Source organism: Ranitomeya imitator, chromosome 6 (genome assembly GCF_032444005.1).
Source record: "Ranitomeya imitator isolate aRanImi1 chromosome 6, aRanImi1.pri, whole genome shotgun sequence".
Lineage (NCBI taxonomy): Eukaryota > Metazoa > Chordata > Amphibia > Anura > Dendrobatidae > Ranitomeya > Ranitomeya imitator.
The window spans coordinates 9,292,306-9,414,354 of record NC_091287.1 but is presented as its reverse complement, the minus strand read 5'-3'; the positions used below and the strand labels follow the sequence as shown (position 1 = coordinate 9,414,354).

The following is a 122,049-nucleotide window of genomic DNA, read 5'->3' as shown; positions in this document are numbered from 1 at the left end:
TGACAATGGGGGCAGGGAGTGTGGGTCTCTGGGGGGTGACAATGGGGGCAGTGAGTAAGGTCCCTGGGGGGTGACAATGGGGGCAGTGAGTAAGGTCCCTGGGGGGTGACAATGGGGTCAGGGAGTGTGTGTGGGTCCCTGGGGGGGTGACAATGGGGACAGGGAGTGTGGGTTCCTGGGGAGTGACAATGGGGACAGGGAGTAAGGTCCCTGGGGGGTGACAATGGGGGCAGGGAGTGTGTGTGGTCACTGGGAGGGGGTGACAAAGGGGGCAGGGAGTGTGGTCCCTGGGGGGTGACATTGGGGTCAGGGAGTGTGTGTGGGTCCCTGGGGGGGTGACAATGGGGACAGGGAGTGTGGGTTCCTGGGGAGTGACAATGGGGACAGGGAGTAAGGTCCCTGGGGGGTGACAATGGGGGCAGGGAGTGTGGGTCTCTGGGGGGTGACAATGGGGGCAGTGAGTAAGGTCCCTGGGGGGTGACAATGGGGGCAGTGAGTAAGGTCCCTGGGGGTGACAATGGGGACAGTTAGTAAGGTCTCTGAGGGGGTGACAATGGGGGCAGGCAGACCCGTGGATTGCAGCTTCCTATGGAGGGGTCAAGATAGTGGCTGTTAGCTTTGTAGAAGGCCCCCATGCTACGTTGCTGTAGTCACCATTTCTTTTTTCTTTCTTTTGACAGGGTTTCCAGTTCGGCTCCCCATTATTTCCTTTACGGCATATGGCGCCACCCCTGGTGACTGGAGCACGTTACGGCTGGCCTTTCAGGAAGTGCTGCAGGGATCAGCGAGGGGGTCGCTCCCTTCTGTACAATGGCTGAGACCAGGTCATCCCTTGTGGCCCGACGCGCGTTTTGGACACCCTGAAGACACAATCCAAATGTTACAGTGTTTTCCTGGGTGACCAGGGCTGATGTTTCTATACCTGGGGGGATCAGCAGGTTATTTTCTATTCTCGGAGGTGTGAACTGTTCCTGACTCGTGGTCCTTATGGGGAACAGAGGCACCCTGGGTGATATTCCTGGGCGTAGACACCCAAAACTTGTTTTGTTTTTTTTTAAGTTAAAGCTGTTTATTGGTTTACAGAAACACAGCAGGACACGTTCTGTCCCTGAGGGAGGAACTGAAGAAATATTTTGTGTCACTTTTTCCCGTCACTCCCAGAGCTGCACTCACAATTCTGCTCGCCTGTTCAGGTTATAAGATCTTACGTGTCCTCGCTGCCCCTGCTGGTTCAGTGTCTGTACAGCGCATTCTCTGCTGGGATTTCTGCTCGCAGCACACACCATAGCGCCCACGATGCAGTACGACCACGCTCGCGGTCTAAGCGTTTCTCACATTTTCATCCTCTGTGCTCCCCTCATTGCAGCGCTCTCTCCAGCTCCGTCAGTAAATCTTCGGGGCAGGGATGTAATGTTTCTGTGTCCAGATTCCGGAAATCTTGGTTGTCCATTAATAAAACCAGAGTATCAGCAATCTTCCTGAGATCAAACTGTACGTGTCGGAGCCCCGGGGCCATCACGTGGGGGCGCTGCAGGACGTTAGTCTCATGTCCATCCCGCAAGACCTGAATCCTGTGCTCAGCGATGATCCTCAGGAAGGTGAAAAACTCTTTATAATCAATCCCAGCGCAGGATTTCAGCATGACCTGTGCAAAATATCACAAGTACAAATGATTCCCACAGCAAGAAAATCACAGGGACGGGGCTCGGCACCAGCTAGGAACAGGGATGGGGCTCAGCACCAGCTAGGAAAACAGGGACGAGGCTCGGCACTGCCCGGGAGAACAGGGACGGAGATCCGCACCAGCTAGGAAAACAGAGACGAGGCACGGCACCGCCCAGAAGAACAGGGACGGGGATCGGCACCGCCAGGGAGAACAGAAACGGAGATCGGCACCGCCCGGGAGAACAGGGACGGGGCTCGGCACCGCCCGGGAGAACAGGGACGGAGATCGGCACCAGCTGGGAGAACAGGGATGAGGCTCGACACCGCCCAGAAGAACAGGGACGGGGATCGGCACCGCCAGGGAGAACAGAAACGGAGATCGGCACCGCCCGGGAGGACAGTGACGGGGATCGGCACCACCCAGGAGAACAGGGACGTGGCTCGATGCTACCTGGGAAACAATGATGGGACTCTGCACCACCAGACAACAGTAACGGTGGTCTGCACCACCCAGGAAACGGGATAGGGCTCAGTACCACCCAAGAAACCATGACGTGGCATGGCACCACAGGTAGAACAGAGATAGGGCTCGGCAGACACGATAACTGGGATAGGACTCGGCGCCACACGGAAAGCATGAATGGGGCTTGGCACCACAGGGTAAATGGAGACGGGGCTCGGCACCACCGGGGGATAGGGCTACGTATTACGAAAGGAGGGTTGGCGTTACAGTGATCTGAGATGATTAACGTTCTGTCACCTGACAGTGCTGCTCCCAGTCGTCCATCGTCTCCTTCCACTCACTGATCTCGCTCTTCACATCGCTCAGCTCTGCCTGCAGGAAGCCCCACATGACCGAGACGTTACACCCGTTCACCCAGTTATGGTTGATGGAGATGGTGTCCTCCTGGAAGATCAGATTCACAATTCCTGATGTCAGAACTGTCTCCAGGTTTTAATCCCTTCACCATATACGCTCTTATAGGGCTGTGACCTCGTCACCGGGGATCCACCCACTTCGTCTCCCGGAAGTCCTCCCACCTCGTCACCAGGGGTCCACCCACCTCGTTACCCAGGGGTCCACCCACCTCGTCTCCCGGAAGTCCTCCCACCTCGCCACCGGGGGTCCACCCACCTCGTCTCCCGGAGGTCCTCCCACCTTGTCACCGGGGATCCACCCACCTCGTTACCCGGGGGGTCCACCCACCTTGTTACCCAGGGGTCTAGCCACCTCGTTACCAGGGGGTCCACCCACCTCGTTACCCAGGGGTCTACCCACCTCGTCTCCCGGAGGTCCTCCCACCTCGTTACCCAGGGGTCCTCCCGCCTCTCTCAGCTCTCAAATCCTTTCGAGAACTGTGGACCTTTCATTACACTAAATAAACCCATAACCCAAGTACAGGCGGAGGGGAATGTGGCGCAGCCTCTCACCAAATTGTACACCTGATGGTGCCAACCGCTGGGCACAAAGATGATCTCCCCGGCCTCCTGTATGACCTCCAGGAATGGGGGGCAGACGTCGTGGAGCAAAGGTACGGTCACATCGTATGGAAGGCGCCCGCTGCAATCACGCAGATGTTCCTCATGGCCAGGTGGGAAGAGCAGCCACTTCTTACGACCACATATATTCGCTGACCAACTGTAGGATCGGAAGACGTCAGCGTGGAACGGAGTCCTGTCAGTGTGACATTATAGGAAAGGGATTATTATAATGTGGAGGGGGAAGGGGGTCTTTCAATCGATCACCACAGTAATGGTCGTCCGGCAGAAATGGCAGCAGTCGCATCTTCGCCTTCCTCACATGGTAAACATTGCTGGAGGGCGACATGTCTGCATAAATCAGTCAGGGGAAGGCTCTGCTCCACTGTACGACATCTGCTGCAGTGAGCGCTCAGCACAGCGACGTGCATGCGGGTGACAGCTGTGTCCGGCTTGTCAGCTGCTGTGATCCTTTACTGCAGGACAGCACCGTGACAGGCGAATTAAAAAAGAGGCCAAACTGGATTATGACTTGATTCTCACAGCATCCTAGGCCGCCGCAGTGTGCCGCCATGCACCTGCCTTGAGGTGTGATGCAGCAGCGCGCACAGCAATCCTTGGATGCGCCATGGCCAAACACACAGTAGCACCAGAGGAACGCTTCTCTCCCGCAGCCTAGGGAGACCGTGTTTAGTGTAGTGCCCCCGATAGCAATGCCGGTCCCACCATGTCATCTTCATACCCATGGTGACACTACGTGGAGTTTCCCAGTGGCGTCTGCACAGTGAGCTGTCGTCCAATTGTGTGTGAGTGCGTGGACTGTCAGTATGCACAGCGGCAGGAAGACAGCGGCAGAAAGACAGAGGCAGGAGGACAGCGGCAGGAAGACAGCGGCAGAAAGACAGAGGCAGGAGGACAGCGGCAGGAAGACAGCGGCAGAAAGACAGAGGCAGGAGGACAGCGGCAGGCGGACAGTGTCAGGAAGACAGCGTCAGGAAAACAGCAGCAGGAGGACAGCGGCAGGAAGACAGAGGCAGGAAGACAGAGGCAGGAAGACAGCGGCAGGACAGTGGCAGGAAGACAGCGGCAGGACAGAGGCAGGAATACAGCGGCAGGACAGTGGCAGGAAGACAGCGGCAGAAAGACAGAGGCAGGAGGACAGCGGCAGGAAGACAGCGGCAGAAAGACAGAGGCAGGAGGACAGCGGCAGGAAGACAGCGGCAGAAAGACAGAGGCAGGAGGACAGCGGCAGGCGGACAGTGTCAGGAAGACAGCGTCAGGAAAACAGCAGCAGGAGGACAGCGGCAGGCGGACAGCGGCAGGAAGAGAGAGGCAGGAAGACAGAGGCAGGAAGACAGCGGCAGGACAGTGGCAGGAAGACAGCGGCAGGACAGTGGCAGGAAGACAGCGGCAGGCGTCAGCATGTCATTGTAGTCATTACACGGCGGCATGAGCCGCAGTGTTTGCTCTTTGTCACGCTCAGCAGGTGTATAACGCTGCCACGTTTTCCAGGGCTGGGTCCTCTCCTCCTCACGTCCGCTCATTGCCCTGACTGTGCACAAGTGACTGGAGATCTGGAGCGGAGGCTGCAGCTGACCCCGACCAGCGAGAACAGAGCAGAGCGGTCAGGAGGAGACCGACGGCAAAATGCACGAGCCGGATATTCTCCTGCAAGAGCGTTATAGTCCAGATACAAGAACGATAAAAGAGGAAGCATGCAAAAAAATAAAAGGGAAAAAGCCAAACTCACCGGCACCACCGAGCTAACGTTACCGCTGAGCAAACGTCACTGAATAAACATCACCGGCACCGCCGAGCAAACACCACCGAGCCAACGTCACCGCCGAGCACACACCATCGAGCCAACGTCACCGCCGAGCACACACCATCGAGCCAACGTCACCGTCACTGCTGAGCTAACGTCACCGCCGAGCAAACGTCACTGAGCAAACATCACCGGCACCGGCGAGCAAACACCACCGAGCCAACGTCACTGAGTAAACATCACCGAGCCAACGTCACTGCTGAGCTAATGTTACCGCCGAGCACATGTCACCGGCACCGCTGAGCAAACACCACCGAGCCAACGTCACCGCCGAGCACACACCATCGAGCCAACGTCACCGCCGAGCACACACCATCGAGCCAACGTCACCGTCACTGCTGAGCTAACGTCACCGCCGAGCAAACGTCACTGAGCAAACATCACCGGCACCGGCGAGCAAACACCACCGAGCCAACGTCACCATCACCGCCGAGCAAACGTCACTGAGTAAACATCACCGAGCCAACGTCACTGCTGAGCTAATGTTACCGCCGAGCACATGTCACCGGCACCGCTGAGCAAACACCACCGAGCCAACGTCATCGTCACTGCCAAGAAAATGTCACCGTCGAGCAAATGTCACCGACACCGCTGAGCAAACACCACAGAGCTAACGTCACCAACACCGCAGAGCTAATGTCACTGAGTAAACATCACCGACACCACTGAGCTAACGTCATTGAACATGTGGAGAAAAAACTGGGATATTACAATGAGGTGGATATGATAATGAGGTGGATATTATATAATAATGAGTTGGATATTATAATGAGATGGAGATTATATTCTAACTAGATTGTGGCCCGATTCTAACGCATCGGGTATTCTAGAATATGCATGTCCCTGTAGTATATGGACAAAAATGATTCCAGAATTCGCGGCAGACTGTGCCCGTCGCTGATTGGTCGAGGCGACCTTTATGACATCATCGTCGCCATGGCAACCATTATGACATCTACGTCGATACTGTGCCCGTCACTGAATCAGAAACGTGGGATTTCTACGTCCTTTATGACATCATCGTCGAGGTGCCCGTTGCTGATTGGTCGAGGCCTGGCGGCCTCGACCAGAGACGCAGGATTTCCAGGACAGACAGACAGACGGAAAAACCCTTAGACAATTATATATATAGATGAGAGGAATATGATAATGAGGTGACTACAGAAGCTTTTTTCTGTCATTAATAGAACAGAATAATTATTGTGCACCTCACCTCTGCTGCTGATGGCAGAATGATGGACGTACATACACACTGCTGCCGTACATACCAGGAGCCGGCGGGGCCCATGTACACAAAGCGGTAATCATCCACACCGATGGCGTCCCAGTATTCATTCAACCAATCAGAGGAGAAGTAAAGTGGCGTCTCATACACGTCCTGATCCGGGAACGCCCTGCAGAGAGAAACAGGGATCACACACTGAGGACACTGGGGGAGGAGAAATGGACAGATCTGGGGAGAGGGAGAGGGAGACACGACCCCCGGGGAGGAGCAGGGCAGACACGACCCCCGGGGAGGAGCAGGGCAGACACGACCCCCGGGGAGGAGCAGGGCAGACACGACCCCCGGGGAGGAGCAGGGCAGACACGACCCCCGGGGAGGAGCAGGGCAGACACGACCCCCGGGGAGGAGCAGGGCAGACACGACCCCCGGGGAGGAGCAGGGCAGACACGACCCCCGGGGAGGAGCAGGGCAGACACGACCCCCGGGGAGGAGCAGGGCAGACACGACCCCCGGGGAGGAGCAGGGCAGACACGACCCCCGGGGAGGAGCAGGGCAGACACGACCCCCGGGGAGGAGCAGGGCAGACACGACCCCCGGGGAGGAGCAGGGCAGACACGACCCCCGGGGAGGAGCAGGGCAGACACGACCCCCGGGGAGGAGCAGGGCAGACACGACCCCCGGGGAGGAGCAGGGCAGACACGACCCCCGGGGAGGAGCAGGGCAGACACGACCCCCGGGGAGGAGCAGGGCAGACACGACCCCCGGGGAGGAGCAGGGCAGACACGACCCCCGGGGAGGAGCAGGGCAGACACGACCCCCGGGGAGGAGCAGGGCAGACACGACCCCCGGGGAGGAGCAGGGCAGACACGACCCCCGGGGAGGAGCAGGGCAGACACGACCCCCGGGGAGGAGCAGGGCAGACACGACCCCCGGGGAGGAGCAGGGCAGACACGACCCCCGGGGAGGAGCAGGGCAGACACGACCCCCGGGGAGGAGCAGGGCAGACACGACCCCCGGGGAGGAGCAGGGCAGACACGACCCCCGGGGAGGAGCAGGGCAGACACGACCCCCGGGGAGGAGCAGGGCAGACACGACCCCCGGGGAGGAGCAGGGCAGACACGACCCCCGGGGAGGAGCAGGGCAGACACGACCCCCGGGGAGGAGCAGGGCAGACACGACCCCCGGGGAGGAGCAGGGCAGACACGACCCCCGGGGAGGAGCAGGGCAGACACGACCCCCGGGGAGGAGCAGGGCAGACACGACCCCCGGGGAGGAGCAGGGCAGACACGACCCCCGGGGAGGAGCAGGGCAGACACGACCCCCGGGGAGGAGCAGGGCAGACACGACCCCCGGGGAGGAGCAGGGCAGACACGACCCCCGGGGAGGAGCAGGGCAGACACGACCCCCGGGGAGGAGCAGGGCAGACACGACCCCCGGGGAGGAGCAGGGCAGACACGACCCCCGGGGAGGAGCAGGGCAGACACGACCCCCGGGGAGGAGCAGGGCAGACACGACCCCCGGGGAGGAGCAGGGCAGACACGACCCCCGGGGAGGAGCAGGGCAGACACGACCCCCGGGGAGGAGCAGGGCAGACACGACCCCCGGGGAGGAGCAGGGCAGACACGACCCCCGGGGAGGAGCAGGGCAGACACGACCCCCGGGGAGGAGCAGGGCAGACACGACCCCCGGGGAGGAGCAGGGCAGACACGACCCCCGGGGAGGAGCAGGGCAGACACGACCCCCGGGGAGGAGCAGGGCAGACACGACCCCCGGGGAGGAGCAGGGCAGACACGACCCCCGGGGAGGAGCAGGGCAGACACGACCCCCGGGGAGGAGCAGGGCAGACACGACCCCCGGGGAGGAGCAGGGCAGACACGACCCCCGGGGAGGAGCAGGGCAGACACGACCCCCGGGGAGGAGCAGGGCAGACACGACCCCCGGGGAGGAGCAGGGCAGACACGACCCCCGGGGAGGAGCAGGGCAGACACGACCCCCGGGGAGGAGCAGGGCAGACACGACCCCCGGGGAGGAGCAGGGCAGACACGACCCCCGGGGAGGAGCAGGGCAGACACGACCCCCGGGGAGGAGCAGGGCAGACACGACCCCCGGGGAGGAGCAGGGCAGACACGACCCCCGGGGAGGAGCAGGGCAGACACGACCCCCGGGGAGGAGCAGGGCAGACACGACCCCCGGGGAGGAGCAGGGCAGACACGACCCCCGGGGAGGAGCAGGGCAGACACGACCCCCGGGGAGGAGCAGGGCAGACACGACCCCCGGGGAGGAGCAGGGCAGACACGACCCCCGGGGAGGAGCAGGGCAGACACGACCCCCGGGGAGGAGCAGGGCAGACACGACCCCCGGGGAGGAGCAGGGCAGACACGACCCCCGGGGAGGAGCAGGGCAGACACGACCCCCGGGGAGGAGCAGGGCAGACACGACCCCCGGGGAGGAGCAGGGCAGACACGACCCCCGGGGAGGAGCAGGGCAGACACGACCCCCGGGGAGGAGCAGGGCAGACACGACCCCCGGGGAGGAGCAGGGCAGACACGACCCCCGGGGAGGAGCAGGGCAGACACGACCCCCGGGGAGGAGCAGGGCAGACACGACCCCCGGGGAGGAGCAGGGCAGACACGACCCCCGGGGAGGAGCAGGGCAGACACGACCCCCGGGGAGGAGCAGGGCAGACACGACCCCCGGGGAGGAGCAGGGCAGACACGACCCCCGGGGAGGAGCAGGGCAGACACGACCCCCGGGGAGGAGCAGGGCAGACACGACCCCCGGGGAGGAGCAGGGCAGACACGACCCCCGGGGAGGAGCAGGGCAGACACGACCCCCGGGGAGGAGCAGGGCAGACACGACCCCCGGGGAGGAGCAGGGCAGACACGACCCCCGGGGAGGAGCAGGGCAGACACGACCCCCGGGGAGGAGCAGGGCAGACACGACCCCCGGGGAGGAGCAGGGCAGACACGACCCCCGGGGAGGAGCAGGGCAGACACGACCCCCGGGGAGGAGCAGGGCAGACACGACCCCCGGGGAGGAGCAGGGCAGACACGACCCCCGGGGAGGAGCAGGGCAGACACGACCCCCGGGGAGGAGCAGGGCAGACACGACCCCCGGGGAGGAGCAGGGCAGACACGACCCCCGGGGAGGAGCAGGGCAGACACGACCCCCGGGGAGGAGCAGGGCAGACACGACCCCCGGGGAGGAGCAGGGCAGACACGACCCCCGGGGAGGAGCAGGGCAGACACGACCCCCGGGGAGGAGCAGGGCAGACACGACCCCCGGGGAGGAGCAGGGCAGACACGACCCCCGGGGAGGAGCAGGGCAGACACGACCCCCGGGGAGGAGCAGGGCAGACACGACCCCCGGGGAGGAGCAGGGCAGACACGACCCCCGGGGAGGAGCAGGGCAGACACGACCCCCGGGGAGGAGCAGGGCAGACACGACCCCCGGGGAGGAGCAGGGCAGACACGACCCCCGGGGAGGAGCAGGGCAGACACGACCCCCGGGGAGGAGCAGGGCAGACACGACCCCCGGGGAGGAGCAGGGCAGACACGACCCCCGGGGAGGAGCAGGGCAGACACGACCCCCGGGGAGGAGCAGGGCAGACACGACCCCCGGGGAGGAGCAGGGCAGACACGACCCCCGGGGAGGAGCAGGGCAGACACGACCCCCGGGGAGGAGCAGGGCAGACACGACCCCCGGGGAGGAGCAGGGCAGACACGACCCCCGGGGAGGAGCAGGGCAGACACGACCCCCGGGGAGGAGCAGGGCAGACACGACCCCCGGGGAGGAGCAGGGCAGACACGACCCCCGGGGAGGAGCAGGGCAGACACGACCCCCGGGGAGGAGCAGGGCAGACACGACCCCCGGGGAGGAGCAGGGCAGACACGACCCCCGGGGAGGAGCAGGGCAGACACGACCCCCGGGGAGGAGCAGGGCAGACACGACCCCCGGGGAGGAGCAGGGCAGACACGACCCCCGGGGAGGAGCAGGGGCAGACACGACCCCCGGGGAGGAGCAGGGCAGACACGACCCCCGGGGAGGAGCGGGGCAGACACGACCCCCGGGGAGGAGCGGGGCAGACACGACCCCCGGGGAGGAGCGGGGCAGACACGACCCCCGGGGAGGAGCGGGGCAGACACGACCCCCGGGGAGGAGCGGGGCAGACACGACCCCCGGGGAGGAGCGGGGCAGACACGACCCCCGGGGAGGAGCGGGGCAGACACGACCCCCGGGGAGGAGCGGGGCAGACACGACCCCCGGGGAGGAGCGGGGCAGACACGACCCCCGGGGAGGAGCGGGGCAGACACGACCCCCGGGGAGGAGCGGGGCAGACACGACCCCCGGGGAGGAGCGGGGCAGACACGACCCCCGGGGAGGAGCGGGGCAGACACGACCCCCGGGGAGGAGCGGGGCAGACACGACCCCCGGGGAGGAGCGGGGCAGACACGACCCCCGGGGAGGAGCGGGGCAGACACGACCCCCGGGGAGGAGCGGGGCAGACACGACCCCCGGGGAGGAGCGGGGCAGACACGACCCCCGGGGAGGAGCGGGGCAGACACGACCCCCGGGGAGGAGCGGGGCAGACACGACCCCCGGGGAGGAGCGGGGCAGACACGACCCCCGGGGAGGAGCGGGGCAGACACGACCCCCGGGGAGGAGCGGGGCAGACACGACCCCCGGGGAGGAGCGGGGCAGACACGACCCCCGGGGAGGAGCGGGGCAGACACGACCCCCGGGGAGGAGCGGGGCAGACACGACCCCCGGGGAGGAGCGGGGCAGACACGACCCCCGGGGAGGAGCGGGGCAGACACGACCCCCGGGGAGGAGCGGGGCAGACACGACCCCCGGGGAGGAGCGGGGCAGACACGACCCCCGGGGAGGAGCGGGGCAGACACGACCCCCGGGGAGGAGCGGGGCAGACACGACCCCCGGGGAGGAGCGGGGCAGACACGACCCCCGGGGAGGAGCGGGGCAGACACGACCCCCGGGGAGGAGCGGGGCAGACACGACCCCCGGGGAGGAGCGGGGCAGACACGACCCCCGGGGAGGAGCGGGGCAGACACGACCCCCGGGGAGGAGCGGGGCAGACACGACCCCCGGGGAGGAGCGGGGCAGACACGACCCCCGGGGAGGAGCGGGGCAGACACGACCCCCGGGGAGGAGCGGGGCAGACACGACCCCCGGGGAGGAGCGGGGCAGACACGACCCCCGGGGAGGAGCGGGGCAGACACGACCCCCGGGGAGGAGCGGGGCAGACACGACCCCCGGGGAGGAGCGGGGCAGACACGACCCCCGGGGAGGAGCGGGGCAGACACGACCCCCGGGGAGGAGCGGGGCAGACACGACCCCCGGGGAGGAGCGGGGCAGACACGACCCCCGGGGAGGAGCGGGGCAGACACGACCCCCGGGGAGGAGCGGGGCAGACACGACCCCCGGGGAGGAGCGGGGCAGACACGACCCCCGGGGAGGAGCGGGGCAGACACGACCCCCGGGGAGGAGCGGGGCAGACACGACCCCCGGGGAGGAGCGGGGCAGACACGACCCCCGGGGAGGAGCGGGGCAGACACGACCCCCGGGGAGGAGCGGGGCAGACACGACCCCCGGGGAGGAGCGGGGCAGACACGACCCCCGGGGAGGAGCGGGGCAGACACGACCCCCGGGGAGGAGCGGGGCAGACACGACCCCCGGGGAGGAGCGGGGCAGACACGACCCCCGGGGAGGAGCGGGGCAGACACGACCCCCGGGGAGGAGCGGGGCAGACACGACCCCCGGGGAGGAGCGGGGCAGACACGACCCCCGGGGAGGAGCGGGGCAGACACGACCCCCGGGGAGGAGCGGGGCAGACACGACCCCCGGGGAGGAGCGGGGCAGACACGACCCCCGGGGAGGAGCGGGGCAGACACGACCCCCGGGGAGGAGCGGGGCAGACACGACCCCCGGGGAGGAGCGGGGCAGACACGACCCCCGGGGAGGAGCGGGGCAGACACGACCCCCGGGGAGGAGCGGGGCAGACACGACCCCCGGGGAGGAGCGGGGCAGACACGACCCCCGGGGAGGAGCGGGGCAGACACGACCCCCGGGGAGGAGCGGGGCAGACACGACCCCCGGGGAGGAGCGGGGCAGACACGACCCCCGGGGAGGAGCGGGGCAGACACGACCCCCGGGGAGGAGCGGGGCAGACACGACCCCCGGGGAGGAGCGGGGCAGACACGACCCCCGGGGAGGAGCGGGGCAGACACGACCCCCGGGGAGGAGCGGGGCAGACACGACCCCCGGGGAGGAGCGGGGCAGACACGACCCCCGGGGAGGAGCGGGGCAGACACGACCCCCGGGGAGGAGCGGGGCAGACACGACCCCCGGGGAGGAGCGGGGCAGACACGACCCCCGGGGAGGAGCGGGGCAGACACGACCCCCGGGGAGGAGCGGGGCAGACACGACCCCCGGGGAGGAGCGGGGCAGACACGACCCCCGGGGAGGAGCGGGGCAGACACGACCCCCGGGGAGGAGCGGGGCAGACACGACCCCCGGGGAGGAGCGGGGCAGACACGACCCCCGGGGAGGAGCGGGGCAGACACGACCCCCGGGGAGGAGCGGGGCAGACACGACCCCCGGGGAGGAGCGGGGCAGACACGACCCCCGGGGAGGAGCGGGGCAGACACGACCCCCGGGGAGGAGCGGGGCAGACACGACCCCCGGGGAGGAGCGGGGCAGACACGACCCCCGGGGAGGAGCGGGGCAGACACGACCCCCGGGGAGGAGCGGGGCAGACACGACCCCCGGGGAGGAGCGGGGCAGACACGACCCCCGGGGAGGAGCGGGGCAGACACGACCCCCGGGGAGGAGCGGGGCAGACACGACCCCCGGGGAGGAGCGGGGCAGACACGACCCCCGGGGAGGAGCGGGGCAGACACGACCCCCGGGGAGGAGCGGGGCAGACACGACCCCCGGGGAGGAGCGGGGCAGACACGACCCCCGGGGAGGAGCGGGGCAGACACGACCCCCGGGGAGGAGCGGGGCAGACACGACCCCCGGGGAGGAGCGGGGCAGACACGACCCCCGGGGAGGAGCGGGGCAGACACGACCCCCGGGGAGGAGCGGGGCAGACACGACCCCCGGGGAGGAGCGGGGCAGACACGACCCCCGGGGAGGAGCGGGGCAGACACGACCCCCGGGGAGGAGCGGGGCAGACACGACCCCCGGGGAGGAGCGGGGCAGACACGACCCCCGGGGAGGAGCGGGGCAGACACGACCCCCGGGGAGGAGCGGGGCAGACACGACCCCCGGGGAGGAGCGGGGCAGACACGACCCCCGGGGAGGAGCGGGGCAGACACGACCCCCGGGGAGGAGCGGGGCAGACACGACCCCCGGGGAGGAGCGGGGCAGACACGACCCCCGGGGAGGAGCGGGGCAGACACGACCCCCGGGGAGGAGCGGGGCAGACACGACCCCCGGGGAGGAGCGGGGCAGACACGACCCCCGGGGAGGAGCGGGGCAGACACGACCCCCGGGGAGGAGCGGGGCAGACACGACCCCCGGGGAGGAGCGGGGCAGACACGACCCCCGGGGAGGAGCGGGGCAGACACGACCCCCGGGGAGGAGCGGGGCAGACACGACCCCCGGGGAGGAGCGGGGCAGACACGACCCCCGGGGAGGAGCGGGGCAGACACGACCCCCGGGGAGGAGCGGGGCAGACACGACCCCCGGGGAGGAGCGGGGCAGACACGACCCCCGGGGAGGAGCGGGGCAGACACGACCCCCGGGGAGGAGCGGGGCAGACACGACCCCCGGGGAGGAGCGGGGCAGACACGACCCCCGGGGAGGAGCGGGGCAGACACGACCCCCGGGGAGGAGCGGGGCAGACACGACCCCCGGGGAGGAGCGGGGCAGACACGACCCCCGGGGAGGAGCGGGGCAGACACGACCCCCGGGGAGGAGCGGGGCAGACACGACCCCCGGGGAGGAGCGGGGCAGACACGACCCCCGGGGAGGAGCGGGGCAGACACGACCCCCGGGGAGGAGCGGGGCAGACACGACCCCCGGGGAGGAGCGGGGCAGACACGACCCCCGGGGAGGAGCGGGGCAGACACGACCCCCGGGGAGGAGCGGGGCAGACACGACCCCCGGGGAGGAGCGGGGCAGACACGACCCCCGGGGAGGAGCGGGGCAGACACGACCCCCGGGGAGGAGCGGGGCAGACACGACCCCCGGGGAGGAGCGGGGCAGACACGACCCCCGGGGAGGAGCGGGGCAGACACGACCCCCGGGGAGGAGCGGGGCAGACACGACCCCCGGGGAGGAGCGGGGCAGACACGACCCCCGGGGAGGAGCGGGGCAGACACGACCCCCGGGGAGGAGCGGGGCAGACACGACCCCCGGGGAGGAGCGGGGCAGACACGACCCCCGGGGAGGAGCGGGGCAGACACGACCCCCGGGGAGGAGCGGGGCAGACACGACCCCCGGGGAGGAGCGGGGCAGACACGACCCCCGGGGAGGAGCGGGGCAGACACGACCCCCGGGGAGGAGCGGGGCAGACACGACCCCCGGGGAGGAGCGGGGCAGACACGACCCCCGGGGAGGAGCGGGGCAGACACGACCCCCGGGGAGGAGCGGGGCAGACACGACCCCCGGGGAGGAGCGGGGCAGACACGACCCCCGGGGAGGAGCGGGGCAGACACGACCCCCGGGGAGGAGCGGGGCAGACACGACCCCCGGGGAGGAGCGGGGCAGACACGACCCCCGGGGAGGAGCGGGGCAGACACGACCCCCGGGGAGGAGCGGGGCAGACACGACCCCCGGGGAGGAGCGGGGCAGACACGACCCCCGGGGAGGAGCGGGGCAGACACGACCCCCGGGGAGGAGCGGGGCAGACACGACCCCCGGGGAGGAGCGGGGCAGACACGACCCCCGGGGAGGAGCGGGGCAGACACGACCCCCGGGGAGGAGCGGGGCAGACACGACCCCCGGGGAGGAGCGGGGCAGACACGACCCCCGGGGAGGAGCGGGGCAGACACGACCCCCGGGGAGGAGCGGGGCAGACACGACCCCCGGGGAGGAGCGGGGCAGACACGACCCCCGGGGAGGAGCGGGGCAGACACGACCCCCGGGGAGGAGCGGGGCAGACACGACCCCCGGGGAGGAGCGGGGCAGACACGACCCCCGGGGAGGAGCGGGGCAGACACGACCCCCGGGGAGGAGCGGGGCAGACACGACCCCCGGGGAGGAGCGGGGCAGACACGACCCCCGGGGAGGAGCGGGGCAGACACGACCCCCGGGGAGGAGCGGGGCAGACACGACCCCCGGGGAGGAGCGGGGCAGACACGACCCCCGGGGAGGAGCGGGGCAGACACGACCCCCGGGGAGGAGCGGGGCAGACACGACCCCCGGGGAGGAGCGGGGCAGACACGACCCCCGGGGAGGAGCGGGGCAGACACGACCCCCGGGGAGGAGCGGGGCAGACACGACCCCCGGGGAGGAGCGGGGCAGACACGACCCCCGGGGAGGAGCGGGGCAGACACGACCCCCGGGGAGGAGCGGGGCAGACACGACCCCCGGGGAGGAGCGGGGCAGACACGACCCCCGGGGAGGAGCGGGGCAGACACGACCCCCGGGGAGGAGCGGGGCAGACACGACCCCCGGGGAGGAGCGGGGCAGACACGACCCCCGGGGAGGAGCGGGGCAGACACGACCCCCGGGGAGGAGCGGGGCAGACACGACCCCCGGGGAGGAGCGGGGCAGACACGACCCCCGGGGAGGAGCGGGGCAGACACGACCCCCGGGGAGGAGCGGGGCAGACACGACCCCCGGGGAGGAGCGGGGCAGACACGACCCCCGGGGAGGAGCGGGGCAGACACGACCCCCGGGGAGGAGCGGGGCAGACACGACCCCCGGGGAGGAGCGGGGCAGACACGACCCCCGGGGAGGAGCGGGGCAGACACGACCCCCGGGGAGGAGCGGGGCAGACACGACCCCCGGGGAGGAGCGGGGCAGACACGACCCCCGGGGAGGAGCGGGGCAGACACGACCCCCGGGGAGGAGCGGGGCAGACACGACCCCCGGGGAGGAGCGGGGCAGACACGACCCCCGGGGAGGAGCGGGGCAGACACGACCCCCGGGGAGGAGCGGGGCAGACACGACCCCCGGGGAGGAGCGGGGCAGACACGACCCCCGGGGAGGAGCGGGGCAGACACGACCCCCGGGGAGGAGCGGGGCAGACACGACCCCCGGGGAGGAGCGGGGCAGACACGACCCCCGGGGAGGAGCGGGGCAGACACGACCCCCGGGGAGGAGCGGGGCAGACACGACCCCCGGGGAGGAGCGGGGCAGACACGACCCCCGGGGAGGAGCGGGGCAGACACGACCCCCGGGGAGGAGCGGGGCAGACACGACCCCCGGGGAGGAGCGGGGCAGACACGACCCCCGGGGAGGAGCGGGGCAGACACGACCCCCGGGGAGGAGCGGGGCAGACACGACCCCCGGGGAGGAGCGGGGCAGACACGACCCCCGGGGAGGAGCGGGGCAGACACGACCCCCGGGGAGGAGCGGGGCAGACACGACCCCCGGGGAGGAGCGGGGCAGACACGACCCCCGGGGAGGAGCGGGGCAGACACGACCCCCGGGGAGGAGCGGGGCAGACACGACCCCCGGGGAGGAGCGGGGCAGACACGACCCCCGGGGAGGAGCGGGGCAGACACGACCCCCGGGGAGGAGCAGGGCAGACACGACCCCCGGGGAGGAGCAGGGCAGACACGACCCCCGGGGAGGAGCAGGGCAGACACGACCCCCGGGGAGGAGCAGGGCAGACACGACCCCCGGGGAGGAGCAGGGCAGACACGACCCCCGGGGAGGAGCAGGGCAGACACGACCCCCGGGGAGGAGCAGGGCAGACACGACCCCCGGGGAGGAGCAGGGCAGACACGACCCCCGGGGAGGAGCAGGGCAGACACGACCCCCGGGGAGGAGCAGGGCAGACACGACCCCCGGGGAGGAGCAGGGCAGACACGACCCCCGGGGAGGAGCAGGGCAGACACGACCCCCGGGGAGGAGCAGGGCAGACACGACCCCCGGGGAGGAGCAGGGCAGACACGACCCCCGGGGAGGAGCAGGGCAGACACGACCCCCGGGGAGGAGCAGGGCAGACACGACCCCCGGGGAGGAGCAGGGCAGACACGACCCCCGGGGAGGAGCAGGGCAGACACGACCCCCGGGGAGGAGCAGGGCAGACACGACCCCCGGGGAGGAGCAGGGCAGACACGACCCCCGGGGAGGAGCAGGGCAGACACGACCCCCGGGGAGGAGCAGGGCAGACACGACCCCCGGGGAGGAGCAGGGCAGACACGACCCCCGGGGAGGAGCAGGGCAGACACGACCCCCGGGGAGGAGCAGGGCAGACACGACCCCCGGGGAGGAGCAGGGCAGACACGACCCCCGGGGAGGAGCAGGGCAGACACGACCCCCGGGGAGGAGCAGGGCAGACACGACCCCCGGGGAGGAGCAGGGCAGACACGACCCCCGGGGAGGAGCAGGGCAGACACGACCCCCGGGGAGGAGCAGGGCAGACACGACCCCCGGGGAGGAGCAGGGCAGACACGACCCCCGGGGAGGAGCAGGGCAGACACGACCCCCGGGGAGGAGCAGGGCAGACACGACCCCCGGGGAGGAGCAGGGCAGACACGACCCCCGGGGAGGAGCAGGGCAGACACGACCCCCGGGGAGGAGCAGGGCAGACACGACCCCCGGGGAGGAGCAGGGCAGACACGACCCCCGGGGAGGAGCAGGGCAGACACGACCCCCGGGGAGGAGCAGGGCAGACACGACCCCCGGGGAGGAGCAGGGCAGACACGACCCCCGGGGAGGAGCAGGGCAGACACGACCCCCGGGGAGGAGCAGGGCAGACACGACCCCCGGGGAGGAGCAGGGCAGACACGACCCCCGGGGAGGAGCAGGGCAGACACGACCCCCGGGGAGGAGCAGGGCAGACACGACCCCCGGGGAGGAGCAGGGCAGACACGACCCCCGGGGAGGAGCAGGGCAGACACGACCCCCGGGGAGGAGCAGGGCAGACACGACCCCCGGGGAGGAGCAGGGCAGACACGACCCCCGGGGAGGAGCAGGGCAGACACGACCCCCGGGGAGGAGCAGGGCAGACACGACCCCCGGGGAGGAGCAGGGCAGACACGACTCCCGGGGAGGAGCAGGGCAGACACGACTCCCGGGGAGGAGCAGGGCAGACACGACTCCCGGGGAGGAGTAGGGTAGACATGACTCCTGGGGAGGAGGATAAAGAATAAGCATGTCATCTGTAGTGGGCAGTGTCGCCTCCTCGTACCGCCTCATGTGCCAGTCCTTCAGGTAGCGGCAGCCCAGGGCAGAGCGCTGGCCACTGTCGGTATAGTCCCTCCAGTAGGCGATGTATTCTCGGAGGGGCTGGAGCTCCTTAGGATTGGCGTTGTATTCCTTCACATCACAATTTGCTACTGGAACGACGGCGTCTCCTGAAATAAGAAATATAGGAATCATCCCATGTGATGACTGGTGCGAGGCGATACCCCGGGGAACGATCAGATGGGCAGAAACGGTGCAGGCGAATACAGCGAAACATCTGCCCCCCATGGAGAATCCCCAGCCAGGCTCCATTAGGGTGTACGGCGGGATAGCCGACATGGTGGAGGCCGGGACCTGTCTCCATGCTACATGGTGGAGGCCGGGACCTGTCTCCATGCTACATGGTGGAGGCCGGGACCTGTCTCCATGCTACATGGTGGAGGCCGGGACCTGTCTCCATGCTACATGGTGGAGGCCGGGACCTGTCTCCATGCTACATGGTGGAGGCCGGGACCTGTCTCCATGCTACATGGTGGAGGCCGGGACCTGTCTCCATGCTACATGGTGGAGGCCGGGACCTGTCTCCATGCTACATGGTGGAGGCCGGGACCTGTCTCCATGCTACATGGTGGAGGCCGGGACCTGTCTCCATGCTACATGGTGGAGGCCGGGACCTGTCTCCATGCTACATGGTGGAGGCCGGGACCTGTCTCCATGCTACATGGTGGAGGCCGGGACCTGTCTCCATGCTACATGGTGGAGGCCGGGACCTGTCTCCATGCTACATGGTGGAGGCCGGGACCTGTCTCCATGCTACATGGTGGAGGCCGGGACCTGTCTCCATGCTACATGGTGGAGGCCGGGACCTGTCTCTATGCTACATGGTGGAGGCTGGGACCTGTCTCCATGCTACATGGCGGAGGCCGGGACCTGTCTCCATGCTACATGGCGGAGGCCGGGACCTGTCTCCATGCTACATGGCGGAGGCCGGGACCTGTCTCCATGCTACATGGTGGAGGCCGGGACCTGTCTCCATGCTACATGGCGGAGGCCGGGACCTGTCTCCATGCTACATGGTGGAGGCCGGGACCTGTCTCCATGCTACATGGCGGAGGCCGGGACCTGTCTCCATGCTACATGGCGGAGGCCGGGACCTGTCTCTATGCTACATGGCGGAGGCCGGGACCTGTCTCCATGCTACATGGCGGAGGCCGGGACCTGTCTCTATGCTACATGGCGGAGGCCGGGACCTGTCTCCATGCTACATGGTGGAGGCCGGGACCTGTCTCCATGCTACATGGTGGAGGCCGGGACCTGTCTCCATGCTACATGGCGGAGGCCGGGACCTGTCTCCATGCTACATGGCGGAGGCCGGGACCTGTCTCCATGCTACATGGCGGAGGCCGGGACCTGTCTCCATGCTACATGGCGGAGGCCGGGACCTGTCTCCATGCTACATGGTGGAGGTCGGGACCTGTCTCCATGCTACATGGCGGAGGCCGGGACCTGTCTCCATGCTACATGGCGGAGGCCGGGACCTGTCTCCATGCTACATGGTGGAGGCCGGGACCTGTCTCCATGCTACATGGCGGAGGCCGGGACCTGTCTCCATGCTACATGGCGGAGGCCGGGACCTGTCTCCATGCTACATGGCGGAGGCCGGGACCTGTCTCCATGCTACATGGTGGAGGCCGGGACCTGTCTCCATGCTACATGGTGGAGGCCGGGACCTGTCTCCATGCTACATGGTGGAGGCCGGGACCTGTCTCCATGCTACATGGCGGAGGCCGGGACCTGTCTCCATGCTACATGGCGGAGGCCGGGACCTGTCTCCATGCTACATGGCGGAGGCCGGGACCTGTCTCCATGCTACATGGTGGAGGCCGGGACCTGTCTCCATGCTACATGGTGGAGGCCGGGACCTGTCTCCATGCTACATGGCGGAGGCCGGGACCTGTCTCCATGCTACATGGTGGAGGCCGGGACCTGTCTCCATGCTACATGGTGGAGGCCGGGACCTGTCTCCATGCTACATGGTGGAGGCCGGGACCTGTCTCCATGCTACATGGTGGAGGCCGGGACCTGTCTCCATGCTACATGGTGGAGGCCGGGACCTGTCTCCATGCTACATGGCGGAGGCCGGGACCTGTCTCCATGCTACATGGCGGAGGCCGGGACCTGTCTCTATGCTACATGGCGGAGGCCGGGACCTGTCTCCATGCTACATGGCGGCTGCTCCTGTCTATGGGCGGCTCAGCCCCGCGGGACGTACCGAACACCCGCAGCAGGTGATCCCAGTTGGGTTTGTTATCGGCGGTGACCCAGGAGCGGCGGCTGCTCCACGTGCGGGAGAACTGCGCGGACAGGAGGCACGGAGCGTTGGCGGCCATGTACTGATGGAAGAAATCATCGTAGCTGAACGTATCCGGGTCTTCTACGCGCTCAACGTGGCTCATGGTGGGGGAGGGGCTCACCGTCTATTATATGTCTGATTATTACCGGGGACCATGACGACCACACACGTGACTAGGATCACAAAGGGCCCCGCAGTTATATTACCAGGGGCCCCATTCCTCTATTATTGGTGGCCCCTCTGTTATATTATCAGGGGCCCCTGTGTTATATTATTTGTGGCCCCTTCCCTATATTATCAGGGGCCCCTCAGTTATGTGATCAGGTCCCCTGCCTATATTATCAGGGGCCCCTGTGTTATATTATTAGTGGCCCCTTCCCTCCATTATTAGTGGCCCCTGCCTACATTATTGGGGCCCCTGTGTTATATTATTAGTGGCCCCTTCCCTCTATTATTAGTGGCCCCTCAGCCTATATTATCAGGGGCCCCTGTGTTATATTATTAGTGGCCCCTTCCCTCCATTATTAGTGGCCCCTGCCTACATTATTGGGGCCCCGGTATCTTTCTCGCCCTCCCTCCACTCATCCGCCGGCCGCTCTCCCTTCTCACAGTTCCGCCGTCGCCGCAGTTTCCGCACGGTCAGTATTACGGGCTGCACAGACTGATCACGTGGTGTAGCTGATGACGTCAGAGGCGGTGTCACCAGGATCACCATCCGTGCAGTTCCCGGTAACTGACGTGCTGTGTGTGATGATAGGAGTGTGACGTTCCGTGTATGAGGAGGAGGCGGCGGGCGGGAATGCTGGGAGTTGTGGTTCTCCGGTCACTGTGCGGGATGTGTACACGGGGGGAGGTCATCACTGGTCACGTGACATCACATCACGGAAGATGCTCTTTCCAGTGGGGGCGTGATCTGATTGGTTGCTGAAAGCAGCTGCTGGAATACCGCACACGATTCCAAGCTGTTGTCATTAGCAACCGATCACGTCGGCACTGGTAGATAAGAGCAGGAATTTGGTTGTTGCTATGGCAACTGTTCTCTTCATAACGGATACAATGAGCCAATCAGATAATGTTTCTCATCTTTGGAGCCTCTGACTGGCTCCTTCTTTGTATCTCCATTCAACAGCTGAACCAATCAGATCGCTGCTGTTTTTTCTAATCTGCATTGGAAAATTAAAGCTGGAATCTGATTGGATGGTGGAACAGTCACTTCCCTGATGGCCAATCAGATTCCTAACATGCTCAGCCCCTGCTGTCTGGAGACGTCCTGTGGCGGCTGCGGATCCCGGGTGTGCGGCGTCACTGCGGGCGATGGGATCACTGCGGGCGATGGGATCACTACGGGCGATGGGATCACTACGGGCGATGGGATCACTGCGGGCGATGGGAAACGCTGCCGGACTCTGACCCCTTCATTATATGTGTTACAGTACGTAGGACGTCAGACCAGAATCCTGACACTGGAGAGACTGTGATCAGTCCTGAGCATGAAGCCGATCACTGAGCGCAGCACCGAGCGCAGCTGAGCCCAGGTAACATCTGCTGAGAAAAGTGACCCAGCCACGCAGCCTCAGGACCAGCTGACGGGCCCAAGTGCCCAGGATCCGTGGCCTCCGCTGATCGTGTGATCGGTGGCCTCCGCCGATCCTGTGATCGGTGGCCTCTGCCGATCCTGTGATGGGTGGCCTCTGCCGATCCTGTGATCGGTGGCCTCTGCGATCGTGTGATCGGTGGCCTCTGCCGATCCTGTGATCGGTGGCCTCTGCGATCGTGTGATCGGTGGCCTCTGCCGATTCTGTGATGGGTGGCCTCTGCCGATCCTGTGATCGGTGGCCTCTGCCGATCCTGTGATGGGTGGCCTCTGCCGATCCTGTGATGGGTGGCCTCTGCCGATCCTGTGATGGGTGGCCTCTGCCGATCCTGTGATGGGTGGCCTCTGCCGATCCTGTGATCGGTGGCCTCCGCCGATCCTGTGATCGGTGGCCTCTGCCGATCCTGTGATCGGTGGCCTCTGCGATCGTGTGATCGGTGGTCTCTGCCGATCCTGTGATCGGTGGCCTCTGCCGATCCTGTGATCGGTGGCCTCTGCCGATCCTGTGATCGGTGGCCTCTGCCGATCCTGTGATCGGTGGCCTCTGCCGATCCTGTGATCGGTGGTCTCTGCCGATCCTGTGATCGGTGGCCCCTGCCGATCCTGTGATCGGTGGCCTCTGCCGATCCTGTGATCGGTGGCCTCTGCCGATCCTGTGATCGGTGGCCTCTGCCGATCCTGTGATCGGTGGCCTCTGCCGATCCTGTGATCGGTGGCCTCTGCCGATCCTGTGATCGGTGGCCTCTGCCGATCCTGTGATCGGTGGCCTCTGCCGATCCTGTGATCGGTGGCCTCTGCCGATCCTGTGATTGGTGGCCTCTGCCGATCCTGTGATTGGTGGCCCTGAGCATGTGTTATGCAGGCATGCGCCAGTGGTCCTCTGTTACTTCTGTCCCATCGCATCGGGATATGGGAGGAGTCAGGATATGGGAGGAGTGGGGGAGTTTGGATATGGGAGGAGTCAGAATATGGGAGAAGTCAGGATACGGGAGGAGCATGGGAGTCGGGATATGGGAGAAGTCAGGATATGGGAGGAGTCAGGATACGGGAGGAGCATGGGAGTCAGGATATGGGAAAAGTCAGGATACGGGAGGAGTGTTGGAGTCGGGATATGGGAGGAGTCAGGATACGGGAGGAGTGTTGGAGTCGGGATATGGGAGGAGTCAGGATACGGGAGGAGTGTTGGAGTCGGGATATGGGAGGAGTCAGGATACGGGAGGAGTGTTGGAGTCGGGATATGGGAGGAGTCAGGATACGGGAGGAGTGTTGGAGTTGGGATATGGGAGGAGTCAGGATACGGGAGGAGTGGTGGAGTCGGGATATGGGAGGAGTCAGGATACGGGAGGAGCAGGGGAGTCAGGATATGGGAGGAGTCAGGATACAGGAGGAGCAGGGGAGTCGGGATATGGGAGGAGTCAGGATACAGGAGGAGCAGGGGAGTCGGGATATGGGAGGAGCATGGGAGTCGGGATATGGGAGGAGTCAGGATATGGGAGGAGTGTTGGAGTCGGGATATGGGAGGAGTCAGGATACGGGAGGAGCATGGGAGTCGGGATATGGGAGGAGTCAGGATACAGGAGGAGCATGGGAGTCGGGATATGGGAGGAGTCAGGATATGGGAGGAGACAGGATACGGGAGGAGTAAGGGAGTTTGGATATGGGAGGAGTCAGGATATGGGAGGAGTGGGGGAGTTCGATATGGGAGGAGTCAGGATATGGGAGGAGTCAGGATACGGGAGAAGCAGGGGAGCCGGGATATGGGAGAAGTCAGGACATGGGAGGAGCAGCGGAATCGGGATATTGGAGGAGTCAGGATACGGGGGGAGTTTGGATATGGGAGGAGTCAGGATATGGGAGGAGTCAGGATACGGGAGGAGTCGGGATATGGGAGGAGTCATGATACGGAAGGAGTGTTGGAGTCGGGATATGGGAGGAGTTAGGATACGGGAGGAGCAGGGGAATCGGGATATGGGAGGAGTTAGGATACGGGAGGAGTGGGGGAGTTTGGATATGGGAGGAGTCAGGATATGGGAGGAGTCAGGATATGGGAGAAGCAGTGGAGTCGGGATATGGGAGGAGTCAGGATACGGGAGGAGCATGGGAGTTGGGATATGGGAGGAGTCAGGATACGGAAGGAGTGTTGGAGTCGGGATATGGGAGGAGTCAGGATACGGGAGGAGCAGGGGAGTCGGGATATGGGAGGAGCCAGGATATGGGAGGAGCAGGGGAGTCGGGATATGGGAGGAGTCAGGATATGGGAGGAGCATGGGAGTTGGGATATGGGAGGAGTCAGGATACAGGAGGAGCATGGGAGTTGGGATATGGGAGGAGCATGGGACTTGGGATATGGGAGGAGTCAGGATACGGGAGGAGCATGGGAGTCGGGATATGGGAGGAGTCAGGATACGGGAGGAGCATGGGAGTTGGGATATGGGAGGAGTCAGGATACGGGAGGAGCATGGGACTTGGGATTTGGGAGGAGTCAGGATACGGGAGGAGCAGTGGAGTCGGGATATGGGAGGAGCCAGGATACGGGAGGAGCATGGGAGTTGGGATATGGGAGGAGTCAGGATACGGGAGGAGCATGGGAATCGGGATATGGGAGGAGTCAGATTACGGGAGAAGCAGTGGAGTCGGGATATGGGAGGAGCCAGGATACGGGAGGAGCATGAGAGTTGGGATATGGGAGGAGTCAGGATACGGTGAGGAGCAGTGGAGTCAGGATATGGGAGGAGCATGGGAGTTGGGATATGGGAGGAGCCAGGATACAGGAGGAGCATGGGAGTTGGGATATGGGAGGAGTCAGGATACGGGAGGAGCATGGGAGTTGGGATATGGGAGGAGTCAGGATACAGGAGGAGCATGGGAGTTGGGATATGGGAGGAGTCAGGATACGGGAGGAGCATGGGAGTTGGGATATGGGAGGAGTCAGGATACGGGAGGAGCATGGGAGTTGGGATATGGGAGGGGCCAAGATGCTGGAGGAACGATTCGGGATACAGGAGGAGCGAGGAAGTCTGGATATGGGAAGAATCAGAATTCGGTGCCAGGGGTGGGGAACAAGAGAAGCCGTTGGAGTTGGGATGTGATGGGAAATGAAATCTGGGAGGAGAGGTGGGAGCTGGGGTAAGGGAGGAGCAGGGGAATTTGGGAGCAAACAAATTTAGGACCAGCGGCAGAGGCCTGGGTATGAGGGGAGCGGCAGAGGCCTGGGTATGAGGGGAGCAGCAGAGGCCGGGGTATGAGGGGAGCAGCAGAGGCCGGGGTATGAGGGGAGCAGCAGAGGCCGGGGTGTGAGGGGAGCGGCAGAGGCCAGAGTATGAGGGGAGCGGCAGAGGCCGGGGTATGAGGGGAGCGGCAGAGGCCAGAGTATGAGGGGAGCGGCAGAGGCCGGGGTATGAGGGGAGCGGCAGAGGCCGGGGTATGAGGGGAGCGGCAGAGGCCGGGGTATGAGGGGAGCGGCAGAGGCCGGGGTATGAGGGGAGCGGCAGAGGCCGGGGTATGAGGGAAGCGGCAGAGGCCGGAGTATGAGGGGAGCGGCAGAGGCCGGGGTATGAGGGGAGCGGCAGAGGCCGGGGTATGAGGGGAGCGGCAGAGGCCGGAGTATGAGGGGAGCGGCAGAGGCCGGGGTATGAGGGGAGCGGCAGAGGCCGGGGTATGAGGGGAGCGGCAGAGGCCGGGGTATGAGGGGAGCGGCAGAGGCCGGGGTATGAGGGGAGCGGCAGAGGCCAGAGTATGAGGGGAGCGGCAGAGGCCGGGGTATGAGGGGAGCGGCAGAGGCCGGGGTATGAGGGGAGCGGCAGAGGCCGGGGTATGAGGGGAGCGGCAGAGGCCGGGGTATGAGGGAAGCGGCAGAGGCCGGAGTATGAGGGGAGCGGCAGAGGCCGGGGTATGAGGGGAGCGGCAGAGGCCGGGGTATGAGGGGAGCGGCAGAGGCCGGAGTATGAGGGGAGCGGCAGAGGCCGGAGTATGAGGGGAGCGGCAGAGGCCGGGGTATGAGGGGAGCGGCAGAGGCCGGGGTATGAGGGGAGCGGCAGAGGCCGGGGTATGAGGGGAGCGGCAGAGGCCGGGGTATGAGGGGAGCGGCAGAGGCCGGGGTATGAGGGGAGCGGCAGAGGCCGGGGTATGAGGGGAGCGGCAGAGGCCGGGGTATGAGGGGAGCGGCAGAGGCCGGGGTATGAGGGGAGCGGCAGAGGCCAGGCCCTGGTAATGATGATGATGCTGCGGGTCAGTCGCTTTGTGGCACCTCCCCCTTCTACGGTACAATGATAATGATGGCACAGATTGGTCGCTGTGTGGTGTCCCCCCTCCGGTTTGATGATGATGATGATGATGCTGCGGGTCGGTTGCTGTGTGGTGTCCCCCCCCCCCTCCCCTCCGGGTTGATGATGATGATGTGGGTCGGTCGCTGTGTGATGTCCCCCCTCTGGGTTGATGATGATGATGCTGCAGGTCGGTCGCTGTGTGATGTCCCCCCTCCGGGTTGATGATGATGATGCTACGGGTTGGTCGCTGTGTGGTGTCCCCCCTCTGGTTTGATGATGATGATGATGCGGGTCGGTCACTGTGTGATGTCCCCCCTCCGGTTTGATGATGATGATGATGCTGCGGGTCGGTTGCTGTGTGGTGTCCCCCCTCCGGTTTGATGATGATGATGATGCTGCGAGTCGGTCGCTGTGTGGTGTCCCCCCTTCGGTTTGATGATGATGATGCTACGGGTCGGTCGCTATGTGGTGTCCCCCTCCGGTTTGATGATGATGATGCTGTGGGTCGGTCGCTGTGTGATGTCCCCCCTCTGGGTTGATGATGATGATGCTGCAGGGCGGTCACTGTGTGATGTCCCCCCTCTGGGTTGATGATGATGATGCTGTGGGTCGGTCGCTGTGTGATGTCCCCCCTCTGGGTTGATGATGATGATGATGCTGTGGGTCGGTCGCTGTGTGGTGTCCCCCTCCGGTTTGATGATGATGATGCTGTGGGTCGGTCGCTGTGTGGTGTCCCCCTCCGGTTTGATGATGATGATGCTGTGGGTCGGTCGCTGTGTGATGTCCCCCCTCTGGGTTGATGATGATGATGCTGCAGGGCGGTCACTGTGTGATGTCCCCCCTCTGGGTTGATGATGATGATGCTGTGGGTCGGTCGCTGTGTGATGTCCCCCCTCTGGGTTGATGATGATGATGATGCTGTGGGTCGGTCGCTGTGTGGTGTCCCCCTCCGGTTTGATGATGATGATGCTGTGGGTCGGTCACTGTGTAATGTCCCCCCTCCGGGTTGATGATGATGATGCTACGGGACAGTCGCTATGTGGTGTCCCCCTCCGGTTTGATGATGATGCTGTGGGTCGGTCGCTGTGTGATGTCCCCCCTCTGGGTTGATGATGATGATGATACTGTGGGTCGGTCGCTGTGTGGTGTCCCCCCTCTGGGTTGATGATGATGATGCTGCAGGTCGGTCGCTGTATGATGTCCCCCCCTCTGGGTTGATGATGATGATGCTGCGGGTCGGTCGCTGTGTGATGTCCCCCCTCTGGGTTGATGATGATGATGCTGTGGGTCGGTCGCTGTGTGATGTCCCCCCTCTGGGTTGATGATGATGATGATGCTGTGGGTCGGTCGCTGTGTGGTGTCCCCCTCCGGTTTGATGATGATGATGATGCTGTGAGTCGGTCGCTGTGTGGTGTCCCCCCTCCGGGTTGATGATGATGATGCTGCAGGTCGGTCACTGTGTGGTGTTCCCCCTCCGGTTTGATGATGATGATGCTGTGGGTCGGTCGTTGTGTGGTGTCCCCCTTCCGGGTTGATGATGATGATGCTGTGGGTCGGTCGTTGTGTGGTGTCCCCCCTCCGGGTTGATGATGATGATGCTGGGGGTCGGTCGCTGTGTGATGTCCCCCCTCTGGGTTGATGATGATGATGCTGCAGGTCGGTCGCTGTGTGATGTCCCCCCTCTAGGTTGATGATGATGATGCTGCAGGTCGGTCGCTGTGTGATGTCCCCCCTCTGGGTTGATAATGATGATGCTGCAGCTCGGTCACTGTGTGATGTCCCCCCTCTGGGTTGATGATGATGATGCTGCAGGTCGGTCGCTGTGTGATGTCCCCCCTCCGGTTTGATGACGATACTGCAGGTCGGTCGCTGTGTGGTGTCCCCCCTCCGGTTTGATGATGATGATGCTATGGGTCGGTCGCTGTGTGGTGTCCCCCCTCCGGGTTGATGATGATGATGCTACGGGTCGGTCGCTATGTGGTGTCCCCCCTCTGGGTTGATGATGATGATGCTGCAGGTCGGTCGCTGTGTGATGTCCCCCCTCCAGGTTGATGATGATGATGCTGCAGGTCGGTCGCTATGTGATGTCCCCCCTCGGGTTTGATGATGATGCTGCGGGTCGGTCGCTGTGTGGTGTCCCCCCTCCGGTTTGATGATGATGCTGATGCTGCGGGTCGGTCGCTGTGTGGTGTCCCCCCTCCGGGTTGATGATGATGATGCTACGGGTCGGTCGCTATGTGGTGTCCCCCCTCTGGGTTGATGATGATGCTGCAGGTCGGTCACTGTGTGGTGTCCCCCCTCCGGGTTGATGATGATGATGATGCTGCAGGTCGGTCACTGTGTGGTGTCCCCCCTCCGGGTTGATGATGATGATGATGATGCTGCAGGTCGGTCGCTGTGTGATGTCCCCCTCCTTTTTGATGACGATACTGCAGGTCGGTCGCTGTGTGGTGTTCCCCCTCCGGGTTGATGATGATGATGCTACGGGTCGGTCGCTATGTGGTGTCCCCCCTCTGGGTTGATGATGATGATGCTGTGGGTCGGTCGCTGTGTGGTGTCCCCCCTCCAGGTTGATGATGCTGATGCTGCGGGTCGGTCGCTGTGTGGTGTTCCCCCTCCGGGTTGATGATGATGATGCTACGGGTCGGTCGCTATGTGGTGTCCCCCCTCTGGGTTGATGATGATGATGATGCTGTGGGTCGGTCGCTGTGTGGTGTCCCCCCTCCAGGTTGATGATGATGATGCTACGGGTCGGTCACTGTGTGGTGTCTCCCCTTCGGTTTGATGATGATACTGCGGGTCGGTCGCTGTGTGGTGTCCCACCTCTGGGTTGATGATGATGATGATGCTGCGGGTTGGTCGCTGTGTGGTGTCCCCCCTCCGGTTTGATGATGATGATGATGCTGCGGGTCGGTCACTGTGTGGTGTCCCCCCTCCGGGTTGATGATGATGATGCTACGGGTCGGTCGCTATGTGGTGTCCCCCCTCTGGGTTGATGATGATGATGATGATGCTGCAGGTCGGTCACTGTGTGGTGTCCCCCCTCCGGGTTGATGATGATGATGCTACGGGTCGGTCGCTATGTGGTGTCCCCCCTCCGGGTTGATGATGATGATGCTACAGGTCGGTCGCTGTGTGGTGTCCCCCCTCCGGGTTGATGATGATGATGCTGCGGGTTGGTCGCTGTGTGGTGTCCCCCCTCCGGTTTGATGATGATGCTGCGGGTCGGTCACTGTGTGGTGTCCCCCCTCCGGGTTGATGATGATGATGCTACGGGTCGGTCGCTATGTGGCATCCCCCCTCCGGGTTGATGATGATGATGCTGCAGGTCGGTCACTGTGTGGTGTCCCCCCTCCGGGTTGATGATGATGCCGTGGGTCGGTCGCTATGTGGTGTCCCCCCTCTGGGTTGATGATGATGATGATGATGCCGTGGGTCGGTCGCTGTGTGGTGTCGTTTACAGATAAAATAAAACCTTGGCGGCTCCCGGTCACATGACGTCTCCAGATGATAAACCGCTGAGTACGAGGCCAATGGTTCTTCAGATTTGGCTGAACGCAGAGAGCACTAGCTGAAGCACAACTAACCTTCCAGAAGAGCCGCCGAGGCTTTATTGTAAGTTTGCAAAAACTCATCGGGACCTTCCCATAACCAGAAGGCCATCAGCTGGGGAGGCGCCACTAGTCGCCGCACTGCACAGGACCCCGTGTCTCATCTGCTCTGTACAGCCCCATGCTTTATACTGCAGCCTCTCTCCATTGGGGCACAGCTGTGATCAGCGGCTCCTGCTTCTCGGCTCAGGCTGCTGCTGGATTCCTGCCTGCTTTACACTGCAGCCTCTCTCCATTGGGGCACAGCTGTGATCAGCGGCTCCTGCTTCTCGGCTCAGGCTGCTGCTGGATTCCTGCCTGCTTTACACTGCAGCCTCTCTCCATTGGGGCACAGCTGTGATCAGCGGCTCCTGCTTTTCGGCTCAGGCTCCTGCTGGATTCCTGCCTGCTTTACCCTGCAGCCTCTCTCCATTGGGGCACAGCTGTGATCAGCGGCTCCTGCTTTTCGGCTCAGGCTGCTGCTGGATTCCTGCCTGCTTTACACTGCAGACTCTCTCCATTGGGGCACAGCTGTGATCAGCGGCTCCTGCTTTTCGGCTCAGGCTCCTGCTGGATTCCTGCCTGCTTTACCCTGCAGCCTCTCTCCATTGGGGCACAGCTGTGATCAGCGGCTCCTGCTTTTCGGCTCAGGCTGCTGCTGGATTCCTGCCTGCTTTACACTGCAGCCTCTCTCCATTGGGCACAGCTGTGGTCAGCGGCTCCTGCTTCTCGGCTCTGGCTGCTGCTGGATTCCTGCCTGCTTTACACTGCAGCCTCTCTCCATTGGGCACAGCTGTGATCAGCGGCTCCTGCTTCTCGGCTCAGGCTGCTGCTGGATTCCTGCCTGCTTTACACTGCAGCCTCTCTCCATTGGGGCACAGCTGTGATCAGCGGCTCCTGCTTCTCGGCTCAGGCTGCTGCTGGATTCCTGCCTGCTTTACACTGCAGCCTCTCTCCATTGGGGCACAGCTGTGATCAGCGGCTCCTGCTTCTCGGCTCAGGCTGCTGCTGGATTCCTGCCTGCTTTACACTGCAGCCTCTCTCCATTGGGGCACAGCTGTGATCAGCGGCTCCTGCTTCTCGGCTCAGGCTGCTGCTGGATTCCTGCCTGCTTTACACTGCAGCCTCTCTCCATTGGGGCACAGCTGTGATCAGCGGCTCCTGCTTCTCGGCTCAGGCTGCTGCTGGATTCCTGCCTGCTTTACACTGCAGCCTCTCTCCATTGGGGCACAGCTGTGATCAGCGGCTCCTGCTTTTCGGCTCAGGCTCCTGCTGGATTCCTGCCTGCTTTACCCTGCAGCCTCTCTCCATTGGGGCACAGCTGTGATCAGCGGCTCCTGCTTTTCGGCTCAGGCTGCTGCTGGATTCCTGCCTGCTTTACACTGCAGCCTCTCTCCATTGGGCACAGCTGTGGTCAGCGGCTCCTGCTTCTCGGCTCTGGCTGCTGCTGGATTCCTGCCTGCTTTACACTGCAGACTCTCTCCATTGGGGCACAGCTGTGATCAGCGGCTCCTGCTTCTCGGCTCAGGCTGCTGCTGGATTCCTGCCTGCTTTACACTGCAGCCTCTCTCCATTGGGCACAGCTGTGGTCAGCGGCTCCTGCTTCTCGGCTCAGGCTGCTGCTGGATTCCTGCCTGCTTTACACTGCAGACTCTCTCCATTGGGGCACAGCTGTGATCAGCGGCTCCTGCTTTTCGGCTCAGGCTGCTGCTGGATTCCTGCCTGCTTTACACTGCAGACTCTCTCCATTGGGGCACAGCTGTGATCAGCGGCTCCTGCTTTTCGGCTCAGGCTCCTGCTGGATTCCTGCCTGCTTTACCCTGCAGCCTCTCTCCATTGGGGCACAGCTGTGATCAGCGGCTCCTGCTTTTCGGCTCAGGCTGCTGCTGGATTCCTGCCTGCTTTACACTGCAGCCTCTCTCCATTGGGCACAGCTGTGGTCAGCGGCTCCTGCTTCTCGGCTCTGGCTCCTGCTGGATTCCTGCCTGCTTTACACTGCAGCCTCTCTCCATTGGGGCACAGCTGTGATCAGCGGCTCCTGCTTTTCGGCTCAGGCTGCTGCTGGATTCCTGCCTGCTTTACACTGCAGCCTCTCTCCATTGGGCACAGCTGTGGTCAGCGGCTCCTGCTTCTCGGCTCTGGCTGCTGCTGGATTCCTGCCTGCTTTACACTGCAGCCTCTCTCCATTGGGGCACAGCTGTGATCAGCGGCTCCTGCTTCTCGACTCAGGCTGCTGCTGGATTCCTGCCTGCTTTACACTGCAGCCTCTCTCCATTGGGGCACAGCTGTGATCAGCGGCTCCTGCTTCTCGGCTCTGGCTCCTGCTGGATTCCTGCCTGCTTTACACTGCAGCCTCTCTCCATTGGGGCACAGCTGTGATCAGCGGCTCCTGCTTCTCGGCTCAGGCTGCTGCTGGATTCCTGCCTGATTTACACTGCAGCCTCTCTCCATTGGGGCACAGCTGTGATCAGCGGCTCCTGCTTTTCGGCTCAGGCTGCTGCTGGATTCCTGCCTGCTTTACACTGCAGCCTCTCTCCATTGGGCACAGCTGTGGTCAGCGGCTCCTGCTTCTCGGCTCAGGCTGCTGCTGGATTCCTGCCTGCTTTACACTGCAGCCTCTCTCCATTGGGGCACAGCTGTGATCAGCGGCTCCTGCTTCTCGGCTCAGGCTCCTGCTGGATTCCTGCCTGCTTTACCCTGCAGCCTCTCTCCATTGGGGCACAGCTGTGATCAGCGGCTCCTGCTTTTCGGCTCAGGCTGCTGCTGGATTCCTGCCTGCTTTACACTGCAGCCTCTCTCCATTGGGCACAGCTGTGGTCAGCGGCTCCTGCTTCTCGGCTCTGGCTGCTGCTGTATTCCTGCCTGCTTTACACTGCAGCCTCTCTCCATTGGGGCACAGCTGTGATCAGCGGCTCCTGCTTCTCGGCTCAGGCTCCTGCTGGATTCCTGCCTGCTTTACACTGCAGCCTCTCTCCATTGGGCACAGCTGTGATCAGCGGCTCCTGCTTCTCGGCTCTGGCTGCTGCTGGATTCCTGCCTGCTTTACACTGCAGCCTCTCTCCATTGGGGCACAGCTGTGATCAGCGGCTCCTGCTTTTCGGCTCAGGCTGCTGCTGGATTCCTGCCTGCTTTACACTGCAGCCTCTCTCCATTGGGCACAGCTGTGGTCAGCGGCTCCTGCTTCTCGGCTCTGGCTGCTGCTGGATTCCTGCCTGCTTTACACTGCAGCCTCTCTCCATTGGGGCACAGCTGTGATCAGCGGCTCCTGCTTCTCGGCTCAGGCTGCTGCTGGATTCCTGCCTGCTTTACACTGCAGCCTCTCTCCATTGGGGCACAGCTGTGATCAGCAGCTCCTGCTTCTCGGCTCAGGCTCCTGCTGGATTCCTGCCTGCTTTACACTGCAGCCTCTCTCCATTGGGGCACAGCTGTGATCAGCGGCTCCTGCTTTTCGGCTCAGGCTGCTGCTGGATTCCTGCCTGCTTTACACTGCAGCCTCTCTCCATTGGGCACAGCTGTGGTCAGCGGCTCCTGCTTCTCGGCTCAGGCTGCTGCTGGATTCCTGCCTGCTTTACACTGCAGCCTCTCTCCATTGGGGCACAGCTGTGATCAGCGGCTCCTGCTTCTCGGCTCAGGCTGCTGCTGGATTCCTGCCTGCTTTACACTGCAGCCTCTCTCCATTGGGGCACAGCTGTGGTCAGCGGCTCCTGCTTCTCGGCTCAGGCTCCTGCTGGATTCCTGCCTGCTTTACCCTGCAGCCTCTCTCCATTGGGGCACAGCTGTGATCAGCGGCTCCTGCTTTTCGGCTCAGGCTGCTGCTGGATTCCTGCCTGCTTTACACTGCAGCCTCTCTCCATTGGGCACAGCTGTGGTCAGCGGCTCCTGCTTCTCGGCTCTGGCTGCTGCTGGATTCCTGCCTGCTTTACACTGCAGCCTCTCTCCATTGGGCACAGCTGTGATCAGCGGCTCCTGCTTCTCGGCTCAGGCTCCTGCTGGATTCCTGCCTGCTTTACCCTGCAGCCTCTCTCCATTGGGGCACAGCTGTGATCAGCGGCTCCTGCTTCTCGGCTCAGGCTCCTGCTGGATTCCTGCCTGCTTTACCCTGCAGCCTCTCTCCATTGGGGCACAGCTGTGATCAGCGGCTCCTGCTTCTCGGCTCTGGCTGCTGCTGGATTCCTGCCTGCTTTACACTGCAGCCTCTCTCCATTGGGCACAGCTGTGATCAGCGGCTCCTGCTTCTCGGCTCTGGCTGCTGCTGGATTCCTGCCTGCTTTACACTGCAGCCTCTCTCCATTGGGCACAGCTGTGATCAGCGGCTCCTGCTTCTCGGCTCAGGCTGCTGCTGGATTCCTGCCTGCTTTACCCTGCAGCCTCTCTCCATTGGGGCACAGCTGTGATCAGCGGCTCCTGCTTCTCGGCTCTGGCTGCTGCTGGATTCCTGCCTGCTTTACACTGCAGCCTCTCTCCATTGGGCACAGCTGTGATCAGCGGCTCCTGCTTCTCGGCTCTGGCTGCTGCTGGATTCCTGCCTGCTTTACACTGCAGCCTCTCTCCATTGGGCACAGCTGTGATCAGCGGCTCCTGCTTCTCGGCTCAGGCTGCTGCTGGATTCCTGCCTGCTTTACCCTGCAGCCTCTCTCCATTGGGGCACAGCTGTGATCAGCGGCTCCTGCTTTTCGGCTCAGGCTGCTGCTGGATTCCTGCCTGCTTTACCCTGCAGCCTCTCTCCATTGGGGCACAGCTGTGATCAGCGGCTCCTGCTTCTCGGCTCAGGCTCCTGCTGGATTCCTGCCTGCTTTACCCTGCAGCCTCTCTCCATTGGGGCACAGCTGTGATCAGCGGCTCCTGCTTCTCGGCTCTGGCTGCTGCTGGATTCCTGCCTGCTTTACACTGCAGCCTCTCTCCATTGGGCACAGCTGTGATCAGCGGCTCCTGCTTCTCGGCTCAGGCTGCTGCTGGATTCCTGCCTGCTTTACACTGCAGCCTCTCTCCATTGGGGCACAGCTGTGATCAGCGGCTCCTGCTTCTCGGCTCAGGCTGCTGCTGGATTCCTGCCTGCTTTACACTGCAGCCTCTCTCCATTGGGCACAGCTGTGATCAGCGGCTCCTGCTTCTCGGCTCAGGCTGCTGCTGGATTCCTGCCTGCTTTACACTGCAGCCTCTCTCCATTGGGGCACAGCTGTGATCAGCGGCTCCTGCTTCTCGGCTCAGGCTGCTGCTGGATTCCTGCCTGCTTTACACTGCAGCCTCTCTCCATTGGGGCACAGCTGTGATCAGCGGCTCCTGCTTCTCGGCTCAGGCTGCTGCTGGATTCCTGCCTGCTTTACACTGCAGCCTCTCTCCATTGGGGCACAGCTGTGATCAGCGGCTCCTGCTTCTCGGCTCAGACTGCTGCTGGATTCCTGCCTGCTTTACACTGCAGCCTCTCTCCATTGGGGCACAGCTGTGATCAGCGGCTCCTGCTTCTCGGCTCAGACTGCTGCTGGATTCCTGCCTGCTTTACACTGCAGCCTTGCTCGCCTGATTTGTGTTTGTGCAGACTTCGCAGTTCTCTGTTGATTTTGCAGATTGCTGTCGGCTCCGGACCCTGATGAGTAACGATCCCGCCGTCCGGAGCTGGAGCTGCTCCTACTACCTGGCCAGCAAGAAGGGATGGCGTCCGGGGCGGCTGTCGCTGACCGCCACTCACCTGCGCCTCCGTCTGGACGGAGCCGAGCACTGCGCACTGAGCCTCCCGCTGTCCTGCATCAGTGAGATGAAGAAGGAGTCGTCCAGTTACATCTTCAGCGCCATCACGGTGCTGGCGCGCGGCGGGGACAAGCACTGGTTCAGCTCGCTGGCGCCCAGCAGGAACGCCGTCTTCACCGTGCTGGAGCATTTCTGGAGGGAGCAGCTACTGTCACCGCGAGGGGAGCAGGGGACCCCCAACAACTCCCGGGGGGCCGAGCTCATCGCTATCATGTCCGGCTCCCAGAGACTCCTGGAGGACACCACCCGGGTCCTGCACCACCAGGGGGAGCAGCTGGGCAACATCATGAGCGGCCTGAGCAAGATAGAGGGCGACATGGCCACCGCCGACAGGTAAGAGTCATCCTGAGCCCCCTGCTGCACGACAGCAGGGCCAGGGATGGAGAGGATCTACCATTAGCCCCCTGCTGCCTGCATTGCTCATCCTGAGCCACCTGCTTCATGGTAGCAATGCCAGGGATGAGGAGCAGAGGACATGATGATAACCCCCCTCCTGCCTGCAGTGCTCATCCTGAGCCTCCTGCTTCATGGCAGCAATGCCAGGGATGAGGAGCAGAGGATCTACCTTTAACCCCCTGCTGCCTGCACTGCTCATCCTGAGCCCCCCTGCTGCACGAGAGCAGGGCCAGGGATGCAGGAGATCTACCATTAACCCCCTGCTGCCCGCACCGCTCATCCCGAGCCTCATGAGTGCTGGATCGGGGACACAGCAGAGGATCTACCATTAATCCTCTGCTACATTATGTTCTAGCATTGTGTTAATGAACCAGGAGGTGCAGGATGAGCACCGCTGTAGTCTGGGAAGGCCAGGAGACCACCCCCTAGATGGCCAGTCCTCCGATCTATGGTGGTCCGGCAGTCACCTCCAGCACAGCCGCCATTGCTGATCTGTGCTTGTCTCCCCGCAGGATGTTGTCGGTCCTGGAGTCTCCATCTTGGTGGCCGTTCAGCAGGAATCCTTGGAGGAGGACGACCAGTAAAGAAGCTGCGGCGTCCGCCCAGAGCCGCGGGAAGGAAGGAGTCATCGCCGTCATCCCCGCCGTCTTCTGCCGTCACCCCGACGTCACCCTCCGCCCGGGACACCTGACCCTCCTGCTGTCCGCCATGGAGATCTGTGACTGCGACCTGCGGCCGGTGCAGCGCTACGAGCGGCAGGACGTGGACGACATCAGGGTGGTGAGCGGCCACGAGATGAGGGTCCGGCAGAGATTCATCGGGCGGCCGGACGTCACCTGCAGCGTCCTCTCCGCCAGGTTACCGGACGTGCTCCCCCTGCTGGAGCTGCAGTACAAGAGCAAGGTGGAGGTCCTGGAGGAGGCAGCCGTGGTCCGAGACAAGGGCCGCGCGTCCCCCGGCAGCAGGAGTCCGGGGTGGCAGACGGGTAACTAGGCACCGAGAACTCCACTCACACCCAGAGCTGCACTCGCTGTTCTGTGTTCTTATACTCCACTCACATCCAGAGCTGCACTCACTGTTCTGTGTTCTTATACTCCACTCACACCCAGAGCTGCACTCACTATTCTGCCTTCTTATACCCCACTCACATCCAGAGCTGCACTCACTGTTCTGTGTTCTTATGCTTCACTCACATCCAGCGCTGCACTCACTATTCTGCCTTCTTATACCCCACTCACATCCAGAGCTGCACTCACTATTCTGCCTTCTTATACCCCACTCACATCCAGAGCTGCACTCACTGTTCTGTGTTCTTATACTCCACTCACATCCAGAGCTGCACTCACTATTCTGCATTCTTATGCTCCACTCACACCCAGAGCTGCCTTCACTATTCTGCGTTCTTATACTCCACTCACATCCAGAGCTGCACTCGCTATTCTGCGTTTTTATACTCCATTCACATCCAGAGCTGCACTCGCTATTCTGCATTCTTATACTCCACTCACATCAGGAGCTGCACTCACTATTCTGCGTTTTTATACTCCACTCACATCCGAAGCTGCACTCACTATTCTGCCTTCTTATACTCCATTCACATCCAGAGCTGCACTCGCTATTCTGCGTTCTTATACTCCACTCACATCCGGAGCTGCACTCGCTATTCTGCGTTCTTATACTCCACTCACATCCAGAGCTGCACTCACTGTTCTGCGTTCTTATACTCCACTCACACCCAGAGCTGCACTCACTATTCAGTGTTGTTATTCTCCAATCACATCCAGAGCTGCACTCATTATTCTGCTGTCACATGTTGTCTTGCACTACTACCACTGACCAGTAGATGGCGCCTCAGGATCACACAATGTTCATTCTCTTTCTGAGGACAAATCATTTTAACTCCAGAAAACAGAGAGACGAGACCAGACGAGAGAGACAAGACGGGAGAGAGGAGACGGGAGAGAGGAGACGGGAGAGAGGAGACGGGAGAGGCGAGACGGGAGAAAGGAGACAGGAGAGATGTGACAGGAGAGAGGAGACTGGAGAGAGGAGACTGGAGAGAGGAGACTGGAGAGAGGAGACTGGAGAGAGGAGACTGGAGAGAGGAGACTGGAGAGACGAGTCTGGAGAGACGAGACTGGAGAGACGAGACGGGAGAGATGTGATGGGAGAGATGTGACGGGAGAGGCGAGACGGGAGAGATGTGACAGGAGAGATGTGACAGGAGAGATGTGACAGGAGAGAGGAGACTGGAGAGAGGAGACTGGAGAGAGGAGACTGGAGAGATGTGACGGGAGAGAGGAGACGGGAGAGAGGAGACTGGAGTGAGGAGACTGGAGAGACATGACAGGAGAGAGGAGACTGGAGAGACGAGACTGGAGAGAGGAGATGGGAGAGGAGACTGGAGAGACGTGACAGGAGAGAGGAGACTGGAGAGAGGAGACTGGAGAGAGGAGACTGGAGAGAGGAGACTGGAGAGAGGAGACTGGAGAGAGGAGACGGGAGAGAGGAGACGGGAGAGAGGAGACTGGAGAGACATGACAGGAGAGAGGAGACTGGAGAGAGGAGACTGGAGAGAGGAGACTGGAGAGAGGAGACGGGAGAGAGGAGACGGGAGAGAGGAGACGGGAGAGAGGAGACGGGAGAGAGGAGACGGGAGAGAGGAGACCGGAGAGAGGAGACCGGAGAGACGAGTCTGGAGAGACGAGACGGGAGAGATGTGACGAGAGAGATGTGACGGGAAAGACGAGACGGGAGAGGCGAGACGGGAGAGATGTGACGGGAGAGATGTGACAGGAGAGAGGAGACTGGAGAGACGTGACGGGAGAGAGGAGACTGGAGAGAGGAGACTGGAGAGACATGACAGGAGAGAGGAGACTGAAGAGACGAGACTGGAGAGAGGAGACGGGAGAGAGGAGACGGGAGAGAGGAGACGGGAGAGAGGAGACTGGAGAGAGGAGACTGGAGAGACATGACAGGAGAGAGGAGACTGGAGAGAGGAGACTGGAGAGAGGAGACGGGAGAGAGGAGACGGGAGAGAGGAGACCTGAGAGAGGAGACTGGAGAGACGTGACAAGAGAGAGGAGACTGGAGAGAGGAGACTGGAGAGACGTGTCAGGAGAGAGGAGACGGGAGAGAGGAGACGGGAGAGAGGAGACGGGAGAGAGGAGACGGGAGAGGCGAGACGGGAGAGAGGAGACGGGAGAGATGAGACCGGAGAGATGAGGCACCCCAGGATCACACAATATTCATTCTCTTTCTGAGGACAAATCATTTTAACTCCAGAAAACAGAGAGATGTGACGGGAGAGACGAGACGTGAGAGACGAGACGTGAGAGACGAGACGTGAGAGACGAGACGTGAGAGACGAGAAGTGAGAGACGAGACGGGAGAGACGAGACGGGAGAGACGTGACGGGAGAGACGTGACTGGAGAGACGTGACTGGAGAGGCGAGACGGGAGAGGCGAGACGGGAGAGGCGAGACGGGAGAGGCGAGACGGGAGAGGCGAGACGGGAGAGGCGTGACGGGAGAGAGGAGACGGGAGAGAGGAGACGGGAGAGAGGAGACGGGAGAGAGGAGACGGGAGAGAGGAGACGGGAGAGAGGAGACTGGAGAGAGGAGACTGGAGAGAGGAGACTGGAGAGACGTGACGGGAGAGATGTGACGGGAAAGACGAGACGGGAGAGGCGAGACGGGAGAGGCGAGACGGGAGAGGCGAGACGGGAGAGATGTGACGGGAGAGAGGAGACTGGAGAGAGGAGACTGGAGAGAGGAGACTGGAGAGATGTGACAGGAGAGAGGAGACTGGAGAGACATGACGGGAGAGAGGAGACTGGAGAGAGGAGACTGGAGAGACATGACAGGAGAGACGAGACTGGAGAGACGAGACTGGAGAGACGAGACTGGAGAGACGAGACGGGAGAGAGGAGACGGGAGAGAGGAGACTGGAGAGAGGAGACTGGAGAGAGGAGACGGGAGAGAGGAGACGGGAGAGAGGAGACGGGAGAGAGGAGACCTGAGAGAGGAGACGGGAGAGAGGAGACTGGAGAGAGGAGACGGGAGAGAGGAGACTGGAGAGACGTGACGGGAGAGAGGAGACGGGAGAGAGGAGACGGGAGAGAGGAGACGGGAGAGAGGAGACTGGAGAGACGTGACAGGAGAGAGGAGACTGGAGAGAGGAGACTGGAGAGACGTGTCAGGAGAGAGGAGACGGGAGAGAGGAGACGGGAGAGAGGAGACGGGAGAGACGAGAAGTGAGAGACGAGACGTGAGAGGCGAGACGGGAGAGATGTGACGGGAGAGATGTGACGGGAGAGGCGAGACGGGAGAGATGTGACAGGAGAGATGTGACAGGAGAGATGTGACAGGAGAGAGGAGACTGGAGAGAGGAGACTGGAGAGATGTGACAGGATAGAGGAGACTGGAGAGACGTGACGGGAGAGAGAGGAGACTGGAGAGACGAGACTGGAGAGAGGAGACGGGAGAGAGGAGACTGGAGAGACGTGACGGGAGAGAGGAGACGGGAGAGAGGAGACGGGAGAGAGGAGACGGGAGAGAGGAGACGGGAGAGAGGAGACTGGAGAGACATGACAGGAGAGAGGAGACTGGAGAGAGGAGACTGGAGAGAGGAGACTGGAGAGAGGAGACGGGAGAGAGGAGACCTGAGAGAGGAGACCGGAGAGAGGAGACGGGAGAGAGGAGACGGGAGAGAGGAGACGGGAGAGAGGAGACGGGAGAGAGGAGACGTGAGAGACGAGACGGGAGAGGCGAGACGGGAGAGAGGAGACGGGAGAGATGAGACCGGAGATATGAGGCACCCCAGGATCACACAATATTCATTCTCTTTCTGAGGACAAATCATTTTAACTCCAGAAAACAGAGAGATGTGACGGGAGAGACGAGACGTGAGAGACGAGACGTGAGAGACGAGACGTGAGAGACGAGACGTGAGAGACGAGACGGGAGAGACGAGACGGGAGAGACGAGACGGGAGAGACGTGACGGGAGAGACGTGACGGGAGAGACGAGACGGGAGAGACGAGACGGGAGAGGCGAGACGGGAGAGGCGAGACGGGAGAGGCGAGACGGGAGAGACGTGACGGGAGAGACGTGACGGGAGAGGCGAGACTGGAGAGGCGAGACGGGAGAGGCGAGACGGGAGAGGCGAGACGGGAGAGGCGAGACGGGAGAGACGTGACGGGAGAGACGAGACTGGAGACACGAGACGGGAGAGACGAGACGGGAGAGGCGAGACGGGAGAGACGTGACGGGAGAGGCGAGACGGGAGAGGCGAGACGGGAGAGACGTGACGGGAGAGACGAGACTGGAGAGACGAAACGGGAGAGACGAGACGGGAGAGGCGAGACGGGAGAGGCGAGACGGGAGAGACGAGACGGGAGAGGTGAGACGGGAGAGATCGGAGAGGTGAGACGGGAGAGTTGAGACGGGAGAGATCGGAGAGATGAGACCGGAGACTGCTGCAGAAGGTCCCTGTAAATCCTTTCTCTCATCTCTGGTCACAAAGCAGCATGTGTAAATCCTCCAGAGCTGCTCCGCAGTGCCCGGCCCTGCTGGACTCTGAACACAGACGCTGCACACGGCACAGAACTGAGACAATTACAAAGCCGCAGAACTTTTCACACTCAGTCCCCGCTACAGTTCTTTGTCAGTTGGTTCGGTCCTCTCCACAATAATCCCGCTCCCCCGGGTGGCAGTCACATGACCTGTCGCCTCCGCGCTCGCTGTTACTCATTAGCTTGCGGAGAAGTTTCCCTTTTTTAATGAGGATGCGGCCGACAATCATTAACCATCCGCAGTCCACCACCACTTAATGCACACATTAGCCTGGACCCCCCTCCCCCGTATTGACTGGTTTGTCCTTGTGGCCATGAGGACGTTCATCATGGAGCCACTTTGATGTTGATGCCTCAGTGATCGCCCTGTGAACGACCGATACCTCGGTGATCGACCCATGAATGAGTGACGCCTTGGTAACCTTCCTGTGAAGGATCAAAACCTTGGTGATCGCCCTGGGAATCATCGACGTCTCAGTGATCGCCCTATAAATGTTTAATGCCCTGTGATCTTTTTGTGAAGGATCGACATCTGGGTGAGCGGCCCATGAATGATGTCTCAGTGATCGCCCTGTGAACAAACGACGCCTCAGTGTTCGCCCTGTGAATGATCAACGCCTCAGTGATCGCTTCATGAATGATCGACGCCTCAGTGATCGCCCTGTGAATGATCAATGCCTCAGTGATCGCTTCATGAATGATCGACGCCTCAGTGATCGCTTCATGAATGATCGACGCCTCAGTGATCGCTTTATGAATGACCGACGCCTCAGTGTTCATTTCATGAATGATTGACGCCTGTGTTCATTTCATGAATGATTGACGCCTCAGTGTTATTTCATGAATGATTGACGCCTCAGTGTTCATTTCATGAATGATTGACGCCTCAGTGTTCATGAATGATCGACGCTTCAGTGATCGCTTTATGAATGACCGACGCCTCAGTGTTCATTTCATGAATGATTGACGCCTCAGTGTTCATTTCATGAATGATTGACGCCTCAGTGTTCATTTCATGAATGATTGACGCCTCAGTGTTCATTTCATGAATGATTGACGCCTCAGTGTTCATGAATGATCGACGCCTCACTGATCGCTTCTTGAATGATCGACGTCTAATCGCTTTATGAATGATCGACGCTTCAGTGATCGCTTTATGAATGACCGACGCCTCAGTGTTCATTTCATGAATGATTGACGCCTCAGTGTTCATTTCATGAATGATTGACGCCTCAGTGTTCATGAATGATCGACGCTTCAGTGATCGCTTTATGAATGACCGACGCCTCAGTGTTCATTTCATGAATGATTGACGCCTCAGTGTTCATTTCATGAATGATTGACGCCTCAGTGTTCATTTCATGAATGATTGACGCCTCAGTGTTCATTTCATGAATGATTGACGCCTCAGTGTTCATGAATGATCGACGCCTCACTGATCGCTTCTTGAATGATCGACGTCTAATCGCTTTATGAATGATCGACGCTTCAGTGATCGCTTTATGAATGACCGACGCCTCAGTGTTCATTTCATGAATGATTGACGCCTGTGTTCATTTCATGAATGATTGACGCCTCAGTGTTATTTCATGAATGATTGACGCCTCAGTGTTCATTTCATGAATGATTGACGCCTCAGTGTTCATGAATGATCGACGCTTCAGTGATCGCTTTATGAATGACCGACGCCTCAGTGTTCATTTCATGAATGATTGACGCCTCAGTGTTCATTTCATGAATGATTGACGCCTCAGTGTTCATTTCATGAATGATTGACGCCTCAGTGTTCATTTCATGAATGATTGACGCCTCAGTGTTCATGAATGATCGACGCCTCACTGATCGCTTCTTGAATGATCGACGTCTAATCGCTTTATGAATGATCGACGCTTCAGTGATCGCTTTATGAATGACCGACGCCTCAGTGTTCATTTCATGAATGATTGACGCCTCAGTGTTCATTTCATGAATGATTGACGCCTCAGTGTTCATGAATGATCGACGCTTCAGTGATCGCTTTATGAATGACCGACGCCTCAGTGTTCATTTCATGAATGATTGACGCCTCAGTGTTCATTTCATGAATGATTGACGCCTCAGTGTTCATTTCATGAATGATTGACGCCTCAGTGTTCATTTCATGAATGATTGACGCCTCAGTGTTCATGAATGATCGACGCCTCACTGATCGCTTCTTGAATGATCGACGTCTAATCGCTTTATGAATGATCGACGCTTCAGTGATCGCTTTATGAATGACCGACGCCTCAGTGTTCATTTCATGAATGATTGACGCCTCAGTGTTCATTTCATGAATGATTGACGCCTCAGTGTTCATTTCATGAATGATTGACGCCTCAGTGTTCATTTCATGAATGATTGACGCCTCAGTGTTCATGAATGATCGACGCCTCACTGATCACTTCTTGAATGATCGACGTCTAATCGCTTTATGAATGATCGACGCCTCAGTGTTCACCCTGTGAATGATCAACGCCTCAGTGATCACTTCATGAATGATCAACGCCTCAGTGATCACTTCATGATTGATCGATGCCTCAGTGTTCGCTTCACCTCGGTGATCGCCCCATGAATGAGCGACGACTTGGTAACCTTCCTGTGAAGGATCACAACCTTGGTGATCGCCCTGCTAATCATCGACGTCTCAGTGATCGCCCTATAAATGTTTAATGCCCTGTGATCCTCTTGTGAAGGATCGACATCTGGGTGAGCGGCCCATGAATGAATGATGTCTCAGTGTTCGCCCTGTGAATGATCAACGCCTCACTGATCGCTTCATGAGTGATCGACGCCTCAGTGATCGCTTCATGAATGATCAACGCCTCAGTGATCACTTCATGAATGATCGACGCCTCAGTGATCGCTTCATGAATGATCAACGCCTCAGTGATCGCTTCATGATTGATCGACGCCTCAGTGTTCGCTTCATGAATGATCGACGCCTCAGTGATCGCTTCATGAATGATCGACGCCTCAGTGATCGCTTCATGATTGATCGACGCCTCAGTGTTCGCTTCATGAATGATCGACGCCTCAGTGATCGCTTCATGAATGATCGACGCCTCAGTGATCGCTTCATGAGTGATCGACGCCTCAGTGATCGCTTCATGAATGATCAACGCCTCAGTGATCGCTTCATGATTGATCGACGCCTCAGTGTTCGCTTCATGAATGATCGACGCCTCAGTGATCGCTTCATGAATGATCGACGCCTCAGTGATCGCTTCATGAATGATCGACGCCTCAGTGTTCGCTTCATGATTGATCGACGCCTCAGTGTTCGCTTCATGAATGATCGACGCCTCAGTGATCGCTTCATGAATGATCGACGCCTCAGTGATCACTACATGAATGATCGACGCCTCAGTGATCGCTTCATGAATGATCGACGCCTCAGTGATCACTACATGAATGATCGACGCCTCAGTGATCACTTCATGAATGATCGACGCCTCAGTGTTCGCTTCATGAATGATCAATGCCTTAGTGATCGCTTCATGAATGATCGATGCCTCAGTGATCGCTTTATGAATGATCAACGCCTCAGTGATCGCTTCATGATTGATCGACGCCTCAGTGTTCGCTTCATGAATGATCAACGCCTCAGTGATCGCTTCATGATTGATCGGCGCCTCAGTGTTCGCTTCATGAATGATCAATGCCTCAGTGATCGCTTTATGAATGATCGACGCCTCAGTGTTCGCTTCATGAATGATCAATGCCTCAGTGATCGCTTTATGAATGATCGACGCCTCAGTGTTCGCTTCATGAATGATCAATGCCTCAGTGATCGCTTTATGAATGATCGACGCCTCAGTGTTTGCTTCATGAATGATCAATGCCTCAGTGATCGCTTTATGAATGATCGACGCCTCAGTGTTCGCTTCATGAGTGATCGACGCCTGAATTATCGCTTCATGAATGATCGACGCCTCATTGTTCACTTCATGAACGACGCCTCAGTGATCGCTTCATGAGTGATCGACGCCTGAATGATCGCTTCATGAATGATCGACACCTCAGTGATTGCTTCATGTGTGATCAATGCCTCAGTGATCGCTTCATGAATGATCGACGCCTCAGTGATCGCTTCATGAATGATCGACATCTCAGTGATCGCTTCATGAATGATCGACGCCTCTGTTCGCTTCATGAATGATCGACGCCTCTGTTCGCTTCATGAATGATCGACACCTCTGTAATCAGCACATGAGCGATCAGAACCTCAGGGATCCTGCCAGAAATAGTCAACACCTCATTGATCGTCCTGGGAATGATCGACACCTCTGTGATTGCTCTATGAATGATCGACACCTTAGTTTTGTCTCATAAGTGGCCGATGCCTCTGTAGTCACCAAGTGAATGATCGAAGCCTTGGTGATTGCGTCGGGAATGTTCGACACCTCTTTGATCGCCCTGGGAATCATCGACATCTTAGGGATCACTGCATGAATGATCGACTCCTCGATGATCGCCCTGGGAATGATTAACATCTGAGTAATCTCCCCATGAATGATCAGCACCCATAATGGCCCATGACCTGTCTCGTACCCCAAGTAACGTGCTTCCCAGAGACCTTTTGCCATTTTTTGGGCTCTGAGCGAATCCACTACCGCTTGTTCAAGACAAGTGAGTCTGCCGGTCGTTACTGAAGATGGTAATATAATCCAGGTACACCAATGCATACTTAAGATAGAGTTCGAAAACTATGTCCACCAGCCTGTGAAACATGACCGTGGCCACATGTAACCCAAAAGGTAAGACAACATAGTAATAGTCTCTCCGGTGTTATGAAGGTCGTCTTCTCTCGCCAACTCTGTCAGAGGCACCTACCAGTGACCCTTGGTCAGATTGAGTGATGTGAAGTACTGGGCTTGCCCCAGTCTCTTATTTAGTTCATCTACCTGGAGAATTGGACAAAGGTCAAATTTTGACTGTAGTGATCCGTCCATCTTTGGAATTAGGACTGTGACGACACTGCATTTATTCTTAATTATACCAGACATATTTTCCAATAGGTCAAGAGACATAGGCAATTGTTCATATGAGCCTGAATGTTGACTTTTGAAGTGATGTTTGTTACCTCTTAATGTGCTCCCATGCTTGGAGGACAGGGACTCGGGGTCACTGTATCAGTCCATGCATCTTGTTGGCCTGCAGACACTGGAGGACAAACTATGCAGATTGATTGAATTCTCGAACAATGAGAGTTGACCTCATCCCACCTTCCCCCTTACCTGATGACCCGAAGGACAGATGTGGGTATAAAAAGGGACCTCTATCCTTCTGCAGAGACACCCAATAGAACAGCAGTCAGTAAACCATGGCTCCAACCAAAGAAATACAGATTTAAGACTCTACATGACAGTAGCCAAGGCACCGTGGCCCCAACCAGAGGAATACCGAAGAAATACAGATTTGAGACACTCTGTAGGATGCCAGCTTAAGGGACCACGGTCTCAGCTGGAGAAATATAGATATGATCCTTTGACCATCACTGAACCCATGGAGACGTTTGGAGAAGCCAGGTTGGGACAATCAGATCACCTGGCCACGTACCTTGAAGGACTGTCAGCTTCCTAAGCATGTCATTACCTCCTCTCTGTGGGTGTCCACCAAAAGCGAGGTGCCACTGGTGGAGGTAGTCAGCCCTGGAAGCTCCAAAGTCCCAGTTGTTCTAATTCCGGGGAGCTAGCAGAGGGGTGAGACTCTGTAATTTGCACCATCTTGTGTATTTGCTGGAACTGTTCTATATGTTATTGTTGGTGGCTCAATAAAATATTGCCACTTTGTTTACATACTGCTCACACTGTGTTGCCTAGTAGTATTATGCTCATTGGGAAGGAGAAAAACAGCCTGAAACCATGGCTCCAACCACAGGAATATAGATTTAAGACTCTACATGACAGTAGCCAAGACACCATGGCTCCAACTGGAGGAAAACAGATTTGAGACACTCTACAGGATGACAGCTAAAGGGACCACAGCCCCAGCTGGAAGAATACATATCTGATCCATTGACCATCACTGAACCCATGGAGACGTTTGGAGAAGCCAGGTTGGGACAGTCGGGTCACCTGGTACCATGGAGACATTCAAAGAAGCTAGGTTGGGACAATCAGATTATCTGGCACCAATAGACTGTCAGCTTCCTAAGCTTGTCATTACTTTCTCTGTGGGTGCCTGCCAAAAGCGGAGTGCCACTGATGGAGGTGGTTGGCCCTGAAAGCCCCAAAGTCGTAGCTGCTCTAATCCCGGCAAGCCAGCGGAAGAATGAGACTTTAATTTGCACCATCTGTACTATATGTTTTTATCTGTTGGGGCTTCAATAAAGTATTGCCAGTGTTTTACCCTCACCCTGTGTTTGAGTAGTATTAGGCTCATTGGGAAGGAGTGCGGGTGTTCAGTGGATTGAGCTCTGGTCCAAGCAGTCTTTCTAAAGTCAGCCGGGCTAGTGGACAAGAGCAGTCACTGACCCTCATGTCGCCACATTTGGTGGCAGCGGTGAGATACTTCTCAGCCCGGCGGATCCGGGCGAGCAGCAGGGGACTTGTATTCGTAGAGATTGTCCAAGAGCTCCACAGCCAGGGAGGCAGATAGACAGTCCCAGCAGACCATTGGCAAGGTATAGACAGTAGGTTTCGTGCACCACCATGTCCAACCCCACAAGCTCGGCCTTGGGAGGATGACCGGAGGGGTTATACAGCAAGAAACGGTGGCTACAGGAGCTGTACCATCTTCAACAAATCAAATACAGTGCCACCGACACTTGGCCGGATTTGATACAGGAATTGGTCCTTTGGGATGCCCAGAACATCATGGAGGACAATGAGTTTGATAAAGAGGAATTGAACTGCCTGCCAAATCAAGGATCCAGTGTCAGTCTGGAATCAAATACTCAGTGTCAAGGAGCCCGAATCCAGGAGTTGTTGTTCACATTGAGACCTGGAGCCTTAATCGGGAGAAGGAGCTGGAGTACTTGTTCTATTGGGACGGGCTGATTGTATCATCGAGGTGTTTACAATCCTGGAGTCGGTGAGTGGCCTGTGTATAGGGCTACAGATACTCACTGTGCTGTTTGGTGACATGGTGGGCATCACACTCAGCATGGACCAGAGGAAGTGAAGGAAAGAGTTGTCTCAGGAGATTAGAAAGAAAATGATAGACAAACATGTTAAAGGTACAAGTTTTAAGACCATCTTCAAGCAGCTTGATGTTCATGTGACTACAGTTGCACATATTATTCAGAAATGTAAGATCTATGGGACTGTAGCCGACCTCCCTGGACGTGGCTGCAGGACGAAAATTGATGACAAATCAAAGACGGATAATACGAATGGTTACAAAAGAGCCCAGAAAAATTTCTAAACAGATTGAAGGTGAACTTCAAGCTCAAGGAACATCAGTGTCAGATCGCACCATCTGTCGTTGTATGAGCCAAAGTGGACTTCATGGGAGACGACCAAGGAGGACACCATTGTTGCAAAAAAAATGATCAAAAAGCCAGACTGGAATTTGCCAAACTACATGTGTGGATGCAATGGATACGAGATCAGTTCTCGTCGATTACGTGAGGAGTTACCCTGGTCAAGCCGGGGATTAGGAGAAGGATGATCGGAAGCCTATTACGTTGGCTAATTACGATGGGGGAGGAATGTGATGAAACAGCATATATTCTTAAATATGCCAGACATATTTTCCAGTAGACCATTGTTCATATGAGACTGAATGTTGATTATTGAATTGATCTTTGTTGCAGCTTGTTGTGCTGCTATCCTTGAAGGACATGGACACAGGTTCATTGAAAAATCGATGTTTGCTAATATATTGATTACCCTTTGTATCAGTCAATGTAGCTTGTTCAATAAAGTATTGCCACCCTGGTATACCTTCACCCTGTGTTGTCTGAGTAGCAGTATGCTCACGGGGAAGGAGTGTGGGTGTTAAGTGAGATGAGCCCTGGTCCATGCGGTTTTTCTGAAGGCAGCTGGGCCAGCTGATGAGAACACCCACAGACCCTTGTGTCTCCACAAGGACAATGGGAGTAGCCCACTCACTCCTGGACTCCTCAATGACTGCTAGCTGGAGTATTTTTCACCTCCACCATGGTGGCTTTCGTCAGGACCTCCTGCACACTTTACGGTTTCATTCGTACCCTTCCCTGAGGTTCAGTGACAATGTCATGTCTGATCACAGATGTCCGCCCTGGCAGTTCTGAGAATACATCCGTATTCTGCACTAATTTTTGTTACTCCCGTCTGTGCTGTTTCTAGAGAGTGTCGCTTTTCTTTACCTCATTCCCGGCCTCTCCTTGGACCAGTGTCAGAGGGTCCAAAGAAGAATTGCGTCTGTAACCATGCATTCTCTGTCTTTCCATGCCATTAATAGATTTACCTGGTATATTTGCTCGAGTTTCCTCTTCCTGGGCTGATATACCCTGTAATTCACCTCCCGGACTATTTCATATGGCTCTTGCCACTTGGCAACAAACTTACTTTATGCTATTGACACCAAAACCAACACTCTATCCCCTTTTTTAAAAGACCCGACTGTGGCCTTTCTATTGTACCCTCAGCTCGGCGCAGTCTGGGCATCCAGATGTTCCTTTACCATAGACAGCCGCTATCCTGTCCCACATACTCGCAACATGCTCTATCACTCTTCTATGGGGAGTAGGCTCCTGTTTCCATGCCTTTTTGGCAATGTCCAGCAGGCCTATGAGATATCTGCCATATAATAGTTTGACCGGAGAGGACCCTGTTGATGACTGCGGTACCTCCCGGATGGCAAACCTTAATTCGAGCAGGATCATGTCCCAATCCTCCCAGCTTTTGATACTATTTTTTTCAACATAGATTAGATTTAGTGTTTTGTTAAATCTCTCCACTGAACCATCTGTCTGTGGATGGTACACCAACATGCTCAACAGCTTGACCTGTAGCAATTTTCACAATTCCTTTGTCATCTTGGACATAAAAGGAGTCCACTGATCTGCAAGGATCTCCTTAGGTAGCCCAAGGCAAAACATGGAAAACGGCTCCTGGGCAATACGTTTTGTACCTTCAGGTAGTGAGTAGCATAATTCACTACCACTAATTTGTTTTGGTGGTCACAGAATGACTTTACTATTGGACCTCCCAGGTCCATGGCACTCCACTCAAAAGGCACCTCTATAATGGGCAGAGAAACCAGTGGACTATGGAAATTTGCGGTGGCTGTGGTCAGCTGACACTCTCGGCAATACTCACAAAACCTCTGAACCTCAGAATAAACTCCAAGCCAAAAAACCCCCTGCATAATACGCTCTTGTGTCTTTTTAAACCCTACATGGACACCCAGCACGCGTTTGTGGGCCATCTCAAGCACCGTCCAGCGGTAAGATTGGGGCACTACCAGCTATTCTACTCAAATTTTTTCAACCCAGTATATCAATTCCTGGTTGCTCCAGTTGCTGGGCCATCCCATTGATCACTATCGCCCGGGCCAGTGGGGCATCCCGGAGCTGGCCTGTTCTAAAAACACCTCTGGATACTTTCAGCTCCTGGATTGATGTGGTCTCGTCGACCTCTCCTGCCAAGTCCTCTAGGGAAAGCCTAGAGGAAACCTAGTATTACACTCTTTCCCTATGAAGGTGAACCCCTATGGCAGGTATCCCTGACTCGGGATCTTTGGGTTCCACGCCCGGACAGACCTTTACCTTTGGGGGGGTTTGTCTTGCTCTCCTATAGGGACCAGAACAGGGGCAAGTCTCTTCTCAAAATAGTCCTGTAAGGAAGGGTTTTTACTACTCCCACTATGTTTAATCTCCCAGCACAATGTGAAAAGGGTATCCTCCGCCGTCGGTTACTCCCGCAGTTCACTATGTATACTGGATAGCCCAATTTTTCCATGGGCTCAAGGGGCAGTTGGCAGGCACAGCTTTTGGCATTTGGCACCGCTAGCACCTGATAGTGGTGGCACTTCCCATCCACGAGACAAGTTTAAGGGAACTGAGCTCCTGGTACCCTCACTTTGGGTTTGGTTCTGACTAATCCCAGCAAAGGGTCATTTTCCTTTCCCAGGCTTATTCGCTTGAAGGAGCCAGCGTGATACCAGCAGTGGGGCTGAGTCTTGTACCAAGTCCTGGGTGGCCACATAGCGTTCGATCAGGCTAACCACTTGATCAAAAATGCCCGGGCCCCCTTGTATGGCGACCAGCAGAGTTCGTACAAACTGGTCAACTACTACCCTCTCAACCATCTGGACTGGGCTTAAGGTCTCAAGATGGAGCCATTTTTTTAATGAGATGCAGTAAGTCATATGTGTTGACCCCATGTAGGCAAAGATCTCAATTTTGAGTCTTCCATAATTCCGAGCGTCCTCACAGCTGAGGTCGAAATATGGTTTCTGGGCATTTCCCATCAATGGGGCCACCACTTCATCCCACTGGTCTGCTCAGTGGGCAAATTTTCCCTTCCTTAGCGTGGACCAGACTTTGTATAGGTCCTTGGGATTGACTGGGGTCTTCAGTATGGGTATCTTTCTTAGGACCACAATCTGTTGTACTGACAGACTGTTAGTCTGTTGCTGTTGTGCATTTTAGAGAGCCAACTGCTTTAGTAATTCCTCCATCTTGTCTGTGGTCCTGAGTTGTAGCGTTGCAGGCTTAATCACATTCACGCAGTTTTCTTCATTGTATGCCTCAATTCATACTGCCCGCATTCTCCACCATATGTAAGGTAGCGGCTTTCCAACCACCGCATTCTCCACCATATGTAACGTAGCGGCTTTCCAACCACCGCATTCTCCACCATATGTAAGGTAGCGGCTTTCCAACCGCCGCATTCTCCACCATATGTAAGGTAGCGGCTTTCCAACTGCCGCATTCTCCACCATATGTAAGGTAGCGGCTTTCCAACCGCTGCATTCTCCACCATATGTAAGGTAACGGCTTTCCAACCGCCGCATTCTCCACCATATGTAAGGTAGCGGCTTTCCAACCGCTGCATTCTCCACCATATGTAAGGTAGCGGCTTTCCAACCGCTGCATTCTCCACCATATGTAAGGTAACGGCTTTCCAACCACCGCATTCTCCACCATATGTAAGGTAGCGGCTTTCCAACCACCGCATTCTCCACCATATGTAAGGTAGCGGCTTTCCAACCGCCGCATTCTCCACCATATGTAAGGTAGCGGCTTTCCAACCGCCGCATTCTCCACCATATGTAAGATAGCGGCTTTTCAACCGCCGCATTCTCCACCATATGTAAGATAGCGGCTTTTCAACCGCCGCATTCTCCACCATATGTAAGGTAGCGGCTTTCCAACCGCGGCATTCTCCACCATATGTAAGGTAGCGGCTTTCCAACCGCCGCATTCTCCACCATATGTAAGGTAGCAGCTTTCCAACCGCCGCATTCTCCACCATATGTAAGGTAGCGGCTTTCCAACCGCCGCATTCTCCACCATATGTAAGGTAGCGGCTTTCCAACCGCCGCATTCTCCACCATATGTAAGGTAGCGGCTTTCCAACCGCCGCATTCTCCACCATATGTAAGGTAGCGGCTTTCCAACCGCCGCATTCTCCACCATATGTAAGGTAGCGGCTTTCCAACCGCCGCATTCTCCACCATATGTAAGGTAGCGGCTTTCCAACCGCGGCATTCTCCACCATATGTAAGGTAGCGGCTTTCCAACCGCCGCATTCTCCACCATATGTAAGGTAGCGGCTTTCCAACGGCCGCATTCTCCACCATATGTAAGGTAGCGGCTTTCCAACGGCCGCATTATCCACCATATGTAAGGTAGCGGCTTTCCAACCGCCGCATTCTCCACCATATGTAAGATAGCGGCTTTTCAACCGCCGCATTCTCCACCATATGTAAGATAGCGGCTTTCCAACCGCGGCATTCTCCACCATATGTAAGGTAGCGGCTTTCCAACCGCCGCATTCTCCACCATATGTAAGGTAGCAGCTTTCCAACCGCCGCATTCTCCACCATATGTAAGGTAGCGGCTTTCCAACCGCCGCATTCTCCACCATATGTAAGGTAGCGGCTTTCCAACCGCCGCATTCTCCACCATATGTAAGGGAGCGGCTTTCCAACCGGCAAGGTAGTGAGTGAGATAGTGACTGAGGTAAGTCCAACATAAAGACTTTATTTGCCAATTTCATAAACAAAACTCAAACCTTTCACATATAGAACGCATCCAGTTATGTCTGTATACAGTTCGGTGCTGTGGGCGCCTGCACCACCGTAGGAATGTCGGGTGCTATGTCGGCTTTACCCAGATCTCTGTCTCTGGTCTGTGTTCAATCTCGTCCAGCCAGGCACACACTGAACCTCCAGCTCTGCTGCACATGAAACCACAAACTGACACACCCAACCCTTACCTGCAGTTTTCAGGCTATGTGCACACGTTGCGGATTCTGTGCGGATTCACAGCGTTTTTTGAGGTGCAAAAACGCTGCAGATCCGCAATTGATTTACAGTACAATGTAAATCAATGAAAAAAAAAAAAAAGCTGTGCACACGTTGCGGAAAATCCACTGCGGAAACGCTGCGGTTTAAAAGAAGTAGCATGTCACTTCTTTTTTGTGAATCTGCAGCGTTTTTGTACCCATTCCATTATAGAAATCCGCAGGGGTAAAAAACGCAGCAAATCCGCAAGAAAACCGCAGCAAAAAACGCACAAAAACCACTGCGGAACCGCACAAAAAAATGCAACAAATCCGCAGGTGCATTTTCTGCCAGGAGAGGCAGAATCCGCACCAGAAATTCCTAAGCCTAATTCGCAACGTGTGCACATAGCCTAAATGTGAACCGTGGATATGGGCCACTTACAAGACCAGGACTGGAGGCACTGAGCATCTGCTCCCCTCTCCAGCAGGTGGCGCTGCTCATCTTTATTTTTACATTTTTTCCTTTTTTAGATTCTTGGCTGTTGGACAAGATTGTGAGATCCGCACCCTGCAGAGCAGGAGAAGCGCAGACCATGATCCTGGAGCAGGAGGTGACCGACTCCGAGGAGCAGGAGCTCAGGAAGGTAACGCCCCCAAATAGTGCAGCCACGCCCCCTCCCCTCTGACAACCAGTGATAAAAGATATTACAACACCGCACACCTTCACCTGCAGGGGGAGCAATGATACAAGAGCTGCACCGCACATCCCCAGGCGAGTATCATCACCAGCACAGCGGAGGAGCCTGGAGATATACTGCTAATAGTATGAGAAGTGTTACATAGGACTGCACATGACCTCTACTACATTATCTGTACTCAGAGAGTTGTCACTGTGTTATCTGTGGTGTTACATAGGACTGCAGGTGACATCTACTACATTATCTGTACTCAGAGAGTTATCACTGTATGTGCTGAGTGGTTGGTATGGTGTATTAGTGGTGGGCGCTGTGCCCCCGCACGTCGTGCTGTATGTGCTGAGTGGTTGGTTTGGTGTATTAGTGGTGGGCGCTGTGCCCCCGCACGTCGTGCTGTATGTGCTGAGTGGTTGGTTTGGTGTATTAGTGGTGGGCGCTGTGCCTCCGCACGTCGTGCTGTATGTGCCGAGCGGTTGGTTTGGTGTATTAGTGGTGGGCGCTGTGCCCCCGCACGTCGTGCTGTATGTGCTGAGTGGTTGGTTTGGTGTATTAGTGGTGGGCGCTGTGCCCCCGCATGTCGTGCTGTATGTGCTGAGTGGTTGGTTTGGTGTATTAGTGGTGGGCGCTGTGCCCCCGCACGTCGTGCTGTATGTGCTGAGTGGTTGGTTTGGTGTATTAGTGGTGGGCGCTGTGCCTCCGCACGTCGTGCTGTATGTGCCGAGCGGTTGGTTTGGTGTATTAGTGGTGGGGCGCTGTGCCCCCGCACGTCGTGCTGAATGTTTGGTTTGGTGTATTAGTGGTGGGCGCTGTGCCTCCGCACGTCGTGCTGTATGTGCTGAGCGGTTGGTTTGGTGTATTAGTGGTGGGCGCTGTGCCTCCGCACGTCGTGCTGTATGTTCTCAGCGGTTGGTTTGGTGTATTAGTGGTGGACGCTGTGCCCCCGCACGTCGTGCTGTATGTGCTGAGTGGTTGGTTTGGTGTATTAGTGGTGGGCGCTGTGCCTCCGCACGTCGTGCTGTATGTGCTGAGCGGTTGGTTTAGTGTATTAGTGGTGGGCGATGTGCCTCCGCACGTCGTGCTGTATGTGCTGAGCGGTTGGTTTGGTGTATTAGTGGTGGGCGCTGTGCCTCCGCACGTCGTGCTGTATGTGCTGAGCGGTTGGTTTGGTGTATTAGTGGTGGGCGCTGTGCCTCCGCACGTCGTGCTGTATGTGCTGAGTGGTTGGTTTGGTGTATTAGTGGTGGGCGCTGTGCCCCCGCTTATCCTGCTGTATGTGCTGAGTGGTTGGTTTGGTGTATTAGTGGTGGGCGATGTGCCTCCGCACGTCGTGCTGTATGTGCTGAGCGGTTGGTTTGGTGTATTAGTGGTGGGCGCTGTGCCTCCGCACGTCGTGCTGTATGTGCTGAGTGGTTGGTTTGGTGTATTAGTGGTGGGCGCTGTGCCTCCGCACGTCGTGCTGTATGTGCTGAGTGGTTGGTTTGGTGTATTAGTGGTGGGCGCTGTGCCCCCGCACGTCGTGCTGTATGTGCTGAGTGGTTGGTTTGGTGTATTAGTGGTGGGCGCTGTGCCTCCGCACGTCGTGCTGTATGTGCTGAGCGGTTGGTTTGGTGTATTAGTGGTGGGCGCTGTGCCTCCGCACGTCGTGCTGTATGTGCTGAGCGGTTGGTTTGGTGTATTAGTGGTGGGCGATGTGCCTCCGCACCTCGTGCTGTATGTGCTGAGCGGTTGGTTTAGTGTATTAGTGGTGGGCGATGTGCCTCCGCACGTCGTGCTGTATGTGCTGAGCGGTTGGTTTGGTGTATTAGTGGTGGGCGCTGTGCCTCCGCACGTCGTGCTGTATGTGCTGAGCGGTTGGTTTGGTGTATTAGTGGTGGGCGCTGTGCCTCCGCACGTCGTGCTGTATGTGCTGAGTGGTTGGTTTGGTGTATTAGTGGTGGGCGCTGTGCCCCCGCTTATCCTGCTGTATGTGCTGAGTGGTTGGTTTGGTGTATTAGTGGTGGGCGATGTGCCTCCGCACGTCGTGCTGTATGTGCTGAGCGGTTGGTTTGGTGTATTAGTGGTGGGCGCTGTGCCTCCGCACGTCGTGCTGTATGTGCTGAGTGGTTGGTTTGGTGTATTAGTGGTGGGCGCTGTGCCTCCGCACGTCGTGCTGTATGTGCTGAGTGGTTGGTTTGGTGTATTAGTGGTGGGCGCTGTGCCCCCGCACGTCGTGCTGTATGTGCTGAGTGGTTGGTTTGGTGTATTAGTGGTGGGCGCTGTGCCTCCGCACGTCGTGCTGTATGTGCTGAGCGGTTGGTTTGGTGTATTAGTGGTGGGCGCTGTGCCTCCGCACGTCGTGCTGTATGTGCTGAGCGGTTGGTTTGGTGTATTAGTGGTGGGCGCTGTGCCTCCGCACGTCGTGCTGTATGTGCTGAGCGGTTGGTTTGGTGTATTAGTGGTGGGCGCTATGCCCCCGCACGTCGTGCTGTATGTGCTGAGCGGTTGGTTTGGTGTATTAGTGGTGGGCGCTGTGCCTCCGCACGTCGTGCTGTATGTGCTGAGCGGTTGGTTTGGTGTATTAGTGGTGGGCGCTGTGCCTCCGCACGTCGTGCTGTATGTGCTGAGCGGTTGGTTTGGTGTATTAGTGGTGGGCGCTGTGCCTCCGCACGTCGTGCTGTATGTGCTGAGCGGTTGGTTTGGTGTATTAGTGGTGGGCGCTGTGCCTCTGCACGTCGTGCTGTATGTGCTGAGTGGTTGGTTTGGTGTATTAGTGGTGGGCGCTGTGCCTCCGCACGTCGTGCTGTATGTGCTGAGTGGTTGGTTTGGTGTATTAGTGGTGGGCGCTGTGCCCCCGCACGTCGTGCTGTATGTGCTGAGTGGTTGGTTTGGTGTATTAGTGGTGGGCGCTGTGCCTCCGCACGTCGTGCTGTATGTGCTGAGCATTTGGTTTGGTGTATTAGTGGTGGGCGCTGTGCCTCCGCACGTCGTGCTGTATGTGCTGAGCATTTGGTTTGGTGTATTAGTGGTGGGCGCTGTGCCTCCGCACGTCGTGCTGTATGTGCTGAGCGGTTGGTTTGGTGTATTAGTGGTGGGCGCTGTGCCTCAGCATGTCGTGCTGTATGTGCTGAGCGGTTGGTTTGGTGTATTAGTGGTGGGCGCTGTGCCTCCGCATGTCGTGCTGTATGTGCTGAGCGGTTGGTTTGGTGTATTAGTGGTTGTCACGATTCACACCATGACCGTCACTCCTACGTCACGGATCAGGGTGACTTTAGGCCAACAGACGGCTATCACATGTGCAGGGGGACTTATCTTAGTTATCCCTCCACTACTACACTGTGATGAAAAAAAACACACAAGGCTATTGACCTCTTAGTTTACAGCAGGGGCTTATTTTAGGTATCCCACTGCTCTTCAATATACCACGAACTGCAGGGATTTCTGTATATCCCACTTCACAGTTCCGCTTGAAAACTTGCAGCTCTCTGGCGCCCCCCTCACCCTCAGATCAGACTAGGTACTGCACCTGGGGTAATTAGTCGCCAGAAAGGCTGCCTGCTATGTACTGGCTATTGGGTACGCTGCATCAAGGCGATATAACTACTCCCACTCAGGCAGGAACAATAATTATCAACGCCGCAGTCGCTACAACGACTCCCAAAAGCACAGGACACGATATGCTGCCACCAGCTTCGATTAAATGGGTCCGAAGCTAACCGAAAACAGTAGCGTAATTCCCTTAAGAACACTTAGGGTACGTTTTAGAGCAGGAAGAACAAAAACTAGAAATTTATATATTTTACTCCGAAATTAAGGCAGTGTTTATAAAAAAAGGCATATAAAAATGTTACAGTATGAGACAATTGAAAATATGTACAAAGGTAATTATAAAAATCACAAGGATTAAATAAGAAATCACTTACATATGTTCAGATCATGGCAGGTAGAACCAGGCTAGTGGGCAGAGCTCCAATATGTCCCAGTTCATCAGGGCTAGCAGTCAGGGCTCCTCAGGTAAATAACTGCTGGGGGCCTGGCAGAAACTTATAAACCGCAGCCCGTGACATCACCAACAGGGCTGGTTTACCCAGACCCTCCTCTCAGCCTTATAGTTTTCTCCAACAATTCTTATAATTTGGGTATTTTCGGTCCAGAACTTGTCAGAATCCTAACACACCCAGCATTCACCTTATTTTAAAATTGGCTTTCTAATGAGACCAAATTTGTGCTATTTGGGACGCACAGTTCCAGAGAAATCCATACTTTGTACCTGATGGAGTTAGAGGCTCATGTTTACAGCGGCTGACAGATCCGCCGATGGACGTTAACAATACGTACTTTTCATTTTCCTAGCCTAAATCGTTGGCCCAATATCTTGCAATATTAGGACAAAGAACCTAATCTTTTAAAAGGGAGATCCGACCAGTTTTAGCTGGTACAACTGTCTATGCATCTATACCGATCGTAAAAATTCCTTTAGGAGGGGCATGAGGGGTTTGGGAGCTGAAAGTCAGGAATGCAGCAAGAAGCAATAAAAGCTCTTCTACACCCATTGAAAAGAAAAGCTAAACCCTGAAGTAAAGGGGGGTATATGTGCTGGCAGAGAAACTAAACTTATATACATTTTCCTCACAGTGGTAGGCGCTGTGCCTCCGCACGTCGTGCTGTATGTGCTGAGTGGTTGGTTTTGTGTATTAGTGGTGGGCTCTGTGCCCTCACATGTCGTGCTGTTTGTCCTGAGTGGTTGGTTTGGTGTATTAGTGGTGGACGCTGTGCCTCCGCACGTCGTGCTGTATGTGCTGAGCGGTTCGTTTGGTGTATTAGTGGTGGGTGCTGTGCCTGCGCACGTCGTACTGTATGTGCTGAGTGGTTGGTTTGGTGTATTTGTGATGGGCGCTGTGCCTCCGCACGTCGTGCTGTATGTGCTGAGCGGTTGGTTTGGTGTATTAGTGGTGGGCGCTGTGCCTCCGCATGTCGTGCTATATGTGCTGAGCGGTTGGTTTGGTGTATTAATGGTGGGCGCTGTGCCCCCGCACGTCGTGCTGTATGTGCTGAGCAGTTGGTTTGGTGTATTAGTGGTGGGCGCTGTGCCCCCGCACGTCGTGCTGTATGTGCTGAGCAGTTGGTTTGGTGTATTAGTGGTGGGCGCTGTGCCCCCGCACGTCGTGCTGTATGTGCTCAGCGGTTGGTTTGGTGTATTAGTGGTGGGCGCTGTGCCCCCGCTTATCCTGCTGTATGTGCTGAGCGGTTGGTTTGGTGTATTAGTGGTGCGCGCTGTGCCCCCGCTTATCCTGCTGTATGTGCTGAGTGGTTGGTTTGGTGTATTAGTGGTGGGCGCTGTGCCTCCGCACGTCGTGCTGTATGTGCTGAGTGGTTGGTTTGGTGTATTAGTGGTGGGCGCTGTGCCTCCGCATGTCGTGCTGTATGTGCTGAGTGGTTGGTTTGGTGTATTAGTGGTGGGCGCTGTGCCCCCGCACGTCGTGCTGTATGTGCTGAGCGGTTGGTTTGGTGTATTAGTGGTGGGCGCTGTGCCTCCACACGTCGTGCTGTATGTGCTGAGCGATTGGTTTGGTGTATTAGTGGTGGGCGCTGTGCCCCCGCTTATCCTGCTGTATGTGCTGAGTAGTTGCTTTGGTGTATTAGTGGTGGGCGCTGTGCCTCCGCACGTCGTGCTGTATGTGCTGAGCGGTTGGTTTGGTGTATTAGTGGTGGGCGCTGTGCCCCCGCTTATCCTGCTGTATGTGCTGAGTAGTTGCTTTGGTGTATTAGTGGTGGGCGCTGTGCCTCCGCACGTCGTGCTGTATGTGCTGAGCGGTTGGTTTGGTGTATTAGTGGTGGGCGCTGTGCCTCCGCACGTCGTGCTGTATGTGCTGAGCGGTTGGTTTGGTGTATTAGTGGTGGGCGCTGTGCCTCCGCACGTCGTGCTGTATGTGCTGAGCGGTTGGTTTGGTGTATTAGTGGTGGGCGCTGTGCCTCCGCACGTCGTGCTGTATGTGCTGAGCGGTTGGTTTGGTGTATTAGTGGTGGGCGCTGTGCCTCCGCACGTCGTGCTGTATGTGCTGAGCGGTTGGTTTGGTGTATTAGTGGTGGGCGCTGTGCCCCCGCACGTCGTGCTGTATGTGCTGAGCGGTTGGTTTGGTGTATTAATGGTGGGCGCTGTGCCCCCGCACGTCGTGCTGTATGTGCTGAGCGGTTGGTTTGGTGTATTAGTGGTGGGCGCTGTGCCTCCACACATCGTGCTGTATGTGCTGAGCGGTTGGTTTGGTGTATTAATGGTGGGCGCTGTGCCCCCGCACGTCGTGCTGTATGTGCTGAGCGGTTGGTTTTGTGTATTAGTGGTGGGCGCTGTGCCCCCGCACGTCGTGCTGTATGTGCTGAGCGGTTGGTTTGGTGTATTAGTGGTGGGCGCTGTGCCCCCGCTTATCCTGCTGTATGTGCTGAGTGGTTGGTTTGGTGTATTAGTGGTGGGCGCTGTGCCTCCGCACGTCGTGCTGTATGTGCTGAGCGGTTGGTTTGGTGTATTAGTGGTGGGCGCTGTGCCTCCGCATGTCGTGCTATATGTGCTGAGCGGTTGGTGTATTAGTGGTGGGCGCTGTGCCTCCGCACGTCGTGCTGTATGTGCTGAGCGATTGGTTTGGTGTATTAGTGGTGGGCGCTGTGCCTCTGCATGTCGTGCTATATGTGCTGAGCGATTGGTTTGGTGTATTAGTGGTGGGCGCTGTGCCTCCGCATGTCGTGCTATATGTGCTGAGCTGTTGGTTTGGTGTATTAGTGGTGGGCGCTGTGCCTCCGCATGTCGTGCTGTATGTGCTGAGCGATTGGTTTGGTGTATTAGTGGTGGGCGCTGTGCCCCCGCACGTCGTGCTGTATGTGCTGAGCGGTTGGTTTTGTGTATTAGTGGTGGGCGCTGTGCCTCCGCATGTCGTGCTATATGTGCTGAGCGGTTGGTTTGGTGTATTAGTGGTGGGCGCTGTGCCTCCACACGTCGTGCTGTATGTGCTGAGCGGTTGGTTTAGTGTATTAGTGGTGGGCGCTGTGCCCCCGCTTATCCTGCTGTATGTGCTGAGCGGTTGATTTGGTGTATTAATGGTGGGCGCTGTGCCTCCGCACGTCGTGCTGTATGTGCTGAGCGGTTGGTTTGGTGTATTAGTGGTGGGCGCTGTGCCCCCGCACGTCGTGCTGTATGTGCTGAGCGGTTGGTTTGGTGTATTAGTGGTGGGCGCTGTGCCTCCGCACGTCGTGCTGTATGTGCTGAGCGGTTGGTTTGGTGCATTAGTGGTGGGCGCTGTGCCTCCGCATGTCGTGCTATATGTGCTGAGTGGTTGGTTTGGTGTATTAGTGGTGGGCGCTGTGCCTCCGCATGTCGTGCTGTATGTGCTGAGTGATTGGTTTGGTGTATTAGTGGTGGGTGCTGTGCCCCCGCACGTCGTGCTGTATGTGCTGAGCGGTTGATTTGGTGTATTAGTGGTGGGCGCTGTGCCCCCGCTTATCCTGCTGTATGTGCTGAGTGATTGGTTTGGTGTATTAGTGGTGGGCGCTGTGCCCCCGCACGTCGTGCTGTATGTGCTGAGCGGTTGATTTGGTGTATTAGTGGTGGGCGCTGTGCCCCCGCTTATCCTGCTGTATGTGCTGAGCGGTTGGTTTGGTGTGTTAGAGGTGGGTGCTGTGCCTCCGCACGTCGTGCTGTTTGTGCTGAGCGGTTGGTTTGGTGTATTAGTGGTGGGCGCTGTGCCTCCGCACGTCGTGCTGTATGTGCTGGGCGGTTGGTTTGGTGTATTAGTGGTGGGCGCTGTGCCCCCGCACGTCGTGCTGTATGTGCTGAGTGGTTGGTTTGGTGTATTAGTGGTGGGCGCTGTGCCTCCGCACGTCGTGCTGTATGTGCTGAGCGGTTGGTTTGGTGTATTAGTGGTGGGCGCTGTGCCTCCGCACGTCGTGCTGTATGTGCTGGGCGGTTGGTTTGGTGTATTAGTGGTGGGCGCTGTGCCCCCGCACGTCGTGCTGTATGTGCTGAGTGGTTGGTTTGGTGTATTAGTGGTGGGCGCTGTGCCTCCGCACGTCGTGCTATATGTGCTGAGCGGTTGGTTTGGTGTATTAGTGGTGGGCGCTGTGCCTCCGCACGTCGTGCTGTATGTGCTGAGCGGTTGGTTTGGTGTATTAGTGGTGGGCGCTGTGCCCCCGCACGTCGTGCTGTATGTGCTGAGCGGTTGGTTTGGTGTATTAGTGGTGGGCGCTGTGCCTCCGCATGTCGTGCTATATGTGCTGAGCGGTTGGTTTGGTGTATTAGTGGTGGGCGCTGTGCCTCCACACGTCGTGCTGTATGTGCTGAGCGGTTGATTTGGTGTATTAATGGTGGGCGCTGTGCCTCCGCACGTCGTGCTGTATGTGCTGAGCGGTTTGGTATATTAGTGGTGGGCGCTGTGCCTCCGCACGTCGTGCTGTATGTGCTGAGCGGTTGGTTTGGTGTATTAGTGGTGGGCGCTGTGCCTCCGCATGTCGTGCTATATGTGCTGAGCGGTTGGTTTGGTGTATTAGTGGTGGGCGCTGTGCCTCCGCACGTCGTGCTGTATGTGCTGAGCGGTTGGTTTGGTGTATTAATGGTGGGCGCTGTGCCCCCGCACGTCGTGCTGTATGTGCTGAGTGGTTGGTTTGGTGTATTAGTGGTGGGCGCTGTGCCTCCGCACGTCGTGCTGTATGTGCTGAGCGGTTGGTTTGGTGTATTAGTGGTGGGCGCTGTGCCTCCGCACGTCGTGCTATATGTGCTGAGCGGTTGGTTTGGTGTATTAGTGGTGGGCGCTGTGCCTCCGCACGTCGTGCTGTATGTGCTGAGCGGTTGGTTTGGTGTATTAGTGGTGGGCGCTGTGCCCCCGCACGTCGTGCTGTATGTGCTGAGCGATTGGTTTGGTGTATTAGTGGTGGGCGCTGTGCCTCCGCATGTCGTGCTATATGTGCTGAGCGGTTGGTTTGGTGTATTAGTGGTGGGCGCTGTGCCCCCGCACGTCGTGCTGTATGTGCTGAGCGATTGGTTTGGTGTATTAGTGGTGGGCGCTGTGCCTCCGCATGTCGTGCTATATGTGCTGAGCGGTTGGTTTGGTGTATTAGTGGTGGGCGCTGTGCCTCCGCACGTCGTGCTGTATGTGCTGAGCGGTTGGTTTGGTGATTTTGTTGTACATGCTCCTATGTCTGAACCTAGAATTCCTGTCCCAGAGTTTTTTTCTGGAGATAGATCTCGTTTTCTGAATTTTAGGAACAATTGCAAGTTGTTTCTTTCTTTGAAATCTCGCTCCTCTGGAGACCCTGCTCAGCAAGTCAAGATTATTATATCTTTCCTGCGGGGTGACCCTCAGGATTGGGCATTTGCATTGGCACCAGGGGACCCTGCATTGCTTAATGCGGATGCGTTTTTTCTGGCATTGGGTTTGCTCTATGAGGAACCTAACCAAGAGATTCAGGCTGAAAAAGCTTTGTTGGCCCTCTCTCAGGGGCAAGATGAAGCAGAAATTTATTGTCAAAAATTTCGGAAGTGGTCGGTGCTTACTCAGTGGAATGAGTGCGCCCTGGCTGCAAGGTTCAGAGATGGCCTTTCTGAGGCCATTAAAGATGTTATGGTGGGGTTCCCTGCGCCTACTGGTCTGAATGAGTCTATGACTATGGCTATTCAGATTGATCGGCGTTTACGGGAGCGCAAACCTGTGCACCATTTGGCGGTGTCGTCTGAACCGTCACCTGAGATAATGCAATGTGATAAAGTTCAGTCCAGAAGTGAACGGCAAAATTATAGGCGGAAAAAAGGGTTGTGCTTTTATTGTGGTGATTCAGCTCATGTTATATCAGCATGCTCTAAACGCACAAAAAAGGTTGATAAGTCTGTTGCCATTAGTACTTTACAGTCTAAGTTCATTCTGTCTGTGACGCTGATTTGTTCATTATCATCCATTTCCGTCGATGCCTATGTGGATTCAGGCGCTGCCCTGAGTCTTATGGATTGGTCATTTGCCAATCGCTGTGGGTTTAGTCTGGAGCCTCTGGAAGTCCCTATTCCTTTGAAGGGAATTGACTCTACACCTTTGGCTATGAATAAACCTCAGTACTGGACACAAGTGACCATGCGTATGACTCCTGTTCATCAGGAGGTGATTCGCTTCCTGGTACTGTATAATTTGCATGATGTTCTAGTACTTGGTCTGCCATGGTTACAAACTCATAATCCAGTCCTTGACTGGAAATCGATGTCTGTGTTAAGCTGGGGTTGTCAGGGGGTTCATGATGATGCACCTCCGATTTCTATCGCTTCATCTACTCCTTCTGAGATTCCTGTGTTTTTGTCTGACTATCGGGATGTTTTTGAGGAGCCTAAGCTCAGTTCGCTTCCTCCTCACAGGGATTGCGATTGTGCTATAAATTTAATTCCAGGCAGTAAATTTCCTAAAGGTCGTTTGTTCAATCTGTCAGTGCCAGAGCATACTGCTATGCGGGATTATGTTAAGGAGTCCTTGGAAAAGGGACATATCCGTCCATCTTTGTCCCCTTTGGGAGCAGGTTTTTTTTTCGTGGCCAAAAAAGATGGTTCCTTGAGGCCTTGTATAGATTATCGTCTTTTGAATAAGATTACCGTAAAATATCAGTATCCTTTGCCATTGTTGACTGATTTGTTTGCTCGCATTAAGGGGGCTAAATGGTTCACTAAGATTGATCTTCGGGGTGCGTATAATCTTATACGAATAAAGCAAGGTGATGAGTGGAAAACCGCATTTAATACGCCTGAGGGCCATTTTGAGTATTTGGTAATGCCTTTCGGACTTTCTAATGCTCCTTCAGTCTTCCAGTCCTTTATGCACGATATTTTCCGTGAATATCTGGATAAATTTATGATTGTGTATTTGGATGATGTTTTGGTTTTTTCTGATGACTGGGAGTCCCATGTTCAGCAGGTCAGGAAGGTGTTTCAGGTCCTGTGGGCCAATTCCTTGTTTGTAAAAGGCTCAAAGTGTCTCTTTGGAGTCCAGAAGATTTCTTTCTTGGGGTATATTTTTTCCCCTTCTACTATTGAGATGGATCCCGTCAAGGTTCAGGCTATTTGTGACTGGACGCAGCCTACATCTCTTAAGAGTCTACAGAAGTTCTTGGGCTTTGCTAATTTCTATCGTCGTTTTATAACTAATTTTTCCAGTGTTGTTAAGCCTTTGACGGATTTGACTAAGAAGGGTGCTGATGTTGCTAATTGGTCTCCTGCGGCTGTGGAGGCCTTTCAGGAACTTAAGCGCCGGTTTTCTTCTGCTCCTGTGTTGCGTCAGCCAGATGTTTCGCTCCCTTTTCAGGTTGAGGTTGATGCTTCCGAGATTGGAGCGGGGGCGGTTTTGTCGCAGAGAAGCTCCGATGGCTCAGTGATGAAGCCATGCGCGTTTTTTTCTAGAAAGTTTTCGCCGGCTGAGCGGAATTATGATGTTGGTAATCGGGAACTTTTGGCCATGAAGTGGGCATTTGAGGAGTGGCGTCATTGGCTAGAGGGTGCTAGACATCGTGTGGTGGTCTTGACTGATCACAAAAATTTGATTTACCTTGAGTCTGCCAGGCGTCTGAATCCTAGACAGGCGCGTTGGTCACTGTTTTTCTCTCGTTTCAATTTTGTGGTTTCATACCTGCCAGGTTCAAAGAATGTGAAGGCGGATGCTCTTTCTAGGAGTTTTGTGCCTGACTCCCTTGGAAATTCTGAGCCCTCTGGTATCCTTAGGGATGGGGTGATTTTGTCTGCTGTCTCCCCAGACTTGCGACGTGCTTTGCAGGAGTTTCAGGCGGGTAAACCTGATCGTTGTCCGCCTGAGAGACTGTTTGTTCCGGATAATTGGACCAGTAGAGTCATCTCCGAGGTCCATTCTTCTGCGTTGGCAGGTCATCCTGGAATATTTTGTACTAGAGACTTGGTGGCCAGGTCTTTTTGGTGGCCTTCCTTGTCGAGGGATGTGCGTTCTTTTGTGCAGTCTTGTGAGGTTTGTGCTCGGGCTAAGCCTTGCTGTTCTCGGGCCAGTGGATTGTTGTCACCTTTGCCTATCCCGAAGAGGCCTTGGACGCACATTTCCATGGACTTTATTTCGGATCTCCCTGTCTCTCAAAAAATGTCCGTCATCTGGGTTGTGTGTGATCGCTTTTCTAAAATGGTTCATCTGGTACCCTTGCCTAAGTTACCTTCCTCCTCTGAGTTGGTCCCTCTGTTTTTTCAGAATGTGGTTCGTTTGCATGGGATTCCTGAGAACATCGTTTCTGACAGGGGATCCCAGTTTGTGTCTAGATTTTGGCGGACGTTCTGTGCTAAGATGGGCATTGATTTGTCCTTTTCGTCTGCATTCCATCCTCAGACGAATGGCCAGACTGAACGAACTAATCAGACCTTGGAAACTTATTTAAGGTGTTTTGTTTCTGCTGATCAGGATGACTGGGTTACCTTTTTGCCGCTGGCCGAATTTGCCCTTAATAATCGGGCTAGTTCTGCTACCTTGGTTTCTCCTTTCTTTTGTAATTCGGGGTTTCATCCTCGTTTTTCCTCTGGTCAGGTGGAACCTTCTGATTGTCCTGGAGTGGACATGGTGGTGGATAGGTTGCATCGGATTTGGAGTCATGTGGTGGCCAATTTGAAGTTGTCCCAGGAGAAGGCTCAGCAGTTTGCTAATCGCCGTCGCCGCGTGGGTCCTCGACTTCTTGTTGGGGACTTGGTGTGGTTGTCTTCTCGTTTTGTTCCTATGAAGGTCTCTTCTCCTAAGTTCAAGCCTCGGTTCATCGGTCCCTATAGGATCTTAGAAATTCTTAACCCTGTGTCGTTTCGTTTGGATCTCCCGGCATCGTTTGCTATTCATAATGTGTTCCATCGGTCGTTGTTGCGGAAGTATGAGGTACCTGTTATTCCTTCGCTTGAGCCTCCTGTTCCAGTGCTGGTGGAGGGAGAATTGGAGTATGTTGTGGAGAAGATCTTGGATTCTCGTGTTTCCAGACGGAAACTCCAGTATTTGGTCAAGTGGAAGGGTTATGGTCAGGAGGATAATTCTTGGGTGGTTGCCTCGGATGTTCATGCTGATGATTTGGTTCGCGCTTTTCATAGGGCTCATCCTGGTCGCCCTGGTGGTTCTCGTGAGGGTTCGGTGACCCCTCCTCAAGGGGGGGGTACTGTTGTGAGTTCTGTTTTTGGGCTCCCTCTGGTGGTTACTGATGGTACTGGGTGACTTGTCTTTCCTGGGTCTCTGGGTTCCACCTGTTCCATCAGGATATGGGAGTTTCCTATTTAACCTGGCTTTGCTGGCATTTCCTCGCCGGTTATCAATCTTCGGCTGGAGCGAGACGTCTAGGATCATCGTAGGCACGTTCCCCGGCTACTTTTATTTGTGTGTTAGGTTCAGGGTCGCGGTCAGCTCAGGTTCCATCGCCCTAGAGCTTGTTTGTATCTGTGCTTGTCCTTTAGTGATCCCCTGCCATTGGGATCATGACAGTGCTGTATGTGCTGAGTGGTTGGTTTGGTGTATTAGTGGTGGGCGCTGTGCCTCCGCACGTCGTGCTGTATGTGCTGAGTGGTTGGTTTGGTGTATTAGTGGTGGGCGCTGTGCCTCCGCACGTTGTGCTGTATGTGCTGAGCGGTTGATTTGGTGTATTAGTGGTGGGCGCTGTGCCCCCGCACGTCGTGCTGTATGTGCTGAGCGGTTGGTTTGGTGTATTAGTGGTGGGCGCTGTGCCTCCGCACGTCGTGCTGTATGTGCTGAGCGGTTGGTTTACTGTATTAGTGGTGGGCGCTGTGCCCCCGCTTATCCTGCTGTATGTGCTGAGCGGTTGGTTTGGTGTATTAGTGGTGGGCGCTGTGCCTCCGCACGTCGTGCTGTATGTGCTGAGCGGTTGTTTGGTGTATTAGTGGTGGGCGCTGTGCCTCCGCACGTTGTGCTGTATGTGCTGAGCGGTTGGTTTGGTGTATTAGTGGTGGGCGCTGTGCCCCCGCTTATCCTGCTGTATGTGCTGAGCGGTTGGTTTGGTGTATTAGTGGTGGGTGCTGTGCCTCCGCATGTCGTGCTGTATGTGCTGAGCGGTTGATTTGGTGTATTAGTGGTGGGTGCTGTGCCTCCGCATGTCGTGCTGTATGTGCTGAGCGGTTGGTTTGGTGTATTAGTGGTGGGCGCTGTGCCCCCGCTTATCCTGCTGTATGTGCTGAGTGATTGGTTTGGTGTATTATTGGTGGGCGCTGTGCCTCCGCACGTCGTGCTGTATGTGCTGAGTGGTTGGTTTGGTGTATTAGTGGTGGGCGCTGTGCCTCCGCATGTCGTGCTGTATGTGCTGAGCGGTTGGTTTGGTGTATTAGTGGTGGGCGCTGTGCCTCCGCACGTCGTGCAGTATGTGCTGAGTGGTTGGTTTGGTGTATTAGTGGTGGGTGCTGTGCCTCCGCATGTCGTGCTATATGTGCTGAGCGGTTGGTTTGGTGTATTAGTGGTGGACGCTGTGCCCCCGCTTATCCTGCTGTATGTGCTGAGCGGTTGGTTTGGTGTATTAGTGGTGGACGCTGTGCCCCCGCTTATCCTGCTGTATGTGCTGAGCGGTTGGTTTGGTGTATTAGTGGTGGGCGCTGTGCCTCCGCATGTCGTGCTGTATGTGCTGAGCGGTTGGTTTGGTGTATTAGTGGTGGGCGCTGTGCCTCCGCATGTCGTGCTGTATGTGCTGAGTGGTTGGTTTGGTGTATTAGTGGTGGGCGCTGTGCCCCCGCACGTCGTGCTGTATGTGCTGAGCGGTTGGTTTGGTGTATTAGTGGTGGGCGCTGTGCCTCCGCATGTCGTGCTGTATGTGCTGAGCGGTTGGTTTGGTGTATTAGTGGTGGGCGCTGTGCCTCCGCACGTCGTGCAGTATGTGCTGAGTGGTTGGTTTGGTGTATTAGTGGTGGGTGCTGTGCCTCCGCATGTCGTGCTATATGTGCTGAGCGGTTGGTTTGGTGTATTAGTGGTGGACGCTGTGCCCCCGCTTATCCTGCTGTATGTGCTGAGCGGTTGGTTTGGTGTATTAGTGGTGGGCGCTGTGCCTCCGCATGTCGTGCTATATGTGCTGAGCGGTTGGTTTGGTGTATTAGTGGTGGACGCTGTGCCCCCGCTTATCCTGCTGTATGTGCTGAGCGGTTGGTTTGGTGTATTAGTGGTGGGCGCTGTGCCTCCGCACGTCGTGCTGTATGTGCTGAGCGGTTGGTTTGGTGTATTAGTGGTGGGCGCTGTGCCTCCGCATGTCGTGCTATATGTGCTGAGTGGTTGGTTTGGTGTATTAGTGGTGGGTGCTGTGCCTCCGCACGTCGTGCTGTATGTGCTGAGCGGTTGGTTTGGTGTATTAGTGGTGGGCGCTGTGCCTCCGCATGTCGTGCTATATGTGCTGAGTGGTTGGTTTGGTGTATTAGTGGTGGACGCTGTGCCCCCGCTTATCCTGCTGTATGTGCTGAGCAGTTGGTTTGGTGTATTAGTGGTGGACGCTGTGCCCCCGCTTATCCTGCTGTATGTGCTGAGCGGTTGGTTTGGTGTATTAGTGGTAGGCGCTGTGCCTCCGCACGTCGTGCTGTATGTGCTGAGCGGTTGGTTTGGTGTATTAGTGGTGGGCGCTGTGCCCCCGCACGTCGTGCTGTATGTGCTGAGTGGTTGGTTTGGTGTATTAGTGGTGGGCGCTGTGCCCCCGCACGTCGTGCTGTATGTGCTGAGTGGTTGGTTTGGTGTATTAGTGGTGGGCGCTGTGCCTCCGCACGTCGTGCTGTATGTGCTGAGCGGTTGGTTTGGTGTATTAGTGGTGGGCGCTGTGCCTCCGCACGTCGTGCTGTATGTGCTGAGCGGTTGGTTTGGTGTATTAGTGGTGGGCGCTGTGCCTCCGCACGTTGTGCTGTATGTGCTGAGCGGTTGGTTTGGTGTATTAGTGGTGGGCGCTGTGCCTCCGCACGTTGTGCTGTATGTGCTGAGCGGTTGGTTTGGTGTATTAGTGGTGGGCGCTGTGCCCCCGCTTATCCTGCTGTATGTGCTGAGCGGTTGGTTTGGTGTATTAGTGGTGGGCGCTGTGCCCCCGCTTGTTCTGTTGTTTGTGCTGACATCCCGCTGTGGTTACCTCTCGCTGCGGTACTTTTTTCAGCCACAAAACCTGTCATCATTTTGGATACAGAAATAGCTCGCTGCCCGTTTCCTAGAGGTTTGACGAGACGCCCGGCCCAGAATTCCTCCTCTGCTTGCTGCTCGTGTGTTTGTTTCTGGCAGATGTTCTCCACCGTGTCGCCCTTCGCGGCCCCCATAACTTACTGATGTACTGGGTATTATACAGGGAACGTCCGGTACAGAAGCCGCATCATTGGGTAATGTATTGTACTGCCGTCCTCTGCTGGCTGTCAGTGATGGAAGCAATAACTCTGCTGTCAGTGATGGAAGCAATAACTCTGCTGTCAGTGATGGAAGCAATAACTCTGCTGGCAGTGATGGAAGCAATAACTCTGCTGTCAGTGATGGAAGCAATAACTCTGCTGTCAGTGATAGAAGCAATAACTCTGCTGTCAGTGATGGAAGCAATAACTCTGCTGGCAGTGATGGAAGCAATAACTCTGCTGTCAGTGATGGAAGCAATAACTCTGCTGTCAGTGATGGAAGCAATAACTCTGCTGGCAGTGATGGAAGCAATAACTCTGCTGTCAGTGATGGAAGCAATAACTCTGCTGTCAGTGATAGAAGCAATAACTCTGCTGTCAGTGATGGAAGCAATAACTCTGCTGGCAGTGATGGAAGCAATAACTCTGCTGTCAGTGATGGAAGCAATAACTCTGCTGTCAGTGATGGAAGCAATAACTCTGCTGTCAGTGATGGAAGCAATAACTCTGCTGTCAGTGATGGAAGCAATAACTCTGCTGGCAGTGATGGAAGCAATAACTCTGCTGTCAGTGATGGAAGCAATAACTCTGCTGTCAGTGATAGAAGCAATAACTCTGCTGTCAGTGATGGAAGCAATAACTCTGCTGGCAGTGATGGAAGCAATAACTCTGCTGGCAGTGATGGAAACAATAACTCTGCTGGCAGTGATGGAAACAATAACTCTGCTGTCAGTGATGGAAGCAATAACTCTGCTGTCAGTGATAGAAGCAATAACTCTGCTGGCAGTGATGGAAGCAATAACTCTGCTGTCAGTGATGGAAGCAATAACTCTGCTGTCAGTGATGGAAGCAATAACTCTGCTGGCAGTGATGGAAGCAATAACTCTGCTGGCAGTGATGGAAGCAATAACTCTGCTGTCAGTGATGGAAGCAATAACTCTGCTGGCAGTGATGGAAGCAATAACTCTGCTGTCAGTGATAGAAGCAATAACTCTGCTGGCAGTGATGGAAACAATAACTCTGCTGGCAGTGATGGAAGCAATAACTCTGCAGGCAGTGATGGAAGCAATAACTCTGCTGTCAGTGATGGAAGCAATAACTCTGCTGTCAGTGATGGAAGCAATAACTCTGCTGTCAGTGATGGAAGCAATAACTCTGCTGTCAGTGATGGAAGCAATAACTCTGCTGGCAGTGATGGAAACAATAACTCTGCTGTCAGTGATGGAAGCAATAACTCTGCTGGCAGTGATGGAAACAATAACTCTGCTGTCAGTGATAGAAGCAATAACTCTGCTGGCAGTGATGGAAACAATAACTCTGCTGTCAGTGATAGAAGCAATAACTCTGCTGTCAGTGATGGAAGCAATAACTCTGCTGGCAGTGATGGAAGCAATAACTCTGCTGTCAGTGATGGAAGCAATAACTCTGCTGTCAGTGATGGAAGCAATAACTCTGCTGGCAGTGATGGAAGCAATAACTCTGCAGGCAGTGATGGAAGCAATAACTCTGCTGGCAGTGATGGAAGCAATAACTCTGCTGTCAGTGATGGAAGCAATAACTCTGCAGGCAGTGATGGAAGCAATAACTCTGCTGGCAGTGATAGAAGCAATAACTCTGCTGGCAGTGATGGAAGCAATAACTCTGCAGGCAGTGATGGAAGCAGTAACTCTGCTGGCAGTGATGGAAGCAATAACTCTGCTGTCAGTGATGGAAGCAATAACTCTGCTGTCAGTGATGGAAGCAATAACTCTGCTGTCAGTGATGGAAGCAATAACTCTGCTGTCAGTGATGGAAGCAATAACTCTGCTGTCAGTGATAGAAGCAATAACTCTGCTGTCAGTGATGGAAGCAATAACTCTGCTGGCAGTGATGGAAGCAATAACTCTGCTGTCAGTGATGGAAGCAATAACTCTGCAGGCAGTGATGGAAGCAATAACTCTGCTGGCAGTGATGGAAGCAATAACTCTGCTGGCAGTGATGGAAGCAATAACTCTGCTGGCAGTGATGGAAGCAATAACTCTGCTGTCAGTGATGGAAGCAATAACTCTGCTGGCAGTGATGGAAGCAATAACTCTGCTGGCAGTGATGGAAGCAATAACTCTGCTGGCAGTGATGGAAGCAATAACTCTGCTGTCAGTGATGGAAGCAATAACTGCTGGCAGTGATGGAAGCAATAACTCTGCTGGCAGTGATGGAAGCAATAACTCTGCTGTCAGTGATGGAAGCAATAACTCTGCAGGCAGTGATGGAAGCAATAACTCTGCTGGCAGTGATGGAAGCAATAACTCTGCTGTCAGTGATGGAAGCAATAACTCTGCTGTCAGTGATGGAAGCAATAACTCTGCAGGCAGTGATGGAAGCAATAACTCTGCTGGCAGTGATGGAAGCAATAACTCTGCTGGCAGTGATGGAAGCAATAACTCTGCTGGCAGTGATGGAAGCAATAACTCTGCTGGCAGTGATGGAAGCAATAACTCTGCTGGCAGTGATGGAAGCAATAACTCTGCAGGCAGTGATGGAAGCAATAACTCTGCTGGCAGTGATGGAAGCAATAACTCTGCTGTCAGTGATGGAAGCAATAACTCTGCTGTCAGTGATGGAAGCAATAACTCTGCTGTCAGTGATGGAAGCAATAACTCTGCTGGCAGTGATGGAAGCAATAACTGCTGGCAGTGATGGAAGCAATAACTCTGCTGTCAGTGATGGAAGCAATAACTCTGCTGGCAGTGATGGAAGCAATAACTCTGCTGGCAGTGATGGAAGCAATAACTCTGCTGTCAGTGATGGAAGCAATAACTCTACTGGCAGTGATGGAAGCAATAACTCTGCTGTCAGTGATGGAAGCAATAACTCTGCTGTCAGTGATGGAAGCAATAACTCTGCTGTCAGTGATGGAAGCAATAACTCTGCTGGCAGTGATGGAAGCAATAACTCTGCTGTCAGTGATGGAAGCAATAACTCTGCTGGCAGTGATGGAAGCAATAACTCTGCTGTCAGTGATGGAAGCAATAACTCTGCTGTCAGTGATGGAAGCAATAACTCTGCTGTCAGTGATGGAAGCAATAACTCTGCTGTCAGTGATGGAAGCAATAACTCTGCTGGCAGTGATGGAAGCAATAACTCTGCTGTCAGTGATGGAAGCAATAACTCTGCTGTCAGTGATGGAAGCAATAACTCTGCTGTCAGTGATGGAAGCAATAACTCTGCTGTCAGTGATGGAAGCAATAACTCTGCTGGCAGTGATGGAAGCAATAACTCTGCTGTCAGTGATGGAAGCAATAACTCTGCTGGCAGTGATGGAAGCAATAACTCTGCTGTCAGTGATGGAAGCAATACCTCTGCTGGCAGTGATGGAAACAATAACTCTGCTGGCAGTGATGGAAGCAATAACTCTGCTGGCAGTGATGGAAGCAATAACTCTGCAGGCAGTGATGGAAGCAATAACTCTGCTGTCAGTGATGGAAGCAATAACTCTGCTGGCAGTGATGGAAGCAATAACTCTGCTGTCAGTGATGGAAGCAATAACTCTGCTGGCAGTGATGGAAGCAATAACTCTGCTGTCAGTGATGGAAGCAATAACTCTGCTGGCAGTGATGGAAGCAATAACTCTGCAGGCAGTGATGGAAGCAATAACTCTGCTGTCAGTGATGGAAGCAATAACTCTGCTGGCAGTGATGGAAGCAATAACTCTGCTGTCAGTGATGGAAGCAATAACTCTGCTGGCAGTGATGGAAGCAATAACTCTGCTGTCAGTGATGGAAGCAATAACTCTGCTGGCAGTGATGGAAGCAATATCTCTGCTGTCAGTGATGGAAGCAATAACTCTGCTGGCAGTGATGGAAGCAATAACTCTGCTGGCTGTCAGTGATGGAAGCAATAACTCTGCTGGCAGTGATGGAAGCAATAACTCTACTGGCAGTGATGGAAGCAATAACTCTGCTGGCAGTGATGGAAGCAATAACTCTGCTGTCAGTGATGGAAGCAATAACTCTGCAGGCAGTGATGGAAGCAATAACTCTGCAGGCAGTGATGGAAGCAATAACTCTGCTGGCAGTGATGGAAGCAATAACTCTGCTGGCAGTGATGGAAGCAATAACTCTGCTGGCAGTGATGGAAGCAATAACTCTGCTGTCAGTGATGGAAGCAATAACTCTGCTGGCAGTGATGGAAGCAATAACTCTGCTGGCAGTGATGGAAGCAATAACTCTGCTGTCAGTGATGGAAGCAATAACTCTGCTGTCAGTGATGGAAGCAATAACTCTGCTGTCAGTGATGGAAGCAATAACTCTGCTGGCAGTGATGGAAGCAATAACTCTGCTGGCAGTGATGGAAGCAATAACTCTGCTGTCAGTGATGGAAGCAATAACTCTGCTGGCAGTGATGGAAGCAATAACTCTGCTGTCAGTGATGGAAGCAATACCTCTGCTGGCAGTGATGGAAACAATAACTCTGCTGGCAGTGATGGAAGCAATAACTCTGCTGGCAGTGATGGAAGCAATAACTCTGCAGGCAGTGATGGAAGCAATAACTCTGCTGTCAGTGATGGAAGCAATAACTCTGCTGGCAGTGATGGAAGCAATAACTCTGCTGTCAGTGATGGAAGCAATAACTCTGCTGGCAGTGATGGAAGCAATAACTCTGCTGTCAGTGATGGAAGCAATAACTCTGCTGGCAGTGATGGAAGCAATAACTCTGCAGGCAGTGATGGAAGCAATAACTCTGCTGTCAGTGATGGAAGCAATAACTCTGCTGGCAGTGATGGAAGCAATAACTCTGCTGTCAGTGATGGAAGCAATAACTCTGCTGGCAGTGATGGAAGCAATAACTCTGCTGTCAGTGATGGAAGCAATAACTCTGCTGGCAGTGATGGAAGCAATATCTCTGCTGTCAGTGATGGAAGCAATAACTCTGCTGGCAGTGATGGAAGCAATAACTCTGCTGGCTGTCAGTGATGGAAGCAATAACTCTGCTGGCAGTGATGGAAGCAATAACTCTACTGGCAGTGATGGAAGCAATAACTCTGCTGGCAGTGATGGAAGCAATAACTCTGCTGTCAGTGATGGAAGCAATAACTCTGCAGGCAGTGATGGAAGCAATAACTCTGCAGGCAGTGATGGAAGCAATAACTCTGCTGGCAGTGATGGAAGCAATAACTCTGCTGGCAGTGATGGAAGCAATAACTCTGCTGGCAGTGATGGAAGCAATAACTCTGCTGTCAGTGATGGAAGCAATAACTCTGCTGGCAGTGATGGAAGCAATAACTCTGCTGGCAGTGATGGAAGCAATAACTCTGCTGTCAGTGATGGAAGCAATAACTCTGCTGTCAGTGATGGAAGCAATAACTCTGCTGTCAGTGATGGAAGCAATAACTCTGCTGTCAGTGATGGAAGCAATAACTCTGCTGGCAGTGATGGAAGCAATAACTCTGCTGTCAGTGATGGAAGCAATAACTCTGCTGTCAGTGATGGAAGCAATAACTCTGCTGTCAGTGATGGAAGCAATAACTCTGCTGGCAGTGATGGAAGCAATAACTCTGCTGTCAGTGATGGAAGCAATAACTCTGCTGGCAGTGATGGAAGCAATAACTCTGCTGTCAGTGATGGAAGCAATAACTCTGCTGTCAGTGATGGAAGCAATAACTGCTGGCAGTGATGGAAGCAATAACTCTGCTGTCAGTGATGGAAGCAATAACTCTGCTGTCAGTGATGGAAGCAATAACTCTGCTGGCAGTGATGGAAGCAATAACTCTGCTGGCAGTGATGGAAGCAATAACTCTGCTGTCAGTGATGGAAGCAATAACTCTGCTGTCAGTGATGGAAGCAATAACTCTGCTGGCAGTGATGGAAGCAATATCTCTGCTGTCAGTGATGGAAGCAATAACTCTGCTGTCAGTGATGGAAGCAATAACTCTGCTGGCAGTGATGGAAGCAATAACTCTGCTGTCAGTGATGGAAGCAATAACTCTGCAGGCAGTGATGGAAGCAATAACTCTGCTGGCAGTGATGGAAGCAATAACTCTGCTGGCAGTGATGGAAGCAATAACTCTGCAGGCAGTGATGGAAGCAATAACTCTGCTGGCAGTGATGGAAGCAATAACTCTGCTGGCAGTGATGGAAGCAATAACTCTGCTGTCAGTGATGGAAACAATAACTCTGCTGGCAGTGATGGAAGCAATAACTCTGCTGTCAGTGATGGAAGCAATAACTCTGCTGTTAGTGATGGAAGCAATAACTCTGCTGTCAGTGATGGAAGCAATAACTCTGCAGGCAGTGATGGAAGCAATAACTCTGCTGGCAGTGATGGAAGCAATAACTCTGCTGGCAGTGATGGAAGCAATAACTCTGCTGGCAGTGATGGAAGCAATAACTCTGCAGGCAGTGATGGAAGCAATAACTCTGCTGTCAGTGATGGAAGCAATAACTCTGCTGGCAGTGATGGAAGCAATAACTGCTGGCAGTGATGGAAGCAATAACTCTGCTGGCAGTGATGGAAGCAATAACTCTGCTGGCAGTGATGGAAGCAATAACTCTGCAGGCAGTGATGGAAGCAATAACTCTGCTGGCAGTGATGGAAGCAATAACTCTGCTGGCAGTGATGGAAGCAATAACTCTGCTGTCAGTGATGGAAGCAATACCTCTGCTGTCAGTGATGGAAGCAATAACTCTGCTGTCAGTGATGGAAGCAATACCTCTGCTGGCAGTGATGGAAGCAATAACTCTGCTGTCAGTGATGGAAGCAATAACTCTGCTGTCAGTGATGGAAGCAATAACTCTGCTGTCAGTGATGGAAGCAATAACTCTGCTGGCAGTGATGGAAGCAATAACTCTGCTGTCAGTGATGGAAGCAATAACTCTGCAGGCAGTGATGGAAGCAATAACTCTGCTGGCAGTGATGGAAGCAATAACTCTGCTGTCAGTGATGGAAGCAATAACTCTGCAGGCAGTGATGGAAGCAATAACTCTGCAGGCAGTGATGGAAGCAATAACTCTGCTGGCAGTGATGGAAGCAATAACTCTGCTGTCAGTGATGGAAGCAATAACTCTGCTGTCAGTTATGGAAGCAATAACTCTGCAGACAGTGATGGAAGCAATAACTCTGCTGTCAGTGATGGAAGCAATAACTCTGCTGGCAGTGACGGCCGTTCTCTCTGCCGGCTCCCATTTTCTCTGCTCTCGCTTTCATCTTTTCTCGAACATTATAAATTGAGCACAATCTTATCTTTCCCAGTTTGTGCCTCCGCCGCCGGCGTTGATCAGACGCAGGATCCAGAGATGATGAAAGCGCTGCCGCTAATCTGTCACATCGTAAATCACCATAGAAAAGGTGCAAAGTGAAGCCAAGGCCGCCCTTGAGATGTGGAGAGATAAGCGTCGCCCTCCGCTGCCGCCTCTTATCTGAATGATACCTGTTCTCATCTGAGGCCGCTGCAGGTGACCGCTGAGCCTCCACTTACAGGTAACAGCTGGGCCTCCACGTACAGGTGACCGCTGGGCCTTCACATACTGGTGACCGCTGGGCCTTCACATACTGGTGACCGCTGGGCCTCCACGTACAGGTAACAGCTGGGCCTCGACGTACAGGTGACCGTTGGGCCTCCACGTACAGGTGACCGCTGGGCCTTCACATACTGGTGACCGCTGGGCCTCCACGTACAGGTATTAGCTGGGCCTCGACGTACAGGTGACTGCTGGGCCTCCAAGTACAGGTAACAGCTGGGCCTCGACGTACAGGTGACTGTTGGGCCTCCACGTACAGGTGACCGCTGGGCCTTCACATACTGGTGACCGCTGGGCCTCCACGTACAGGTAACAGCTGGGCCTCGACGTACAGGTGACTGTTGGGCCTCCACGTACAGGTGACCGCTGGGCCTTCACATACTGGTGACCGCTGGGCCTCCACGTACAGGTAACAGCTGGGCCTCGACGTACAGGTGACCGCTGGGCCTCCACGTACAGGTGACCACTGTGCCTTCACATACTGGTGACAGCTGGGCCTCCACGTACAGGTGACCGCTGGGCCTCCACGTACAGGTGACCGCTTGGCCTCCACGTACAGGTGACCACTGTGCCTTCACATACTGGTGACAGCTGGGCCTCCACGTACAGGTGACCGCTGGGCCTCCACGTACAGGTGGCCGCTGGGCCTCCACGTACAGGTGACCGCTGGGACTCCACGTACAGGTAACAGCTGGGCCTCCACGTACAGGTGACCGCTGGGCCTCCACGTACAGGTGGCCGCTGGGCCTCCACGTACAGGTGGCCGCTGGGACTCCACGTACAGGTAACAGCTGGGCCTCCACGTACAGGTGACCGCTGGGCCTTCACGTACAGGTAGCAACTGAACCTCCACGTATAGGTGACCGCTGGGCCTCCACGTACAGGTGACCTCTGAGCCTCCATGTAAGGTAGCAGCTGGGCCTCCACATACAGGTGACTGCTCGGCTGCCACGTACAGATAACAGCTGGGCCTCCATATTTCATAAAAATGAAAGGCGGCACAGACTGCAATAACTCGAGATCAATGCATCACACTAAAGACTACATCATCACCTATTCTGCCAAGTCTGCGATTGGGGTGCAAAAGTGATTGGAGATCCATGACTTGTACATGTTGATGAAAGTTAGGCGGTCTACACTTTCAGTGGACAGCCGTATACATTTATCCATCAGGACACCACCAGCAGTGCTGAAGACACATTCTGAGAGAACGCTGGCTGCCGAGCATGACCAAAGCTTTAAGGCATGACAGGCAAGCTCAGGCCACTCAACCATTTTTGAAGACCAAAATGCAAAGGGTCCAACCCCCCCGATGGTATTGATATTGAGCTCCAGATACTCCTGCACCATCCTCTCCAGTCGATCATTACGTGTCAGACTTGTAATCCGTTCTGCTGGTGCATCTGGCTAAATTTACTCTTGTATCGCGTATCTAACAGAGTGGGAACCCAGTAGTCAGCAGTATTTCTAATTCTAACAATACGGCCAACAGTCCTGTTGCAGATAGTGCAGCAAGAAGGTGCTCATGTGTCGACCGTTTCCATGAGGTACAAGTCCATGGTGTATTGGTGGTGGGGTAACACTCAAGGTTGCTTCCTCCGTCCTCTCCCGCCAACAGAGAGGGGATCACTATCCTCTTCATCTCCTTCCTGTTGTGCGTCCATTACCTCTTGCTCCTCGTCCTCCTCCATTTCTTCCTCGGCTCCTGCACCTTTACTAATAATTTCTGGTACCTTGAGCCCCCCTCGATCGCTATAATCCACCCTCCCTTGACACCCGCCTCTGCGATGACAATCCAAAACTTAGCGGTATTGTTATCACTTCCGCATCCTCCTCTGCTTCATCCTCTACCTCTGCGACCACCATGTTCTCCCGCTGGCTACTCAAAGTGTGCTCCAGCATGTAGATGACTGGAATAGTGATGCTGATGATGGCAGCGTCAGCGCTAACCATCTTATTAGCCTTTTCGAAACTGTCCAAAAGGGTGTAGAGGTCTTTAATCTGTGTCCAGTCCGCAAGCGTGATTTATTACATGTACGGACTGCGTTGGCCATAGTGCACCAGGGCTTGGCGCTGCTGCCACGGTCACTACAACATATGCAGAGTGTAATTCCACAGTGTCGGCACAGCACATATCAACCAGATAGCCGGTAGCTCGAAAAACCTCTGCAGCAATGTAAGTCGATGACCATGAGTGGTGTAGACACCAGAAATGAGCACACAGGGGCTGGGCTTTCTGTAGCAGCACATCCTGGCTGGGATAGTAGCGTAGAAATTGCTGTACCACCAGGCTGAGGACGTGAGCAATGTAGGGCACGTGTGTGTGTGAGGTTTCCCTGGCGTAGGGCCACCACCAGGTTTGCACCTTTATCGCACATGGCCTTCACTGACTGCAGGTTCAGTGGAGACAGCCAGTGCTCAAACTTGGCCTGCAGAGCTGTCCACAACTCTTCAGCTGTATGAGTGCGATCTCCAAAGGATATCAATTTAAACACTGCCAGATTGTGGTGAGCCCTGGCTGCAAAGTACGGAGGTGGTGGAGATTCTATCTGCATTGTTGCAAAGCGTGTCAGATTAAAGGAAGAGGTTGAGCGCGCCGGTGGAGAAGGCAGAAACAGTGGAGTAAGGGTTAGATACAGAGGCTTGTCCTGCAAGCCTTGGGGATTCCAAGATTTGCTGTCTAGTAACACCTTGGTGTCTACTGCTTTAGTTCTCCATCCCCTGGTGTGTACTAGTTTAGTTCTCCAAAACTAGGTGTTTAGTAGTTTAGTTCTCCAACCCCTGTTGTCTAGTAGTTTAGTTATCCATCTTATGGTGTGAAGTGGTTTATTTCTCCATCCCCAAGCACCCTACAAGCCTTAGGGATTGCATGACTTGTGGAGCAGTCCCTTCCCCGACTGCTCCCACAGCCACCAGAGTCACCCAGTGTCTAGCTGTAACTTCCCTGTCCATGTTTTCTCGTCCAGGTGACTGTGGTGAAATACCCCCTGGCAGACATAGAATTTTTCAGGGAACAGGTGATGTTGTCTGCGACTTGTTGCTGTAGCGCAAGCACATATTTCTTAGAGAAGTAATGGTGACTGGGCAACTGGTACTGGGGGACTGTGACGGCCATCAGCTTTCGGAAACCGTCTATCCATAAGGCGGAAATGCTGCATTTCCGTGGTCAACATATTGGAGTGGCCATGCAATAATCACAGAGGTCACAGGCCGGGAGTCCTACAGAAACAAGCGCTGTGATCTTAGTAGTGAATAGCTCCCAGCTGGCCCCCATCATCCAGACAATGACACGATTGGGCGACGATCATCCGGGGAGGCCGCAGGCTGTTCACAATCATTAGTTCTCAGAAAAGTAATAGTGATCGTACGGCTTATCCATGTCCAGATTACAACACATGGAATATGTGTATATCCCTCTGTACGATCACTGCTAACTCCACGATAACCCTACACTCCTCGCTGCCAACTACAATCCTGTTTGTAACCCAATAAATGAATGTAGGCCAATTGGACGCCATTCTTCTTTTGAGGTTCACACCATCAGGGTGTTCCATCCCCTCTGCCTCAGAGTAGCAGTCATATACTGGCCGCCAGGCTCACCCACCCACTTCCTTGACCACTTTTATGCGTTGCAGCCACACTTCATGTCATTAGAATTGACAGCCCTTATCCTGGGAGACTTCATCAGGTCCACCTCCCCAACTGCATCCCAGCTTCTATCTCTAGCCAATTCTCGTGGCCTCTCTCAACTTTCAAACTCTGAGACACAGAAAGATGGTAGCACCCCTCATCTGGAATTTGCCTGGTTCAGTTCAATCTCCTACCTAGATGATTCACCTCTTACCCTTTGTCCCTGTAGTGCAGCAGGGTTGGTGTAGCATGACAGACTAGGCAGTGACCCAGGAAAGTTAAAAATAAAGTCTCTTTTAATGATTATCAGCGTACTCACAACCAGAAAGTAAATAGGATCCTGCGGATCGCAGCCGGGAGACAAAGACAGTACGTAACAGAGACAGGTTACCATGGGCGACTGCACCGCCGTGTTTGCTGAGGGTGCCAGGCCTCTTGGCTCCGCTTAGGCTCCGTGTTGCTTCACACAGGTGGAGCTCTGCATAGCCTTCTGCTCTGCACACTTGCAAAACCTAACTGACACACCCCACCCTTTGCTGCAAGGGTTTTTACAAGGAACCTGTGGCTGTAGGAAAACCCGGCTGGGAAGCAAACGGACTGCCCCACTACATCCTGTAGTCTGTTTCAAAAATAAAAGCCCATGGCAGGTTTTGCTAAATCTGCCTTGGACAAATAGCTTGCCCAAGACCAACTTACTTTTATTTTGCATTGCAGTCACAGCTATACCTGTGACTGCAATGCACTCCCACGGCTCAATACTCTTCTGTGCGCATCCTGGGGGACATATAGCGACCCTCGCATATAAGACTGGTCACTGCCTCACATCCTCATGAAATTAGGAGTATAACCACAACTTAGACATTTTTATGTATAAACTGGTATATTATAAATTATATATTCTCTAACTGGGTCGCTGTGACCAGTGGGAACCGCAGGGGTCGGTGTTGGGACCTCTTCTCTTCAACATATTTATTAACCATCTGGTAGAAGGTTTACACAGTAAAATATCAATATTTGCAGATGATACAAAACTATGTAAAGCAGTCAATACAAGAGAAGATAGTATTCTGCTACAGATGGATCTGGATAAGTTGGAAACTTGGGCTGAAAGGTGGCAGATGAGGTTTAACAATGATAAATGTAAGGTTATACACATGGGAAGAAGGAATCAATATCACCACTACACACTGAACGGGAAACCACTGGGTAAATCTGGCATGGAGAAGGACTTGGGGATCCTAGTTAATGATAAACTTACCTGGAGCAGCCAGTGCCAGGCAGCAGCTGCCAAGGCAAACAGGATCATGGGGTGCATTAAAAGAGGTCTGGATACACGTGATGAGAGCATTATACTGCCTCTGTACAAATTCCTGGTTAGACCGCCCATGGAGTACTGTGTACAGTTTTGCGCCCCGATGCTCAGGAAGGATATAATGGAACTAGAGTGAGTACAAAGGAGGGCAACAAAATTAATAAAGGGGATGGGAGAACTACAATACCCAGATAGATTAGCGAAATTTGGATTATTTAGTCTAGAAAAAAGACGACTGGGGCGATCTAATAACCATGTATAAGTATATAAGGGGACAATACAAATATCTCGCTGAGGATCTGTTTATACCAAGGAAGGTGACGGGCACAAGGGGGCATTCTTTGCGTCTGGAGGAGAGAAGGTTTTTCCACCAACATAGAAGAGGATTCTTTACTGTTAGGGCAGTGAGAATCTGGAATTGCTTGCCTGAGGAGGTGGTGATGGCGAACGCAGTCGAGGGGTTCAAGAGAGGCCTGGATGTCTTCCTGGAGCAGAACAATATTGTATCTTACAGTTATTAGGTTCTGTAGAAGGACGTAGATCTGGGGATTTATTCTAACAGGCTGAACTGGATGGACACATGACTATTTTCAACCTTGCTAACAAAGACTTGGGTATACTAATAGATCATAAACATGAGTCAACAGTGTGATGCAGCAGCAAAAAAGGCAAATGCAATTCTGGGATGTATTAACAGAGTATACGGTCTAGATCACGTGAAGTCATTATTGCCCTCTACTCCTCCTCGGTCAGACCTCACCTGGAATACTGGGTCCAGTTTTGGGCACATTTTAAAAAAGACATCAACAAATTGGAGCAAGTTCAGAGAAGAGCGACCAGAATGGTGACCGGTCTGCAAACCATGTCCTATGAGGAACGATTACAGGATTTGGGAATGTTTAGCTGCAAAAAAGAAGGCTGAGAGGAGACTTAATAGCTGTCTACAAATATCTGCAGGGCCGTCACAGTGTAGAAGGATCATCTTTATCCTCATTTGAACAAGGAAAGACTTGAAGCAATGGGATGAAACTGAATGGGAGGAGACACAGATTAGATATTAGAAAAAACTTTTTGACAGTGACGGTGATCAATGAGTTGAACAGGCGGCCACGAGAGGCGGTGAGTGTGAAGACTTAAATGGAAGTCTTCACACACAGGCTGGACAGACATCTGTCTGGGATGATTTAGTGAATCCTGCACTGAGCAGGGGATGGACCAGATGACCCAGGAGGTCCCTTCCAACTCTACCATTCTATATTCCCCATCGGTGTGATGTGGTCCAGTCCTCCAGTGATTATCTGCTATCCCCCCCGCCCCCCGATGTGTGCTGGGGTCCAGTCCTCCAGTGATTATTCATTATATCGGTGTGTGATGTGGTCTGGTCCTCCAGTGATTATCTCTCATATCTCCCCCACGTGTGTGATGTGGTGCAGTCCTCCAGTGATTATTCATTATATACCCCCTCCGGTGTGTGATGTCATCCTATCCCCAAGTAACGACCTCTTATTTCCGCAGATCCTGATGAAGCTGAAGAGCATGGCGCTGGAGGCAGATGGTGAGCTGGAGCGTCAGGATGAAGCGCTGGACGACATCACTAGCTCCACTGACAGAGCAATCATTAACATCGACAAACAGACGCGCCGGATGCGGAACCTGATGTGAAAGATGGCCGCCAGGAACCACTGTCACGGCTCTGGCTTCTCTGTGGGACAGAAGGAGACAGTCAGGAACTGAGGAATCCCGAATGTTTAGTTATCTCATTGTAATGATTGATGGCATGTAATAATGAAAAAAGAAATAAAGTCCTCAAAATTATAAAAAGCACCAGAACCCGCTGCCACCACCAATTCCTGCCGCCACTACCAACCCCTGTCACCACCAATTGCCATCACTACTAACCACTGCTGCCATCAATCAACCACTGCCGCCACCAAATACCGTGACTACCAATCACTGCTGCCATCAAATGGAGTCAATTAACTGCTACCGCCACCAACTGCCATCACTGCCAACCTCTTCCGCCATCAAATGCTGATGGCACTACCAACCACTGCTGTCACTACCAACCGCTGCCGTCACTACCAACCATCAACTGCTGTCAGTACCAACCACTGCTTCCATCAAATCTTCTCACTTTCAACCACTGCTGCCACCAAATGCCATCACTACCAACCATCACATACTGCTATCTCCAATTGCCTCTACCACAACCCACCAACTTTCGTCACCATCAACCACTGCCACCAACTGCCATCACTACCAACCACTGCTGCCACCAACTGCCGTCACTACCAACCACTGCTGCCACCAACTGCCGTCACTACCAACCACTGCTACCACCAACTGCCGTCACTACCAACCACCACATACTGCTATCACTAGTTGCCTCTACCACAACCCACTGCTGCCACCAACTGCCGTCACTACCAACCACTGCTGCCACCAACTGCCGTCACTACCAACCACTGCTGCCACCAACTGCCGTCACTACCAACCACTACTGCCACCAACTGCCGTCACTACCAACCACCACATACTGCTATCACCAATTGCCTCTACCACAACCCACTGCTGCCACCAAATGCTGTCACTACCAGCCACTGCTGCCACCAACTGCCGTCACTACCAACCACCACATACTGCTATCACCAATTGCCTCTACCACAACCCACTGCTGCCACCAAATGCTGTCACTACCAGCCACTGCTGCCACCAACTGCCGTCACTACCAACCACCACATACTGCTATCACCAATTGCCTCTACCACAACCCACTGCTGCCACCAAATGCTGTCACTGCAAACCACTGTTACCATCAACTGCTGTTACTACTAACCAATTCTGCCACCACAATCTGTTGCTGTCAACCAACTACTTCTGCCACCACCCATTTTTAGTAGTTCTCACTGCCACCTCCTGCTGCCGCTGCTATCCGTGCTTGCTGACACCATCCGCTGTTGTAAGATTTGATCATATGACAGGTTGTGGTGGCAACTACTAGGGACTTTCAGGACCCTGTTACAAATCAGCTTTCCACAATCGCCCCTCCCCTCACTACCATTATTCATCATTGTACAGCCACGGCCAATAGTTTTCAGTCTAAAACAACGTTTGATATTCGCAACGTTCGATGCTTCAGTTTTTATAGTAACTTGAGATTATTATGAAAAGCGATCAGATGAGCTGCCAAAAAATGCTGTCATTCCTTGCCATGAAAATGACCTTAAGGGCTTGTTCAAATGCAATCCAATAGAAAATCAGATTGCAGTCGGACCAATGTTATTCAATGATTCAGGGCTCATCTGCGATTTTTTTTTTAATCGGCTCGGATCAGATTGTGATCAGACTAATGAAAAATCACACCTCGACGCGCGTTTCGGAACTTACTCCTTTGGCAGTGAACAGTAATAGAATAGATATATATACTTAGAATACATAGATGTAAAGATGTTAGAGAGATATATAATTAGCCCTATGCTTGTGGAGTTTACTGTATATGTGTTTATTTAATAAATATATGAAAAAAATGGCATCGGACCTCTAAAATTATATTAACCAGCAGAGGGAAAGCAGACAGCTGGGGGCAGATGTTTATAGCCTGAAAGGGGGTAATACAGATGTAGCTTCACAGGCTATTAATATCCACTGGCAGCTGTATACTTAGCCTTTACTGTTTATTAAAATGGAGGCCACCCCCCAAAAAAAATTTTTTGTAGGGTCCCCTTAAATTAATAAATAGCAAAGGCGAGGCAGACAGCTGTGGGCCGATATTAATAGCCAACGGAAGGGTCATGGATATTGGTCACCTCCCAGACTAAAAACATCAGCTCTTAGCTGCCCCAGAAAAAGCGAATCCATAAAATGCGCCAATTCTGGCACTTTGTATCGCTCTTCCCACTTGCCCTGGTGCATTGCCAAGTGGGGTAATAGTATTGAGGTTGATGTCAGCTTTGTATTGGCAACTGACATCAAGCCTAGGGGTTAGTAATGGAGAGGTGTTTATAGGATGCCTCCATTACTAACTCCTTAGTTATATTGTAAATCAAAAAAATACCCTGAATAAAGTCCTTTATTTGAAAGAAAGACACTGACACCTTTTTTAAATTAAAAATAAAAAAGCAAAGTTATACTCACCTTGACGCCTAATACACTGAAGACCATGTCACCTGTAAAGGAATTAAAATAATAAACAACCATATCCTTCACCTGTCCCCGAGTGAAGATAATCCTCCGATGTCCATGTCCCCTGTAAAAGAGTAAAAAAATAAACAACCATATATCTCACTTCTCCGACGAGAAGATAATCCTCCGATGCCCATGTCCTCTGTAAAAGAGTAAAAAAATAAACAACCATATCCCTCACTTCTCCGGCGTGAAGATAATCCATTTGTCCCTTGACAAGTCAAGCTTTGCTACATCTATTTGATGAATACTGGCATGATGCGACTATACAGCCTGCCATCCAGCAGAGACACTGAATTGCGCTTGCTAGCGCCATGCCTTGCGATGACGTGAGAAGGTTGAGCGGAGTTCATACCCAATGAAATCCGTTCAACACACTGATGTAAGCACGAGCGCAGTGGGAAAGATCTCACGCTCGCGCTGACGTCAGTAAGTGAACAGAGTTCATTGGGTATGAATGTCGCTCAACTTTTTTTATGACACCGTGAGTCACGTAGCTGAGCCAGCATGTGCAGTTCAGTGTCTCTGCTGGTTGGCAGGCTGAACGCTCGCATCATACCAGCGTTCAGCCTACCAAGTAGATGTAGCAAAGCTAGACTTTTCAATAGACAAATGGATTATTATCTTCTCATTGGAGAGGTGAGGAATATGGTTATTTTTTTCTCTTTTACAGAGGACATGGGCATCGGAGAATTATCTTCATGTCAGGGACAGGTGAGTGATTTGATTGTTTATTTTAATTCTTTTACAGGTGACAGAGGCTTCAGTGGATTAGGCATCAAAGTGAGTATAACTTTGCTTTTTTTATTTTTAATTTAAAAAAAGTGTATCTTTATTTCAAATAAGTGACTTTATTCGGGGTGTTTATTATATTCAGTATTATTATAGGGTTAGTAATGGGGGAGTCTTATAGATGCCTCTCCATTTCTAAACCCTGAGCTTGAAGTCAGCTGCCAATACAAAGCTGATATAAATTCCACTACTATTACCCCACTTGCCAACTCACCAGGGCAAATGGGAAGAGTGAGGCTAATCGCCAGAATTGGCACATCTTTTGGATTTGCCTTTTTTGAGGCAGCTGATGGCTTATGTTTTTAGTCTGGGAGGTGCCTAACATCCATGACCCTTTCCTAGGCTATTAATATCAGTCTGTAGCTGTCTGCCTTTCCATGGCTGGTTAATAATTATAGGGGAACCCTACGTCATTTATTTACAGGTCCTCCTTTTTAAAAACTATTAAATGCTAAGTATACAGCTATGAGCTGATAATAATAGCCTGGGAAGCTCCATGTGTATTACCCCCTTCCTAGGCTATAAGGCTAAAAACATCTGCCCCCAGCTGTCCACTTTCCCTCTGCTGGTTAATAACATTTTCGAGAGATCCAACGACAATATTTTTCAGATATTTATTACTAAAATACATGTACAGTAAGCTATATAGGCAAAGCACTGCTTATACATCTCACATATTTGAAGCTATCTATATCTATCTAGCTATCCATTTGTATACATATAGTGAGGAAGATTTACTTTGAAAACTATCTTTAAATGACAGAATTACTGTATGTTAAAGCTAATGTTAAAATCGCATTGCATGCAGATCACATTGACATGTCATTCGGATGCTAGGTGATAACAACCACACTGTGTTCGAATAAAAATCGCATGCCATTTGTATGACAGTCATCCAACTTTACCTATACCAACGACATAAGTCACACAGTACCTACAATAACGGCACCAGTCACACAGTACTTACAATAACCGCATCGGTCACACAGTACCTACAATAACAGCACCAGTCACACAGTACCTTCAATAACGGCACCAGTCACAGAGTACCTACAATAACGGCACCAGTCACACAGTACCTACAATAAAATCATCAGTCACACAGTACCTACAATAACGGCACCAGTCACAGAGTACCTACAATAACGGCACCAGTCACACAGTACCTACAATAAAATCATCAGTCACACAGTACCTATAATAAAATCATCAGTCACACAGTACCTACAATAACGGCACCAGTCACACAGTACCTACAATAAAATCATCAGTCACACAGTACCTATAATAAAATCATCAGTCACACAGTACCTACAATAAAATCATCAGTCACACAGTACCTATAATAAAATCATCAGTCACACAGTACCTATAATAAAATCATCAGTCACACAGTACCTACAATAACGGCACCAGTCACACAGTACCTACAATAAAATCATCAGTCACACAGTATCTACAATAACAGCACCAGTCACACAGTACCTACAATAACGGCACCAGTCACACAGTACTTACAATAACCGCATCGGTCACACAGTACCTACAATAACAGCACCAGTCACACAGTACCTACAATAACGGCACCAGTCACACAGTACCTACAATAAAATCATCAGTCACACAGTACCTACAATAACGGCACCAGTCACAGAGTACCTACAATAAAATCATCAGTCACACAGTACCTACAATAACGGCACCAGTCACACAGTATCTACAATAACAGCACCAGTCACAGAGTACCTACAATACCGGCACCAGTCACACAGTACCTACAATAAAATCATCAGTCACACAGTACCTACAATAACAGCACCAGTCACACAGTACCTACAATATAATCATCAGTCACACAGTACCTACAATAACGGCACCAGTCACACAGTACCTACAATAAAATCATCAGTCACACAGTACCTACAATAACGGCACCAGTCACACAGTACCTACAATAAAATCATCAGTCACACAGTACCTACAATAACGGCATCAGTCACACAGTACCTACAATAAAATCATCAGTCACACAGTACCTACAATAACGGCACCAGTCACACAGTACCTACAATAAAATCATCAGTCACACAGTACCTACAATACCGGCACCAGCCACACAGTACCTACAATAACAGCACCAGTCACACAGTACCTACAATACCGGCACCAGTCACACAGTACCTACAATAAAATCATCAGTCACACAGTACCTACAATAACGGCACCAGTCACACAGTACCTACAATAACAGCACCAGTCACACAGTACCTACAATAACAGCACCAGTCACACAGTACCTACAATAAAATCATCAGTCACACAGTACCTACAATAACGGCACCAGTCACAGAGTACCTACAATAACGGCACCAGTCACACAGTACCTACAATAAAATCATCAGTCACACAGTACCTACAATAACGGCACCAATCACAGAGTACCTACAATAACGGCACCAGTCACACAGTACCTACAATAACAGCACCAGTCACAGAGTACCTACAATAACGGTACCAGTCACACAGTACCTACAATAACAGCACCAGTCACACAGTACCTACAGTAAAATCATCACGTCACACAGTACCTACAATAACAGCACCAGCCACACAGTACCTACAATAACAGCACCGGTCGGTCACACAGTACCTACAATAACAGCACCAGTCACACAGTACCTACAATAACAGCACCGGTCGGTCACACAGTACCTACAATAACAGCACCGGTCGGTCACACAGTACTTACAATAACAGCACCGGTCGGTCACCCAGTACCTACAATAACAGCACCGGTCACACAGTACCTACAATAACAGCACCGGTCGGTCACACAGTACTTACAATAACAGCACCAGTCACACAGTACCTATAGTTACAGCACCGGTCACACAGTACCTACAATAACAGCACCGGTCGGTCACCCAGTACCTACAATAACAGCACCGGTCGGTCACACAGTACCTACAATAACAGCACCGGTCGGTCACACAGTACTTACAATAACGGCACCAGTCACACAGTACCTATAGTTACAGCACCAGTCACACAGTACCTACAATAACAGCACCGGTCGGTCACACAGTACCTACAATAACGGCATCAGTCACACAGTACCTACAATAACGGCACCAGTCACACAGTACCTACAATAACGGCACCAGTCACACAGTACCTACAATAACAGCATCGGTCACACAGTACCTATAGTTACAGCACCAGTCACACAGTACCTACAATAAAATCATCAGTCACACAGTACCTACAATAACAGCACCGGTCGGTCACACAGTACCTACAATAACGGCATCAGTCACACAGTACCTACAATAACGGCATCAGTCACACAGTACCTACAATAACGGCACCAGTCACACAGTACCTACAATAAAATCATCAGTCACACAGTACCTACAATAACGGCACCAGTCACACAGTACCTACAATAAAATCATCAGTCACACAGTACCTACAATAACGGTACCAGTCACACAGTACCTACAATAACGGCACCAGTCACAGAGTACCTACAATAACGGTACCAGTCACACAGTACCTACAATAACAGCACCAGTCACACAGTACCTACAATAACAGCACCAGTCACACAGTACCTACAGTAAAATCATCACGTCACACAGTACCTACAATAACGGCACCAGCCACACAGTACCTACAATAACAGCACCGGTCGGTCACACAGTACCTACAATAACAGCACCAGTCACACAGTACCTACAATAACAGCACCGGTCGGTCACACAGTACCTACAATAACAGCACCGGTCGGTCACACAGTACTTACAATAACGGCACCAGTCACACAGTACCTATAGTTACAGCACCAGTCACACAGTACCTACAATAACGGCACCAGTCACACAGTACCTACAATAACGGTACCAGTCACACAGTACCTACAATAACAGCATCAGTCACACAGTACCTACAGTAAAATCATCACGTCACACAGTACCTACAATAACAGCACCGGTCGGTCACCCAGTACCTACAATAACAGCACCAGTCACACAGTACTTACAATAACAGCACCGGTCGGTCACCCAGTACCTACAATAACAGCACCGGTCACACAGTACCTACAATAACAGCACCGGTCGGTCACACAGTACCTACAATAACAGCACCGGTCGGTCACACAGTACCTACAATAACAGCACCGGTCGGTCACACAGTACTTACAATAACGGCACCAGTCACACAGTACCTATAGTTACAGCACCAGTCACACAGTACCTACAATAACGGCACCAGTGACACAGTACCTACAATAAAATCATCAGTCACCCAGTACCTACAATAACGGCACCAGTCACACAGTACCTACAATAAAATCATCAGTCACACAGTACCTACAATAACGGCACCAGTCACAGAGTACCTACAATAACGGCACCAGTCACACAGTACCTACAATAACAGCACCGGTCGGTCACACAGTACCTACAATAACGGCACCAGTCACACAGTACCTACAATAACGGCACCAGTCACACAGTACCTACAATAACGGCACCAGTCACAGAGTACCTACAATAACGGCATCAGTCACACAGTACCTACAATAACGGCACCAGTCACACAGTACCTACAATAACAGCACCAGTCACACAGTACCTACAATAACGGCACCAGTCACACAGTACCTACAATAACGGCACCAGTCACACAGTACCTACAATAACGGCACCAGTCACACAGTACCTACAATAACAGCACCAGTCACACAGTACCTACAATAACGGCACCAGTCACACAGTACCTACAATAACGGCACCAGTCACACAGTACCTACAATAACGGCACCAGTCACACAGTACCTACAATAACGGCACCAGTCACACAGTACCTACAATAACAGCACCGGTCGGTCACACAGTACCTACAATAACGGCACCAGTCACACAGTACCTACAATAACGGCACCAGTCACACAGTACCTACAATAACGGCACCAGTCACAGAGTACCTACAATAACGGCATCAGTCACACAGTACCTACAATAACGGCACCAGTCACACAGTACCTACAATAACGGCACCAGTCACACAGTACCTACAATAACGGCACCAGTCACACAGTACCTACAATAACAGCACCAGTCACACAGTACCTACAATAACAGCACCAGTCACACAGTACCTACAATAACAGCACCAGTCACACAGTACCTACAATAACGGCACCAGTCACACAGTACCTACAATAAAATCATCAGTCACACAGTACCTACAATAACGGCACCAGTCACACAGTACCTACAATAAAATCATCAGTCACACAGTACCTACAATAACGGTACCAGTCACACAGTACCTACAATAACGGCACCAGTCACACAGTACCTACAATAACGGCACCAGTCACAGAGTACCTACAATAACGGTACCAGTCACACAGTACCTACAGTAAAATCATCACGTCACACAGTACCTACAATAACAGCACCAGCCACACAGTACCTACAATAACGGCACCGGTCACACAGTACCTACAATAACGGCACCGGTCACACAGTACCTACAATAACAGCACCAGTCACACAGTACCTACAATAACGGCACCAGCCACACAGTACCTACAATAACGGCACCAGTCACACAATACCTACAATAACGGCACCGGTCACACAGTACCTACAATAACGGCACCGGTCACACAGTACCTACAATAACGGCAGCGGTCACACAGTACCTACAATAATAGTGCCAGTCACACAGTACCTACAATAACGGCACCGGTCACACATTACCTACAATAACGGCAGCGGTCACACAGTACCTACAATAACGGCACCGGTCACACAGTACCTACAATAAAATCATCAGTCACACAGTACCTACAATAACGGCACCAGTCACACAGTACCTACAATAACGGCACCAGTCACACAGTACCTACAATAATGGCACCGGTCACACAGTCTTATGCCTACAATAACGGCACCGGTCACACATTACCTACAATAACGGCAGCGGTCACACAGTACCTACAATAACGGCACCGGTCACACAGTACCTACAATAAAATCATCAGTCACACAGTACCTACAATAACGGCACCAGTCACACAGTACCTACAATAACGGCACCAGTCACACAGTACCTACAATAATGGCACCGGTCACACAGTCTTATGCCTACAATAACGGCACCGGTCACACATTACCTACAATAACGGCAGCGGTCACACAGTACCTACAATAACGGCACCGGTCACACAGTACCTACAATAAAATCATCAGTCACACAGTACCTACAATAACGGCACCAGTCACACAGTACCTACAATAACGGCACCAGTCACACAGTACCTACAATAACGGCACCAGTCACACAGTACCTACAATAACGGCACCAGTCACACAGTACCTACAATAACGGCACCGGTCACACAGTACCTACAATAACGGCACCGGTCACACAGTACCTACAATAACGGCACCAGTCACACAGTACCTACAATAACGGCACCAGTCACACAGTACCTACAATAACGGCACCAGTCACACAGTACCTACAATAACGGCACCGGTCACACAGTACCTACAATAACGGCAGCGGTCACACAGTACCTACAATAACGGCAGCGGTCACACAGTACCTACAATAACGGCACCGGTCACACATTACCTACAATAACGGCAGCGGTCACACAGTACCTACAATAACGGCACCGGTCACACAGTACCTACAATAAAATCATCAGTCACACAGTACCTACAATAACGGCACCAGTCACACAGTACCTACAATAACGGCACCAGTCACACAGTACCTACAATAACGGCACCAGTCACACAGTACCTACAATAACGGCACCAGTCACACAGTACCTACAATAACGGCACCGGTCACACAGTACCTACAATAACGGCACCAGTCACACAGTACCTACAATAACGGCACCGGTCACACAGTACCTACAATAACGGCACCGGTCACACAGTACCTACAATAACGGCACCGGTCACACAGTACCTACAATAACGGCACCAGTCACACAGTACCTACAATAACGGCACCGGTCACACAGTACCTACAATAACGGCACCAGTCACACAGTACCTACAATAACGGCACCGGTCACACAGTACCTACAATAACGGCACCGGTCACACAGTACCTACAATAACGGCACCGGTCACACAGTACCTACAATAACGGCACCGGTCACACAGTACCTACAATAACGGCACCGTTCACACAATACCTACAATAACGGCACCAGTCACACAGTACCTACAATAACGGCACCGGTCACACAATACCTACAATAACGGCACCAGTCACACAGTACCTACAATAACGGCACCAGTCACACAGTACCTACAATAACGGCACCGGTCACACAGTACCTACAATAAAATCATCAGTCACACAGTACCTACAATAACGGCACCAGTCACACAGTACCTACAATAACGGCACCAGTCACACAGTACCTACAATAACGGCACCAGTCACACAGTACCTACAATAACGGCATCAGTCACACAGTACCTACAATAAAATCATCAGTCACACAATACCTACAATAACGGCACCAGTCACACAGTACCTACAATAACGGCACCAGTCACACAGTACCTACAATAACGGCATCAGTCACACAGTACCTACAATAACGGCACCAGTCACACAGTACCTACAATAACGGCACCAGTCACACAGTACCTACAATAACGGCACCGGTCACACAGTACCTACAATAAAATCATCAGTCACACAGTACCTACAATAACGGCACCAGTCACACAGTACCTACAATAACGGCACCAGTCACACAGTACCTACAATAACGGCACCAGTCACACAGTACCTACAATAACGGCACCAGTCACACAGTACCTACAATAACGGCACCGGTCACACAGTACCTACAATAACGGCACCAGTCACACAGTACCTACAATAACGGCACCGGTCACACAGTACCTACAATAACGGCACCGGTCACACAGTACCTACAATAACGGCACCGGTCACACAGTACCTACAATAACGGCACCAGTCACACAGTACCTACAATAACGGCACCGGTCACACAGTACCTACAATAACGGCACCAGTCACACAGTACCTACAATAACGGCACCGGTCACACAGTACCTACAATAACGGCACCGGTCACACAGTACCTACAATAACGGCACCGGTCACACAGTACCTACAATAACGGCACCGGTCACACAGTACCTACAATAACGGCACCGTTCACACAATACCTACAATAACGGCACCAGTCACACAGTACCTACAATAACGGCACCGGTCACACAATACCTACAATAACGGCACCGGTCACACAGTACCTACAATAACGGCACCGGTCACACAGTACCTACAATAATGGCACCGGTCACACAGTCTTATGCCTACAATAACGGCACCAGTTACACAGTACCTACAATAATGGCACCGGTCACACAGTCTTATGCCTACAATAATAGTGCCAGTCACACTTTAGCCTCAGTATCAGTGCCAGTCACAGTGCCCCCAATAACAGACACTGTTAGTGTCAGGAGTAGACGTGCTGCGGTGTGTTCCATAACAATGTAAGTCCCGTAGTGTCCTAGTAATCATGTCAGTCACGCAATGTCCTCCTGTTACAGTGCCAGTTAGTCAATGGCCACAATAGCAGACAGCAGTGCCAGCAGGGCTTTATACCGTGTGCCAGTCATCCCAGTGCCCCCAATACTGCACCAATATTAGTGCACAATTCACACCTGACCTTGCTGCTCTTCTCTGTAACCTGGCATTTGCCTTTAGGGGGATTAATTTCCACCTGTCTTTTCAGAACTTGATTTTTATGATCAGTGCAGGTAAAATAGTGGAGCTGCCATGTCGTGAGTCCACTTCAGTCTGAGATGGCCATTGATGATTGGGGGCATCCAGATGACAGCCGTGTGTGCCCCGCTCCCCGCAAATGTAGAGACTGCTCAGGATGTGGCTGTAATCTGAGGATATTAGTGACTGACACTTGGACTGGCCTGTTGGGGTATCGGGGAAATTCATGGTGGGCCCTGGCAGTTGACCAAAGAGACGGTGGTGGGGAGAAGAAGAAAGGAAGGAAAAAAAGTGCAATTTTTTGGGCACCGGCCCTTTAAAAGAGCAGTAAAGCATGTGCAGGGGCGCGCGCACTCAGCATTCATTCCCTGAACCGCCGCATCGCACGTCCAGATGAATACTGACGAGTGTGCGCCTGGCGTCGCCGGCATATGACCGGATATGCACATGAGTCAGCCTCTGGCCTCTGCTAGGTCGGCGGCCATTTTAATATGAGTCCCCCAGATCCGCAGAGGAGGACATCGCCAGGAGAGCAGGCAGGTAAGTGGAATATTTGTTTTTCTTTCTATTCATGCGGCATAGTGCGAGGGCCAGGAGGGATATATGGGGGGCAGGATGGATATATGGGGGGCCAGAATGGATATATGGGGAGGGGGGGCAGGATGGATATATGGGGGGAGCCAGGATGGATATATGGGGGCAGGATGAATATATGGGGGGAGCCAGGATGGATATATGGAGGGGGCAGGATGGATATATGGGGGAGCCAGGATAGATATATGGGGGTTCCAGGGTGGATATATGGGGGGTGCAGGACAAGGGACATATGGGAGCCAGGATGGATATATGGGGGGCCAGGATGGATATATGGGTGGCAGGATGGATATATGGGGGGCCAGGACGGATATATGGGGGGCAGGATGGATATATGGGTGGCAGGATGGATATATGGAGGAGTCAGGATGGATATATGGGGGGCCAGGATGGATATATGGGGGGCAGGATGGATATATGGGGGGCCAGGATGGATATATGGGGGCCAATATGGATATGTGGGGGGGCCAGGATGGATATATGGAGCAGCCAGGATGGATATATGGGGGGCCAGGATGGATATATGGGGGGCAGGATGGATATATGGAGGAGCCAGGATGGATATATGGGGGGCCAGGATGGATATATGGGGGGCAGGATGGATATATGGGGGGCCAGGATGGATATATGGGGGCCAGTATGGATATGTGGGGGGGCCAGGATGGATATATAGAGGAGCCAGGATGGATAAATGGGGGGCAGGATGGATATATGGAGGGGCCAGGATGGATATATGGAGGGGCCAGGATGGATATATGGAGGGGCAAGATGGATATATGGGGGGCCAGGATGGATATATGGGGGGCCAGGATGGATATATGGAGGAGTCAGGATGGATATATGGGGGGCCAGGATGGATATATGGGGGGCCAGGATGGATACTGTATATGGGGGGCAGGATGGATATATGGGGGGCCAGGATGGATATATGGGGGCCAGTATGGATATGTGGGGGGGGCCAGGATGGATATATAGAGGAGCCAGGATGGATAAATGGGGGGCCAGGATGGATATATGGGGGGCAGGATGGATATATGGAGGGGCCAGGATGGATATATGGAGGGGCAGGATGGATATATGGAGGGGCCAGGATGGATATATGGAGGGCCAGGATGGATATATGGGGGGCAGGATGGATATATGGAGCAGCCAGGATGGATATATGGAGGGCCAGGATGGATATATGGGGGGCAGGATGGATATATGGAGGAGCCAGGATGGATATATGGGGGGCAAGATGGATATATGGGGGAGCCAGGATAGATATATGGAGGGCCAGGATGGATATATGGGGGGCAGGATGGATATATGGGGGGCAGGATGGATATATGGGGGGGCCAGGATGGATATATGGAGGAGCCAGGATAGATATATGGGGGGCCAGGATGGATATATGGGGGGCAGGATGGATATATGGGGGCAGGATGGATATATAGAGGAGCCAGGATGGATATATGGAGGGGGCAGGATGGATATATGGGGGGCAAGATGTACATATGGGGGAGCCAGGATAGATATATGGGGTTCCAGGATGGATATTTGAAGGGGAAGGATGGATATATGGAGGGGGCAGGATGGATATATGGAGGGAGCTAGGATGGATATGTGACGCCCAGGAGACCGGGGTACCCAGCACCGGACCAATGGGGTCTGTCTCTTGAGGGGGATGTCACGGGTGGCTTGACCCGGTGCTGTAGCCTCAGGCAATGCACAGTGTAAGGGGTATCATGAGGGGACAGGCACTTACTTGATCAGCAGCAGGTTCTCCCAGCGGCGATGATCCCGATCCTGGATAGATGGCTATTGTCCAAATGAAAGACTGAGGCACTGAAACGTTTAACCAGTTTACTTCAACATAAAGGGATTTACAACCAGTCCTGTCACCGGAGTCTGTATGGGAACTCTGAGTTACTTTGACCCTGCCGGGGTCTTCGCCTCTTATTGTGCGCAGTTTCTATGTGGCCCTGCTGCTGTATGTGAACTGGCTGCCGGCCCAATCTGTCCCCTCCGGGTCCTGGTTCGACGGGCAACCCGAGTCCTTTTATCGGCTTACCCCCTCCGGGAGTACCGCTGAACTCTGTGTCTGTTGCTGCGTCCGGCCCTAGTGAAGCTGATATCACCTCACGTTTTTCCGGTTGCTGTATTATATGTAATGAATACAGCCACGGATCCGGTATCCGTCTTTGCGCCTGTTCTGGGTAGTGATTAATACTACCCGGTTCTCACAATGTCCTTTTTCTCTGTCCCTTTTCTCCTCAGGCCGGTGATTTGGGCCTGGAAACAGTCACAGGACTGTTAGAAATTCAGCTGTATGACCTCTCACTTTCAGCTCGTTAGCCCAACTGCCATTTCTTCTCTCAGACCAGAATGGATCAAGGGGAGTCTCTGGAGCTCCCCCTTCTGGCCGGAGGTGGTAGTGCAGTCTTGCTATTTTAGTACTTGTATTTACTGTCAGTAACTATTTTTGTGGCAAATACCCCTAGGGGTGCCACATTCCCCCTTAGTTAAGAACAGTACTCCGGGACTGTGGGACGATAACATTTTGAAATAACAATTAATATGTACAGAGTCTTAAAAATGAAAAGTTACAAAAACCACTCAAGGAAACAAAAATAGAGTTCTGTAAAAAGTCACTTCAAATAGCGTCCATTAATACAGTCCTATCCTTGAAGGTACTAGGAAAGGCACTGCACTTTGTGTCCAGGAATTTAGTTCCATTTTTTCAACGAAGTTGTCAATATAAAGTCTAAAGAAAGTTCAAAAAGAGCAAAAAGCAAAGTTCAAAAAGCAGTCTTTCCGGAGCTTTGATTTAGTGCCTCCGGGCTGATAACAAGTTCAAGAATATGCAAAAAGTTCATACAGACAAGTCTCTGTAGGTACTGGGCTTAAACGTTGCAGAATGATAACAATGACTATAGTTTTATAATTGGTAATCTGCATAGCTGGCCGGTAATTGACCCTGGGTACTACGCTGTGATCTACGTAATAGCGGTTTCTCTTCATGTGGTGTACTACTGTCTACTGCGGATGTAGTATCTGCCCGCTCTGCTAAAGATAATTCCATGACTATGGAGTTGGCAAGTCCACCGTGAATGGGATTACTCTGATCAGGAATCTGTTCTTCCTGGCCTGGAACCTCCTGTAGTACGGGGTCAGCCTCTTCCTGTCTTGGGACTTCTGGTATTGGGTTCGGTGTTGGGTAAAAGGCCACCATGGGAACCACTACTGCACCATGGTATGTTAGTAGGGTTTTGGGAAAGTCTCCTATACAGGTGTGATACACTTCCTCTTCTTTTTCCTTTACTGGTTGAACCTGTATGGGTTGAATAACTTCTGATTCTGGCTGGACAACTTCTGGCTCTTTCAATGCTTCCGGACACAATTTAAGATTGTCTCTTGACACTAATACAGATGTTAAGCCTCCGTTTTTGCTAATGAGACACATTTTAGGATTATCCATTCTTGTTGGTAAAACTGTGTAGGGTACGGCTTCCCACTGATTGTCTAGTTTATTGGCTCGACGGTTTCTCTTGAGCACTTGATCACCCGGTCTTAATGGGGTCGCTAGAGCATTCTGGTTGAAAGTTCGCTCTTGTCTTTCTCTAGTTTGCTGAAGGCTTCTTTCCACACTCTCTTGCACTTGGCGATACTGCTTTTGCCGTATGATATCCCAATTGGAGTCTTGAACTTCTGCGTCTGGTTTCAGAATTCCCATTTCTAGATCGATTGGTAATTGGCCGGGTCTTGCACGCATAAGGTAAGCTGGGGTGCAGTTGGTGGAGCTCACCGGGACATGATTATACAGATCCACCAAGTCAGGCAATTTCTCTGGCCATTGATTCCTTTCTGTCTCAGGTAAAGTCTTTAGTAGGTCTATTACAATATGGTTCATCTTCTCGCATAAGCCGTTTGTTTGTGGATGATAGGCCGTCGTCCGGATCTTTTTGCAACCATACATATTACAGAATTCTCTGAAGATCTCTGATTCAAAGGCTGTACCTTGGTCGGTGAGAACCTGTTCCGGATATCCATGGGGTCTACAAAAGTATGTTTGGAACGCTTTGGCTGCTGTTTTTGCTGTCAGATCTTTTACGGGTACTACTACCAAGAAGCGTGAATAATGGTCCACGATGGTCAAGGCATAGACATAGCCGGACCGGCTTGGTATTAACTTCACGTGGTCTATGGCTACAAGTTCAAGTGGTTGTTTGGTGATTATGGGCTGCAGTGGTGCTCTTTGGTTCTTTTGATCGTTTCTTCTGAGGTTGCACGGGCCACAATTTCTGCACCACTGTTCGATTGATTTTCTCATCCCGACCCAATAAAATCTTTCTCTTAGAAGTACTTCTAACTTTTTCCAACCGAAGTGACCAGCACCATTATGGTAAGCTTCGAGGACCATCTTCACATCTTGTTTAGGCACGATAATCTGCCAAACCAATTCATGTGTTTTCGGATTGGTGTACCTTCTACAGAGCTTCCCTTGATACAGGAACATTTTGCCTCTCTCTTTCCAGAGTTGATGCGTCTCCTCTGGGGCATCCTCATCGGGATATGCACTTTGCTCAGTTAACAGTTCCTTCACCAACTTCACAGCCGGATTGCTGTCTTGGGTGTCAGCCCATCTATGGTGTGCTAACGGATTAAAATTCACCTCTTGTTGTTTCTGATAGGTACTTGACTGATGATGTTTTGCCTTGGGATGATGGAAGGCTGGTAGTTCAATTTCTTCAAGCTCCCCCGTTTCTTCTTCTACATCTCTCAAGTGTGGCATCCGGGATAGGGCATCGGCATTTCCATTCTTGCGACCTGCTCGATACTTGATTATGAAGTTGTAATTAGATAACCGGGCTATCCATCGCTGTTCTAACGCACCTAATTTGGCTGTGTCCAGGTGGGTCAACGGATTGTTGTCAGTATAGACAATAAATTCTGCAGCGGCCAGATAGTGTTTGAAACGTTCAGTCACAGCCCAAACTACTGCCAGTAGTTCCAATTTGAAGGAGCTATAATTTTCTGGATTTCTTTCAGTAGGCCGGAGCTTTCTACTTGCAAAGGCGATGACTTTCTCCCGACCTTCTTGCTTTTGTGACAGCACCGCTCCTAGTCCCACATTGCTGGCATCGGTGTAGAGGATGAAAGGTTGATGGTAATCTGGGTATGCCAGAACCTCCTCTCTGGTTAGTGCCTTCTTTAGTTGTTCAAAGGAGTCTTCCCTTTCATCGTTCCACTGAAAAGGAGGGTTTCGGTTTGACGGTTTCTTCGTCTGCCCTACCAAGGCGTCTTGCAAGGGTGCTGCCAACTTGGTAAATCCTTTTATAAGTCTGCGATAGTAACCCACCAATCCCAGGAATTGCCTCACTTCTTTTGCGCTGGTAGGTCTTGGCCAATCCCTTATGGCGCTTATTTTCTCGGGATCCGGTGCTACTCCCTCCGAACTCACGATGTGTCCTAGGTACTGTACCTTTGGCTTGAGAAGGTGACATTTGGATGGCTTGATTTTCATGCCATACCTGGATAAGGCTTCGAACACTTCTGCCAGGTCTTTTAAGTGTTGTTCGTAAGTCTTTGAGTAGACGATCACATCATCTAGGTACAGGAGGACGGTCTCGAAGTTCTTGTGTCCGAGGCAGCATTCCATCAGCCGCTGGAAGGTACCGGATGCATTGCAGAGTCCGAACGGCATGCGATTAAATTCACTTAGACCCATTGGTGTGGTGAATGCTGTCTTTTCCTTATCTCTCTCAGCCACAGGGACTTGCCAATACCCGCTTGTTAAGTCTAAGGTGGAAAAATAATTAGCAGATTTCAAAGCGGTCAAGGACTCTTCTATCCTAGGCAAGGGGTAGGCGTCTTTATGGGTGATGTTATTAATCCGCCGGTAGTCTACGCACATTCTCATGGTTCCGTCCTTTTTTTTTGACAATCACTAGAGGGGCCGCCCAGGGGCTACAGCTGTCTCTTATTACCCCGGCCTGTTTCATTTCCCTCAGCATATCTTTTGCACATTGATAGTGAGCGGGCGGTATGGGTCTATATCTTTCTTTTATTGGGGGATGGTCACCGGTGGGGATTGTGTGTTCTACCCCTTCTATCCGTCCGAAGTCCAATGGGTGTTTACTGAAGACTTGTTCATATTCCGTCACTAGCCTATACACCCCTTGTTTTTGATGGGTAGGTGTTGAATTTATGCCCACGTGTAGCTGTTGGCACCAATCCTCCATTTCTCCATCTGAGCCATTGCCTTCCACCTGACAGGTTGGTTCTAAGGGCTCAATGGTTGTGATGGCATTGTTGTCAACAGTATATAGCTTTGCCACTGTAGCATACCTTGGCAAAGTGACCTCTTCCTCTCCACAGTTCAAAAGTCGTACCGGCACCCGTCCTCGGTGTACCTCGACTATCCCTCGTGCTGTGAGTATAGTGGGCCTGCTGTCGGTGTACACTGGTTCTGTTAAGGCTTGATAATCTCGTCCCTTAGTACCAATGGCTGCTCTACACCATACCAGCATTTCTGTTTTTGGTGGGATTACAATAGACGTTGGATCACTTACCCTCACACTGCCGATTTCTCCACCTGCAACTTCTACCTGTTGCCTTAACATCAATACTTTTATTTCCCTCCGGAGAACTCTCTGCTGGCAGGATTGGGCAGTTTCAGCAATTTGCTGTAAGACAGAAATGACTTCGGAAAAGCAGTTCTGTAACACATTCATTCCTATCAATACAGTTGGTTCACAGTTCCGCCGGTCAACATCAACAACAATTATACCCTGTTTCTTCAATTCTACTTTACCAATCTTTATGGTCATCTCCCTGAAACCTAGGCAGGATGGATATATGGAGGAGCCAGGATGGATATATGGGGGGCAGGATGGATATATGGAGGGGCCAGGATGGATATATGGAGGAGCCAGGATAGATATATGGGGGGGCCAGGATGGATATATGGGGGGCAGGATGGATATATGGGGGGCAGGATGGATATATGGGGGGCAGGATGGATATATGGGGGGCAGGATGGATATATGGAGGAGCCAGGATGGATATATGGGGGCAGGATGGATATATGGGGGCAGGATGGATATATGGGGGGCAGGATGGATATATGGGGGGCCAGGATGGATATATGGGGGGCAGGATGGATATATGGGGGGCAGGATGGATATATGGGGGGCAGGATGGATATATGGGGGGCAGGATGGATATATGGAGGAGCCAGGATGGATATATGGGGGCAGGATGGATATATGGGGGCAGGATGGATATATGGGGGGCAGGATGGATATATGGGGGGCAGGATGGATATATGGAGGAGCCAGGATGGATATATGGGGGGCAGGATGGATATATGGGGGGCAGGATGGATATATGGGGGGCAGGATGGATATATGGGGGGCCAAGATGGATATATGGGGGGGCAGGATGGATATATGGAGGGAGGCAAGATGAATATATGGGGGGCAGGATGGATATATGGGGGGCAGGATGGATATATGGGGGGCAGGATGGATATATGGGGGGCCAGGATGGATATATGGAGGAGCCAGGATGGATATATGGGGGGCAGGATGGATATATGGAGGGGCCAGGATGGATATATGGAGGAGCCAGGATAGATATATGGGGGGCCAGGATGGATATATGGGGGGCAGGATGGATATATGGGGGGCAGGATGGATATATGGGGGCAGGATGGATATATGGAGGAGCCAGGATGGATATATGGGGGGCCAGGATGGATATATGGGGGCAGGATGGATATATGGGGGGCAGGATGGATATATAGAGGAGCCAGGATGGATATATGGGGGGCCAGGATGGATATATGGGGGGCAGGATAGATATATGGGGGGCCAGGATGGATATATGGGGGGCAGGATGGATAAATGGGGGACAGGATGGATATATGGGGGGCCAGGATGGCTGTATGGGGGGCAGGATGGCAATATGGAGGAGCCACAGGATAAATATATGGAGGGGGCAAGATGTATATATGGGGGAGCCAGGATAGATATATGGGGGTTCTGGGATGGATATATGGAGGGAGCCAGGATGGATATATGGAGAGAGGCAAGATGAAAATATGGTGGGGCCTGGGTGGATATATGGAGGGGCCAGGATGGCTATATGGGGGCGAGGATGGCTGTATGGGGGGGGCAGGATGGCAATATGGAGGAGCCACAGGATAAATATATGGAGGGGGCAAGATGTATATATGGGGGAGCCAGGATAGATACAGTGGGGCAAAAAAGTATTTAGTCAGTCAGCAATAGTGCAAGTTCCACCACTTAAAAAGATGAGAGGCGTCTGTAATTTACATCATAGGTAGACCTCAACTATGGGAGACAAACTGAGAAAAAAAAATCCAGAAAATCACATTGTCTGTTTTTTTAACAATTTATTTGCATATTATGGTGGAAAATAAGTATTTGGTCAGAAACAAACAATCAAGATTTCTGGCTCTCACAGACCTGTAACTTCTTCTTTAAGAGTCTCCTCTTTCCTCCACTCATTACCTGTAGTAATGGCACCTGTTTAAACTTGTTATCAGTATAAAAAGACACCTGTGCACACCCTCAAACAGTCTGACTCCAAACTCCACTATGGTGAAGACCAAAGAGCTGTCAAAGGACACCAGAAACAAAATTGTAGCCCTGCACCAGGCTGGGAAGACTGAATCTGCAATAGCCAACCAGCTTGGAGTGAAGAAATCAACAGTGGGAGCAATAATTAGAAAATGGAAGACATACAAGACCACTGATAATCTCCCTCGATCTGGGGCTCCACGCAAAATCCCACCCCGTGGGGTCAGAATGATCACAAGAACGGTGAGCAAAAATCCCAGAACCACGCGGGGGGACCTAGTGAATGAACTGCAGAGAGCTGGGACCAATGTAACAAGGCCTACCATAAGTAACACACTACGCCACCATGGACTCAGATCCTGCAGTGCCAGACGTGTCCCACTGCTTAAGCCAGTACATGTCCGGGCCCGTCTGAAGTTTGCTAGAGAGCATTTGGATGATCCAGAGGAGTTTTGGGAGAATGTCCTATGGTCTGATGAAACCAAACTGGAACTGTTTGGTAGAAACACAACTTGTCGTGTTTGGAGGAAAAAGAATACTGAGTTGCATCCATCAAATACCATACCTACTGTAAAGCATGGTGGTGGAAACATCATGCTTTGGGGCTGTTTCTCTGCAAAGGGACCAGGACGACTGATCCGGGTACATGAAAGAATGAATGGGGCCATGTATCGTGAGATTTTGAGTGCAAACCTCCTTCCATCAGCAAGGGCATTGAAGATGAAACGTGGCTGGGTCTTTCAACATGACAATGATCCAAAGCACACCGCCAGGGCAACGAAGGAGTGGCTTCGTAAGAAGTATTTCAAGGTCCTGGAGTGGCCTAGCCAGTCTCCAGATCTCAACCCTATAGAAAACCTTTGGAGGGAGTTGAAAGCCCGTGTTGCTAAGCGAAAAGCCAAAAACATCACTGCTCAAGAGGAGATCTGCATGGAGGAATGGGCCAACATACCAACAACAGTGTGTGGCAACCTTGTGAAGACTTACAGAAAACGTTTGACCTCTGTCATTGCCAACAAAGGATATATTACAAAGTATTGAGATGAAATTTTGTTTCTGACCAAATACTTATTTTCCACCATAATATGCAAATAAAATGTAAAAAAAACAGACAATGTGATTTTCTGGATTTTTTTTTCTCAGTTTGTCTCCCATAGTTGAGGTCTACCTATGATGTAAATTACAGACGCCTCTCATCTTTTTAAGTGGTGGAACTTGCACTATTGCTGACTGACTAAATACTTTTTTGCCCCACTGTATATGGGGGTTCCAGGATGGATATTTGGGGGGGCAGGATGGATATATGGAGGGGGCAATATGTATATATGGAGGATCCAGGATAGATATATGGAGGGAGCCAGGATGGATATATGGGGGGGTGGGGGGGCAGGATGACAATATGGAGGAGCCACAGGATAGATATATGGAGGGGGCAAGATTTATATATGGGGGAGCCAGGATAGATATATGGGGGTTCTGGGATCGATATATGGAGGGAGCCAGGATGGATATATGGAGGGGCCAGGATGGATATATGGGGGATGCAGGACAACGGACATATTAGGAGCCAGGATGGATATACGGGCGTTCCAGTCCAAGGAACAGGTTGGTTATATGGGGGATCAGGATGGATATATGGGGAGGCAAGATGGGTATATGGGGACCAGGACAAGGGACCAGGTTGTATATATGGGGGACCCAGGAAGGATATATGGGGGACAGGACTAGGCACATATGGGGACCAGAATGTATAGCTGGTGGGCAGGATGGATATATGGGGGCCAGGCTGGACAAGGGATATAGGGGGTTAGGCTGGGGCATATTATACAATTAAAGAGGCTAGGCTGTGCAGGATTATTAAATGGGCTAGGATGAGGGATTTAATTATGCTTTGGGGGCTAGAATGAGGCACATGCTATATTCATGGTGACAAGTGGGGAGCATCATTTCTTTAGGGTTCCATAAGGGACATTATTACTACTGTAATATAATTTACTTTTTCCATGGAGGGAACAAAAGGGAGGACCTGTTACTGTGCAATGCAGCACTATGTCGCTTTTTTTTCATCTGACATAGTGTAGAAGTTGGGGAAAAGTGGGGACCATGCTCTGAAACTGATCAGCTATTGATGACTGTGTGTTAATATCTGCAGAGACGAGTCCTGGCTGGAGGAAGTGATTGTGGTCTGTTCTGGATGAAGAAGAAAAGTGAAGATGAAGGACTTCAACTACAGACGTCACTAGTGAGTCAGTGTGTTATCTGCACACTGACAATATACACTGTATACTATGTACAGAGCTCCTGTGTGAAATGTCACTGTATTACTTGTACACTGACACTATGTGTCTCTAAAAGTGAACCTGGAAATTATAGGCCAGTAAGTCTAACCTCTATTGTTGGTAAAATATTTGAAGGGTTTCTGAGGGATGTTATTCTGGATTATCTCAATGAGAATAACTGTTTAACTCCATATCAGCATGGGTTTATGAGAAATCGCTCCTGTCAAACCAATCTAATCAGTTTTTATGAAGAGGTAAGCTATAGGCTGGACCACGGTGAGTCATTGGACGTGGTATATCTCGATTTTTCCAAAGCGTTTGATACCGTGCCGCACAAGAGGTTGGTACACAAAATGAGAATGCTTGGTCTGGGGGAAAATGTGTGTAAATGGGTTAGTAACTGGCTTAGTGATAGAAAGCAGAGGGTGGTTATAAATGGTATAGTCTCTAACTGGGTCGCTGTGACCAGTGGGGTACCGCAGGGGTCAGTATTGGGACCTGTTCTCTTCAACATATTCATTAATGATCTGGTAGAAGGTTTACACAGTAAAATATCGATATTTGCAGATGATACAAAACTATGTAAAGCAGTTAATACAAGAGAAGATAGTATTCTGCTACAGATGGATCTGGATAAGTTGGAAACTTGGGCTGAAAGGTGGCAGATGAGGTTTAACAATGATAAATGTAAGGTTATACACATGGGAAGAAGGAATCAATGTCACCATTACACACTGAATGGGAAACCACTGGGTAAATCTGACAGGGAGAAGGACTTGGGGATCCTAGTTAATGATAAACTTACCTGGAGCAGCCAGTGCCAGGCAGCAGCTGCCAAGGCAAACAGGATCATGGGATGCATTAAAAGAGGTCTGGATACACATGATGAGAGCATTATACTGCCTCTGTACAAATCCCTAGTTAGACCGCACATGGAGTACTGTGTCCAGTTTTGGGCACCGGTGCTCAGGAAGGATATAATGGAACTAGAGAGAGTACAAAGGAGGGCAACAAAATTAATAAAGGGGATGGGAGAACTACAATACCCAGATAGATTAGCAAAATTAGGATTATTTAGTCTAGAAAAAAGACGACTGAGGGGCAATCTAATAACCATGTATAAGTATATAAGGGGACAATACAAATATCTCGCTGAGGATCTGTTTATACCAAGGAAGGTGACGGGCACAAGGGGGCATTCTTTGCGTCTGGAGGAGAGAAGGTTTTTCCACCAACATAGAAGAGGATTCTTTACTGTTAGGGCAGTGAGAATCTGGAATTGCTTGCCTGAGGAGGTGGTGATGGCGAACTCAGTCGAGGGGTTCAAGAGAGGCCTGGATGTCTTCCTGGAGCAGAACAATATTGTATCATACAATTAGGTTCTGTAGAAGGACGTAGATCTGGGGATTTATTATGATGGAATATAGGCTGAACTGGATGGACAAATGTCTTTTTTCGGCCTTACTAACTATGTTACTATGTTACTATGTTACTATATACAGAGCTCCTGTGTATAATGTCATTGGTGATCACTGTATTACCTGTACACTGACACTATATACAGAGCTCCCATGTATAATGTCACTGGTAATCCCTGTATTACCTGTACACTGATACTACATACAGAGCTCCTGTATATAATGTCACCTATGATCCCTGTATTACCTCTACACTATGCACAGTGCTCATATGTATAATGGCATTGGAGATCACTGTATTACAACTACACTACATACTATAAACAGAGCTCCTGTGTATAATCTCACCGGTGATCAATATATTAGATGTACACCAACACTATATACAGAGCTCCTGTGTGTAATGTCACCAGTGATCCCTGTATTACCTGTACACTGACACTGTATAAAGAGCTCCTGTGTATAGTGTCACTGGTGATTGCTGCATTACCTGTACACTATACACTATATACAGAGCTCATGTGTATAATGTCACTGGTGAACACTATTACCTGTACACTGACACTATATACAGAGCTCCTGGGTATAATGGCACTGGTGATCACTGTATGACCTGTAAACTGATAGTATATACAGAGCTCCTGTGTATAATATCACTGGTGATCATTGTATTACCTGTACACTGACACTATATTATTATTTTTTATTTATATAGCATCATTAATTGCATGGTGCTGTCCATGAGAAGGGGTTACATCAAAATACAAATATCACTTCCAGTAAACAAACTAACAATGACAGACAGGTACAGAGAGAAGAAGACCCTGCCCTTACATTCTACAGGATTATGGGGAAGGAGACAGTAGGTCAGGGATTGCAGTAGCTCCGATGGTGTTGAGGTGGCCGTGTGGTCATTACAGGTTGTAAGCTTTCTTGAAGAGGTGGGTTTTCTGGTTTCTTTTATACAGAGCTCCTGTGTATAATGTCATGGGTGATCACTGTGTTGCCTGTACACTATATGCAGAGCTCCTGTTTATGTCACTGGTGATTGCTGTATTACTTGTACACTTACACTATACACTGAATACTACATGCAGATCTCTTGTGTATAATGTCACTGGTAGTAATAACAGTGTTGTTAGTATTGTGGTATGTATTCATGATCAGTATTGTAGTGATAATTTGTGGTCTGCTCATGATGTGGTGGTATTTGTCCCTTGTATGTGGTATTATTCGGTCACTATGTGGTGCTAAATTGTGTTCTGGTCACTGTGTCCCTTGTATGTGGTATTATTTGTTTGCTATATGCTGGTAATATGCAGTATTATTCAGTAACTATGTGGTCTGTTAATGGGGTGGCATTGTTTTCCTTGTATGTGGTATTATTTGGTGACTATGTGGTGGTAATATGTGGTTTGGTCACGGTGTGGCAGTAATTGTTCCATGTATGTGGTATTATTCGGTCACTATGTGGTCTGGTCATGGTGTGTGGTATTTGTTCCTTTGTATGCAGTGGTAATAAGTGATCTGGTCATGGTGTGGCGTATTTGTTCGTTGTATGTGGTATTATTTGGTCAATATGTGGTGGTAGTATGTGGTCTGGTCATGGTATGGCTGTATTTGTTCCTAGTATGTGGTATTTTTCGGTCACTATGTGGTGGTAATATGTGGTCTGTTTATGGTGTGACGTGTTTGTTCCTTGTATGTGGTTTTATTCGGTCACTATGTGGTCTGGTTACGGTGTGGTGGTTTTTCTTCTCTGTATGGGGTATCATTGGTCTTGGTATAGGGGATTGTGTTGTGTATGGTGGTCAATTATTCTCTGATCTGAATTAGGAGAAGATTCTTTATTTCCATCAGAGATTAGATACTTGGCACACAGCGGCGGAAATGCACTTACAGGATTTTTCCTGTGGAAAAAAGTAATCACCTCTCCACAGGATAAGTGATAACGTATTGATTGGTGGGGGTCTGACTGCTGGTACCACATTGGCAGAATGTAGAGCTTTTATCCTCATTAGACTGGAGTGCCATGTCCTTATTGACCACTGAGATGTTCATTCCCTCAGTGTATGTGAGCGATGCACTTGTTTTTTTCTGGAATCCCCAAAGAGGATGAATGGAGTTGCGGTCAGACAGAGATAAAACTTCCTCATTCTTCTGATTGGTGCAGTTTCTAATGGTCGGACCTAAGCGATCACCTATCCTGCGGAGCCCATGGATCAGTGATAACTTGTGTTAATCAAAGATCACCTTTAATGTAAAATAATTGTACATCCCAGTTATGGGGGCGCACTGTAGACATGCAGGAGCCACCTGTGTTTTACAGTCGATGCTCCACTATAATGGGGATAATGGCTAACAGGTATTTACAGTTAGCTGTAGGGTGGGCCCCTAGAGTCCATTCCCCTGGTGGTCCCCAGACACCCCAGTCCGACCATGCGGACACTTAATGAAAATGAATCTCAGGAGACTTCCATCTGCCTCTTACTACCACAGATGTGACCTGACATAAGGCCGACACTTCAATATGAGGTGCAGGGAAGGGATCGGCCCGCCGAGCAGGGATCCTTCCAACTACCCGTGAATCCTCGTCCAGCCCTCGCGGGTCGTATTAGATTACAGCAGCTTGAGGCCGTTGTCTCTAGTCGGTAGAAGGTTCCACCCATTTGTTGCCTCCTTCTCCATACACAATGGTCAGGGCACCATCATTCTGCACAGACTACAGTCGTCAGTGACTGTCTGAGATATAGATATTGATCATGTGAAAACTATCTCCACCAAACATCTCTCACATGTGACCTCAGTGACGAGTGGACAATTTCTGTAAATCTGCGGATCTGGACATTAATGGATGGATGGCGCCCACTTACAGGGTGCACACAACACTTTCTGCCCCTATATCGGCCTCTGTTGTGGTCATGCGCGGTCTCCACCAGGACCGATCACATTTCTGGATAATTGTCAGCCGGTGACTTCAGGAAGCCGCAGGGTCTCGTAATCTGTGTAAATAGCTGGACCCTCTGTTGTTTTCTGCTCTATTATTACATTATTAGTCTGTTGACCGCGTTATTGCAACATGGCAGCTGCTGAACCTCGCCCACAGATCTAAGGGACATTATCGTCTCAGCAGGGCGGTCAGGGTGTGACGCGGCAGTGATGGCTCATGTGTCTTTAGTTACCTAGAAGATCAAAACCACGTGTGGAACATACGAGGTGTCATGCAGATGCTTACCAGAAGTTCACTGTGTGCAGTTCATCCAGTCTCCATATGTGCTCCATGTAAGAGATACAGTATCTAAAGTCTCCTCCATCTGTGCTCCTTGTATCACACTGTATCTAGAGCCTTCTCTGTATGTGCTCCATGTAAGAGATACAGTATCTAGAGCCTTCACCGAATGTGCTCCATGTATCACACCGTATCTAGAGCCTTCTCTGTATGTGCTCCATGTATCACACCGTATCTAGAGCCTTCTCTGTATGTGCCCCATTTAAGAGATACAGTATCTAAAGTCTCCTCCATATGTGCTCCATGTATCACACCGTATCTAGAGCCTTCTCTGTATGTGCCCCATGTAAGAGATCCAGTATCTAGAGCCTTCTCTGTATGTGCTCCATGTATCACACCGTATCTAGAGCCTTCTCTGCATGTGCTCCTTGTATCACACCGTATCTAGAGCCTTCTCTGTATGTGCTCCATGTATCACACTGTATCTAGAGCCTTCTCTGTATGTGCTCCATGTATCACACAGTATCTAGAGTCTTCTCCATCTGTGCTCCTTGTATCACACAGTATCTAGAGCCTTCTCTGTATGTGCTCCATGTATCACACCGTATCTAGAGCCTTCTCTGTATGTGCTCCATGTATCACACCGTATCTAGAGCCTTCTCCATCTGTGCTCCTTGTATCACACAGTATCTAGAGCCTTCTCTGTATGTGCTCCATGTATCACACCGTACCTAGAGCCTTCTCTGTATGTGCTCCATGTATCACACCGTATCTAGAGCCTTCTCCTTATGTGCTCCATGTATCACACCGTATCTAGAGCCTTCTCCTTATGTGCTCCATGTATCACACTGTATCCAGAGTCTCCTCCATATGTGCTCCATGTATCACACCGTATCTAGAGCCTTCTCTGTATGTGCCCCATGTAAGAGATCCAGTATCTAGAGCCTTCTCTGTATGTGCTCCATGTATCACACCGTATCTAGAGCCTTCTCTGTATGTGCCCCATTTAAGAGATACAGTATCTAAAGTCTCCTCCATATGTACTCCATGTATCACACCGTATCTAGAGCCTTCTCTGTATGTGCCCCATGTAAGAGATCCAGTATCTAGAGCCTTCTCTGTATGTGCTCCATGTATCACACCGTATCTAGAGCCTTCTCTGTATGTGCCCCATTTAAGAGATACAGTATCTAAAGTCTCCTCCATATGTGCTCCATGTATCACACCGTATCTAGAGCCTTCTCTGTATGTGCCCCATGTAAGAGATCCAGTATCTAGAGCCTTCTCTGTATGTGCTCCATGTATCACACCGTATCTAGAGCCTTCTCTGTATGTGCTCCTTGTATCACACCGTATCTAGAGCCTTCTCTGTATGTGCTCCATGTATCACACTGTATCTAGAGCCTTCTCTGTATGTGCTCCATGTATCACACAGTATCTAGAGTCTTCTCCATCTGTGCTCCTTGTATCACACAGTATCTAGAGCCTTCTCTGTATGTGCTCCATGTATCACACCGTATCTAGAGCCTTCTCTGTATGTGCTCCATGTATCACACCGTATCTAGAGCCTTCTCCATCTGTGCTCCTTGTATCACACAGTATCTAGAGCCTTCTCTGTATGTGCTCCATGTATCACACCGTATCTAGAGCCTTCTCTGTATGTGCTCCATGTATCACACCGTATCTAGAGCCTTCTCCTTATGTGCTCCATGTATCACACTGTATCTAGAGTCTCCTCCATATGTGCTCCATGTATCACACCGTATCTAGAGCCTTCTCCTTATGTGCTCCATGTATCACAACGTATCTAGAGCCTTCTCCTTATGTGCTCCATGTATCACACTGTATCTAGAGTCTCCTCCATATGTGCTCCATGTATCACACCGTATCTAGAGCCTTCTCCTTATGTGCTCCATGTATCACACCGTATCTAGAGCTTTCTCTGTATGTGCTCCATGTATCACACTGTATCTAGAGCCTTCTCTGTATGTGCTCCATGTATCACACTTTATCTAGAGCCTTCTCCATATGTGCTCCATGTATCACACCGTATCTAGAGCCTTCTCTGTATGTGCTCCATGTATCACACTGTATCTAGAGCCTTCTCTGTATTTGCTCCATGTATCACACCGTATCTAGAGCCTTCTCCATATGTGCTCCATGTATCACACCGTATCTAGAGCCTTCTCTGTATGTGCTCCATGTATCACACTGTATCTAGAGCCTTCTCTGTATGTGCTCCATGTATCACACTTTATCTAGAGCCTTCTCCATATGTGCTCCATGTATCACACCGTATCTAGAGCCTTCTCTGTATGTGCTCCATGTATCACACTGTATCTAGAGCCTTCTCTGTATGTGCTCCATGTATCACACCGTATATAGAGCCTTCTCTGTATGTGCTCCATGTATCACACCGTATCTAGAGCCTTCTCTGTATGTTCTCCATGTATCACACTTTATCTAGAGCCTTCTCTGTATGTGCTCCATGTATCACACTTTATCTAGAGCCTTCTCTGTATGTGCTCCATGTATCACACTGTATCTAGAGCCTTCTCCATATGTGCTCCATGTATCACACTGTATCTAGAGCCTTCTCTGTATGTGCTCCATGTATCATGCTGTATCTAGAGCCTTCTCCATATGTGCTCCATGTATCACAACGAATCTAGAGCCTTCTCTGTATGTGCTCCATGTATCACACCGTATCTAGAGCCTTCTCTGTATGTGCTCCATGTATCACACCGTATCTAGAGCCTTCTCCATATGTGCTCCATGTATCACACTGTATCTAGAGCCTTCTCTGTATGTGCTCCATGTATCATGCTGTATCTAGAGCCTTCTCCATATGTGCTCCATGTATCATACCGAATCTAGAGCCTTCTCTGTATGTGCTCCATGTATCACACCGTATCTAGAGCCTTCTCTGTATGTGCTCCATGTATCACACAGTATCTAGAGCCTTCACCGAATGTGCTCTATGTATCACACCGTATCTAGAGCCTTCTCTGTATGTGCTCCATGTATCACACCGTATCTAGAGCCTTCTCTGTATGTGCCCCATTTAAGAGATACAGTATCTAAAGTCTCCTCCATATGTGCTCCATGTATCACACCGTATCTAGAGCCTTCTCTGTATGTGCTCCTTGTATCACACCGTATCTAGAGCCTTCTCTGTATGTGCTCCTTGTATCACACCGTATCTAGAGCCTTCTCTGTATGTGCTCCATGTATCACACTGTATCTAGAGCCTTCTCTGTATGTGCTCCATGTATCACACCGTATCTAGGGCCTTCTCTGTATGTGCTCCATATATCACACCGTATCTAGAGCCTTCTCTGTATGTGCTCCTTGTATCACACCGTATCTAGAGCCTTCTCTGTATGTGCTCCATGTATCACACTGTATCTAGAGCCTTCTCTGTATGTGCTCCATGTATCACACAGTATCTAGAGTCTTCTCCATCTGTGCTCCTTGTATCACACAGTATCTAGAGCCTTCTCTGTATGTGCTCCATGTATCACACCGTATCTAGAGCCTTCTCTGTGTGTGCTCCATGTATCACACCGTATCTAGAGCCTTCTCCTTATGTGCTCCATGTATCACACTGTATCTAGAGTCTCCTCCATATGTGCTCCATGTATCACACCGTATCTAGAGCCTTCTCCTTATGTGCTCCATGTATCACACCGTATCTAGAGCCTTCTCCTTATGTGCTCCATGTATCACACTGTATCTAGAGTCTCCTCCGTATGTGCTCCATGTATCACACCGTATCTAGAGCCTTCTCCTTATGTGCTCCATGTATCACACCGTATCTAGAGCTTTCTCTGTATGTGCTCCATGTATCACACTGTATCTAGAGCCTTCTCTGTATGTACTCCATGTATCACACCGTATCTAGAGCCTTCTCTGTATGTGCTCCATGTATCACACTGTATCTAGAGCCTTCTCTGTATTTGCTCCATGTATCACACCGTATCTAGAGCCTTCTCCATATGTGCTCCATGTATCACACCGTATCTAGAGCCTTCTCTGTATGTGCTCCATGTATCACACTGTATCTAGAGCCTTCTCTGTATGTGCTCCATGTATCACACCGTATCTAGAGCCTTCTCTGTATGTGCTCCATGTATCACACTGTATCTAGAGCCTTCTCTGTATGTGCTCCATGTATCACACCATATCTAGAGCCTTCTCTGTATGTGCTCCTGTATCACACCGTATCTAGAGCCTTCTCCATATGTGCTCCATGTATCACACCGTATCTAGAGCCTTCTCTGTATGTGCTCCATGTATCACACTGTATCTAGAGCCTTCTCTGTATGTGCTCCATGTATCACACTTTATCTAGAGCCTTCTCTGTATGTGCTCCATGTATCACACTGTATCTAGAGCCTTCTCCATATGTGCTCCATGTATCACACTGTATCTAGAGCCTTCTCTGTATGTGCTCCATGTATCATGCTGTATCTAGAGCCTTCTCCATATGTGCTCCATGTATCACAACGAATCTAGAGCCTTCTCTGTATGTGCTCCATGTATCACACCGTATCTAGAGCCTTCTCTGTATGTGCTCCATGTATCACACCATATCTAGAGCCTTCTCCATATGTGCTCCATGTATCACACTGTATCTAGAGCCTTCTCTGTATGTGCTCCATGTATCATGCTGTATCTAGAGCCTTCTCCATATGTGCTCCATGTATCACACCGTATCTAGAGCCTTCTCTGTATGTGCTCCATGTATCACACCGTATCTAGAGCCTTCTCTGTATGTGCTCCATGTATCACACTGTATCTAGAGCCTTCTCTGTATGTGCTCCATGTATCACGCTGTATCTAGAGCCTTCTCTGTATGTGCTCCATGTATCACGCTGTATCTAGAGCCTTCTCTGTATGTGCTCCATGTATCACACTATATCTAGAGCCTTCTCTGTATGTGCTCCATGTATCACACTGTATCTAGAGCCTTCTCCATATGTGCTCCATGTATCACACTGTATCTAGAGCCTTCTCCATCTGTGCTCCATGTATCACACCGTATCTAGAGCCTTCTCTGTATGTGCTCCATGTATCACACCGTATCTAGAGCCTTCTCTGTATGTGCTCCATGTATCATGCTGTATCTAGAGCCTTCTCCATATGTGCTCCATGTATCACACCGTATCTAGAGCCTTCTCTGTATGTGCTCCATGTATCACACCGTATCTAGAGCCTTCTCTGTATGTGCTCCATGTATCACACTGTATCTAGAGCCTTCTCTGTATGTGCTCCATGTATCACACTGTATCTAGAGCCTTCTCTGTATGTGCTCCATGTATCACACTATATCTAGAGCCTTCTCTGTATGTGCTCCATGTATCACACTGTATCTAGAGCCTTCTCCATATGTGCTCCATGTATCACACTGTATCTAGAGCCTTCTCTGTATGTGCTCCATGTATCACACCGTATCTAGAGCCTTCTCTGTATGTGCTCCATGTATCACACCGTATCTAGAGCCTTCTCTGTATGTGCTCCATGTATCATACCGTATCTAGAGCCTTCTCTGTATGTGCTCCATGTATCACACCGTATCTTGAGCCTTCTCTGTATGTGCTCCATGTATCACACTATATCTAGAGCCTTCTCTGTATGTGCTCCATGTATCACACTGTATCTAGAGCCTTCTCCATATGTGCTCCATGTATCACACTGTATCTAGAGCCTTCTCCATCTGTGCTCCATGTATCACACCGTATCTAGAGCCTTCTCTGTATGTGCTCCATGTATCACACTGTATCTAGAGCCTTCTCTGTATGTGCTCCATGTATCACACAGTATCTAGAGCCTTCTCTGTATGTGCTCCATGTATCACACCGTATCTAGGGCCTTCTCTGTATGTGCTCCATGTATCACACCGTATCTAGGGCCTTCTCTGTATGTGCTCCATGTATCACACCGTATCTAGAGCCTTCTCTGTATGTGCTCCATGTATCACACCGTATCTAGAACCTTCTCTGTATGTGCTCCATGAATCACACCGTATCTAGAGCCTTCTCTGTATGTGCTCCATGTATCACACTGTATCTAGAGCTTTCTCTGTATGTGCTCCATGTATCACACTGTATCTAGAGCCTTCTCTGTATGTGCTCCATGTATCACACTGTATCTAGAGCCTTCTCCATATGTGCTCCATATATCACACTGTATCTAGAGCCTTCTCCATCTGTGCTCCATGTGTCACACCGTATCTAGAGCCTTCTCTGTATGTGCTTCATGTATCACACCGTATCTAGAGCCTTCTCTGTATGTGCTCCATGTATCACACCATATCTAGAGCCTTCTCTGTATGTGCTCCTGTATCACACCGTATCTAGAGCCTTCTCCATATGTGCTCCATGTATCACACCGTATCTAGAGCCTTCTCTGTATGTGCTCCATGTATCACACTGTATCTAGAGCCTTCTCTGTATGTGCTCCATGTATCACACTTTATCTAGAGCCTTCTCTGTATGTGCTCCATGTATCACACTGTATCTAGAGCCTTCTCCATATGTGCTCCATGTATCACACTGTATCTAGAGCCTTCTCTGTATGTGCTCCATGTATCATGCTGTATCTAGAGCCTTCTCCATATGTTCTCCATGTATCACAACGAATCTAGAGCCTTCTCTGTATGTGCTCCATGTATCACACCGTATCTAGAGCCTTCTCTGTATGTGCTCCATGTATCACACCATATCTAGAGCCTTCTCCATATGTGCTCCATGTATCACACTGTATCTAGAGCCTTCTCTGTATGTGCTCCATGTATCATGCTGTATCTAGAGCCTTCTCCATATGTGCTCCATGTATCACACCGTATCTAGAGCCTTCTCTGTATGTGCTCCATGTATCACACCGTATCTAGAGCCTTCTCTGTATGTGCTCCATGTATCACACTGTATCTAGAGCCTTCTCTGTATGTGCTCCATGTATCACGCTGTATCTAGAGCCTTCTCTGTATGTGCTCCATGTATCACACTATATCTAGAGCCTTCTCTGTATGTGCTCCATGTATCACACTGTATCTAGAGCCTTCTCCATATGTGCTCCATGTATCACACTGTATCTAGAGCCTTCTCCATCTGTGCTCCATGTATCACACCGTATCTAGAGCCTTCTCTGTATGTGCTCCATGTATCACACCGTATCTAGAGCCTTCTCTGTATGTGCTCCATGTATCATGCTGTATCTAGAGCCTTCTCCATATGTGCTCCATGTATCACACCGTATCTAGAGCCTTCTCTGTATGTGCTCCATGTATCACACCGTATCTAGAGCCTTCTCTGTATGTGCTCCATGTATCACACTGTATCTAGAGCCTTCTCTGTATGTGCTCCATGTATCACACTGTATCTAGAGCCTTCTCTGTATGTGCTCCATGTATCACACCGTATCTAGAGCCTTCTCTGTATGTGCTCCATGTATCATACCGTATCTAGAGCCTTCTCTGTATGTGCTCCATGTATCACACCGTATCTAGAGCCTTCTCTGTATGTGCTCCATGTATCACACTATATCTAGAGCCTTCTCTGTATGTGCTCCATGTATCACACTGTATCTAGAGCCTTCTCCATATGTGCTCCATGTATCACACTGTATCTAGAGCCTTCTCCATCTGTGCTCCATGTATCACACCGTATCTAGAGCCTTCTCTGTATGTGCTCCATGTATCACACCGTATCTAGAGCCTTCTCCATATGTGCTCCATGTATCACACTGTATCTAGAGCCTTCTCCATCTGTGCTCCATGTATCACACTGTATCTAGAGCCTTCTCTGTATGTGCTCCATGTATCACACTGTATCTAGAGCCTTCTCTGTATGTGCTCCATGTATCACACTGTATCTAGAGCCTTCTCTGTATGTGCTCCATGTATCACACAGTATCTAGAGCCTTCTCTGTATGTGCTCCATGTATCACACCGTATCTAGGGCCTTCTCTGTATGTGCTCCATGTATCACACCGTATCTAGGGCCTTCTCTGTATGTGCTCCATGTATCACACCGTATCTAGAGCCTTCTCTGTATGTGCTCCATGTATCACACCGTATCTAGAACCTTCTCTGTATGTGCTCCATGAATCACACCGTATCTAGAGCCTTCTCTGTATGTGCTCCATGTATCACACTGTATCTAGAGCTTTCTCTGTATGTGCTCCATGTATCACACTGTATCTAGAGCCTTCTCTGTATGTGCTCCATGTATCACACTGTATCTAGAGCCTTCTCTGTATGTGCTCCAT

General features: G+C 53.4%; 2 protein-coding genes across 7 annotated transcripts; one reads left to right on the top strand and one right to left on the bottom strand.

Annotated features, from left to right (window-relative positions):
* Positions 1-675: 675 nt before the first annotated feature.
* Positions 676-21,507, bottom strand: JMJD4 (jumonji domain containing 4). Its single transcript, XM_069729119.1, has 6 exons — positions 20,794-21,507; positions 18,526-18,691; positions 6,238-6,363; positions 3,097-3,340; positions 2,426-2,572; positions 676-1,645 (listed from the first exon to the last, which is right to left on the bottom strand). The coding sequence occupies exons 1-6, from the start codon at positions 20,975-20,977 to the stop codon at positions 1,358-1,360; spliced, it is 1,155 nt and encodes a 384-aa protein (XP_069585220.1). The 5' UTR covers positions 20,978-21,507; the 3' UTR covers positions 676-1,357.
* A 29-nt stretch (positions 21,508-21,536) lies between these two features.
* On the top strand, positions 21,537-85,713 carry SNAP47 (synaptosome associated protein 47). Of its 6 annotated transcripts, XM_069729115.1 has the most exons (8): positions 21,537-21,603; positions 22,308-22,409; positions 30,197-30,348; positions 35,888-36,401; positions 36,977-37,449; positions 54,975-55,087; positions 55,177-55,215; positions 85,401-85,700. In XM_069729115.1, exons 4-7 carry the CDS (start codon positions 35,911-35,913, stop codon positions 55,186-55,188), a joined length of 1,089 nt encoding a protein of 362 aa, XP_069585216.1. In that variant the 5' UTR covers positions 21,537-21,603; positions 22,308-22,409; positions 30,197-30,348; positions 35,888-35,910; the 3' UTR covers positions 55,189-55,215; positions 85,401-85,700. The 6 variants fall into 6 exon arrangements, with proteins under 6 accessions (XP_069585216.1, XP_069585213.1, XP_069585217.1 ...); XM_069729112.1 differs by lacking the exon at positions 55,177-55,215 and having other exon boundaries at positions 85,401-85,713; XM_069729116.1 differs by lacking the exon at positions 30,197-30,348.
* Positions 85,714-122,049: the final 36,336 nt, after the last annotated feature.

Excerpts from the sequence above, each read along its gene's own strand:
- SNAP47 (XM_069729112.1), top strand. The coding sequence starts at position 35,911 with ATGAGTAACGATCCCGCCGTCCGGAGCTGGAGCTGCTCCTACTACCTG. Across the intron at positions 36,402-36,976 it reads GACATGGCCACCGCCGACAG|GATGTTGTCGGTCCTGGAGT; the intron begins GTAAGAGTCATC and ends GTCTCCCCGCAG. Across the intron at positions 37,450-54,974 it reads GAGTCCGGGGTGGCAGACGG|ATTCTTGGCTGTTGGACAAG; the intron begins GTAACTAGGCAC and ends TTCCTTTTTTAG.
- JMJD4 (XM_069729119.1), bottom strand. The coding sequence starts at position 20,977 with ATGAGCCACGTTGAGCGCGTAGAAGACCCGGATACGTTCAGCTACGAT. Across the intron at positions 18,692-20,793 it reads TCACCTGCTGCGGGTGTTCG|GAGACGCCGTCGTTCCAGTA; the intron begins GTACGTCCCGCG and ends TTCTTATTTCAG. Across the intron at positions 1,646-2,425 it reads ACTGGGAGCAGCACTGTCAG|GTCATGCTGAAATCCTGCGC; the intron begins GTGACAGAACGT and ends TATTTTGCACAG.